Genomic DNA, 102670 nt, shown 5'->3' on the forward strand with positions numbered 1-102670 from the left:
GCCCAGTCTACCTCTGCCTCCCCTCCCTGCTTCCTCTCATGGTCCCATCCCTGAGCCACCTGCCGCTGACCCACCTACTGGTCTCTGCTCTTCTCCCTTCCCCAGCTCTCCCATTGGCCCCTTGTGGGGATCACTGAGTCATCGCACCCTGGAGCACACCAGGACAAGACCTGAGGGGCACAGCTGACCAGTCTGAGAGGCTGTCTGGGGGTGGCCTCTGGGATCTATTCTGGGCTCCAGGCCCCAGGGTTAGGACATTGACCAGGGATTGAGAAACGACCAGGAAATTCCTCCCCGATGTAATGTTTTTCAGGCACTACTGAGATTTCTGTTCCCTGGACACAATTCACTCTTTCCAGAAGGCTGGAGAAGGAGGTGGCCAGGCTAGAGAAAGAATACCAGTCCCAGAGCCTGTCCTAGGGTGTAAGCCCGTCGACCCGGCCGAGTCTTGGGAAGAGGGATTCCAGGGAGGAGGGCCTTGGTGTCCAGCAGTCTGTCGGGGACAGGCCTTAGGACCTCCAAGAGCAACAAAGGGGAGTGCCCTCCCACCCTCTTGCTTCTCGCTCCAGCAATCCCAAGCCCCATGCCAAGCTCCAGAGACCTTGGCTTCCAGGAATAATATTTTGGCCACGAACAGCAGTTCAGGACTCAAGATCACTGTCACATCCATCTCTCCCACAGCTCCCCCAAACACATCTCCAGCCACCACCCTCGGGCCCGTGTGCTCAGCCCACATGTCCCAGCTGCCAACACAGCGGTCACAGCCCCGGGTCCCACCGAGTCAATGGCTTCCCATGCCGCCTCCCCACCCAGAAGGGCCAGAGCCCCTCTCAAACACCCCTTATTTTTGAGGGAGGCAGTTTAAATGGAGAGATTACAAACTCAGGGGCTCACTCATTTGACTCGAGTTCCTGTCCCCATTCCACCACCTCTTTGCAGCGTGATGACCTGGGTGGGAACGAGAAGCCGGTGTGCCTCAGTTTCCTCATCTGTACAATGGGGTGACCCCAGTTTCATGGGCCAGGTGGCCAACCATAGCCAGTGGCCCATGCCAGAGCCCTCTTTGTGCCAAGGAGCGCGCGTGCGCACATGTGTCAAGTCCGAGTCCAGGAGGGATGCTCCCGATCCCAAGGGCTGGACATTGGGTAGCTGCAGACTTCCCCTCTCTATAGCCAGGCCCCTCGGTGACCACAACTGCCTCACCCCTTTCCCCCTCTCCCTATCACCCATGCGCACAGCATCCCCAGCTTCCGGCCTCAGCTCCAGCCATACCAGGGGGCTCAGAGAGGTGCCTGGGTGCATGGGCCTCGGGCCTCCTGGCTCTGCGGTTCTCCCCACTGCCCTGTGCTCTGCAATCCCCAGGCAGACCAGAGGGAACTCAGGAAGTGATATCATATTAATGAGGGATGATGCCTGGCAGGCTTACGTCCTGTGGCAGCATCAGGGAAGTTGGGGGGCGGGGCGGGGTAGCTCGGGTTCCTGGAGCCTCCCTCCCCCTGGCTTCCTGTCCCCACCAGGGACCACTGAGCATTCAGGAAGTTCACTCTGCTCCCAGGCCCAGTGGGGCCTGGCCTCACACACCCTGCCCCCCTCCAGGCCTCAGTTTACCCACCTGTGCCACTGGGGGCCGGGAGCCCTTGCAACCCTGGCAGCCCGTTGTATGCTTCGGGGCAGGTGGGGGTGGCAGCGACTGTAATGAGAGGTCCCTGGGGCTGGTGTCAGTGCTGGACCCCCTCCACTCACTTTGCGGGAACGCTGGCATCCTGCCAGCTGTGGCCACGCCCACAGCTGAAGCCACAAAGGGTTCCTCTTCTCTCAGGTGTCTTAGGGTGAGAGGTCACCCCAGCTGGGCTATGAGGGGGTGGCTTCCAGGGCTGGGGGGCGGGAACTGTGGGAAGGAACAGCTCGGGGAGGCGAGTCAGCCTCCCTCCCCTCCCACGGCTTGCGCAGGACTCAAGCATCCCCAGGAGGACCGTGGACAGGGGCAGAGGAGGGAGGACAGCCCGGAGAAAACCGGGAATGGCCAGCACCCTACCAGGGGAGGGGGCGTGCAAGGGGCTGCCGCGGACACGTGAACTGCAGGCGTGGGTCTGTGTGATATTCCTGTGGAACTGAAGTGAGCATTTTTTTAAATTTATTTATTTATGGGGGAGAGCAGAGGGAGAAAGACAAGCAGACTCCCTGCTGAGTGCGGAGCCCCTCGTGGGGCTCAATCCCACGACTCCCTAGATCATGACCTGAGCCGAAACCAAGAGTCAGACGCCCCAACTGACTGAGCCACCCAGGCGCCCCCTACGGGAGCATCTTTTAACCTCCTCACCGCGAGTGTGTGTGCTTGTGTGCACCGTGGCAGTGAGTGGGCGTGATTTTCTTGACAGCCTGTTTGTACATCTGTGTCCCTTCGTGCACCTTGTTGTGGGTCTGTGCCTGTGTGTTTATTGTGGACCCCTGTGCTGCTTTACGGCTGTGTCTCCCTGCATGTGTGTGCGTGTGTGTGTGTGTGTGTGTGTGTGTGTGTGTGTGTGTGTGTGTGTTTGCTTGAGGAGGGGCTGCCTGGTACAGGGGGAAGAGAGTGGCTTTGGAAGCGCCCCTCCACCCCTCACCAGTCACTTGCTGTGTGACCCTGGAAAATGACTTCCCCTGGCTCAGCCTTGATGTTCTTCCTCACATGGCTGCCTTGCCCTTGTTGGGGTGTGGTGTGAAGATTAGAGACGAGGTTCCCCCTGCCTGCCTCCAGGAAGCCCTCAAACAGCTGCTGGCATTGTTATTATTCATTCAACAAACTGTCACCCACTTACTGGGGGCCAAGGGAGGGGGACACAGCAGGCCTGGGGGGGTGCCATCCGATGGACACATGTTCCCAAGTGGCGGGGAATGTCCTCCGCTGAGTCATCTGCAGCCCTGGGTCTCTCCCACACCTGCTTGCCCAGGCCTGCATCTGGACCTACCACCGAGCTAAGACCCTGCTTGCCCGGGGCCCGACCTTCTCCTGACTCCCTGGTGTCCTGGCCCTGCCCTGGGAAGAGGTTGGCCCCACACGCACGCGCACACACACGCATGCGTGTACGCACCCCACCAGCTGTTCACACCTGCCAAGCCTACCTGTCTACCTGTGCCCTCCCGCGGCTGCAAGAAGTTGCTGCGTGTCCATCCTGACCTGTCCCTCACTGGCAGGTGCCAACACTTTCAGACAGAGGCCATTTGTCTCTGCCCACCACCCTTTCCTGCACCCCAAATGGGCCCTTGCCTACCTACCAGTCTCCTCTTCTCGTCCCTGCTCCAGGGGGCTCTCCTCCTGCCATCCCTGCCCTGCCTTTGCCTGGGCCTGGGCCCCTCTCCTGGGATACCCCGTTCTGTTCTTCAAGCCCCCTGCAACACCTCCAGCCCCTCCTGAACCCTCATCCATTGGTGCCCACTCCAACCTCAAGCCCCAACTGGCCAGGTGATGTCACTTCGCTGTGCCTGGCTCCATGTCTATAAAATGGGGATAAACAGAGTCCTTTGGGGGGCCAGCAGAGAATTAAGTGAGGTGGGGCTTCAGAAACGGGATTCCAATATGTGATAGTCATAGCTGTGGCTCGGGGCCACCCCTCCCCCAAATCCCCTCAGCAGAGCCAAGCACCGCTCAGAGCATGTGGGGTGCAAAGGGCAGACAGCCTGAGAGGGGCAGCCTGGGGCCCCTCAGGGTTTGGGGTGAAGTGGAAGGGGACTGCTAGCAGCAGGCACTTCCCCAGGCGGTCCCCTCTCTGCCTCTTGGCCTGGCTCTGACCCCAGGGCTGACCTCACAGCGAGGCTGGCCGGAAAGGGCAGAGCAGCGGGTAACCAGAAGCTGGTCCTACAGAGTCATACCCGCTAACAAGATTACCCAGGTTTGCATGCGTAGATGCCGCTCACCCAGGACATGCCCTGTCTAGCTCATCTGGCACCTGCCCACCCCCCTGCCTTCCTCCCACACCTCCTCCCGGTAGACCTCCTTCCTACCCGCCCTCCCCTCCCCACACTGGGTCAGCCAGCCCCCTTGCTTCTCCTGACTTCCACCCCCCAAGACCAGGAATGCGAAGGAGGAAGGATCCACACTACACAGCCCCAAGATTTCAGGGTTAAAAGGGTCCAAATCCCAACAGCCAAGCCTCAAGAAATCCTTACACTCCTGAAGTGCAGAGCTCTGGGTCCTAGCCGGACAAAGGAACAGGAGTCTAGCCAGGGTCGAAAGACTCCAGAATTCCAGCCCTATGAGGTCCTGCGATTCTAGAGTCCTCTGCATTCCAGGTTCTAACATGCAAGGATGCTGGGTCTGAGAAATTCCAGAATCCTCTGGCAACTTCCCTCCCAGCATCCCTCCTCCCCAGCCCCCCTCCCAGCAGCTCATCCTTGGCTCAGTCTGTCCCCGGTGTCCCCAGGGGTTCCCACAGACATGATGCAACTAGGCTGGAGCCGGCTGAGAGGGGTGAGAGGCAGGAGGGAGATGTAATTACAGCTCGTCCTGCCTCAACCCAACAGGAAGCTCAGAGCTGGGGCCCAGGGGACCCTAATCCAATGTGAATAATGGAGCACTCACCAGAAACACACATGGCCCGGTGAACCGGCTCCATCTAGATCCAGGGGTCCAGCCCCCGTTGCCCCAAGCTGGGGAGCACAGGTGTCAGGCGTGGGAGAAAAGAGGAAGTGGGGGTGAGGGGACGGGAGAGGGGTTTCTAACTCCGTGGCCCTCCAGCCATCCTGGTAAAATGATTGACCAAACCCACAGCTCACCCAATCTGCATCTCATTTTCTTTTAAGATTTTTTATGTGTTTATTTGAGAGAGAGAGAGAGCACAAGCAGGGGGAGCAGCAGGCAGAGGGAGAAGCAGGCTCCCCGCGGAGCAGGGAGCCCGACATGGGACTCGATCCCAGGACCCCGGGATCATGACCTGAGCTGAAGGCAGATGCCCAAGCGACTGAGCCACCCAGGCGCCCCCTGCGTCTCATTTTCAACAGACATTCAAGACATGACACGTTCCACTGGAAGAAGCCCCTGATAAATAATACCTGGCACTCAGCCTTCTTAAGCAGGAGACATTAGGGCATGGTGGAGACTTCGCTGAGCTGGAAAGCCCAGATCCCACCTCCCAGCCTAGGGTCACCCTGAGGGGTATACGGGTCTGAGGTCATCCGAACGTCCAATTTGGGAGAGGCTGGAAATAAGGACTTTTAATTGAAAGACTCCTATTTTTCAATTTGGCAACCAAGTCAAAAACATTTTTTAAACATTATGTAGGCCAAAAGTAGAGAACCCCAAATAAATGAATAAATAAAAGACAAAATAACATAAATAGAACTGCAGGCTATAAATGTCCTGTGGGCCACCCATGTGTGAAGTGGGAAGCACAGGGCAGGAACCAGAGCTGTTACAGTCACCCCTGTGTCCCCGGAACAAAGAAATAACTGTTGAAGGAAAGAATGGTACACATTAAATTGTCTCCTCTCCCTCTAGCCATGTTTCTCTCTCCTCCTGGTCCCCAAGTTTTATTACCACCCTGTCTCAGCTCAGATGTCCCCTCCTCCAGGAAGCCTTCCCTGATCCCTAAGCTGAGTCAAGTATACCCTCTGGGCTCCCCCACCCCAACCCTGCCCACTCTGGGTCATCATCATCTGGGGATAGGTCTGTCTCTCCCACTGGATTCTGAGCCCCAAGAAGGCAAGGCCAGGGCTGTCTCAATCACAACCATGTTCCCAGCTTCACCCAGCGCAGGGCTGGTCCCAGAGCAGGTACCGGAGGAATGAATGAACAACAGAGATTAATGCTAAAGGACAGAGGTGAGGTAAGCTTGTGGCAGGGGGTGGAATCATCCAGGGGGTGAGGAAGGTGCAATGGGCACAGGGGCTCCTAAAAATCCACAACCCAAGAGAGGAGAGAGGCCAGCTCAGGGGTTCGGGGGTTCAGCACTGGAGGCCACAGTCTTCACCTCATCACCTCCTAGCTGTGTGACTTGGAGTAAGGGACCTCCTTTGGCTCAGTTTCCTCATCTGCAAAATGGATATTCTACAGTCAGCCAGCTGCCTTCTGGGGCTATTGGAATGATGAAATAAATTCAGGATCGTGGAGTGCTCAGTGGAGGTCAGAGCCCAGACTGCTCATTTCCTCCGGCACAAGCCTCTGCATCCACACACCACGCCCCACACACCCCGCACATCCTCACCCCCCAACACACTCCACACACACTCAGAAGGGATGAGAAGGGACACAGGTTCTCTCATGATGGCCCCAAGCTCTGGGCGTGCCTCAGTTTCCCCAAAAGCACAGGTGCCACCACAATCCCCACGTTTATTGGATCCATACTCTGGCAGGGGAGGGCAAGCGGTCGGGAAGACTCAGAGCAGGACGCAAAAGAGGCGCTTGTCGCGGAAGGGGTTCTCTGCGGCGGGTACCGGCGTCACCAGCGGGTCGTCTTTGGCGTGCGTCTCGCAAAAGGCCAGGAGCTCGGCCGCCGCCTGCGACACCTGCGGGCGCCCGCGTGATGACCGTCCGCCGCCCGAGGCCCCGCCTCTTGCCCGGGCCCGCCCCCTTCTGACCACGCCCCCTGTCCGAGCCCCTCCCCCGGGTCCAGTCCAGTCCCGAAGGGAATCCTCCCTCGGGCTCCACCCCCAACAGCGCCGGGTCCAGACCCCAGCCCCGGAGCCCCCGCCTTCCTCCCCAGCCGCACCCCGCACCTTCATGCGGTCGATGTTCACCTCCAGCTTCAGCTGTTCCACCGTCTTGCGGGCCTCCGCGATCTTGGCCATGTTGTTGGACATGGCTGAGGGCGGGGAAGAGTTTAAAAGCCGGGCGGGAGTGGGGGGCCGAGAGGGTTGGGCTAGGGCAAGTCTGGGTCTCCAGGTAAGGGTGGCAGTGGTCGTGGGACCCGGCGACAGGGTTGCGGATGGAAGAGCGTACGAAGGGGGTGCCCAGAGGTGGAGGGAGGGACAGGAAAACAGAAAAAAGGAGGAACGAAGAGACGTATAGATGGGCGACCAAGAGGCAGGCCAAAGGGGGCGGACAGGGGAACAGGGAGGAGAGGGGCAAGGGGAGATGGTGGAGGGGTGCCTAGGGTGGGGGACCTAGAGGCAGGTGGAGGGAGGGACCAAAGAACAGGGCCACAGGTGCTGGGTCAGGATCCAGGTGTCCTCAGCCCCCGGGGATAGAGCAGGAGCCAGGAGGGGGGCCCTCCCCAGACCAATTAGCGGTGGCTCCGGGGAGAACAAGGAATTAAGATCGCGGCGGGAAAGGCGCAGAGGGGGCCTCATTAGGGCCTTGGCAGCAGCTGCCCCCTCCGGCCCCCTTGGGGAGCTCCCCCACCCCAGCTCTGGCCACCTCAAAGGCTCCTCTGCTCATTAGCAGCCAGAGAGAGGGCTGGGGGGGGGGGCAGGGAACCCAGGCACAACTGGGAGAGGGGCAGAGAGGATGGAAGGACAAATGGAGGGGCAGAGGGAGTGACAAAGTGACAGAGGGAAAGACTGAGGCCCGGAAGAAATAAAGAGACTGGGGCGGGGGAGAGAGAGAGATGGAGGGATGAAGCAAGGCAAGGAGTAGAGGGAGGGGAGGGCAGAGAGAGGGACAGAGTGATCCAGGGGGGCAGAGGCACAGAGGGGACCAGGGACAGAGCGGGGACTGGGAAGGGGAGGAGGGTCCCGGAGGGATGGAGTGAGGGAGTGGGAAAGGAGAGAGAGAGGGACAAAGGAAGGGGCAGGGGGAGGCACAGCGGGCATAAAGGGACAGAGGAGAGAAGGGACAGGGGGACAGAGAGAGGGAGCCGTTGCAGGGGCTGGGGGAGAGGCAGGCGGATGGAGACGCAGAAGTAGAAAGTCATTCATTCGCTCGTTCATTCATTCATTCATTCATTCATTCCCAGGCGGAAAGACCGCGGTTGTGGGGCGGGGACCCGAGCCCCCTACCTGTTGCTGCTCCGGGCTGGGATGGCGGGCAGGTGCCGGAGGCTGGGAGACCGTGTCTGGGTCCCCCCCTCCCCCAGTCTCGCCCCGCCCCCTCCCCCGGGGCGCAGGCCCCGAGGGCCCGCCTCCTCCTGCTGCCCCCGCCGCCGGCCCCTGCTCCCTGGCCGCCTTGGGTCTGTCTCTGTGGGTGCCCTCTCTATGTCCGTCCCCTTCTTTGTCTTTCTGTTTCTGTGTCCCTTGTCCTCCCCCTTTCTCTCTCGCAGTCTCCCCTCTCAGCCTCTGCCCCTGCCTCTGTCTCTGTCCCTCTGAAACCCGCACACACACGCACACACGCAGGACGTCTCTCCCGGCGTGCCCCACACCCTGCACTTACTCCACGGTCGCACAGATCTCTCCTGTGAGTCCCGCACAGCCTGTCGCTCCAGCACACGTGCTCTCCCCCCCGTCACACCTGCCCCCTGTTTCACCCCACCCCAGCCCCTCACACAGAGGTGCACACTACCTCACGACCGTCCGGCGCGCTGCACACACAGGGTCCTACGGTGCCGCGGTCGCGGGACCCTTCAAAATGCCACACCCGGTCCCTCACAATCTCTCAGAGGGTGGCACATCATCGCCAATGCCACCTCGCACAAGCACAGATGTCCTGTTGCAGAGTGTCCCGTGTGCAGAGTTTCACCCAGTGTCACACGCAATCTCTCAGGACGTCCCTCACACGCATTCACGTGCAGCTGAAACTTCTGTCTCGCCCCCGACAGCAACTTGACCCACACTTTGTCAGGGTCTCACGCAGTGACACGGAATTACTCACACGACGTCTCTGCTGAGCGCTGTCACACAACATTCCGTGGGGTCACACGTGCCCTGACCCCCACATACAGTCATGCTCGCCCTTGCACAGGCTCCCGGTGTCACACGCAGTCTTACACAGTCCCTCACAGACTGTCCCCCCCCACACAGTGTCATGCACACAAGCTCCTGCTGAGCCTCGCACAGTCCACGTCGCACACAGCCGTCCCCGCCCCCACCCCGCAGTCTCTAGTGGCGCACGTGCTTACGGGCACAAGATCTCGCTCATCCTCTCATCTCCGAGTGCCCCGCACCGTGACACACGCCCTCACGCGCTGTCACTACACCGTGACAGTCTCTCACTATCCCACACGATCTGATCTGTGTCACACAGAGTCACACAGTTTCTCACAGTCCGTCAGTGTGGCTGACATATACTGTCACACTCACACGGTCCCTCTGTCACCCCCATTCCCCGCGGGGCCTGTCACAACGCCTTCTCACGCCACCTGAGTGCGTCCCATTCATCCGGTCTCACCCTCTGTCACACATCGTCTGCCCGTGTGGCACACACAGCGCTGGGGTCCGCCCCATGTTGCACACTGTGCCACACAATCTCTCGCTCTCACATAGTCTCTTGATGTCACAGCCAGTCCCCCGAATAGTGTCTCAGGCACACCCAACCTCACGGGGTCCCACGCAGTCACCTGCATGTCATCTCTCTCATCCCACAACACAGTCGCACACAACCTCTCGGTGTAACACATGGTTTCACAGTCACACCGGGGGTCTGGTGGTCACAAAATCTCACAGCCACACACCAACCTCTGGCGTCACGCGCGATCTCACGGTAGTACACACTCACACAGCCTGTTGGCGTCACACGCCATTCGCCGGTGTCACCCAGGGGCAGCCACGGTGTCTCTCCCGCCCTCGGCACGCCCCTGCGGGCGCCCACACTCAACCCTCGGGCCTCTCGCGACGGCCCACTGATGGCCACACGGGGGCGCCCGCGGCCCGCCGACGCCGAAGCCGTAGGCGGAGGTGGAAATTGGGAGGGCAAGGCGTCCGGGTGGGTGGGTGGGCGGGCGGGGGATGCAGACCCGGGAGGGAGACCCGAACACAGAAGGTGGAGGGGGCTGGAAGCCAGAGGGAGAGAACTGAAGATGGACTGGGACAAGAGAAATTCAAAGAGGCGGGGAGAGAGATGCAGAGAGAGGCAGAGTGGCAGAGAGAGAGGCAGAGAGAGAAATTTGGGGAGCTAGAGACCTAGGGACTAGGTGCAACAGAGACAGGCTGAGGACTGCAGAGACAGACAGAGATATGCAGGGTATAGGAGAGACACACAGACAGAAATGTAGAGAGTCAGAGACAGGGACCGAGAAACGCAGACACCCAGAGACGCAGAAGCGGACAGACAGACGAATTCGCACACCGAGCAGCCCACAGGGGACGGTGGCGGAGGCGGGACCTGCAGGGCGCGCCCCAGGGGCGTGGCCCGGGGCTGTCGAAGGGGCGCGGTTAGGAGCGGGGTTCCTAAGGGGCGCGTCCCGGGGCGGGACATTAGGGGCGTGGGCTGGCGGAGTCGTGCCCCAAGGGGGGGTGTTGGGGAGAGGTGGAGGTCCCGGAGGGAGCGTCTCCGCCCGTCAGCCCAACCCAATCCGGTTTTTACCGACTGGATGGGGAAGCGAGACCGGCCGGGAGGGGACCCCGGCCCAGGTGCCTGGTAGCGATTTCCTATATGAGGGCATCGGACCCTGACTCCCCCCGCCCCAACCCCACAGGAGCAACGGGGCCAGGTGGGGGAGGGGAACCGGGCTCACATCTGGAAAGCATCAGGCGCGCCGGACGTGCCAGGGCCCCGGGCCCGGCTGCGGAAGGGGGGAGGGGAGCTAGGGCGCCCTCGTCCTCCCCCTTAGCGGGGTCTGCCGGCGCCGGGGAGGGGCCTGGGCTTGCGCCGAGCCTCTGCGCCTCCCGCAGCTGGTTTCCATCAGTGGTCTTGGCCCGGGCCGCCCCCAAGGAGGAAACCCGGCTTAGAGTGGGGGAAGACAGGGTGACGACCCACTCTCCTATCCCCCCTCCCTGACGGCAGCCAGACGCTGGGGGGCGGGGGAGACGGACTGACCGACGCTGCTTGAACCGTACATAACCTCCAGTTCTCGCCAGAGCTGCAGACCTCCGCCGTCTTAACACCCGACGCATAACTTTAGTTTCCAGGTGTGCGATGTTGTCCTGTGCTGCAAAGGAATCGCCCCTAGGAGTCAGTGGTATTATTGTGCCCATTTTTTGGAGGGGGAAACTGAGACCTGGATTCGGCTTCAGTTCTGGGTTTAATTATTCAAGAAATGTGCAATGTACGCCAACAGTAACTCTAGGGTCGAATACCCCATCGCCTATTGTATATTCCCAGCTGGACGTCTGCTGCGTATCCCGCTCAACGCGTCCAACACTGAGCTCTGGATTCCACCCGCCAAACCCTCTCCTAATGCAGTCTCAACCATCTGATAGTAACTCTTTGGGGTCATTCTTGATTTCCCTCCCTCTCTCTCATCTCACAACTGATCTTAGTAACAAATACCATTAACTCCGGCTTCCGGCTGTCCCCAGTGTGCAGTCACTTCTCACCTCCTCTGCCGCCCACACTCCGGTCCAGCCACCATTCCTCACTGGCTTCCCTCATCCTGGTCCCCAGAGAGCAGCCAGAAGGGACCTGTTTGAGACGAAGTCCCCAGATAATAGCAAATGTTAGCAAGGAGGTGGCGAAATTGGAACCTTCACACACTGGTGGTGGGAAGTAAAATGTTCCAGCCACCATAGATCACAGTATGGCAGTTCTTCAAAAGGTTAAGGTCACCATATGACCCAGCAATTCCACTCCTAGGTATCTTCCTAAAAAAAACCCGAAAACACCCATCCACACAAAAACTTGTACATGAACGTTCATAGCAGCATGATTCATAATAGCCCCCAAGGGGAAAGGACCCAAATATCAACTGACGAACGGAAAAACTAAATGTGGTCTGTCCAGACCATGGGATAGCATTTGTCAATAGAAAGAACCCAAGTATTGCCACGTGCTGCCATGGACTGAACTTTGAAAACATCAGGCTGAGTGGAAGAAGTCGGTCCCAAAAGGCCACATGTTGCATAATTCCACTGACATGAAATGTCCAGAATAGGCCAATATATAGGGACAGAGAATGAATCAGACTAGTGGTTTCTAGGGGCGGGGCACCGTGGAGGATGACAGCTTAAGGGTGCAAAATTTCGTATTGGGATGCAAATATTCTTTTTTTTAAAGATTTTTATTTATTTATTTGTCAGAGAGAGGGAGAGAGAGAGAGAGCACAAGCAGGGGGAGCAGTAGAGGGAGAGGGAGAAGCAGGCTCCTCACTGAGCAGGGAGCCCGATGTGGGCCTCGATCCCAGGACCCTGGGATCATGACCTGAGCCGAAGGCAGACGCTTAACGACTGAGCCCCCCAGGCGCTCTGGGATGCAAATATTCTTAAACTGATTACGGCGATAGTGGCCCAACTCTGTGAATATATGAAACACCACTGAACTCTGTACTTATGGGGTGAATTTTATGGTAGGTGAATTATATCTCAATAGAGATATAATAGAGAGAGAATATCTTTCACCTCCCTTCCTCCCCCCCAAAAAACCCAAGGCCCTCTTGTGCTCAGAATCCTCCCATGGCTCCCACCTCCCTCAAAGTAAAAACCAAAATCGTCCTTGAGGCCCATGATGCCCCACGCCATGTAGTGGGCCCTACCATTCTCTGCCCCCACCCCGGCTACTCCCACCACTGTTGTCCGTCCTGCCAAGACATTCACAAGCCTCACTCTCCCACCTCCTTCAGATCTCTGTTCAAATGTCACCTTCTCAACTAGACCATCCCGATCACTCTACTTAAAATCACAAACTCCTCTGCTCCTCCATCCCACCCAATTCCCTCATATCTCTGCTCAGTTTTTCCCCATAGGCCCTATCACCTTTAACAAATTATAGAATTTATTTACTTATTATGTCAACACCCTTGCCCCCCTCCCTGGCTCCCACCCCTGTAAAGTAGTTCCTTTTGCACCCTTCTAGAAATAATCCATATAGCAAATAGGCTATGTACGGCAGTGCTTAAGAGCATGGACTCTTAGGCAGCCTGAACTTAAATCTGGCTTTGCTGCTCATTAACTTATTCCAGGCAAGTTACTTAACACCTCTGTGCCTCAGTTTCTCCATCTGTAAAATGAGCATAATAGTATCTATGTAGCTACCTACTAGGCTCTCGAGTTCTGAGCATTAAATGAGTCACCGAGAAGAGAGTCTGGCATGCAATAAATGCTCAATTTATTGTTAGCTGTTGTTTTTTTAAATTTGTTTTGTTTTTTTAAGTAGGCTTCATGCCCAATACAGGAGTTGAATTCACCACCCTGGGATTAAGAGTCACGTGCTTTACCAACTGAGCCAGCCAGGCGTCCTGCTGTTATTATTTATTATTTTTTTTAATGAGTAAGCACTAAAATATTAAAAAAGGAAGGTCATCCATATGACCTTGACATATGACCACCAAGTGGCCTGTGTAGCCTTTGACAAGTCCCTTCCCCCTGAGTATAGTTACCTCTTTGACTCAATGGAGATGGGGCAAATATTCCCAAAGGCCTGACAAGCGATGGCTTTTCCTGGCAAACTTTCAAAACTGACTTGTATTTATTGGTCCTCTAAAAGAAATACATGTTTATCCATACACACACACTGCCCTCCCACCTTCTACAATGGAAGGAAGCTCTGCAGGAAGGAACTTTTTTTTTTTTTTCTGCTTTATTCCTTGCCATTTCCCCACCGCCTCAGTAGGCACTGGGCATGCAGGTGAGCAGAGCAGGTCTGGTCTCTGGTCTCTCAGAGTTCAAAGCTACAGAGAGGTGGACCCACCCATGTAAAGACACAAAAGTCAAAGCGGAATAAATACCATTCTTCAGACTGTGAGGTCAGGTGGGGGTTGGGTCCTAGCCTTAGCTCCCACCTTCTTGCTGTGCGATCAGGGTTAGCAATGGCCCCTCCCCAAACTTCTACTTACCCACCCATGAAATCGGTATGATTACTGAAATTATCCAATAGAAATATGGGCAAAGGGTGTGAACAGGCAACTCATAGAATTAAAAGTGGTCCAGTAAACATAAAAAAGTATGTGTTGCCTCGGGTGCCTGGGTGTCTCAGTTGGTTAAGCAACTGCCTTCGGCTGGGGTCATGATCCTGGAGTCCGGGGATCGAGTCCCGCATCGGGCTCCCTGCTCGGCGGGGAGTCTGCTTCTCCCTCTGACCTTCTTCCCTCTCATGCTCTCTCTCTACCATTCTCTCTCTCGATAAATAAATAAAAATCTTTAAAAAACAAAACAAAACCTAAAAAAAATAAAAAGTATGTGTTGCCTCAAGGAAACAGTGAGGGAGACATGCTAATTAAAACAGAACACAGTTTTCCCTCGGAAGATTGGCAAAAATATTCGGTGAACAGGTGGAAAAATGGGCATCTCAGAAATTGCTGTTGGAAATGTCAATTGAGGGCACGCTTGGTGGAAGGAGGTGTGGCAACGTCAATTAAAAGTTTTTAAATAAGCATACTATAATGACCAAGCAATTCTATTTCTAGGAGTGGGGCTTCTGGAAATACATACATATATGCACAGAGGTAGGTACAAGGGCATTACTGCAGCAAAGTTCCTAACAGCAAAAAATTGGGAGGGCTGACAATCCCTCTTATGCAGCTATTGATAATACAGAGATGGGGGCACCTGGCTGGCTCAATCCGTACAGCATGCGACTCTTGATCTCAGGGCTGTGAGTCCAGGCCCCACAGTGGGGGTAGAGATTACTTAAAAATAAAATCTTTAAAAAATAGTAATACAGGGCGCATGGGTGGCTCAGTTGGTTGAGCGACTGCCTTCGGCTCAGGTCATGATCCTGGAGTCCAGGGATCGAGTCCCACATCGGGCTCCCTGCTCAGCGGGGAGTCTGCTTCTCCCTCTGACCCTCTTCCCTCTCGTGCTATCTCTCATTCTCTCTCTCTCAAATAAATAAATAAAATCTTTAAAAAAAAAAACAGTAATACAGTGACAGGAAAACATGTCATCTAAATTTAGATGAAATGGGCAAATTCCTAGAAGAGTACAACTTAATAAAACAGACACAGGAAGAAATAGAAAAGCTAAATGGTACCATAACCATCAAAAAAAATCCTTTTTTTTTTTTTTCTTTTTTTTTTAAGAGCCAAAGAACAGGAGCGGGGATGGGGGGAGAGGGGCAGAGGGAGAGAATCTTAAGCAGGCTCCATGCCCAGTGTGGAGCCCAACATGGGGCTCAATTCCACAACACCGAGATTATGATCTGCGCCGAAATCAACAGTCGGATGCTTAACCAACTAAGCCACTGAGACACCCCTAAAAAAAATCCAATTCTTAATTGAAATCCTTCCCATAAAGAAATCTCTGGACACAGATAACTTAAGACCACCAAAAAAAACAGTGATAAACAAGGCAAATAAATAGCTCAATTTATATATGTATATATATGTAAATATATAGTATAACTATATGTATATAATAGTTATGTATTTGTATAGTCACTTAGATTCATATATGTCTGCAAATGCATAAAGGAAAACATGCAAGGATACACATCAAACTGATTATGATAACTTCTGAGAGAAGGGATTTGGGGTTGTCCCTTTACCTATATTTTTATGAAACCATGTTTATGCCCAAACACAACTCAATCAAAGGTCAGATTCGTTGTAGTAAAGTAGCCGATGATAGGAAAATTAGGTTGAGACCCACCCTGAGATCTGCCATCTGGTTCTGGACATTACTGTATTCAAAGCACACGGTTGTCGCTCACTAAATGTTAGTCCAAAAGAAAACCATTTCTCCCATTTTACCACAGAAGAAGAGTCCACCACATATGTAACATTGTGCATTTATTTACAAAGAGGTTAGAGAAACACAGAGTCTGGCCCCCCTGTGCACTGGGGAGTCACCATCGTCATAATAAATACAGTAATTTTAAAAAAGAAAAAAATACTGGATTGGAACAGTTGAGGGTCTTCCTGGGCTCCCTGAACTCCCTCAGCTGGGGAGAAAGGGGGGCACGAGATAGAAGCCATCTTCCTTCCCCTCTTCTACCTCCTAATCCGCCATAATTGTCCAGGGATAGAGGTGAAAGAGTGTTTCTTTCCAGGTGTTACCACCTCCTGCTTGACCCTCAAAACCCCAAAGTCAGTGCTCCTTCCTTTCCCAGGGCACTCTGCAGGCACCACCTGGGTCAGACACAGAATCTCTGACCATGGTGCCAAGGGGATATCCTAAGAATCCAGGGACATGGACGGGGGCACTTTGTGAATGGGGGGTGGGGAGGGACACTGTATCTGGGCATGGAAAGGAGGAGTAAGAGGGTTCAGTGACAGAAGTGAACGGGAACAAACGGACTAAGTGTCTAAACTAAAATGGGGAAATTCAAACTGAATTACCCCTTCTGCATACCATAGTACACCCATAGTACAGATGAGGAAAGTGAGGCCCAGACAAAGGGAACTTTCTTGCCCAAAGGCTGCAGAGCCAGCAGCTGAACTGGGTCAAACAGGGCTCCTCCTCCATTCCTCCCTATGGTGGAGGGGGAGCCTTTTCAACCAAGACTTGCAGTGGATGAGGGCAGTGAGGAAGGGTCTTTGGAAGCAGAGAAAATGGTGGTCTTTGGAAGGGAGGTATGGAAGGGTCGGTGATTGGGAGTGTGGTGGTGCAGAGGCCATGAAGGGGGAGCCCGAGCAAACTCCCAAACTCACACGGTAGTCATGACCTTGAGAGAACCCGAACGGAAACGCAGTATCTTTTTCTTGAGTGCGTGGGAAGCCTTGATCTTCACAAAGACTTTGGCGGGGCCCGCGGGCGCCCCTCCACCTGCACCACCCGCTGCCCCAGAGGCTGCGGTGGCCGCCACCAGCTGCTGCGGCCACACCAGGCCACCGCTGCCGTCTGAGTCGCTGGATGCGGAGCTGAAGGCCGGCGACTCCCCCTCGCTGGCGCTCGACTCACTCTCCCCATAGCCGCCGCCAACGCCGCCTGTGGGCCCCCGGCGTCCAAGGGGCCCCAGGCGCCCAGCCGAGCACTCCGAGTCGCTGCCTGCGCAGCCGTAGAGAAGACGGCGCTGAGGAGCGGACGGCGAGGGGCCGGGCCCTGGGCCGCGGGCCGCCGGGGCTCGGGGGCGGCCGCGGCGCCCGTCCGCAGCGTCGATCTCAGCCGTGGAGCGCCAGCGGCGGCAGGACCCCGCGGTCTGCGCCGCGAGCGTGGGCGCGGGGCCGCGGCGGGGCCTCGGCGGCCGAGGCTCTTCCCGTTCAGCCGTGGGGTACTTGGGGGGCCCCGGGGGAACCGCGGCCGCGCGGCCCAACAGACTGGTCTCGGACTGGGAGCGCGCGGCCTTGCGAGCCCGGGGCGAGCCCCGGCGGCCCGAGGCCTCGGTCATGCGTCCGCGGCGGCCGGCGGCCCGGGGACGCTCCCGGGGCGGGGACTGCTCCACGCTGCGGCCGCGGGTCAGTGGTGGCGCTTTGCGGCGCGCCGCGCGGCCGGGGAGGCCGCGGGTGGCGGCCTGCGCGCCCGGGATGTACTGTGCCTTCACCAGGCGACCCTCGGCCGGGCTGTCGGGGGGCGAGGGAGCGGCGGGCGGCGCGGCGGGCTCGGGCGCCGTCTCCGACTCCCACGGCGAGGCCCAGGCGCGGCCTAAGGCTGCCGGGCTGGCGGGACGGCCCCCCGCGCGCTCCACCGGGGGCTCGGGCGCGGGCCGCGCGCCTCCGGGGGGCGGGGACACGTCGGGCGGCCTCTGGCGCACGCTGTTCTGGCGCCGCGGGCCCCCGTCCGCGCCCCCGGGACTGGTCCGGGGCTGGCCCGCCCCCCGGCGGCGGCGCCTGCGCAGGAGCGCCGAGATGTAGCCGTCCAGGGGCCGCCCCGCACCCGAGGCGTCTGGCGAGTCTGCGGGAGGCCGGCCGCAGGGCCGCGGGCTGCGCAGCGCCACGGCGTGCAGGGGGCTGGGCGTCAGGAAGGGCCCGCCGCGGGCCCGCCGCTCGGCGGAGGAGCAGGCCTCCGGGCCCGCAGAGCCCGCTGCCGTCGGGTAGGGCGCCGAGTAGGATCGCGGCACGGCTGCCCGAGCGCTCACCGTCTCTGGAGCGCTGGGACTGGCGTCTCCTACGGAGGGAGGCAAAAAAAAAAAAAAAAAAAAAAAGGAAGAGAGTGGAGGGACCCTCGAAGCCCTTGCTCAGTGAGCTAGGTGGGGCAAGTTGCCTACCCCGCCCTCTTCCGCTGTCATCAAAAACCCTTCCCCTCACATCAGGTTCCTAACAAAATCTTCACAAGACCCTGAATCTTCACTGTCCTGCCTCTCTGAACTCCATCTCTAACCCCTCTCTTCTATGATTCTAGGTCTCCAGCTCCACTGACCTCCTGGAAGCACACGCCAGTCACGTTCCAGCCTCAGGGCCTTTGCACTTGCTCTTCGTGCTACCTAGAACACACTTCCCTGAAGATATCTGCTTGGCCCACTCCCTCACTTACTTTAGGGCGCCACTCAAATGTCAGAGTCTCAGTGACACCCTCCCTGGCCATGTCTCCTAAAATTGCAACTTCCTTCCCAAAAGGGGAATGCCCTCCCTAGCCCCCTTCCCTTTCTTCTCATCCTATATGTCTGTATCTTATTTATCTCGTATATTATCTGTTTCTCCCACTGGAAAGTCAGCTTTATGAGGACAGGGATTTTTTTGTTTTTTCACTGTCGTATCCCTCACCACTGAAACGGAGCTAAGCTGGCACATAGTAGGGGCTCAGAGACTTACTTGTATACATGAACAACAGCAGTTGCTGTTCACGAGTGGCTACCAAGTACCAAGTCCAGTGGCAGTTAGGGCTGAGGCTCACTGAATATGCGAAACTTCCCCATGAGGTAGGTGCTGTTATTAATCCCATTTTAACGGATGGAGAAACAGAGGCCCAGAAAGAAGCAACAGGCTCAAAATCACATGAGGAGGGAGGGTCACAGCTAGAGTTTGAATCCAGATCAGTCTGACTCAGAAGCTTGTGCTCAAAACCATTCTCTTACTGCCCATTCCCTGGTTCTCAGGGTCCCAACCCCACCCACCTTACCTAGGGACTTGGGCCTCTCGCTGGCATAGATGCCCCGGGGTTCAGAGGGACCCAGGCGTCCATAGGAGCCAGATCCAGAGAAGCCACTGTCCCCACAGAAGGTAGAGAGTGGTGAGTCTGGACCTCCTGTGGAGCTGGGGTCTTCATAGAAGCCTGGATTCCAGGGAGAGAAGGAGAGACAATCAGGGGCCTGGATGGGGAAACCAGGGGTGGGGAAAGGAAGAGACCAAGAGGCAGAGACAGGGAAACCTGCGAGGTAGGGGGCAGTAGGAAAGATAGGGGTGTCCCAAGCAGACCCTGCTCCCTCCAAGCATACTCACCTGAGCTGCGCCCGCTCTCCTGTTCCAGGCCCCCAGACTCCAGGCTCAGGTCTCCCAGTTGCTGGCCCAAGTCCCAGATGAGCCCAGGCAAGGCCTCCTGAGGGCAGGAGAAGAGCAGGATGGTCAGAATGTCCTCAATCCTCTTCTGCCTGGTCCCCCCACATCTCCCCACCCCCCGCGTTCCCCCCACCCCTCCGCCGATGGGCAGAGTTTCACTTTGACAATGAGGCTCTGATTTCAAAAGCATAAAAGCAGTACCCAAGTCCCAGGATCCCCCTCAAGATCTCTGTGCCTTCATCCCATTAGAAGTCCTGCTGATTGTCTAACTCGAGTCCTTCATGCTGCAGCTACATCATCCTTTCTTAGGTGGGATAAGCTTCAGAAGAACCCATCCCTTGCCCCCTCTCTGTCAAGTGTTCCCTCCACTTGTCCTCATAGCCCCTTAACCCCTATTAGAACGTCGCCCGTGGAGTCTCAGTTCAGATGGTCTCGCTGTAAGGGCAGTTCGCTGCTAAATGTTGGTATCCAGGACTTAGCAGATCCCTTATCCATTGGTCGGCCTCCTCCCAGTCCTTGACCTTCTCTTCTCAGATGCTCCCATCTTCCCCCACTGCTCCTTATCGTCAGCAGAAACCCCTTTTGCAAGTCTTCCTTAAGTCCTTCCTGCTGCAGACCGATTCTTTCCCTCATATGGATAAAACAGGCTGACCACGACTCATATAAGCCTTTGCTCCTTCCCTCAGGAAGAACCCCCCCCCAATGCCTACTGGAAAGTCCTTCTGTGAGTCTAGCCTGTAGTGGTACTACAGTAGTGAGCCCCAGCATGTTCCCTTGCCCCAGGGAACCACATCTTCCTCCTGCCCTTGCTTCCTTCCCACCCAGAAGCCTCCAGTGTCTGCCTGCTGCGCCTCATCCCCGTGAGAAAGTTCCCTTGAGTCTATCCTGGATCCTTCTTGCTGCAGGAAATGACCATTTCTTATCAGGTGCGAATAAATGAAGGTGAAAACCCTTTTAGGGGAGCGGCAGAGACCAGGGACGGGGCTAGGGGCTAACACAACACAGATGGGGCCTCCGAGACATTAGGACCTAACCCCATTTAGGAAAAACAGGGCCAGATCCAGGAAGAGTCTCACTTGGGTCTGGGTGAGGCTAGAGGTGGCAGCCGCCGAGGGCTGACGGTTGACCCTCAGACAAAAGCAGCTTGTCTGGACGGCGGGAGGGAGGGAAGGAGGGGGGAGGAGCCGGGAGGCCAGGCGCCCAGCCCTGCCTATTTAGGGCAGAAAGACTGGCCGGCTCCCCCGCAGTCGCCTCCCCTCCCCCAGCTTCCTACTCCTGTGGCTGCTCTCCTGGGCTCCCCCGTCCTCACCCCTCCCCCCGCCCAGAACAGAAGCCCCCATCTGGGCTTGTTTATGGGAGGAAAGTCAACAAATCATTCCATGTTGGGCTCCTGCCCTGGGTGTGCAGAGATGCTCAGGGTGGCGTCATCTTGGAGCAGAACCCAGGAAAGCAGCTGAACTGTGCAGCATCAGGGGTGGCTAAAAAAAATGTTGCAGACCAGCCATGTACCCCATGTCATGTCCCCCACTAATCGCCCCCTTGCTCACTCTGCTCTAGCCATGATCCCTGGACGTGCCCTGCTGTGTGGTGCTCCTATCTCAGTAAGGACATGTTCCCCCCGCATTTCTTCCTGGCTCCCTCCCTGGCTTCATTCAGATCTTTGCTTACATGATCCCTCCTCCGGACCCGTCTTTCCAAAATAGCTCCCCTGTCATTTTGCACCCGCTGACCTGCTTTTTTTCCCTTCCCTGCAACATAGCAGTAATGACCTCCTGGCTCAAAACGATGCATCAGGTTGTCCTTGGGTCTGTCTCACTAAATGTCATCCCTGGAAGGCAGAGATTTTTTTTGTCTGCTTTGTTCACTTCAGCTTCCTTCTCCATCTCACCCCCCAGTGCATAGCACAGTGCCTGGCACAAAGCAGGTGCTCAGGAAATGTCTGATGAAAATGAATGTCTGTAGCAGAATACTATACAGCTGTCAAAATGGAAGGAGGCCATTTCTACACAGAATCATCACTAAGAGGAGGCGCCTGGGTGGCTCAGTGGGTTAAGCGTCTGCCTTCGGCTCAGATCACAATCACTTGTCCCGGGATCGAGCCCCGCATCGGGCTCCCTGCTCAAGCAGGGAGTCTGCTTCTCCCTCTACCCCTCACCCTGCTCTCTTTTGCTCGCTCGCTCTCTCAAATGAATAAAATCTATAAAAAAAAAAAAAAGAATCATCACTAAGATACAGCATTGAGCAGAAAAAGAAAAGTGCAGAGTATGAGCCGGAGTCAGATTTACCTGAAGGGTCTGGGTCCCACCTCCAGAGCTTCTGATTCCAGTCTGGAGCCCAAGAATCTGCATAGCTTACAAGTTCCGGGGTGATGCTGCTTAGTCCAGCGGCCACACTTTGAGAACCACTGGCATTATCTCTGGGACCTCAACCAAGAGACGGGAATTTGCAAGAAGCAAAGCAAAACTCTACGTTTCTTGGCATGTAAGCTCATCCTACAAGTAGATGCATTGGTAAGAGGTCTGGAGGGACTCACACCAAGGTGACAGTGGTGGTGATCTCAGAGGAGACCTTGTGTGATCTTTAGCAGGTTACTCCCCCTCCCTGGGCCCTGGTTTCCTCCTCTGTAACATGGCATCATTCAACTCCCTCCCTTACAGGGTGTTGTGAGTATTATATGATTTAAAACGGCAGTTCCCTTTAAGCTCTTAATAATTGCTAGCTTTTATTATTACACGAAAGCTATGAATTTCTTAACAAGGAAAATATAAAGTCATGTTTTACTTGTGTAATTAAAAATACATATAAAAGGATGGATTGGGGGGGTCAGTTCTGCAGGCCTAATTTCAGTTTTTGCTCTGTAGGGAAGAGGGGGACTTAGGGGGACAGAGGAGAGGGCTCCTCTTCCCCCATGCCTGGGCCCTCCAACACCACCCCAGGTCTACACACTCCCATTGTTTGTAAGTTTGACCCTCTCCCTTCCAGGGGCAAAGGCATGGGCGCCTGGGTGGCTCAGTCATTAAGCATCTGCCTTCAACTTAGGTTGTGATCCCATATTGGGTCCTGGGATCAAGTCCCGCATCGGGTCCCACGGCGGGCTCCTTGCTCTGCGGGAAGCCTGCTTCTCCCTCTCCCACTCCCCCTGCTTGTGTTCCCTCTCTCGCTGTCAAATAATAAATAAATAAATAAATAAATAAATAAATAAATAAATAAATAAATAAAATCTCTATTAAAAAAAAAAAAAGACCAGAAGGACCTTGGTCTGAATCCTGCTCCGTGTGTACCCACAATGCCCCTCACCCCCCCCTTTTTTGCAAGCCCTTCTGCCGGCAGGTCTGTGGCCATCCAGTTCAGGCAGGTTTAACATGCGTGTGATTAAGACCCCTGGAGACCCCTTGGCCCAAACTTTTCCAGACCTCTGTTCCCCGCTGCTCACAGGCCCCTAGTCTGTATCCAATTCCCTCTATCGCTATTTGGAAGTCCTTCCGCAAGTCTAACTTAAGTCCTTCTTGCTGGAAGGGGACCCTTTTTCTTGGTGGGAGAGAACAGAACTCCTAGCCCCATCCAGGATTCTCACCTCCTTTCTCTGAGATGTCCCTGGTTCTTTACCCGCGTCCCCACTACTCCTATTAGGAACGAATCAAGTCTGGCTTCAAAGGGAGTGTATTCCTTGGTAGGCGGGTGCGGGGCGGGAGGGGTTAGCATCATAAGACAGAGGCTCAGGGATCAGAGGAGGGACCCACACCCTCTTCAGAAGGACCCAGGAACCCCCAACTGCAGAGGAGTTTATATTTAGCGCTTCTCTGTTCCTCCCCTCCGCGCCGCTGCCTGCCACCGCCTCCTCCCTGACGCTGGGACGGAGCTTTGCCTGGAGAGTGTGGGGCGGGGGGGGGGGGGGGGATGAGGCCTCTCCACTACCACCTCCTGGGGGGCGGGGTAGACAGAGGGGCAGAGAAGGGGGGGAGACTCAGCGGCAGGGATCGGGAAGCTGAAGGGCAGAGAGGGGAGACTGAGGCAGACAGAGGGACTGAGGGACAGGAAGGAAGGACACAGCTCGCCCATCCCCATGCTCGCTCCCTCTCCTCGTACGTGGGGTGGGAGGTGCCTTCCCCAGCCCAGCCAGCTTGGGGTAGGGGGGGGAGCTGGTGAAGGCCCCCACAACGCGTCTCTAACTTTGGGAGGGGGTGGGGCCTCCCACAGCTGTTTCTGTTTCCAGAGAAGAATGTGCAGGGTCCCACTCCCGGTCGGGGGAGGGGCTGTGCGTGCAGCCCCGGAGTCTGGCGTCAGTCCCCCTCCCCATTCCCCATCTGGGGAGGGGGCAGTGGAGGTCAGCAGCAGGGAGAGCCCCTCCCCCGCCGCCATGGCTCAGGTTTCCCCAAACGGGAAGCTCTGACCACACACAGGCTTGGGGATGGGATCTGCAAGGGAAGCCAGGGTCTGGGGCCTGGCAGGCTGGGGGGAGGGGAAAAGAGAGGTAGGGACAGGGACGTGGGGCGGGAAGAGAGGTGCAGAAAGGCAAGAGAAGGCCAGGGAGACGGAGATAGAGAGACACAGAGAGACGGAGGATTAAGAAAGACAGAAACAGACGCCGAAAGTCAGAGATGTGGCAATAGGGAGATAAGAGTGAGAGAAATCCAGGAAGAGGAGAGTCAAAGAATGACAGAGAAGGATAGAGGGGTGGTGCTCTTGAAGTCATTCTGGAGACCTCTGCCTCATTTTCTACCATCAGAGCACTCAGGGAGTTCAGAAGCCAGACCCACATGCTGCCTCGACCTGCCTCTTCTGGGGTCCACCAAGGCTGGGACCAGCTAGGAAAGGAGGGAAAGTGCCACGGCAGAGTAAAGATCACCGCGGGGTCCTCAAGGACTGCAAGCTTCCTCTCAGCAGTGATCCCTCCCTCAGGAGGCCGGAGGATCCCCTCCCCCCACCCCGCCCCCTCCAGAGATCTCCAAGCACACCGGGACTTAGGGAAGATGGAGCCCTGGTGGCGGGGCCGGGGAGGGGGGGCATGGTTGGATCCCGGCTGTGTGACCTTGGGTGAGTCACTCGCCATCTCTGAGCCTCAGCTTCTTGCTCTGTAAAATGGGGACTATCACCCCCTTCTCCCCGCAAGCTGCAAGAAGACAACGCATGCCAAATACTCGGCCCAGGCTTGACACATACTTAGCGCCCAGAAGAATTTTCTTTGGGGAAGGGGCCTGTGCATTTCACGAGGCTCCAGCGGAAGCGATGCGGTCCCCCTTCCCCAGTTTGGGGGTGAGCAGGCCAGATCCCGCCCGCCGCCCATACTCCTGGGTCTCCAGCCCCACCCCCTGTCCTTTCCCCCTCCCCCACCGGAACGGGTGTCTGAGCATCCAACCGAGACAGACAGACAGACACAGACGGGGGCGGAGGGATGGACGGACAGGCGGCCCCTCACCAGCTGCTCCTCCAGGGCCGCTGCGGCCCGGCGCGCCGCCGCCGCATCTTCGTCTTCATCGGCGTCCTCCTCGTCCTCGGCCTCGGCGCCCCCCATTCCGGGCTGGGCCAGCCGCAGCGCCTGCTGCACGCGGTACTCCTGTCTCTCCCGGAGCCAGTGCAACTCGCAGAGCCCGGCCAGGCTGCCCTCCAGCCAGCCCCGCAGCCGGCCCCGCTCGGGGCTCACCGGGAACGAGAAGGCCCGGATCATGGCTGCGGCCCCCCACCCCAGCCCGGCCGGGCCCCACGGCCACCCCTCTCCCGGTCCCACCTCCCCGCCCCAACAGCCCGCCTGCCTGCCCGCCCGCCCGCCCGCTGGCCCGGCTGTCACCGTCTCATCTGCATAGGCGCCCGCCCATTGGGCCGCCCACCCGCGCCTTATCTGCATGGCCACGCCCCCGGCGACAGAGCAACCGTCGCCTATTGGCTGGTACCCTCCCTTAGGAAGATGCCCGGCGGTGCACCCGCGCCCCCCCAACGCGACGCATGCTCGCAGCTTCCTACTCTCTTTGCTTCTGGGCGGCCTCGCCACGCCCCACCGCTTGCCTCCCTTTGGGCCCTAGTCACGCCCCCTCTCGCGTCACAATGAAACAAGTCCGCCCTTGCTCCAATGTCATTGGTCCGTGCCTCCCCGGTCCCGCAGCTGGTTCCGCCCACTTGCGGGCGAGCTCTGGCTACCATTGGACTGTCCCGCGAAAGGGGAAGGGGTGATCTATAAATAGAGAATGGGTCCACGTGACGGTTTGGCAACCGTTCCTCTCCCCCCACCCTTAGCAACCCGGAGCGGCTTGAGGCTGTGCAGCGAGCGGAAAGGGTTATCGAGTCGAGCCTTGATTTTGCCTCCTCTTCCACGAAGCCTTCCCAGACACTCAGCTGTAAAACTAGAGGCCAGCTAAGACCGACATCCTTCCATAAAATAATGCTTCGAAGCGGGACCGGCTTCACGGGCGTGTGACCAGCTTAGGGGGGCCCTGCGCTTGGTTTAATATTGGCTGTTACTGTCTTGAAATTCTTAATTTTTGAACAAGGCGTCTCGCATTTTCATTTTGCCCCAGGCTTCACGAATTATGTAGCCAGGCTTGCTTCTAAGAGTCAGATTGGTTGTATCCCAAATTCTGGAATTGTAAGTGGAAGATTCTGTGATTCGACCAGAACAGAATCTAAGCGTCTTTTGTCTCCCAGATCGTGTGGGGCATTGCGTTCACCATTCTACGATTCCAGGAGCCTTTGTTCGACGTTCTAAGAGGCTTTGTTCTCAGCATTCTAAGATGCTCTGTTCTCAACGTTCTGTGGTCCTAAGAGTCTGAGCCTGACTTTGGTTTCCAAGGTTCTCTTCTGGCTCCCCAGGCTCCGCGAGCCGGGCTGGCGCCCCCTCAGGCGGCCAGCCTATGTCACTACGCCGAGTGTGTGTCCCTACAACCTTGGAGATCTAGCTCCAAGATTCGTACCCATTTCTCAGACAGACCTTGATTCCCTAAAAGCTGGGGCCCAGAAGATCATGTGAGAACTTCCCTCTTTTATGACCCCCTCTTTTATGGCACCAGAAGACATCCGGTCGTAAGCCGGAGAGGCAGTGATAACCATTGAGAACCAAGACTCTGGAACCCGAATGCCAGGGGCGGGGCGGGGCGGGGGAGGGGGGGCGGAGCCCCAGCCCCTGCCACTTTCTAACTGTGTGACCTTGGGAAACTTGCTTAACCTCTGTGCCTCAGTGTCCTTATCTGTATGATGGGGATCATAATACTGCCTACCTTATCCAGGCATTCTAAGGACTGAGTGAGATATCTGTCCAGTGCCTTCCATTTATAAAGAGCCACAGAAGGGTCTGATAAATAAGTACAAAATAATCCCAAGGAGAAAAATGAGCCTGGACTTTAGTATCGACGAAGTATATTCACTCCCCCTCTTGTTTAAGACAGACCTAGACTTTCCTTAAACAGTCTTAATTTGCCAACAGTGGGGAGATGATCGGGATTCATGATAGGTGGTTCTGGGGAGCTTGCTCTCAAACGAGATTTTCTTAGTAGTTAGTGTCTGGGGTGACGTCAGGGTTGGGCTTTCATCTCTGCTGTTCGTGCAAAGCCCGTTGAACCATTTCTTGCATAAAATGTTGGATCTGGAATGGTTTTAGGTTTTGGTCACTGGGCATTCACAGATGGGTATTCCTAGGGAGAGCAATAAAAAGAGAATTATTAATGGTTGAATAAGGGAGTAACACCAAGATTGGAGGCCCGAGGGCAGCCAGTTGCAAGGGTTCGCAGAAGGAGGTACAGAGAGATCCTTAGTTGATGGAGTCAGATCAGCGGTCACAATTCTGCAGATTTCCTCGGTGGCCTCTTGATGTTCTTGCCGATGATGATCAGGTCTGAGGAGTCCCCAGAAATGAATGTGCAGCAGTAGCTTCCAACGAGAGCACACAAGTCCTTCCCTTGGAAGTCCCTAACCTGGTACTGAAGTTGCCCAAACCCGGTTGGAGGCCGTATGAAATCCTCGGAGCTTACTGCTAAGCATTTGGCTTCTTGTTCCAAGCCTCCTTTGGATGCTAATGAAAGAAGGGGTCATGGTCATACTGGATCGTGTGTCTGCGTGGTGACTTTCAGCCTTCACAGGATGTGGCAGATCTCTTATGTTTGTGGGAAATTGGGTGGGGCTTTGAAGAAGAAAGAGTGAAGTTTAGACATTGATAGAATGAAGAGGACTCAAAACCCTGAGAAGGACTGACAGGATTGGCAAGATAACAGAAGCCAGTCCAGTTTCTGGTAGGTAGATATCAGTCTGCAAAATCTTTACGCATAAAATACACATCACTGGGGGCAATCCCAAGACTCATGGAAATAATTGTCTTATTTATTTGAGGGGTCAGAAAATAAATGTTGTGAGGTTTGTTGTTGTTGTTGTTGTTGTTTTAAATGTTGATTAAAGGTGAAAGACCAGGGGCACCTGAGTGGCTCAGTTGGTTAAGCGTCTGCCTTCGGCTCGGGTCATGATCCTGGGGGTCCTGGGATCGAGCCCCACATTGGGCTCCCCGCTCAGTGGGGAGTCTGCCTCTCCCTCTCTCTCCCTCTCTGCTGCGCACACGCTCTCTCTCTCTCAAATAAATAAAGAAAATATTTTTAAGAAAAAAGGTGGAAAACCAAGGAGAAGATGCAGGGACAGAACTGGGACCATGAAATGAGTCACAAGACGGGTGATGCCACTGATACCAAGAGAAATTGTGAGCGGCACCAGTTGACTCGGGATCAGCAATATTTTGATAGCTGGAAAATCTGGGTGAGTTCAGTGAGGAGGTGGTTCCTGCCATTAGGGTTGTCACCATGTCATTTACCACATAAAAGTTTCCGGAGACTGAGTCCCCTGAAGGGGCCGTTGGGGAAGTTGTGGAAGGAGCACATAAATCCTGACTCATAGATGCTAGGGATAGGGAGAGTTTTGCTGTGACAATCAAGCGGTGAGTTGGGAGGGGTCTTTGAGGGGATGGTGCTCAATCCATCTGCAACCATCCTATTTCCAAATCGGGTCACATTCTGAGGTACTGGGGGAGAGGATTCAACATACCTTTTTTTGGGGGGGGTGGACACAATTCAACCCATAACAGGCCCAGAAACCACTGGAGTTGCGTTTTAGTCTTGGGTAAAAGGGGAAATTAACGATGGGATAAATTCATTCTGTGGATAAAGTTAGCCTTCGGGTGCAAAGTCATGTCCTAGATAGCGTGCCTTACGGGGCTGTAATCCTTCCCTAGATACCTTGTGTCCCTGTAAGCAAGGGCTTGGGGTAAGTATTGAGTGTCAGAGAGTGAGCTGGGTGAGGGATCAGCCACATTTTGGATTTGAAGGGTATTGCGAGGGAAAACCACATCCCACAAATTAGCATTCAGAGTCCCAGAAAAGTAAGGAGGGGCTTCGGTGAACTCTTGAGGCACACCTGTCCCCGTGTATTGTTGACTTTCCCAGGTGAAAACAAAAAGATTGTGAATCAGACATAGAGGGATATGAAAGAATGTGTAGAGGAGGTGTTAATCCAGTAAAGTGGAGGGTGCTGGAAGGTAGAGAGAGGCCAGGACAGTGTTTGGAGTGGGAACTCACGGGAACCTAAGTTTGACTATTTTATTATGGCCTACGGGTCTTGGACTAGCCATATCCCCATGGTAACACTGGGGTTCTAGACGGACAAGGTGGGAGTGCTGCAGCGTCTGGGGTCTGGGAGTGGGGATGGGAGACCCCGAGTGACAAGTGGAGGCCTGTGAAGTCAGTTTCAGGAAGGGCATGACGGTTCTACTTCCACTTGGAGAGAGGTTCAGCCTCCAAGATGCACCCTATGTTGCTGAGGCCCAAAGAGAATCAGAATGCGGGGCGGCGTGTCTTGAATATGTGGGCTTGAGGGAGAGTTTGATGGGGTTTTTTGGGGGGTGGGCAGGGGAGTAGGAGGGGTAGCGGGCTGAGATGGATAGGAGTAGTCCGGAACTTCGAGACATGGGCTCTCTTGTGAACATGAAATCTTGACGTTCCAGATGGAAAGAATATCCCTTCCTGAAAGGTTTCTTGGAGTAGTTTGGGTATAAACCGTGCTGGGTAGTAAGGGGGCCTAATGAGTCACAGAGTGACTTAGACAAGCGTAAACACGTGGCAAACTGTGGGATTCATCTTAATCATTGCTGTGTACTGACCGGGGGGGGGGGGGGCTGGGAGATATTTATGGGGAGGGTGTGGCCCCTGTGTCTAAAATGGGGTAGGATACCCACTAATGGGGATAGTCATTTCACCTGTGGCTTGAGGGGGTATTTATAGGCACAGAGAAAGCCTGCCAGGAGGGAATCCTTGGAAAAACGAAATTTTACCCCCTACAAGTTTGTGCCTCTGTCAAGATCAGGATTGGTGGTATCCGATAGCCGTGATAGGATGGGCTTTTTCTTCTCTAATTGTTTAAGTTGTGGGGCCTTAAGTGACATTATGTGGCTTTGATTTGATTTGCCATGACATCCTCATGATGTTGCACTATCTCATGGAATTCTGCAATCAGTATTTTCCCATCTGACATCATGGATTTTTTTTTTTTACGATTTTATTTTATTTTTTTTCGAGAGAGAGCGCGCGCGCTCGCATGAGTGGGGGGAGGGGCAGAGGGAGAAGCAGACTCCCCGCTGAGCAAAGAGCCCTATGTGGCACTTGATCCCAGGACCCTGGGATCATGACCTGAAGGCAGACGCTTAACCAACTGAGCCACCCAGGCGCCCTATGGGGTTTTTCCTTTAAGTTTTTATTTATTTATTCATTTAAGTCATCTCTATACCCAACGTGGGGCTTGAACTCACGACCCGGAGATCAAGAGTCGCCCGTTCTTGCGATTGAGCCAGCCAGGTGCCCCTAAGTTTATGTTTATGATCATATCTCTAATTTCTGGTCTCAGGGTGTTAACGAAACTGGTGGTCAAGATAGAAGCAGTGTGTTTATTCAGCACCGGACCTGAGTATTTGGTCCATGCACTTCTTAGCTTGGTTCTATCACTGGAGATGGAGTTGTGTCTCTGTTGTCTACCCCCTTGGATCTTAGGCCAGTCAGTTTTAGAGGGAGAGGCATTGAGGATGCCGTTGAAGAGATTCCAATATTTCCCAATATTATTAGCTCGCATTATGCCTCAACGGCATTCTTGTTCATTTGGAGATCCTCACTGACTGAGGCTCATCTGAGCCTCTTTATTTTAAAGATTTGATTTATTTGAGAGAGACAGAGATAGTGACAAGAGAGCATGAGCGGGGAGGAGAGGGAGAGGCAGGCTCCCTGCTGAGCAAGGAGCCTGAAGTGGGGCTCGATCCCAGGATCATGACCTGAGCCAAAGGCAGACACTTAACCGACTGAGCCACCCAGGCGCCCCTCTGCGCTTCTTTAAATCAAAGAGCTGTAGCTCTGGAGCCAACCAGCAGACGGGCGAGCTAACATACACCAGGAAGCCTCAGAGAGTAAGCTCCCTGTACTAGCCCATTTTCCCAGGGTTCAGGGAAGTCTTTATGGTGTGGAAGTCTGAGTGTTTAGAAAGGGCTTGTTTAGTGCACGCTCCAATCGCTTGCCCTCAGCTGTGACAATGAGGAGCTGGAGAATCTGGAGGTCAGGGGTCAAAGGTGGAGAGATGTTCCCTCTGCCTACAACCTCGGAGCCAAGATGAAGTTTGAGAAGTCAGATCAGAAGACCCACCTTCCTGACCCTCAGGCTCGCTCAAAGCTGCCCCACCCTTCTGGACTCCCCCATCCCAGTCTCACCCACTCTGGGTCATCACTGTCCCCAGACAGGTCTGTCTCTCCACGGGATGGTGAACCCCCTGAGGGAAGGGTCTGGGCTCTCAGGCACCACCATGTCCCCAGCATCGCCCAGCACCCAGCGTGACAAATGAATGAATTAGTGAATGAGCACATTTGGTGTGTAGAGAAGTCATTGCATCAATTTAAAATACTAAATATTGTGGATCAGGTTTCTACTATGGACCAGACTTGCGCTAATGGCATTGTCGTTATTAGTAGTTGTGATTAGTAGTAATACCACTGACCAAAAAAGTGGATCAAACAAGCCATGGGATTACTTTGCTCTCAACCCTCTCTCCCTCTAGTCATGCTCCTCCATCCATCCATCTCCCCCACCTGGCATACTCCTTCCATCTCCAACTCCTCGTGCTTTTCTCTTCCCTGTCCTCCTGCTGCTACCCTTCCTATCTTCCCCCTTCTAGTCCTCCCTCCAGATTTCCCACCCCAGTTGGTCCTCCTTCCAAAACTCCTCCGCCTTCAGCCTCTCTCTCCCACCTCTCCCATCCCCCCCTCCCTGCCGCCTCCTTCTCAGACAGTCCTCTTTCCAGGGGAACTCCATCTTGGTGAACAGACTCATGATAGAGAGTGCGGTGTGGCCAGAGACCGAGGCCATGGGGCCAGAGATGAGTTCGTTTTAATTGCTGGGGAGTTCAGGTTGGAAATAACTATCCCTGACCCGCCACGGGCCCCCACCCTGCTCCTCTCCTGGGGTGTGTCCCATCCATTTTGGGCAGAAAGCCGCTTCTGTTTAGAACAGTTCCTCGCTGAGATGGTGCGGAGGGGCGCTCTCCGGGGACCGGAGGACAGCATCATGGGGCAGCCAAGGTGCGAGCACGACACCTCAGAGGATGCTGATGCGCTCGGCCAGCCCCTGCATCTCGCGGTCCTGCGGCGGGAGGGCCCCGCCGAAGTCCCCATCCGGGGGCAGCCCGAGCCCGGGCAGAGGGTGCTCTGCCACGAACTGCTCCCAGCGCGCGTCGTCACTCTCGTGCGTGATGTACCGCTCGCCCATCTTCCCCTCCAGCTCTCGGAGGTCCAGCCACGTCTGGTACTCCTGGGCCCGGGAGAACAGGGGTTAGCTTGCACAGAGCACGACCCATGGCGGCTGAGCTGCGCCCCTGCCCTGCCAGTGCCAGACCCGGGATCAATGAAGGTGAAGCCACACCCTTCGCAACCTGCCCAGCCAATAGAAATTCAGCTCCGCCTCCTCTACAGCCCAGCCAATAGGAGGCTCAGCCACGCTCCGGATCCACGGAAAATGTACCTGCAGCCTTCACCACCTACACAGCCAATAAGCCATCGGGCTCCACCCCTTCCTCCAAACCAACCAATGAGACCTCCCTCCCCGCTCCTCTCGAGCCCCGCCCCCTGCATCACCTGTAACCAGGGGTGGCTGAGAGACTTGTCCACGCTGTAGCGCTTGCGCATCTTCACCTGCAGCAGGTTGTTGATGAGGTCAATGGCTGCGCGGGAAGGAGACACACAGTTCAAGCCCTGCGCGGTAGGGGCCGCCCCTCCTCCAACAGGCCACTCCAGCCGACCTGCTACCATCCGGGCCTGCCTTCTGCACTGGCCCAGCTGGCCTGGAAGCCTCACCGGCACCAATCGCTCACCCACTCATTTCCTCATTAAATTACCATTTTGTCCACCTCTCCCCCGACGCTGCATGCACATTAGCTCCTACATGTCTTCACCAAGCCTCTCCCTCAGTTTCCCCATCTCTATGTCACCTCCGTAAGTTTTGTCATAGGTACACACAGGTGCACCTGTACTATTCTTCACTTAATATTTTTCTTTAAGTCAGGGGCGCCTGGGTGGCTCAGTTGGCTGGGCGACCGACTCTTGATTTTGGCTCAGGTCATGATTTCAGGGTCGTGGGATTGAGCCCTGCATGGGGCTCTGTGCTCAGCGTGGAGTCGGCTTGAGATTCTCTCTCTCCCTCTCCCTCTGCCCCTCTCCCTGCTCACACACGCTCTCCCTCTCAAATAAATAAATAAATAAAATATTTTAAAATATATATATTTTTTCTTTAAGCCAAACCATTGGTCCAAGATATACGGTGAAGAGGACAATGCAAGTTAAAAAGCGGCATGTATAGTACACTGCCACTTGTGTAAAAGGAGGAAATAAAAGAATATATGTCCATATATTTGCTTGTACATATTTAAAAGACTTGTAATAGCCATTGCCTTTGGGAAGAATGGCAGACAAAGGAGTGAGGGAAGATTTTCACTGCAGACCCTTCTGTATATTTAAAAATTTGAGTCACGTCAGTATTTGATCAAAGCAAAAATCGGTAACATTTGGCTTTAAATCACTTCACTTTTTTAAAAATTCATTTTCCCCTTGAAAAACTTAAGGGGAAAATAAATTTATTTGTAATGGAAATATTATATCACCCCGGCCAATGAAAATCCAAAGATCACTTGCCATGTTCACAAAAATAAAATGAAAATAAAACAACATTATTAGAAGGCAGTCAGTCGGGGCGTCTGGGTGGCTGGCTCAGTTGGTTAAGCGACTGCCTTCGGCTCAGGTCATGATCCTGGAGTCCCTGGATCGAGTCCCGCATCGGGCTCCCTGCTCGGCAGGGAGTCTGCTTCTCCCTCTGACCCTCCCTCCTTTCATGTGCGTGCTCTCTCTCTCTCTCTCTCTCTCATTCTCTCTGTCTCAAATAAATAAATAAAATCTTAAAAAAAAAAAAGGCAGTCAGTCAGTGGTTTCCTGCTGAGGCTCAGAGATAGGCCTGTTCTTTAGGAAAAAAAAATTAGCGAGTGTCAGGCATTCAAGACAAGCCGGCACTCATCCGAGGCTGTCTCCTTGATCAGAAGTCTTGAAGGACAAGGCCTCACTGTGTGAAGCCCTCTTGAGTATAGGCCTTGTCCACACGGCCTCCCTCACACATGTCCATCCACACCAAATTCATTCTCGCATACCTGATGCACTTTTACTGAGACTCCAGAGCAGGTCCCAAAACACAACGCTGAGGACCTCCAGTATTACTCCAGTACTCGTGAATCCATTCTTATCACTTAGTGCTTACCTCTCTTGCGCCCACTGCTGCCACCTTTTCCTGCACTAACCCCCATGTCATCCCCCTCTCTTTCTGCTCCATGAGGCCATATCCCTCTAGGTTCCTTCCCTCCTCGACAACCTTCTTCCTGCACGACCCCTTCTTTCCAACTCATCCCAGTATTCCCAGGACCTAGGACAGTCAGTACCGGGCCCACAGTAGGCACTCAACATGCTTGTTGAATAAACTGTTATGAATAGTGATTGTCTTCTAACCTCCTTCCCATCCTCCGTCTGTCTTCCTGAGCTCCCCGGCTCTAGGGCCTGCCCCTTGTTCTTACAGCTTCCTAACATGCGCCGGGATCTTGGCCCCACTGTAGGCCCACCCCTACACCTGTTTGGGCCCCAACATTATAGGCCTCCCGAGGGAACTTTCTGAGGCCCAAGTCACAAGCCCCAGTACCACTACCCGGCCACAACAGCAGAGCCCCTGGATCCCAGTGACCGCCTCAGGCCTGACTCCCCTCTCCTTGCACCCTACCCTTAAGCTTCCCCCCACTCGCTCCTCTTCACAGGTCCAGGTGATTTTGGTCTCAGGATGGGTCTTTCTGGACAGCCTCAGAAACCCTCCATGACCCTGCCCCTCCTCTCGCCACGCTCCTAAACCAGGTCCCTTCATCACCGGACCTGCCCCCGGCCCCGGGCCCAAGTCTGCCCAGCACCCAGCAAATTAGCGCAGCCCTTGTTCCTCAACCCTGCTCTCCGGCACCACTGCTTTTGAAAGGCTAACACTTTCGGGGTCGTAACCCCAAAGACTCCGGGCCCCAGCCGATGCCTTGGGAGGAAGGATCCACCCCTTCTCCTGGCCACCCCGGCTGTATGGCTTCCTCAGGTCTAGTAGTCCCTCTCCTGGTCCCGCCTTAGACAGGCCAAACCCTGTTCGGCCCCCAAAGCGCCAGGGGTCTGTCTCAGCGCTCCTGGAGCACTTCGTTTCCTGTGAACTGGGAACTAGGCCTGACCAGTTCCATACACACGCCTGAGTCCCTGCCCCAAGCTTCCTGGTCCAAGGTACCTCACCGTTTAAAGGACCGCCCGCCCTGTGGCCCCACCCACCGCCAGGCTCCACCCCCACAGCCAGGCTGTTTCCGGGCCCACCTCCTATGGCCCCGCCCACCCCCCCGCCCCATCCCGCCCCCACCCACCTCCGGAGGAGATGCGGCTCCAGGGGCAGGCTGGGTACATGAAGGCGGCGTTCTGGATCTGGTCTTTGATGTCCTCGTCCTCGTTGAAGGGGAACGTGCCACTGAGGCTGACGTACATGATCACGCCCACCGACCACATGTCCAGCGAGCGGTTGTAGCCCTGGTTGAGCAGCACCTCGGGCGCCAGGTAGGCAGGGGTGCCCACCACCGAGCGCCGGAACGACTTCTCGCCGATGATGCGCGCGAAGCCGAAGTCACACAGCTTCACCTGCAGAGGGCGTGGGGTGGAGGGTCCGAAGGAGCGTTAAGGCTGCCCCGTGCCCAGTGACCCAGCCCCACGCCCTCCATGGCGTTCCAGAGAAAACTGAGTTTCTCCCCTCACTGGTCGAGGGACCTTGGTCGAGTGACTTCCTCCCTGTGCCTCAGTTTCCCATGTATGGAAACTGTTTCCTCAGTATGCCATGAGCGCTTAATAAGTGCCACCTGTCCCTGTACTTCCGCCACACTGAACAGGTCTCTTAACCACCTCGTGCCTCTAGTTCCTCTTTTGCACAGCGGTGATCTGAAAAATCCCTACCTTAAAGGGTGGTTGTATGGGTTGAATGAAAACATACATGGAAAGTGCAGGGCTCGGTGTCTGGCTCAGAGAGAGCCTCACTGGTCTCAGGGGCAGGAGCTAATTTCTCTCGGCCCCAGCCGCGTCACCTGTATCAGGGCTGTTAATAGCAGCTTCCTCTCAGGCTTCCCTGGGGATTAAATGGGACCCCGCGTGTAAACTGCTGACCGTGATGGCCAGCAGTCGGTAACAGGTATACGCCCACCTTTCCCTTGATGGTGGAGGCACTCAAGGGTCACAGACAGGCTTTGGAGCCAGCCACACCCGGGTTCAAGGTCCTGCTCTCCTTCCTACCACGTTCATAGGCAGTACCACCTCCGCGCTGCCTCTCTGTTCATGTATTGTTCCTCCCCTGCTCAAAATCCTTCTGTGGCTCACTATGGCTCTCCAGATGGAGTCCAAAACCCTTGAAGCCCCAAGTCTTTGTTGCCTGCCCTCAAAAACAGCCAGAGCCCAACCCCTGACTCGATGTGACAGCCATACTGTCCTGTCGTAAGATCCTTTCCTTTTCAAAGATCCACTCTTTTCTCCAGATGCTACAATGGAATATTACTTGGCTGTTAAAAGAAACGGAAGGACTGATCCATGCTACCACATAAATGAACTCTGAAAACATGAACTAAGTGAAAGAAACCAGTCACAAAGGGCCACATATGCTATTACTGAATGTTCTGTTTATACGAAACGCCCAGAAGAGGCAAATCCACAGAAAAGTCGATTCGTGGTTGGGATGAGGAGTGGTGGGTTTGGAGGATGATGTCTAAGGGGTACAGGGGTTTGTTTTGGGGGGGTGATGAAATGTTCTAAAACTGATTGTGGTGATGGTTGCACAACTCTGTGAATACACTAAAAGCCACTGAATTGTATACTTTTCTTTCTTTCTTTCTTTCTTTCTTTTTCTTTCTTTCTTTCTTTCTTTTTCTTTCTTTTTCTTTCTTTCTTTCTTTCTTTCTCTCTCTCTCTCTCTTTCTCTCTTTCTCTCTTTCTCTCTCTCTCTCTTTCTCTCTTTCTTTCTTTCTTTCTTTCTTTCTTTCTTTCTTTCTTTCTTTCTCTCTCTCTCTCTCTCTCTCTCTCTCTCTCTTTCTTTCTTTCTTTCTTTCAAGTAGGCTCCATGCCCAGCATGGAGCGCAGTGTGGAGCGCAGTGTGGGACTTGAACTCACGACCCTGAGATCAAGACCTGAACTGAGGTCAAGAGTTGGATGCTGGGGCGCCTGGGTGGCTCAGTCATTAAGCGTCTGAGTTCGGCTCAGATCATGATCCCGGGGTCCAGGGATTGAGTCCCGCATCGGGCTCCCTGCTCAGCGGGAAGCCTACTTCTCCCTCTCCCACTCCCCCTGCTTGTGTTCCCTCTCTCTGTGTCAAATAAATAAATAAAATCTTAAAAAAAAAAAGTCAGATGCTTAACTGACTGAGTCACCCAGAAGCCCCTGAATTGTATACTCTGAATCAGTGAATTATATAGTGTGTGAATTATATCTCAGTAAAGTTGTTTAAAAAAAAAAGTACAGATAATCTTGCGACAAGGGCCTTTGCCTGGGCTGTTCCCACTGCCTGGAATACTTGTCCATCCAAAAAACGGACTCCCACTCTTTCTTCAGAGTCTTTCCTCTGACCCTCCAAATGGGCTATACAGTTATGTGAGCTCAGAGAACCATGTCACAGAACTCATTATGGATATAATTCTATTTTTGTGACAACATGATCCACATTTGCTCTTCCCTCTGTGATCTGTGCTGACCAATATGGTGGCCACTGGCCCCTTGTGGCTACTGAGCACTCAAATGTGGCAAGAGCAACTGACAAATTAGTTTTTATTTTATTTAATCTTCATTAATTTACATTTAAAAACTAATCCTATGTTGCCTCCCAGGCTGCCACTAACAACTGAACGACTTCCAGAAGCAGAAAGAAACCATGAGGTCTATGTAAGCTGTTTCCACTGGCAGTCAAAATCTTTTACCCTTCCAAAATAAATTTTTTTTTAAAGATTTTATTTATTTATTTGACAGAGAGTGGGGGAGAACGCACGCACAAGCAGCGGGAGCAACAGGTAGAGGAAGAAGCCGGCTTCCCGCTGAGCAGGGAGCCCGATGTGGGACTCGATCCCAGGACACTGGGATCATGACCTGAGCCGAAGGTGGACGCTTAACAACTGAGCCACCCAGGCGTCCCTTCCAAAATAAATGTTAATGAAAATAATATCATCTTTTACTATAAACAAAACCAACAGGGGCGGCTGGGTGGCTTAGTTAGTTAAGTGTCTGCCTTCAGCTCAGGTCGTGATCTCTGGGTCTTGGAATCAAGCCCTGTTGTCGGGCTTCCTGTTTCTCTCTCTCTCTCCCCCTGCTCCTCCCCTGTGCTCGTTCTTTCTCTCTCTCAATCTCAAATAAATAAAATCTTTAACAAACAAACAAACAAACAAACAAAAAAAGACCCTAGACTTAGTTATTGGAAAACTTTTAAATATGCTTGGAACAACTTGGATATGTCAGTCTACTTTTCCAACTGCTAATTTTTTCAAATCGAAGCACAAAGTCAAATATTTCTGATAAAAATTTCACATCTGAATTGCGATGTGTCCTAGGTGTTAAGTACCAGATTTTGAAGATGTGGTATAGAAAGAAAGAACATTTCATTAATAACTTTTATGTCAATTATACATTAAAATGATAATATTTGAATATACTGGGACAAAGTATTATTTTTAAAGTTAATATCATCAGGGGCTCCTGGCTGGCTCAGTCAGTGGAGCCTGCAATTCTTAATCTTGGGGTTGTGGGTTTGAGCCCCACACTGGGGGTAGAGATTACTTAGAAATAACTTATTTTTTTATTTTTTTAAAGGTTTTATTTACTTATTTGTGTGAGAGAGACAGCACAAGCAGGAGGGAGGGGTAGTGGGAGAGGGAGAAGCAGGCTCCCCGTTGAGCAGGGAGTCCCATGAGGGACTCGATCCCAAGACCCTGGGATCATTACCCCAGCCGAAGGCAGACAGACGCTCAACGAACTGAGCCACCCAGGCATCCCAGAAATGAATTTTAAAAAACCTTTCAAGTTAATGTCACCAGTTTCTTTTTACTTTTTTAAGTGTGGCTACTAAAATGTGGGATCTGGTATCCCTAGATACCAGCAGCACCCTTCCCCGCCCCCCAACAGCTGTGACAACCAAAAATGTCTCCAACATTGTCACATGTCCCCGAGGGGGCAAAACCGCTCCAGCTGTAAACCGCTGGTAGAGATGGATGTTCCTTGGCCATAGAGAGGAGATGTCTTTGCTTACTGCAGTTCCTGATGCCCCCACACGGAGCTTGGCACATGGTAGGCACACAGCAATTCTTAGTTGAATAAAATGAACCTCTGGCTTTTGAAATGAAATGAACTCAGTGTTTGCAAAACACAGATGATAAAGCAAAAACTTTACGGGATGTGGAAGGGCCACATGAGAACCTGTAGGCCCTTAAACACAATAGGCACTCAATAAACTGTATCTGTTATAATCATCACCGCTACCCAATCTGGTTCTGCCCTTGGGGGGTGTTCTCACCGCCCAGTCCCGAAGCTCATCAGAACTGTTTTCCTAACAGACCCACAGAGGAAATTACCAGTTGTCCCCCAATGTCTGTTCTCCATTTCCCCCCTTAACAATAAAAATCTTGAATTGAATGGGCCGCAGGGCCACGCCGAATAAAGACTACATCTCCCGGCCGCCCTTGCAGCCATCCATGACCACGTGACCTAGCCCTGGCCAATGGGATGTTAGAAGACGTGCCTTGTAAACTTCCGCACGGTCCGGGAAGGAAGTGGGTGTGTCCATTTCTTCCACCGTTTCTTTCCTCCTTCTCCCTCCTACCAACTTGTCACATGATGGTGACCATCATGAACCATAAAGGCTAGAACATCATAGGCCAGAACAAGACAGCCGGAGCCAAGTACCTGACCCTAAGGAACTGCTTTTTCAACCTCAAAATGCTTATGCTGGACCCTACATGAGTGCGAAACAAGCGTCTGTTTTATTTAAGCCATTGTTATCGTGAGTCTCTGTGTCCAATTGTCCTGATTGGTACAATCCCCACCCGCCTCCGGTGTTAGCTGGACTTCCCCAAGTCAAGCTGGGCCATGACTGACCTGAGGAAAGGGGTCGGCTGATGCCAACAACACGTTTTCCGGTTTCAAGTCACAGTGGACGATGTTCTTGAAGTGAAGGTGTCTAAGAGCCACCAGGATCTGAGGGGGGGGAGGGGGGGCCGGTAAGAAAGGTGGAAAGCTACCTGCCCCACATTCTGCCACCAGCCCTCCAAACCCCATCCATGCCCCCTCGCTGTACCCCTAAGGATGCCCCCCAGGGCCGGGGGAGGCATTGGAGCCCCAAATAAGAATCTCAGAACCCCAAAACCATGACTCCCGAGATAGGAGTTGGATAATTCCAGAAATGCTCGACTGGAGCAGTGGGTTTGGGAAGAGCCTGAGACCCTCTGGCATGTGGTAAGCTCCTGACGAAAAGAGCTCATATGAGGCTCCTGGCTGGCTCAGTTGGCAGAGCTGGCGACCTGTGACCTCCTGGGTCATGAGTTCGAGCCCTACCTTGGGCCTGGAGTTTACTCTAAAAAGGTGGGGGCAGGGTTATTAGTAAAGTACCCGCCTTTAAGAATGTACTATTGTGTGACTCCATTAAAAAACAAACAAACAAACAAAAAAAACTCTTAATATGAAACAGTACAAATACCAATATGATCTACATTATATATTAAATGCAATAATCTTAAGAGGCAGGGGGATTCTAGAGCCGGCCTACCCAGGTGGAAAACCCAGCTCTACACTCAACTAGCTTCTGGCATCGGGCAAGCCACTTTTAACTCTCTGGGTCTCAGTGTTCTCACCTGTAAAATAGGGGGTAATAAAAGTACCCATCCTCAGGGGTCGCTGTGAAGTTTAAATGCATTGAGGCATAGAAAGTGCTTAGGACAGTGTCTAGCACAGAGCGAACACTACATTAGCTATTACTGTTGTTGGTACCTGTTCCTCTTTTTTGGGATGGCCTATGGATGAACATTTTTCTGTGCGTGTTTCAAATCGAGCTTTTCCTGCTCTGTTAATTCAAGAGTATTCTATGATGGCAAGGTGAGCTGATTTGCAAAACAAAAAGCAAAAAAATGGATAAAATTTCCAACCAGTTTATCTGTGGACACTATGATCTTCCTTGATTCTGTGTAATCCTCAGGCTGCGGCCAGGAAACAGATCCACGGTGTGTATGTATCTCTTTTCCCGACTTCCTGTTTGTTGACCACCCCTCTCCCCTACTAGTACATGAGGAGAACAAAGAGGGCAGGTTGGAAGCTAGACAGATCCGGGTTCAAATCTCGGCGAGACTGCCATGGAGCTGTGTGACCGTGGGCAGGACACGGACCCTCCCTCCACCTCAGTCTCCTCATCTGTAAAATGGGGGTGCTAGTAATACCTACCTCAGAAGGCAGTTGTGAAGCATAAACAAGCCCATGAGGTAAAGGGTCTAGCATAGGACTTGGGGTGGGACAGACAAGAGGTGGAAGGTAGAAATCTGCAGAGAGAGTTGGGCGGGGGGGCACAGGCAAAAAGAGAAGGAAAGATGGAAGACCAGAAAGAGAAACCAACCAGTTGCTGAAGGCTGGCAGTTCTCTCTCCTGAAGTCTGGATGAGCCTGCCTCAGTGGGCTTCTCTCCCCACCCCACAAGCCAACCTGATGAAGGCACAGTGCTGGGGAGAGCGAGGGTGCTGGGCCTGCATAAAGGAAGCGCAGCACAAGGGACTTTGCAACCAAGAGAACGAGTCCCAGAATCAGGTGAGGGACCAGCTGGATGGGAAGGCCTTCCTAGGAAGGCTGTAAAACCCAGAAGCCATGAAAGGCAACCTTTAACATTGTAAAAGTTAAACTCTTTATGGCAAATAAAAGCCATGAATGAAACGAAAAGGAAAACAAATACAGGGATAAAAAAATTGAACAACACAAGTGACAAGGATCCAGTGTCCCTCATATACAAAGACCTCTCACAATTCAATAAGAATAATCCAACTGAAAAATGGGCAATGGGTATAAAAAGCACAGGCGAATAAACATAGGAAAATATGCTCAACCTCACCCATAAGTTTTAGACTGCCAAATGAAGCCACATGAAGTATTATGTTTCCACCTATAAGACTGGTGATTATTTTAACCAGAGTCAGTAAGGAGTGAGGAAGTAGACACCCTCAAACTATTGTTGAGAGCACACTGAAAGGGATTTTAGACAATAATCGGGCAGCATATTTAAAAAAAATCCTGAAGCACATTTCCCTGGACTCAGGAGTCTATCATCTGAAATGTGTTCTATGGAAATTCTCCCACCAGAGCTCAATAATGTGTGTAGAGATATTCACAGGATGTTGTTTGTAAAGGTGGACAAGTGAAAACAACCTCTGTACTCAGCAATTACAGGACTTGGTGATATCCATCATGGGATACAATTCAGAAAAAGAGGCAGCTCCACGTACCGAAATAGAATAGCCTTCCAGAAGTACTATTAAAGTGAAGAAAGAGGAGGAATGACACACAGGCGACACCAATTAGTTGGACATTACTAGTTAAAAGCCCGGATCCTAGGTGCACATCCCACCCGCTGTGTGACCCTGGGCAAGTTACTTAAAGTCTCTGAGCCTTGCCTTTCTCCGACTCAAAAACGGGAGCAATCATGGCCACTACCACATGGGTTGCGATGCAGATAAAATGAGTTAAAACAGTGCCTGGCACACCGTTACCATCCCCCATCCCCACCCTGCCCACTCTGGGTGATCGTTGTCCAGGCCTGGGGCTATCTTGGTCACAGCTGTGTCCCCAGCACTGCCTGGCATGCGGCCGGGAACAGAGCAGGGGAAGAGGGAGAGCTTGGTGAACCACCCAAGAAAGGGATGAATGAGGTCCCCACAGAAAGGCCTCCCTCCCCTTCCCTTTTCCTACATGAATATAGTCAGGCCTTAGGGAATCTCATTCTATAAAGGAATAAAAAATATAAAATAACCATTTCTGATTGTTCTGTACTAATAACTATAATTATCACTACTGCTCTATTCTTTTTATCGTTTTATTATTTTTTATTGTTATTACTCTTATTACTCTACAGTCTGTTTCTGTTATTACTCTATTATTTTGAAATTATTGTTCTATTATTTTTTCTATTGTTGTTATTATTACTCTCTATTTTTTATTATCCACTATTAGGACTCCCACCAGTGTCTGCCTGAGCTGGGCGCAGGGCAGGTGGGGAGCCAGGCAGAGGTGGGCAGGGGGCAGGGGGGGTGGGCGCACCTGGGTAATGAGGAACTTGGTGAGGCGCTCGGGGAGCCGGCCCTTCTCACTGGAGAGGATCATCTCCAGCATGTCACCGTGCAGCTTCTCCATCACCACAAACACCTTCTCAGGTGTCTCAAACATGCAGTCCAGGTTCACGATCCCGGGGTGCCGCAGACTCTGGGGTGGGGATGAAGGGTAGGGTGGCAGTCAGGGTCCAGGTCGCCCATGAACTTGGGACCCCAGAGGCGAGCCATGGGAGCAGACGGATGACAAATAAGGATGTCCCCGGAGAGTCAGCCGCTCCTTCCCTGGGGTGCAGCACTGGGGGAGGTGGGAGGGGCTTCCCACAGACACAGACAGGACCACATCCCCACACCACCAGGTATCTAGAAGGATCTTTACATCATGAAGCTCTGTTGAAGGTCCAGGGTTGTTGGGGGGGGGGGAGGGAGGGAGCAGAAGTCTGGAACAATGGGAAGGACCTTTGTCCATCTCTGTGTTGTAAATCCTCCTCCCTCTCCCCCCAAGCCCTGCCTGGCCTAACCCCATTTCTACCCCCCAGGTCCCCACCCAGCCTCCTCCCTGGGCTCCAGGTTCCAGGCCCACCACTTTCCACCCACCCTCCAGGGGCAGCCTGAGAGATCTTCCTAAAGTACACACTCAACCCTGTCCCCTTCTTGCTCAACATCTTTCCATGGCTCCCCAGTACCCTCAGGAGAAAATCCATAGGGTGTGACCCCACCCGCCTCCCTGGCCTCACCTCCCCCCACCTCCCCACACATAAACCATCTAGTAACCTCGAACTTCAAATTCCTAGAAGACTTCATGTTCCCTCTCACCTCTAGACCTTTCTTTGCACAAGCTGGTCCCTCTGCCCAGAATACCTTTCCACCCCTTCAGTCTCAACATGCATATTCCCTCCTCCAGGAAGCCTTCCCTGACCTCCCCCAGCCTGGGTCAGTTGGCCCCTGAGCCCGGTGGTCACCTGCAGAATGGCCACTTCGTTCCGAAGCTGGCTCTCCTGCTTGGTGGGGAAACGCAGTTTGTCAATGACCTTCACTGCCACGTCCCGGCCTGTCTTCCGGTGCTTTCCTGGGCAGGGGGTAGGGAGATTGGGGATGAAGGGAGCAAGACCTTCCAGTCCTGGTAAAAGGAACACCACCCACCACCACCACCAGAGAGACACAGGCATAGTTGAACAAAAGTGGGCAGAAGGCCATCAAGGTGGCTCCGAGGGGTTTCCAGGAGGCATGTGAGGGGTGGGGGGCCTTGGGAATAAAAGCTTTGGAGTGAAGAAGGTAAAAGACAAGAGCTCTGAGGAGGGAAGTCCATCACATGGGAAACTAGATTTATAACCAATCAGAATCTAGGAACTAGCTCTGTGGCCAATCAGAGTGAAGAATTCGCTCTCCCTATTAAGAAGGGGAGAAAGTCCATTGGCTTTTCCCAGGGAGAAAAGGAGAGCCTGCATCCATCTGCCTCGAGGATCTAGCTTTCTAAGTCAACCAGAACAGGAAGTGAGCACGCAGCCAATCACATCGGAAGGTCTGGGGCCCAGGAACCCCCAGGAACCCTCTGGATTAGCTCAGAAGCATCCATACCTCCATAGACCACTCCAAACTGCCCAGAGCCCAGCACCTCATCCGGGAAGATCTGATAGACAGTGGCGATGTCCTGCATGGTGGGGATGGGGAGGGTCAAGGGGGCAAAGGGAGATGGGGTGTTGGGGAGACTAGGGAGGGCAGGAGGCTGCGTGGGAGGCAGAGGACTTCCTTGGGACCATGGGGTGTGGGCAGGGTCTCACCACGTTCTCTTGGATCTGGCTATTGGACACGGAGATGCTCAGAGAAGCTTGTCCTGGGGAGAGGGAAGAGGTGGAGGTGAAGGAACCCCGGGCTCAGGATTATCTTCACCCAGAGACAGCCTCTGGAGCCACACCACCCGGACTCAAAACCAGGAGATCCTGTGAAGCTCTGGGCCACTGGCTTGTCCATTACGAACCTGTTTCCCCGTCTAGAGAATGGGGATAACAGGTGCTTCCTCCTAGGGCCAGTGGGAGAAGTAAACGAGATAGGCTGAGGGGGCTCAAGAAGTGTCACGAATGATTTCACTGAGCATTGTACCCCAAGATCTCAGGACCAAGGGAAGCCTGCTGATCCCATTTTATGGACGAGGTCACGGAGGCTCTGTCAGCAGGAAAGCCCAAACTGATTGCAACATACATCTCCCCCACCCACCGCCGAACTTGCCACCCTACCGCTCAACCAGAGCCAGACATTTCCTAAGTTCTGACCCTTCTGCCATTTGAACACCTGCCCCCTTCCCATTCCAGGCCTGGCTCCTCATCCTCCTGCGTGGTCTTCTCTGCCCCTGTTCTGTTGTCTCCTATTCACCAGCACAAACCTGAGTCTGTCCTTCCCCTGCTCCAAACTCTGCCATGGCTCCCCAGCACCCTCAGGAGGAAGCCCAAGCCCCTTCAATGGCCTCACAGGCACTGGTCCCTCATTTACCTCTTTAACTTCAACCCCCACCATGCCTGTTGTGTCCTCCCGACATCCTGGCCTCCTTGCTGGGCCTTAGATACAGCCAAGTCCCCTCCTATCTCCTGCCTTTGTACTTGCTGTTCCCTCTGCCAGGAACGTGCGTCCCTTCCGCTGGACTTAGTTAAATCCTCCTCCTCACTCAGTCTCAGCTCAAACTTCACTCCTGGGGCCACGTCACGTTCTACATTACACTTGTCATTCCTGCAGGATGATCTGATTAGTGTCTGTCACTCACACTGGATTATGAGCTCCAGAAGGCAGGAGCCTGGGACTTTCTGATCATCTTCTGCCTCTGCTTGAAATATTTCCCATCTGCATTCCCCTCTCTCAGCCCTCCTCAGCTTCCAGGTCTCAGCTCAGATGTTGCCGCATCCAGGAAGCCCTCCTAGATACCCAGACTGGATCATCTATCCCCTCTGAGCTCCCACAGCCCTCTGGTTCCCCTGTCCCAGCCCTGCCCACTCTGAGTTGTCACTGCTTGGGGACAGGTCTGTCTCCCTTACTGGACTGTGAGCCCTGTGAGGGCAGGTCCTGGGCTGTCTTGGTGACAGCTATGTCCCCAGCATTGCCCAGCACAGGATGGGGAAGATACTCAGTAAATATCTGAATGAAATACTCTGAACTCACAACTCTGGAGGAGTTGTCACCACCTGGGACAAGACTCAGAAAAGGGAAGTGACATGCCCAAGGCCACACATCAGGTCTGGGGCTTAATGGAGATTTGGACTCAGGCCAGCTGCGTCCGGAACTCACATTCTCCACTGTGCCATTCCCTGCCTTCTTCCTGGCTCTTCCCTTCCCTGGAACCCCACGCAAGCCCTCCCAGACCCATCCTCTCAGGGCGCAGGGTGGGGACTTACTGTGGGGTGTGTGGCCTGGGGCGCTGGGTGCGTCCTGGAGTATGACTGGCATCAGAGCCTGGCGGATGGCCGTTTCCCAGCCCCGGGCAGCCTCGGCCCCCTGCCCACTAGGCCCCCCTGGGGCCCCGCCGGGCGTCTCGCCCACAAAGTAGGTGACATTGGCAGTGACGAGCTCAAAGCAGTGGGGGTTGGTGCCTGGTGGCACAAGGCTGAAGTTCTGGGCGGGCTCCACGGTGAGGATTTCTGACAGTGGAATTTCCTGGCAGGACAAAGAACCAGCACCAGTGAGGATGCCAGGCTGACCCTGGGGCTCCCCATTTACTCAGAAGAGCATATAGAAGCAAGTATCTGTGGGAAAGGGCCTGATTTGCATAGAGTAGTCAGAAAAGGCCTCCTGGCAGAAGTTACACGAAGCAAGAGATCAGAAAGGTGGGCGCCTGGGGGGCTCAGTCGTTAAGTGTCTGCCTTCGGCTCAGGTCATGATCCCGGGGTCCTGGGATCGAGTCCCACATCGGGCTCCCTGCTCCGCGGGGAGTCTGCTTCTCCCTCTCCCACTCCCCCTGCTTGTGTTCCTGCTTTCGCCGTCTCTCTCTCTGTCAAATAAATAAATAAAATCTTTAAAAAAATAAAATAAAAAAATAAAAATAAAAAGCTAAGATGAGGCCAGCTGGTGGGGGATGGCAGAAACAGCATGTGGGAAAGGCTGGTATTCAAGGGACATGTTCTATTCCCATCACACACAGGAGGTGTGCCAGGTTTGGTGAACAAATGAAATTAGGCCCTGAGGGGCCTCATGGGCCACAGAGAGGAAGCTGGGCTTTGTCTCCAGGGCCGTGGGGAATCATGGAAAGGTTCAGAGCAAGGCAGGGGGAGGTCTCTGGCTGTGTGCGGAGGGTGGACGGGAAAGGATGGGACTGAGACAGGAGACCAAAAAGGAGGCTGAGAGGGCGGGGGGAGGGAGGGGAGAGAAGGTGCAGGGTCTGTGTGGAGTGAAAAGAGCGTGCTTTGGAAAGTGTTGGAAGAGAAAGTATGTGTGTGGGGGGGCACATTTGCAGAAGGGGGAGAAAAGAATTAAAATAACGAAAGAATGAAACAGGGACAGACTGACACAGCTAATAAAAGCAGATGACAGAGACGTGGTGGGGACAGCATCCTAGTGTGGCCGAGAATACAGGAAGGATGAGAAGGCACCCCCCCATGGGAAGCTGCTCCAGAGCAGGTAACCCCGAAGCGTCCGAGTTTTATTTTAAGGGCAAAGGGAGGGTTCTGACGGTTTTCTCGGCTTCTCTGGCTGCTATGTGGGACAAGGCTGTGGGGGCAAGCGCAGAAGCAAGGACCCAGGAGGAGACGGCCCAGAGCACGGTGCGGCCATGGCGGGTGATGAGAGATACCGATAAATGATCCAATACTTCATTTTAAAGTAGTAATGGTAACAGGGAGCTCCACACAAGCCAGGCCCTAAGCTAACCGCTTCGCGGAGGTGATCGCTGACTTAGGGCAGCAGCCCTGCGGCGAGGACTAGTCTTTGAGGCCTTTTACAGGTGCCAGACGGGAGGCGCAGAGAGGTGAGGTAAGCCGTCCGGGTTCCCCAGCTGGAAAGTGGTGGGGCCGGGCAGGCCCATTTTCTGATGACATGCAAGCAGGCGCAAGCAACTGGGAGAGGAGTGGGAGGAGGAGGTTGGGGGTGCTGGGGGCCGGAAGGCCCACCTTGTAGTATCTGTTGGTCGTGTTGTTCTGGAAGAGCGTGATGCACTTGCAGTCCAGGCGCCAATAGTGCCGCTTCCTCTGTTGGGAGAGGTGCTCCAGAAGGTGAGGTGGTCCGCCCTTGGCGCGGCTGGGGCTCCAGCTCTTCCCGGAGCCAAGCCCCGCCCCTAAGTCTCGCCCCGCCCCCAGAGGGCCACACCCCTTCCGTCTCTCATCACCCACCCCTCCAATTCTAGCTCCGCCTCCAGTAAGGCCCCGCCCATCCCTAACTCCAGCCCCACCCGCACCCCCACCTCGTTCCCTTCTCAAATTGATCCCGCCCCTCCCGCCTTAGCTCCGGCTCCACCCCACCTTGCCCCGCCCCATAACCCCTCTCCGACTTTAGGTCAGCCTCCAGCCACGCTCCTCTGCCCCTAAACCTGCCCCACCCCTATCTCCTACCTGCCCAGACCTGGCCTCGCCCCGTAAGCCCTCCCCCGCCTCCCTCCCAACTTCGCCCCACCTGGCCCCACCCTGTATCACACCCCCACTTAATTACCTCCAGTTAGGCCTCCAGCACCCCCTGATCCCATTCTCTATAACCTGAACCCCTCTCGCTCCCTACCCTAACTTCAGCTTCCCCGTTCCTGGTCCCACTCTTCCCCTGACCTTGTCCTTAGCCCCGCCTCTTCCCTGACTCCTGCCCGGCCCCTTCGCCCTCCCTTAGAACCCATCCCTCTAATTCTAGCTCCGCCTCCAGCCAGGCCCCGCCCACCACCACTCCACCAGCCCCGCCTCCTCAAGCGCAGCTTGCCCCTCCCCTAACTCTAGCTCCGCCCCACATAGCCCCCACCCCGCCCTCTCACCAGCGTGTCCTTGTTGCTGTAATGAACCACCCAACCCTCGCGCAGGGTGGTGCTAGATTTCCGCGTCGTGTGTCGCACCGACTGCACCACCCTCATTAGCGGGATGTACCCCAAGGAGCTGAGAGGGAGGGGGGGAGGAAGAGGCGAGAGGTTACAAGTGGAAAATACCCATAAGCACTTGGGGCTGCAGGGCGCATCCCTGGGCGGCCAGGAGTTGGGGTTTTTTGGGGCCATATTTCTGTGGTTTCCACATTTCCCATAAGGAGGAAGGGGACTCTTGAGAAGGCCACATTACAAAGCTGGGTTCCGAAGTCAGGCTGCCTGGCAAATCACCTAAGCTCTGTGTATCTCGGTTTCTCCACCCAAAGGAGTTGCTGTGAGGAATGAAAACTTCTCTTAGGCGTTTAGCACAATGCTTGGCACCCAGTGGGCCTCCGATAAGTGCTAATCAGTACTGAGCCCAGTGACTGTGGATCCGGCTGTGTGACACGAGGCAAGCGACTCAACCTGTCTGTGCCTCACTGCCCTTTATCCCGTGCACATGCTATTATCACAGAGAGGAAATGAAGGCTGAGAGAGATTCACAGACTTGCTCAACTCCAGAACCAACCACCTCTTGATCCCTGCACTAAACAGGACTCGGTTGGCCTTGGCATTTCCCTTCGCCTCTCTGAGACTTGGTTTCCTCATCTGTGAAATAGGCTGCCTCTCCCAACACCCCCACCGCACCCAAGTCAATCAAGATCCAGCTCTGACACCCACTTATTCTGTGACTAAACACTCCAGGAAAGACCTGGCATACCCATCTCCCCTTTGGCCTGGTTTCCCATCCCCTTCCCCTTGGCCTCCCTGTTCCAGCCACACCAAGCTCAACGCTATTTCTGGAACATGCTTGGCCCTACCACAGGGCCTCTGCACCTGCTGTTCCCCTTGCTTGGTAGGGAACCAAGCTATCTTCCACGTCTCCTTTCCTCCCCTCCTTCAGATCTCTTCAAATGTCACCTCCTCAGAGAGGCTCCCTTTAATGACCCTAACTAAAATGGCATATCTTCATTTTCTGGCCCCTCTCATTGCTTTATTTTTATTTTTTTGGTAGCAATCATCAATACCTGATGCTATGGATGCATTTGTTTATTACCTGTCTCCCCAACTAGAGTGTCTGCTCTATGAGGCCAGAGAGTTTTCCTGGTTTGGTTCACAGCTGTGTGCTTGGAAGTCCTAGAACCCAGTAGGTGCTCATTAAGTGTCTACTGAAGCACCGTGGAAGTGGCTCACCCTCCTCCCCACGTTTATGTCTCCCTGGCCCTGTGGGGTGAAGTCTCAGCTCCTTTCTCTTAGTAATTACTGGCTGAAGCCCCTGAGCTTCAATCTTCTAACCTAGGAATGGGGATAGTGATTGTTATGGTCCTTCTGAGGATTTAGTTCAAAAACAAATACTTATACATCAATGATGGTTTCAATCCACATGTTATCCTTATTTATACATGTATTACTGTATTAATAGAATATACCAGTAACAGTGTATTAGTATTATTCTAAAACATATGCACAAAAGTGAAAACATCTAAAAGGTGAGATTAAAAGTAAAGAGAAATGGAAATGCCAATATTTGTCCCCATACTCCGGATCACCTCCCACCCTCCGCCCTTTGGGGATTCAAGAACAGAGTACCGGGGAGGATTCTCTCTCCATCTCCTCAGTGTTTACAACCCAGCAAGCACTTGACCCGCATGGTCTAATGGAATTCGAAAATCACCCCGTGAGACAGGTGCTGCTGTCATTGCCCCAGGAGGAAACCGAGGCGCAGGGAGATGTGACTCACCACGTAAGTGGCAGAGCTGGGACCTAGCCCTGGTGCTCTCAGCCTCCAGCGCCCCGGGCTCCCAAAACCCTGCTGCCTTCCTGCCTCCCGGACACACAGGCATTCCACACCCATGCCTGAAGCCAGGCCCCGTCCTAGGCACCTGGAGAATGGACCTGACCTGACCTCTACCCACTGGATCCTTGCCATCAAGCACTTGAGCTTTTATGCTAGTAGAACTGAATCAATATGAATCCCATTTATAATTTAAAAATGTAAAATTAAGCAGGTTGTTATTTTTCAGAGCTTCCATGCCAGAAGAGAGCCACCGCCCATCAGGTCCTTGGGGATGGTTTTCCCCTTCCCCATTTTACAGATGGGAAGACTAAGGCCCCGAAAGAGGAAGGGACTTGTTTAGGCCATACAAGTCAATCTGAGGCCAAAATGGCTAAAAGAAAGTGGGTAGTTTTCCTTCCTTTCTAAGATCTGAGTGCTCTGCGAGAAGAGCTAACACCCAGGCGCTATTTTAGGTACTTCATTCGTATTCATTCGCTTCGCCCTTACAACAATCCTCAAAGGTAGGTCCTACTTTAGCCCCATCTTACTGATTAAGAAACTGAGGGCCCAGAGAGGTTAATCTCCTGCCAAAGGCCATACAGCACTCTGGTTCCAGATTCCCACGTTCTTACTCTTTGCTCTGTCACTTTGCAACACAGACTGTTTCTGGAAGGGCCTGCCAGCTGCGGATCCCAGTGATGTCCTCGGAGAGAGGAGCTAAGCAGCTGGGAGGCAGCGAAGCAGGAGGGTTTGACTATCTACCTTTTGATTGACTGGATTAGCAGTTCCGAAAAAGAAATATACTCTAAATTAAAATCTGCTTCTATGTACTGTAAACTTTCTAAAAATGTACATTTTCCAGGAAAAAGGTAAAATTTAAAAACAAAGTGTGGGTGCCTGGGAAATTTACAAGGGGACATCGGCCCATTGTAGAGATAGGGCCTTGCCCGAAGGGTGCCCCGGGTACCTCTCGGCCTTGCCTCCCTCGCCTTCCTCCTCCTCACTGGCGTGGAGGGCGTTTTCCGAGTGGGAGCCTGGGATGACCCCGGAGTCGTCAGACTCATCCATGAGGGAGCTCTTGTCAGCCTCGCTGAAATCGGTGGCCTCCTCCATCGGCACATCTAGGGGGACGGGGGCATCAGAGGGGCCTCCGCCCAGTCCCGCACCCCCCCTTCCTGCTCAGCCCACAGCCTCTCACCTCCATTGATGAGTGCTTCCCCTAAGCAGTTGTTAGGGACGCGGGTGGCACAGCGCTTGTGACAGTTAAACTTGCAGTCTGGTATGAGGACAGGGAACGAGTGGACAGGTGGGAGGGGAGAGAGAGGTCCCCTGTAAGGGTTGAACCTTGACTCCTAACCCCCAGGCCCAAAGGATTTTGCTCTTGCGGTTTGGGGCAGGAAACCTAGCTGAACCTTCTCTGCTTGTCCATCTTTGAGTCTAGAACAGTTGGGGCTGGGGAATTCCTTGTTGCGGGGGCCTGGTCCGTGCATCATAGGTGTTTAGCAACCATCCCTGACCTCTACCCACGAGATTCCAGTAGCACATCCCCGTATGATTATAGATATTTTTTTCTAGAGTTCTAAGACTCCAAATTTCAATGTCCAAGTGTCTAGAACTTGACACATCTATGATTCTACAGTTCTATGATTCTAGACTGCTAAGCCTCCTTGATGTCCAAGGTTTTAGGGTTTTCTATATCTAAACTCTAGAAATCAGTGATTCTATAGTTCTATAATTCTGGACTGTGAATCCTCCAGAATCTAAGGTTTCCAAGGTTCTAGGATTCCATACACCCTAGATTCTAGAATTGGATGGCTCTAAATTTTTATGGATTTCGACATCTGGTATTCTAGAATCTGATAATCCAGAGTTCTGTACTCTAGATGTCTAGGACTCTAGGATTCCATGGTCCCAAGGGTTTATGATTCTAGACTTCTAAGGTTTGCATTTGATGCTTCTAAAGTTTCAATATTCTGAGATCCAGAATTCTTGAAGCCTACGATTCCAGTTCTATGGTTCTAGAATTCTCAAGTTCTACAGTTTTAAAATCCCATGCTAAGTGGTTTACAGATCTAAATTTCCAAGGTTCTAGGATTCCAGAATTCCAAAGGTTCTAGAACACCAGGATTCAGGGCTCTTCTCCTGAGTCCCTGTGCTCCTAAGGATCAGAATACTGGGATTCTCTTTTTCTTTTCTTTTCTTTTTTTTTTTTTAAAGATTTTATTTTTAAGTCATCTCCACACCCAACATGGGGCTCGAACTCACAACCGCGAGATCTAGAGTCTCAGGCCCCACCGACTGAGCCAGCCAGGTGCCCCCAGAGTACTGGGAATCTTGGGTCCTGCCACGAGCCCAGGTGAGAGAGGCCCCAAGCCGCTGAGCGAGTGTGTGTCTGTGTCGGGGCCTTCTGACCCCGTCTGTCCCCCCTCCCCCCCCCGGGGGCCCCGCTGACCTTTGCACTGTAGGCCCTGGCGAAAGAGACCCTTGAGGAGTTTCTTGCAAGCCTGGCAGACGGTGGGCCGCGTGTAGCTGTGGATGAGGAACGTGTGCGGGACCTTCACCTTGGAGAGTAGCATCTTGTCCAGCTCGATCGGGCGGCCCGTGTAGGAGGAGGCCGAAGATGAGGAGGAGGATGACGGGGGGCGGCGAGGCAGGAGCTCGGTGGTACTACGGCTCTGCGGTCAGCAGGATGGAGGGGACCACATTAGTGCGCGGTCCCATGCCCGGGCCCTGTCGCCCGGCCCCCTCCCCCCGCCACCAGCCCACCCGCTCCCCAGACCCTCACCAGCTCATCAGCCATGCAGGGCAGGGACTCTGAGGTGCTGAGGCGCACAGAATGGCCACTGGCCAGAGACGTGGACGACAGGCGCCTCTTGCGGGCACCACTGCAGTTGTTGGGGATGCTGAAGGCACAGCGCTTGTGGTAGTTCAGTCCGCAGCCTGCGGGGGGCGCCAGACGATCAGAGACATACTTGCACCAGTCCTGGGCTCTAAAGCTCTGCCCCGCCCCTTTCCCCTTTTGGTAGATTAGGAATACAGCAGATCTCTCAGGAGAACCCCCTACGGGTGCCATTAAAGCCGAGGAAAAACTACAAAAACCCAAATCGGGTAGAACCGCTACCGGCCTGGAAGGTTCTGGGCCACCAGGCAAAGAACCATGAGCAGGTGAGGTGCTTGCTGAGGGCCCAGGGAATGTGGATTGGGTAGTGGCAGAAAGTGGCCACAACCACGTGACCAGTTGCACAAAGGAGGAGCGTACTGGCAATGACTGGTTCTTCCTTATATATAGGTGTACACCAAATATTTGTGTTTTCTTCCTTTTATCCCCCTATCACCTAACATAATACTTATTATTTTTTTTAAATATGGAACGCTCTAGCAATGTGCGTATCATCTCTGCGCAGCAGCTATGCTACTCTTCTCCGTATTGGCCTCATTTTAGTACAGGTGCTGCCGAAGGGAGCACTGTATCGTATTTAAATGACAGGACATCGAAGGAAAAGAGGGAACAAGCATCCCCATCTTCCGGGGAAAGGGTTAGCATGTTTTCAGTTGTACTCGGGAGGGTTCTACCGTATCAGATGGAAGTATGACTTTATTGTCCTTTCTTTCCTAGTTTATCATTAAAAAGAAAAAAATCCAAAATCCTCGTCCATGAAAGAATCAGGCTCAGCTGGCTGTTTTCCTGGCGGGCTTCCTGAACCCTTGCTCCCATACATCTCCAGAGATTCCAAATGATTCCAGGATGGTGCCCTGTTCAGGAGTGAAGAATGTTTCTCCAGCCTTTGGAAGCTTCTTTGGGACTGCCTCATGAAGGCTGTCTTCTGGTAGCCTGGCTGTCATAGGCTTTCCCGAAGGTGGTGCTATGACAAGAGCTTCGGGATGGCAAATGGCCTTTGCGAACAGGAAACACTTTCCAGCGCTGGCCTTTGCTCACTCATGTGCTTCGGGGCATTTCAAAATCTCATCCGTGACTCCCCATATGAGTATCAAGGTAGAGTCAAACTCCCATCGGAAGGTGTTAATGGCATTAAGAACAGTCATTTGAGGGGCGCCTGGTGGCTCAGTCATTAAGCATCTGCCTTCGGCTCAGGTCATGATCTCAGGGTCCTGGGATCGAGCCCCGCATCGGGCTCCCTGCTCTGCGGGAAGCCTGCCTCTCCCTCTCCCTCTCCCCCTGCTTGTGTTCCCTCTCTCACTGTGTCTCTCTCTGTCAAATAAATAAATAAAATCTAAAAAAAAAAAAGAAGTCATTTGGGACTCCATTGGAATCACATGAACGAGGACCATCATCTGTGATGTTGAACCAATGAAGTCCGTGCTGAGGGTGCCCATTAGACTCGATGACACCAGGGGGCTCCTGGGTGGCTCAGTCGGTTGAGCATCTGGCTCTGGTTTCGGCTCAGGTCATAATCTCAGGGTCGTGAAATCGAGCCCCACATCAGGCTCCTTGCTGAGCATGGAGCCTGCTTAAGATTCTCTCTCTCCCTCTCCCTCTGCTCCTCCCCCGTCCTCCCTGCTTGCCCATGTGCATGCATGCTCTTTCTCTCTCTCTCAAAAAAAAATTTGATCACCAGGATTGCGCCATGATGAAGGTTACATAAGCCAAGACACCAAGAGTTGGATATGGTTTGTGCACAATGGCAGTACTGATAACAGTTTTGAACGCACTGAATCGCTTTTCTGCAGGCCTGACGTGGCTAGCATCCCTCGAGCCCCTAAATGCCACAGGTATATTTAGGGCTGCGTAATAACAATCCTGGTCAATGCTGCAGGTCATCTGGAACACCAGGGGCACTGAAGACTTGAGATTTCCATATGAGCGTGACCGCCACGAAGCTGGAGGTCCTTAGATGATGGAACATCCAAGAATATGCTTCTAATGGAGGTGCAGTCTTCACAGAATGGATGATCTTCATCTGCTGTGTGTATTGGCAAGGCGGCGGTGTGGCCTTCGTCTGCAGGTGGGGCAAGATCTCAATGTTCTCGCTCAGAAGCGTGGAAGATGGGAAGAGTGGACCTGCGGAACCTAACACTTGGGCTTAACCTTGAGACACACTGGTGTGTTTCTTTATTTTTTTAAGTATGATTGAAGGACATGTGTATGGGTGCTTGTTGTAGACTGAACAAGTGTCCATCCCCCCAAAGTCATAGCTGATGCCCTAACCCACAATGTGACTGTGTTTGAAAAATGGGCCTTTAAGGAGGTAATTAAGGTTAAATGAGGCCATAAAGGTGGGGCGCTGATCCGATGCGACCTGGGTCTATAAAAGGGAAACTGTGTCTCTCTGCACACCATGTGAGCTACACAGCGAGATGGCAGGCGTGTGCAAGCCAGAAAGAGGATTCTCACCAGGAACCACGCCCTGTCTGAAGTGTGATCTTAAACTTTCCAGCCTCTGGAACCGTGAGTTATAAATATGTGTTGTTTAAACCACTCGGCCTGTGGGTATTTTGTTATGGCAAGCCCTGGCACACTGAGGGGCCAAATCAATAAGGAGTGGACTCTAATGGTCAGCTTATGTGTCAACCCCAGTAATTCAGATGCTAATGTAGGGTTTGCTGTAAGGGTATTTTGTAGGTGTGATTCAAGTCCACAGTCAGATGACTTGAAGTGAGGGAGAGTATTCTAGTTAATCTGGGTGGGCCCGTTTCAATCAGTTGAAAGGTTAAAAAGCAGAGTTGAGATTTCCCAGATGAAGAAATTCTGCCCGGGAGTCCAGCCTGCCCTTCCTGATGGGCTGCCCTATGGATTTCAGAGTTGCTTGGCCAGCCCCGACAATCCTGTAAGCTAATTCCTTCCAAATATCCCTTAATATCTACCTCCTACTGGCTGTTTCTCTGGGGATTCCTGTTATATAGGCTCCACCTTCTTCCCTGTGCCCATTCCCCTTCTCCTCCCCCAAGCTCTGCCCCCTTACCTCTCCCTCGGAGCTCCAAATCAGGCTCCACCTCCGGAGCTGAGCCCCGCCCCGGGCCCCACCCATCACTCAAGTCCCTCCCCAGCTCCTCCCCCAAGCTCCGCCTCTAGGCCCTTACCTCTCCCTCCGAGCCACGCCTCCTACCTCTGAGCTCCACCCCCGCCCTACCCTCCTGTCCCCTCCACACACACTTCTGGGCCTCGCCTCCAGCCCCTCTCCCCTTACCATCACACTTGAGGCCTTGGCGCACTAAGCCGAAGAGCATCTCCCCGCAGTGATCACAGAAGGCCGGCGCTCGGTAGGAGTGCACCGTGAGGGCGTGCGGGCGGATCTGGAAGTCCTCAAATGTGGCCGAAGCTGCAGGCAGCAGGGAGGGGCGGATGGTTGAGCCGGGGCAGCGAGGGCTGTTCCTGGGTTTCTCACAGTCCTCCCCGCGGCAAGGTGTGATCTTGCCTTCCTTCATTCACTCGCATACTACACTCTACCTGGGTTCATATCCCAGCGTCACCCCTGGGCGAGACACCTATGCCGGGGACTAGGGAGTTGTTTAGTGGATACAGAGTTTCAGTTCTGCAAGATGAAAATATTCCTGGAGACTGTTGCAGGACAGCGTGAATGTCATTAACCCTACTAAACAGGAGACTTAAAAATGGTTAAGATGGTAAATTTTATGATATGTATATTTCACAATTAAACATTTTAAAATAAAATTTAACAATACCGATACAGATGCCTGGGTCCCACCCTCAGAATTGCTGATCTAGGATGGAGCTTGAGTGTCAAGAGGAAAAACCAAATACCTATATATCTCAGTTTTCTCATCTTTAAAATGGAAATCCAACAAACATTTACTGAGCATTGTTCTAGGTGCCAGGGACATCACACAGAACAAACAAATTCCCTTCCTGGCCTCTAGTAAGGGAGGCTGACAACCAAAGAAAAATAAATATTCTTATTTAACAATCACCCAGGGGTGCCTGGGTGGCTCAGTTGGTTAGGCACCTGGTTTCGGCTCAGGTCATGATCCCTGGGGCCTGGGATCCAGCCCCACGTTAGGCTCCCTGCTGGGCAGGGAATTTGCTTCTCCCTCTCCCTCTGTCACCTCCCCAAGGCTTGTGTACTCTCTCTCTCTCTCTCTCTCAAATAAATAAATAAAATGTATTTAAAAAAATGGGGTGCCTGGGTGGCTCAGCTGGTTAAGCGTCTGCCTTTGGCTCAGGTCATGATCCTCGCAGCCTAGGATCTAGCCCAGGGAAGGCCTCCCTGCTCAGTGGGGAGCCTGCTTCTCCCTCTCCCTCTGCCACTCCCACTGCCGTGCTCTCTTGCTTGCTCTCTCAATCTCTCTCTCAAATAAATAAATAAATCTTTAAAAATATATATATAAAAAATCTTAAAAAAAAAAATCACCCAACCTAGCAATTACCTAGTGCCAGGCACTGCTCCACGTATTTTAAAATACTAGTGAATTCAGTTCTCTCAAAAGCCCTGGAGGTACTGTTATTATCCCCATTTTCCAGATGAGACGATTGTAGCACAGAGAGGTGAAGCAACTTGCCCAAGGTCACACAGCTAGCAAGCTGTGGAACTTGAAATCGAACCTGGGCCAGTGTGGCCAAAGTTCTTGCTTTTAGTACTGAATTTATTGCCTCTTGGACAGGTTTATGTAATAAAGTATACAGCATGTGTCTACTGTACTCAAATAATTAAAAAAAAAAAACCTGTCAAGCAAATATTTCCTTTCTCAATAACAGGACGAATATTGAGAACCAACATAAACTGGGTACTCCAGAAGACACAGCTCAGCCGAAACATACACTTGCATGCTCTCATTTGATGTTCTTAGTCTGCCTCTATACGTATAACTTTGCACTTTTCCCTAGGGTAAAAATATATATATATTTGCACATTATGCATATATTATGTACATAAGTATGTATATATTTCTACATTGTGTATATTTATATGTAATGTAAATCATACGTATTATATATTATAGTATATGTTATATATTTATAACATAACATTATATATCATGTTATATTATAGCATATTATATTATATGTTATATAATATATAGATATGTATTATGTATATATATTATGTATATTTACATACATAATATATAAAAATATATAAAATATAAAACATATTATGCCTTTATGGGGCGCCTGGGTGGCTCAGTCGTTAAGCGTCTGCCTTCGGCTCAGGTCGTGATCCCAGGGTCCTGGGATTGAGCCCTGCATGGGGCTCCCTGCTCCGCGGGGAGCCTGCTTCTCCCTCTCCCACTCCCCCTGCTTGTGTTCCTGCTCTCACTATCTCTCTCTCTGTCAAATAAATAAATAAAATCTTTTTAAAAAATTACATAAATTATATATTTGCACATTATGTATATATGTATTTGCAGTATATATATATATTCAAGAAATAAATCACAACTCCAAAAAAACATATATACAGCAGGCTAGAAGTCAGTAAGTGCTAAGGAGAAAAATTAAGCAGAGAAGGGAGAGTGGGAAGGTACAAGATGTATAATTTTAAATAGGTGGTTGAGGAAGGCCCCCTTCAGGTGTCATTAGGGCAAAAGCCTGAAGGAGGCAAGGGTATGAGCCACGCAGGTGTCTAGGAAAGAACACACCCAGTATCACAATAGTATTCTTTATAGATTTTTTTTAAAGATTTTATTTATTTATTTGAGACAGACGGAGAGAGATAGAGCACAAGTGGAGGAGGGTCAGAGAGAGAGGGAGAAGCAGACTTCCCACTGAGCAGGGAGCCCGATGTGGGGCTCGATCCCAGGACCCTGAGATCATGACCTGAGCCGAAGGCAGACGCTTAACGACTGAGCCACACAGGCGCCCCTATAGATTCTCTCTTAAGGGCTAAATGAACTAATATATGGAAAGCTTTTAAAACAGAGTTCTTTTTTTATTTTATTATTTTTTTAAGATTTTATTTTTAAGTCATCTCTACACCCAACGAGGGGCTGGAACCCACAACCCTGAGATCCAGAGTTGCACAATCTACCGACTGAGCCAGCGAAGTGCCCCATGTTGGTTTTTTTTTTTTTAAGTTTAAAATTTTATTTATTTATTTTTAAGATTTTTACCTATTTATTTGTCAAAGAGAGAGAGGGCACAAGCAGGCAGAGCAGCAGAGGGAGAAGCAGAGTCCCTGCTGAGCAGGGAGCCTGATGTGGGACTCGATCCCAGGACCCTTGGATCATGACCCAAGCCAAAGGCAGACGCTTAACTGACTGAGCCAACCAGGCGTCCCTAAAAATTAAAAATTTTATTTATTTATTTATTTATTTTAAGATTTTATTTATTTATTTGAGAGAGATAGAATGAGAGTTAGAGAGCACAAGAGGGAAGAGGGTCAGAGGGAGAAGCAGACTCCCTGCCGAGCAGGGAGCCCGATGTGGGACTCGATCCCGGGACTCCAGGATCATGACCTGAGCCGAAGGCAGTCGCTTAACCAACTGAGCCACCCAGGCGCCCCAAAATTAAAAATTTTAAACAGTGCTCTTTAAACAGAGCACATAGAAAGTCCTCAATAAATCTTGGCTTTTATTTTTAAAGTTTCATTTTTGCGCTAAGTCTCGTCTTTCCTACCTCACCCCTGAATTTCGGTCAATTTTGAGCTATTTTCCTTGTTATCGTGCAACAGAAAGGGGACTCTCTTCTATGTGCCAAGCACTGCTTACACACTCAGGGTAAAGCTATGAACAGCCCACTCTCAGGGAGCTGACTTTCTTTTGGGGGAGACAGACAGGGAACATAAACACACAGAGAAGGAAATTTCAGACACCGGAGGAAATGGCATTTAAGCTCAGATCCAAACAACACAAAGGAGCTAGCTATGAGAAGATGGGGCGGGGAGACTAGTGCACACACCCCGGAGATGGGCGGCAGCTCAGTTTATTCAAGGGACAGGGAACAGACAACCATGCCAGGAACAAAGAAAGTAAGGGGGACAGTGCAACAGGTGAATCCAGGGAACTGGCAGGGGCCAGATCAGGACAGCCATAATAAGGCCATTTGAGGAGTTTGCATTTTATTCCAAGGGTAATGGGGAGCCATGGGAGGATTCTGAGCAGTGAAGTGTCAGGATCTGACTTGTGAGCTACGGTAACAGTCTAGGCAGGAGGTGATCGCTGCTTGAACCAGAGGAGGCTGTAAGAAATACATTCAGAATGAATGTTAAAGGTAAGACCAGTTGGTTTGATGACGGATCAAGTGAAGGGGTAAGAGAAAAAGGAGGAGTCAAGGATGCTGCCAGGATTTGGGGCATGAGCACCTGAGTGAATGGTGATGCCCTCCACCAAGGTGGAGAACGCTGCTGGAAGAAAGGAGGACAAAGTCAAGATTTCTGTCTTGGAGAGGCCATCTCTGAGATGCCTGGAGCTGCCAAATAAAAGTGTCAGGGGGACAAGCTGCATGACTGAGATTTGCATTTAGCAGAGGGAGATCGGGATGAATAAAAATCCAAGAGTTGCCGGCCTACATGAGGATATTTAAAACCTGAATAAGGTCACCAGGGCCATAACCTCTGCTAATCGTCATCCATTCATTCAACCCATTTTACTGAGCATTGCACTATGCAAGGTTGGGGAAGGAAACATTTAAAACTCTGTATCAAAGTACAACATACATCTAGAAAAAGACACATCTCCAGGGCATGGCTCAGTGAACTGTCCACTGTACACACCGTGTCACCAACACCCTGATAAACAAATGGAAGTTTAAATCAGTCCCCAGAAATCTCCCTCACGCCCCCCAGGTGATGGTGGTGCCCTTCACTGACAGGGAGAACACTGACCCTTTGGCGAAGGCACCCGCCTTCCTCGCTCCTAACTGTATCCGTCTCTGCGCTTCATAAAAGGAACTATACAATATGTAGTCTGATGTCTAGCAAATGGCTTTCGGCATTAGGTTTGTGAGATTCATCCATGTTGCTGGACATTGCCTACGTTCGGTGCTGTGCGAATTTCACCGTGTGCACATGCAACATATTTACCCATTCCAGGGCGGCAGTTTGTCAAAGCTCCAGGGGTGATTCTAATTTGCGACCAAGGCTTGGAACCACTGGCCCTGACTTCAAGAAGCATGTTTCTGGGCCCACCCCAGAAGTCCCGCCCCCGCTAGAGGTGGCGCCCCCAGGCGGGCCTCCGCCGCTCACCCGACAGCACCACCTCCACCAGGTCGCCCTCCTGGATGTCTCCCACCGAGCGCACCAGCTGCAAGAGGTTGGCCGACGTGGGGTCATGTTTGAAGAGAAGGATCTTGTCGTAAAGACCGTAGAAGCCACACTCGGGGAACTGAGGGGCGGGAGAGAGAGGTGGTGACGGCAAGGCTCAGAGCTGCCTTTGGCGGCAGCGGTCTGGAACACTCCCAGGGCAGGGCCCACAGTTTCCCCCGGAAACAGAGACCCCGTAGCCCTGAGCTTCCTGCCTGCGTCCTCCCGAGCTCGAGAGAGCGGGCAGGGTGCCAGAGCCCCAGGTGTGCTAGGAGAGAGCACCGATGGAGTTCGGTGGCTGGACTGGGAAACTGGGGTGGGAGGGAGAGTGGCTCTGGGCGTGTGAGCACCTAGAATTTTCCAGGGGGTGAGGGGGTTAAGTGAACACCCCCTCCTTTAAGCCCCCACCCCACCCCAGCTTCCTTCCTGGATCTATTGTCCCTGTTACCTGGCTCCAGGCCCAGCCACTGGGGTGGGGCCAGCTGGAAGAAGGGGACTTAGGACTCCTGCGGGGGAGGGGGAGAGGCTAGGGCTCAACGGAGCTGGAGGTAGGGAGGGTACCCCCTACCCAATGTCCAGAGGAGCCAGGTGTCCCTAGCTGGGGCTGGGGCGGGGGGCAGGAAATGAAAGGCGGTAGAACAGAAAGTGAAACCTCCCAGGTGGAGCGGCTGGAAGGAAGGAAAGGGGCCCTGCCACACCTGGACAGAAGACAGAAAACAAAACTGGGGCGAGGCCTGAGGGAGGAGGCCAAAGATTTGGGCACTGGACAAATTACACTCAGGGGACAGTCTGCCCTCTACCCCACCCCCATCTGTCTTCCCAAAGAGCAGGCTGAGTTGGGTATGACAACTGGACCTGTGGGTTTGGGGTTTTGGTGGAGGGCCAAGGAAGCCCCATATTGTTCCTGTCTGCTGGAAGAGGGTCCACAGCTCACAGGGACTGCCTGGGCCTTGACTACTTGCGGGGGGTGGGGTGGGGGGGTGGGTAGGTGTCTGTCTCTAAGCTTCAGTTTCCTTGTCTGTCTGTAAAATGGGGGAGTTGGACCGATGTTTCTCTGAAGCCCAAACAATTCATTTCTGGGGGTCTGAAAAGATTCTGGAATTTGGACATTTTGGGATTCCAACATGCTCACATGATATATAATATATATATATATATATATATATCATGATAGATATATATATATCTTAGGTTCCAACATATTATCATGACATGTTTTGGGATTTCAACAATCTAGATCAGCAGCAGTCTGATATTTTCATGTTCTAGGAATCTAATAAACTAGGATTCATTTGAGTATCTTACCATTAAAGGATTTCAACAACCCAGCATTCCAAAATTCTAACATTTTAACATTCTCCGATTCCAACAACCCAGGAATCTAATATTTACCATTTTCATGTTTTAGTATTCCAACAACCTAGGATTCTAATGTTTGTACACTTTTTTTTTTTTTAAGTAAGCTTTACCCCTAACGTGGGGCTGGAACTCATGACCCTGAGATCAAGAGTCGCATGTTCTACTGATGGAGCCAGCCAGGTGCCCCTGGACACTTTAATATCAAGAATTCAATTACCTAGAAGTTGCATATTTGAACAACCTAGAATTCTAATATTCTAACATTTTTACAGTCTAGAATTCCAACAACAGAGAAACCCACTATCCTAACTTTTAACATTCTAGAATTCGGGCATTGAGTTCCACCTGATTTCCTCTTGCCATGATCCCCAGCTTCCCACCATGGTGACCCTGGTGTCCAAAACTAAGAGTAGGGTGGGGTTGGGGAGGGCCCATTTTAACAGGCCAGCATCAGACCTGAGGAGTGGTAACACTGTGATTAGGAGAGGGGACAGAGTCCCCAGAGCCTCTGCAGGTTCCAAAGAGGTGCCTGCCCCTCCACACACATCTCAGGCCTGGGGGAGGGCAGAGACTGGGCTCGGAAGACCTCACTTGCCCCTGGCAGCTTGGGCAGGCACTCACACCCACACATGTCACCCGATAGTCACGGTCAGCGCGGCTTCAGTTTCTACTGTTTCCACCAAATGGGAGATGGAAGCGGATGGGCTTGAATGGAGAGGTCCCCCATCTGCGGCCCCCACCCCATCTGCCTCTTCCTCCCCACTTCGACACCTAGCTGGCCCCTCCCTTCCTCCCTGCTGGCTGCAGAAAACAACACGCAGGGACACGCAATTTGGGGAGGCCTTTGGAGCACCCCGCCCCTGCCCAGGCCTCCCTCGAATGGGTAGTGAGATGAGGAGGCAACTGGGGGCTAAATGCCCCATCCCCGTTCCCCCCAGTCGCCCAAGGTTTAATCCTCCTTTTTCCCCTTCCCCTATGCCAGGCTCCTGGCCACCTCTGCCCGCGCCCCCACCCCCTCCGGACCTCTCCCCAAGCTGGTTGGGAGGAACCCCGCGCTCTTACCTTCTGGTCCACGATGGAGCAAGCCAGCTGCTTCACATGGGCCAGCTCAGAGGCGGTGGGCAGCAGCACAAACTCGCGGGTCAGCCCGATCTGGATGTGGAAGGAGACCCCGGAGCTCGGGACTGGGACCTGGGCCAGTTGAGGCGGCGGCGACTGCAACTCCAAGCCGCCGGGGGGCGGAGGAGACCCCGGCCCGGGAGAGCCTGGGAGCCCGGCGAGATGGGAGGGGGAGGCGGCCATGGCGGGGGGAGTCCCGGCCGCCCGGCGCCCACCCGGGATGCGGCTGAAGGAGCCCGGGGAACCCGGGTCACTGGATCCGAGGGAGCCGGTAAGATGGTGGTGGGAGCGCGGGAATCCCGGGGATACGAGAAAAGAAATCTAGCAGGTTGAGGGCACTCGAGGATGGCGGGACCCTGGGAAATTAAAGAAAGGCAATCTAGTGGGTCAAACGCTCGGGAGTCATAAAGGAGAAATCTAATGGTTTGAGGGACCCAGCGCTTGAGAGATTCCAAGAAATCAAGAAAATCTAGGAGGTCGGAATCTCAGGGATCAGGAGAGCCCCGGAGCCAAAGCCCCTTGGGGAGAGAAAGGCTTGAGAAGGCAGCAGGGGGAATCCCAGAATACAGTGGCTCTAAGACGAGGATCCAATCAAGAAGGGGGTCCGCGGGCTTCATCAGACCTTGGGGATGGAGGACAGGAGTCTCTGAGTCGGGGATCGAGTGGATCCCAAGGATCCGACGGGCCCGGGGATGGGCAAAGGGATCCCGAGGGCCGGGGTGCTAAGGGGGAATCTCACGGGTCTCAGAAGTTGGAGAAAAGTTCGGTCGGGGGCCGCGGAGAAGGGGGCGTTACCGGCGGCGGTGTGTGGGGGGTGGAAAGGAGGGTCACCCGGCGCTCGGCGCCGGTGGCTCTTTTTCCCCCTCCAAAGTTTTAACTCTGCGGCTGCGGCCCAGGAGGAAGTGTCCCGAGCGATGGCGCGGTCGGCCAATCCGCGCGGGCCTCGGTGACGTCGGAGAGGGGCGGAGCCTGCTGGGGGCCGGGGCGGAAGGGGAGGGCGGGCCCGGCACCTCGGAGTTGGGGGCGTCGCCTGCCCCGCCCGGGTCCGGGTGTCTGGGGTGTGAGATGCAGGGCAGGGATCCCGGACCGATTCCTTCCCCCAACACACCCAAGTCTGGAAAGTTAACTATTCCCTGAGCTGGAGAGGAGGGGCGAGCCACCGTCGTGGGGCCGGGGCTGAGAAGGCGCCTGGCCCTTTAAGGAAGGGGGCCCCGTCTAGTCTAGCCTGGCCTGCATCCGGCGCCCACCGCAGGGGAAAGGGTGGGAAACTGGTGTCAGGTCCAGCCCGCTCTGGGACCTCTGGGCTTGGCCTACCTCTTCTCAAGAGCGTCGCCCCCCCCCACCCCCCACCCCCGCCCAGGGGAGGCGGTGCTGTAGAGCTCCCCAGCCCATTACACAGGTGGGAAGACAGAGGCCTCCAGATCGGCCAAAGGTCCTTGCCTCCTGTCTTGTCTCTGGCAGCCTTGACGAGGTGCATGGAGGCAACTGGAGGGGCCGGGGCTGGGTTATCTGTGCAGGGCCGGTCAGGCACGGGGGTGGGGCGTGGGGGGGGGGAGAAGGGGTGTAGTTTCCCTCTATCAGCTCCCCACTCTGCCCCAGCCCTCAGGAGAGTGAAGAGCCACAGACCTGGGGGTGCCTGGAGGGGCCATAGCAACCAGGGAAGACAGCACACCCACCCCACGTTCTCGATGAACTGATCGTTTTCGGGGGCAGTGTGCACGTGTCTCTCTGTGTGACTTTAGGTAGGTGGCTTCCCCTGAGCCTGTTTCTAAGATGGGACAGTAATCGGACTCAGCCCAGAGGGTCTTTGGGGGGATTACTGAGATCGTGGCACAGGGCTGAAGTTCAGCAGGTGGTGGCCGGCACTGAACTTTGCAGAGATAAAGGGGTGGGCACCTGAAGCTCTCAGATGTTTAGGAATCCATTCATTCTGTCAAGTCATCCAGCAAGCATTGAATGCTGGCCTACTGTGTGCAAGGCTTATGCTAAAACAGCTCTTCTAGCCCTTTCAGGAGCAACTCAGACTGAATTTCTCCTCCCCAGCTAATAATAAAGAATGGCCGCCGTTTAGTTTACATTCAGGAAACTGAACCCCCTAGGGGCAAAATGACTTGTCCAAGATCACCACTAGAGTTGCTGCCACCCCACCCCCTTCACTGAGGGGTCAAGGCCTGGCTTTGAGCTTCAAAGGCATCCCAGTAGAGATGAGCCACCCGCCCACCTGGGTTCCAGACCAGCAGGGCTGGTTGGGGATGGGGGCCTCAAGAGGAGCCCCCCTCTCAAGAGGAGCCCCCCCCCCCACTAAAGGGCTGCTGAGGGCAGCTGAGGTCGGTACAGTGACTCTGCCACCACATCCGGGCGCTAGCTGGGGCTGAGGAAGGAAGTCTGAGGCTGGAGTGAAAACCCAAACCACCACCTGGGGAAGCTGCTCAGAGCCCTGAGGGATGAGGGGGGAGCAAGGCCACGTGGAGCTCGCAGCTAGGCTCCTGTCAGTGTTACCTGATGGCCATCTGGCCACCTGCATCCTTCTTCAAGTGTTCCCGGGGCCCCAAGAGGGGCCAGGTCCTATTCTGGGCCCTGGGGCACAGCCCCTGGCAACCCAGGGGGTGGGCATTAGCATCAGGCCCGTTGTACAGAGGATGCCAAGGCCCCAAAAAGTGCAGAGGGAGCCCCATGGGACTGGCTATGAATTATGACCCACTGGGGGTCCCGAGCAGCGCCTCCCCGCCTCATTTTCTGTAACTTGTGCTCACGGATCCCCACTTCCTGAGCTTGTTGTGAGGCTCCAGTGAACCAGCATGTGAGGAACTTAGCACGGGGTCTGGCTCCTGCTAAGTGCGTAACTGACCTGGTGAAGGGATGGGACTCCTCAGGACACCTGCAGTGAGGGACCGGGCGCCTCCAACACCTGCACCCTTGTGGCAGCTCCCAGCAGGGTGCAGGCATTCTGTAGGGCAGGTCTCAGGCTCTCCGGTCCCCACTCCGTGTGGGCTGAGGCTCCACATAAGCCCAGGGCGGGGGGGGGGGGGCGGAGAGAAGGAGAAGGTAGTGATCTGTCACCTTATATCATCTGCTTGCCAGGGCTCTGCCCCCAGGCTGCTGCTGAGGCCCCTGGGGGAGGGAGTACTTAGGAACAGAAAGGAGAGGCGCGGGGAGATTCGGTCCTGTGCCCCCATTTCCGGGCCTCCACCCACACCCTGCCCAAACTCTGGGCCCCTCTCTTCCCACCCCCCACCCTACCACAAAACCCCAACCCATCATATCCCCTCCCTGAGCTCCACCCAGCCCAGGCAGAGCCCAAGACTCATCTCCCAAAGTTCTCGGCTCCCTCAGGTCCCTCGACAGTCAGCACCACCACCCATCTTACTCCAAAGGGTTTATTGAGACAAGTTTCACATCCAAGTCCAGGGCAGAGGTGACGGGGGCTTATAAACAGGAACCTGGAAGGGGGCCCAAGGGCTCAGGGTAGAACCCAAAAAAGAGAGTGAAATAAATAGAGGAAGAGAGTGGAGGGCCAAGAGAGGAGACACAGACTATCACACAGTGATAACAACATGGGGGGTGGGGGGCGGGGCTCCATTAACATCCCATTTATTTATACAGATATACAGGGAGTTGTGGGGGACCCGGGGGACCCCCTCCAGCCTCCATGCCCTAGGGAGGGGCAAGAGAAGGCCATCTCTCCCCATGGGTAACCCCATGGGGGCTGGGGGGCTGCCCCTGGAGGAGTGCTGGGAGCGGTGGGGGAGGTAGAGGTGGGCGCCTCCCCCGAGGGCATCACCTGCTCCCCAGGCAGTTACTGGCCCTGGAGGCGCTGGGTAGTGTCTGGAAAGCTGTGTTGAGGGAACTGGAGGGGAGGGTGGGGGAACCGGGCGTGCTTGTGGGGTGGGCCAGGCCAGGTACTCCCCGAGGGCAGCCCAGGGTCCAACTGGCTCCATGGCTTCCCAGGGGACCCAGAACAGGGGCACCTGGGGCTCCTCCCAGCACAGCTCCCACTCAGGTCTGGGAAGATGGAGAAGGGGGGTCGGGGGTTCAAAGAGAGAACCTGGCACCTTCTGGCGTCTTGGAAAAGCTGATCCCCAAGGACACCCAGCCCCGGTTGTGCTGCACCCGAGAAGGCAGCTCAGATACCAGAACTGGGTGTCAGGGCACAGAGAGGAAACTCCCCGAGGCTATCCCGGAGGGTGATTCCTGAAGGAGGCTGCTCCCCAGGCTGGGTGCTTGGGGAAGGACAGGCCGTGGGGGTCGGCCTCCTGGGGAAAGGGCCGTTAGCACCACCAGGCTCCCAGGCAGGCGGGAAGAGGCCGGGCCTCCAGGCCTCCAGACTGAGGCTGGGAGTCACCTGAGGTAGACAGAAGGGAAGGGAGACCGGAGCATGACACCCCAGGTCCAAGAGCTCAGGCCACCTCAGCCCCCTCTCGATGCCCAGGGGCTGCTACCTCAATGATGCTCACAAGGTGCCTCGACTACCACCTTGGGACACGGCACCCTCTAGAAGGGCCGAGCAAAGGGACGTGTTTGAAGTCCCGTTCGGGGTGAGGAGGCAGGGGGTTTCTGCCCTCCCAGACCAAGCCTCCCTCCTGTCCAGCCTCTCACCTCAGTGCCACCTGCCCGGCCCCGCTCCCCAGCTGGCGCGGCAGCCAGGGCGGGGCCAGGTGGGCATCATACGAAGACCTTGGCCAGGGCGTCGGCGCCAGCGCTGGCAATGAGGGCCTTGCTGGGGTGGCACGCGACAGCATGGATAGCCTCCTCATGCTTCTTGCGGTGGGCTGTGATCTCCTGCACGCATGTTTTGTTGTCCAGGCTCCACAGACGCAGGGAACAGTCGTGGCCTGCGTAGGTGTGGAAGCAGAAAGGGCTGTCCCCCAGCACGCACCCCGGCTCCTCTGAACCTCAGCCTCTGGAGGAGCCGGCCTTGGCACTGGGTGAGGGCTCCGGCCTGTTCACCCACCTCGGCCCAGCATCGAGCTGCCAGAGTTGTGTACTGAGCCCTGGAGGCACAGTGAACACACTAGGCCAACCCCCCCCCCGCACCCCCCCCCCCCGGGGCTGTTGACATTCCAGTGTGGTAGAGAGTAAACAAGAAAGCAGAATGAATCATGCCAGAGGGATCAACAGCACTGTGAGCACTGGTCAGCGTGAGGACAGCACGGCCAAGGGGGTATCAGGAGGAAGAGTCTGGCAGGCAGCAGGGTGGGCCAAGGGAAGGTTCTGAGGACCAGCAGGAGGTGGGCGTGGCTGGAGCAGCCTGAGCAGGGACATGGGGTGGGGGGAGGTCAGAAAGTGGGGAGCAGACAGGGCTGGGGCTTGAGGCACGAGCCACCTATGGAGACGGCCTGACTTAGGCGTTAGAAGTATCAGGCTGGCTGTGGTGGAGGCCGGCTCTGTTTGTCCCTCACAGGGGGGACCTGGGCCCTGTCCCAAAGCCTGTCTGCCCCAGACTCGATCTCACTGACCGCACCCTCTACCACAATCCTTGGAGACAGCTGCTACTGTCATGGGGCAGATGGAAAACAGGCCACGATGGGTCCCCATCCTGTGTGCTCGCTCGCTCATCACCTCCCACAAGCTCTGACGGCAAAGAGCAGAGGCCAGTGGAAGGAGGCCCCTTGCCCGTGGCCTCCCTGAGGAGCCGTGCACCGCCCTCACCTCTGGGCAGCTACCGCCGTTCTCCGTCGGCCCACGTCCCACCCCATCCTTTGGAGGCACAGCTGCGCAGGAGCTGGGCTTCAGTGCCCTCATCCACAGAGAACACATGCTCCCAAATGCTAAGATCCCACGGGGACGGAGACTCAGACAGACCCCAACTTCATTCCTGCAACCAGCCCACTTCGCTGAGACAAAGTACGTCACTTCTCTGAGCCTGTTTCCACATCTGCATGGTGAGTACAACACGCCCACCTGAGAGGGTTATGTGGACGAACTAAGATGTAGGCAAATGTCCCCAGGGGGCTCTGCTCGCCCACCTCCGCGAGCCCGGGAGGACTCCCTCGTGACCAGTGCCCATGTCTCCTCCTCTTCCACTCCCACACACCCTTGCTCCTTAGAAGCCCGGAGAGTCCCGACTTACTTCCCGACATCAGGAACACGCCGTTGGGGTCCACGGCGAGGCAGGTGACCGCGTCCAGGTGGGCAACCATGGAGTGCACAGATTTCCCTGAGGGAAGACAGGGTGGGTGGCAGGTTACTTTCCCTCGCTGCCTTGCCTGGGGAGGCGAAGGCCCAGACAGGACGCCGAGAGCCCGCAACATGGGCCCCAGGAGCTCTGTCACCTGGGCAGCCCCGCCACGAGCACGAGTGAGTGGGGGCTGGGAAGGCGGGGCCTCACCTGTCCGGCTGTCCAGGAAGCGGATGCCTCTGTCGTCGTGGGCGGTGATAGTGAGGGGCTGGTTCGGGTGACTCACCACCTGGTTGATCTGGGTTGGGCCTGGAAGACAAGGAGGAGGGAAAGACATGGGGGAAATCAGGGAGACCGGGACAAAGACAAGAGGAGAACCATGGTCCCACAGCCCTGCCCCTGCCTGGCTCTCTCCTGCTCGGGCCTGGAGTGCTTCATCTGTAAGACAGGCACCGTGCCCTGCCGGGGGTGGCCCAACACAGGGTACAGCCACCCACAGGGGCCGTCCACTCCGCCAAGAGGCCTGACAGGCGAGTCCCTATGATCTCTCTTTCCTCGGCCTTCCCAGGAGCCCCGTGCTAGCCACAAGGGTAGCAGCTGGGACTCTTATCTCCTTCCCACCCAGAACCCCTGAGGGGGGTAGGGAAGCCATCTTCTGCTCACTGGATGTCGGGTCACCAAAGCCACAGGAGGGACTGGGGCCTTGGAGGCACTTAGATACCAGCCCGGGCCCCGGGGCCCCTCTTACCACTGCTCCCCCGGGATTCCAGCGAGAGGAGAGCGCTGCCAGCCTCCAGGTCATACAAGACGGTGTCGCCAGAGCGGAAGGATGCCACGATGTGGGCAGGCTCGGTGCTGGTGAAGGCCACTGAGGTGGGGATCCCGTGATCTGAGGGCAGAGGGGAGAGAAGGCTGCTTACTAGGCCTGGTCCAGCCTGGGGGCTGGGGGAGGGGACTTGGGAAGCCTGGGCCCCCATCAGGAGTCACGTTCCTGTCGGGGCCTCCAGCTCTACCTGAGTCCTCTGTGAAGTGTCGGTGCCCCTCCCAGGCCTGACCCCTCCACTCACCGCTGGCTGTGAGGAAGGTACAGAGGCAGGCTGGGCTGCTGCTGGGATCCCAGATACGGATGGTGCCGTCGGCAGAGCAGGAGGCCAGGCGCTGGGAGGCGGGACTGAAGGCTAGGCCCCATACAGCGTCCCCATGGCCCTCCAGGACATGGCTCAGCACGCTCGGGTCTGGACACACCAACAGGAGGAAACGGGCTACGTCAGGGCTGCCACTGCCAGCACCAACCTGGCCAGCTCGAGAGCACCAACTCTGCGGGGAGCCAGGCGGCCGGGCTGGAGCCACCCATTCACCCAGATTCCTCAGGGCCTCAGAGCCGTCACCACTGGAACGTGCCCCAGCTAGCTGCTCGCACTCTGACCACTGGCGCTTCTGGGATGGTTTTAGGACTCTGAAGGCAACCCAGAATGGAAGCTCAGAGGGCAGGGAGTCCCCCCTGTTCGCTGCCAACCCCACAGGACCCACAACGGTACCTGACACAAAGCAGGCACTTGGTACACGATTTTTAGGACTTAGTTAAGGGGAGAAGGAATAATGGTGGTCCTGTGGCCCCAAGACCCTTTGCAGCCTGGGCCCTGTGGGTCGGCCCGGTCCAGCCCGTGCTCTTTGCAGCCCTTCCCGCCCCGGGGCACAAGCCCCACTTCCCTGGTCACTCAAGTCCACAGAGGCCTCTCCGGTCAGGCCCTGCTGACCCCGAGTGTGGGGCAGCTTGCATGGCCCAGAGCACATACTACCTGGGACTGACCCTTGACCTTTCACAGGGCGGGACTGTTCTTGCGGAAACAGCATGTGTTCCTCGAGGGAAGACAGACCTCTAAACTCCACCATGACAAAATGCTGCCCAGAACCGTGCAAGTCATCAAGAGTTATCAAAAGAGGTGTCACAAGGTAGGGGACAGACACTGGGCAGAAGTCACGGTGTGATCACTTCTCCACTTAACTATTAAAGGTGCGCCAAAGACCAAGCGCAGACTCCCTACAGCCTGGCCCAACTAACTTCTCCCCTCTCCCCTGCTCTACTTCTGCTCGCCACCTCCCCGCGCTCAGCCCTATAAGGCACTGCCAGGGCCCGCCGCGCCTCTGCATGGGCTCATCCCCGGCCCCAGTGCTGATTCTGAGTCAGCTCACCCACCAGCTCCTCTGGGAGGCATTCCCCCCACACCACCTCTTTCCTGCCTCAGCCTGTCCGACCCCTGCCACACGCTGAACACGCTGCTCCATGCTCCCCTCCGCGGGGCGGGGTGGGGGGTTGTCCTCACCATAACCATCGTAGGGGTCCATGTTGAGGTCTGGAATCTTCCAGCTGTGGATGCGGGCATCCGCCCCGCCACTGTAACAGCATTCACTGTTGCTGCCCATGGCTACTGCCAACACGGGGCCCCTGCAGGGCACACAGGTGGTGAAGGGGAGATGAAAGACTCAATCTCACCCCTCCCCAGGCCCCCACCACAGGACCTTGAAGTCCTCTGCTAGATTTTTCAAGGATGGCCAAAAGGAATTCAGCATCTGGGGCTCTGGTTGTGCCACCCAGGCCTGCTTTCCCCCAACTCCCCACACCCGTTTCCTCCTCCAAAGGCTGGGCTGAGAACCAGCTATGGGGGCACCTGGTCTGGGGAGCACTGGGAGCAAGGGTGTGCGTGTGCAGAGGGCCATCGGACCCTGGTGTAGCAGTGAGCAGGCCAGGGACCAGACTCCCCTCGGGGGCATTTCCCTACCTGTGAGCCCGGAAGGCGTGGATAGGTTCCACATCTAGCGCAGCATTCCTGGGGTGAGGCAGAGGAGCCGAATGTCACCGGGAGCCCTCATCACCCTGAACCCAAATGCCCCCTCCTCCTCCCCTCCCCCCTGGGGTTGCCGCCCTCACTTCTTGGCTGTGACAGCCTTCTGCAGGTTCCAGAGCTTGAGCGTGCCGTCCTCAGAGGCGGTGAGCAAGGCAGACTGGCTGTGGTGGAAAGCCAGGGAGCGCACGCCGTCGTAGTGTGAGCGGAGAGTGAATTTGGGGTTCCACGTCTTCTTAAAGGCATCTTTGCTGTCAGAAAGCTGGGGTGGGAGGAACTGCCTCAGTGTCCCCACAGTCCCACGGACGCTGACTGGCATCCAGGATGTCAAGTCACCCAGACCCACGTGGAGTGCCCCCCTCCCCCAGCCACTGGCCTCCAGCCCCAGGCGCTCACAGCACTCCTCGCTCACTCAGTGAGTCCTACAGTATGCGGGGACTAGCTGCAATCTGGGCACACAGTCAGGTCAGAGGGGGCCTGGGGGAGACCGTCAGATTACCCCACAGCACGTGGGACTGTGAACTCCGAGCAGCGCTAGGAATTAAAAATGGACCGGGAAGAGGTACCCAAGCAGCCTGGCCACCTCTGTGGCGGTCAGTTGGGCTTTCCTGAGGAGCCGCCAAAGGAGCAGGACTTAACCAGGTCAGGGGAGGAGACTGAGGAAGGACACTGCATGTGCAAAGTCCCTGCAGCTGCTGGAGCAGATCCGGAGACTGAGAAAGAGGCCCAGGTTACAGAAAGCAAGGGACAAAGTGGCAGGAGCTGAGGCCAGAGCCACATTCGGGAACCTGCACCTCACCCTGAGTGAAACAGGGAGCCCTGGAAGGGTTTAGAGCAAGGAACTGACATGGACCGGGGAAGATGGGGGTGGCTGCAGAGAAGCTAAGGGATCAGGAGAGAAGCCTCTCAGGGAAAGAGGAGGGCACAGAGAGCACATGCTGGGGAGCAGAAATGGGGACAGGTACACACGGTAGGGAGAGACTGGGGAGCAGAATCAGCAGGTCGCTGGGGGGGGGGTCCCAGAGACACTGCCCATGCCTTGGTAGACGGTGGTGGTGCTCTCTGTGGGGGACCCAGAGGTGGCCAGCTGGCAAAGATGAGCAGACTGTCAGGCAAAACTCAGTGTCCTGTCCCAACATGGGGGGTTCACATCTGACCAGCCCCTTCATGTGGGCTCCATCCCCCAGGATCCCCACCTCTGCCATCACCACTGCCCTAGCTCTTTAGGACCAGAGGCTCCGCCACTGTGCGGTGGCGCCCCCACGGGCACACCCTCCTGCTCAAAGCCTCCACCCTGGCCCCCCTTCCTGGCATCCCACGGCAGTGCCCCCAACCTCGCTGGGATCACCAACCACTTGAGATCTGGCTCAAAGCTGTGGTGGCTGTTCTGCCATGGGGAAACGCACACACGCACCTGATTCAGAAACTACCAGGTGGCCAGGCGCCACTCCGGGGGAACTGGGTTCTGAACACTTGGCCCTGACGTCTCCTTCCACCCTGGCCCATCTGCCCACCAGCCCCACTCATGCCTGCTTTTTCAGTTTCTGTCTGCAAAGGCCAGCTCAATGCCTATCTCCCGCACAGAGTATCTGCCCTGCGCCGTGCCGGCCCAGAGCCCCCTTCCTCCGATGCTGTGCCCCCTTGCCCTGCCTCCAGCCCGTGGGGGGCCTGGACTCGAGATGAACATAAGCTGGCGTGGAAATGAGCGTCGCCTGCAGGAGCTGGGCACTGGCTACACCGCAGTGTCTTCCAGGCCCTGCACCTCAGTAACCCCCTCAAGCCTCCCCCGCCCCCCGCCCACGTCTACACCACTCTGTGAACCAGGGTGAGCTGCTGAATGACCTCACAGCATCCTCCCGTTAGGGGGCCGAGAGCAGGCAGAGCTCAGCAAGAGCAGGCTCGGTGTGGGATGCCCAATGAGGGCCCACAGGGGGTGGGGCACCCCAAGAACTTACATCACAGCTGAGGTCGTTGTCGTTGGTGACGGTGAGATCTGCCAAGTCCCCCAGGCTCACCTCCCCGCCCCCGATAGTGTCCATGATGAAAACGTCTGAGGAGAAGCCAAAGGAACCTGGTAGGGGTAGGGGAGGGAGGGGGCAGAGAGGGGCAGGGAGAGAGAGAGAGCGAGAGAGAGACAGAGAGAGGCAGAGAGGGAGATAAACAAGGAGTCAGAAAGAGAGACAGGGAGAGAACAAGATCAAGAATCACAGCTGGAAAGAAAGAGACAGGGAGAGACAGACAGGGCAGGACAGACAAGAGAGGGAGACAGACAGACAGACGAACTTTTGCGACAGGGAGGCTGCAGACTAGAGGCCAGGCTCTGACCCGGAGGACACAGAAGCCCTGGGCTTAGCTCTGCAGCCCCCCCCCAACCCTGCCGCGGGCCCCAGGGGACTGGGCCAGGGTAGAGGGTCCTCTTACCTTCGTGGGGCCGGGGCTGCGGTGTGCCAGGAGGGGGACCAGTCACTTTAGGGGGCAGCCCATCCACATCCCGGAGGTCGGCCAAAATGCCCTGGAGTTTGACCCGCCGGCTTTCTGGGGGACGAAAGCACAGGGCTGGAGTTGCTCACCAGTCCCGGTCACTAGCAGCCCCTCCTGGGCAAACGTGGGGCAGCCAGGCAGTGCCGGCCCCAGCGCGCAGGGCTCAAGGTGGGAGTCGGGGACGGGCGGAGGAGACGGACCGCGCCAGGACCCTCTGTGGTCCCAGCCTGGCAGGGGCCTCAGTCCGTAGCCGCCCTACCGACGGCTGAGGGCCTCGCGGCTCGGAGTCCCGGAACAAGACGAAGCCGCGGCACGGCCCCGTCCGCCTCTCCCCACCGGGTCCTCACCCCGCTCCTCCCCGGGGGCCACCGAGGACCAGGTGCTCTCAGGGAGGGCTGGAGGCCCTGCTCCAGGAACAGCTGGGCCTGCTGCATGGCCGCAGGGATTTCCCAGGGGAGCGGTGAGGGCCTGGCCGCCAGGGTGTGGGCCTCGTGCTCTCCTGGGCCACCCCCCCACCCTCAGGAAGCGTGTCCGTCCGGCGGAGACTCAGGGGCAGGAAGCAGCTGCTGGCGGCTGTGTGTGCCCCTAGCTCGCCCGGGAGGAAGGCCGGCCAGGAAACCCTCCGCTTACCCAGGTCGTGGTGGGTCCCCTCTCCGGTGCATCGTCGAGGGCCCGGGGAGCCCTCCCCCTCCTCTCCTGAGCCCAAGAAATCGAACTCGTTGATGGCGTCCTCAGAGTCGTCCTCCTCGTCCTCATCCTCCATCTCGGGCACCAGGGCCTTGGGCGGCAGCTGGGCACGGAGAAAGCCAGACAGGTCAGGAGGCTCTGCGCCTCCGCCTGACACCCCCCCCGCCCCCCGCACCCCCCTCCCAACCGCCAAGGCTCTGCTGCCCTCCCCCCTGCAGGCTCCCCTTAACACACTTCGGAGGCTGTGCTCCCCCTGCTGGGAGCTTTCAGAGGTCGCTCCTTACTAGGCCCAGGGCGCTGCCAGCCCCCGCCCCCAGCCCCCCAGCGGGGCTTTGCACACCTCTTCCCATCACTGCCACCTCCACCCGCACGCGTGATCCCCTCCCAGGACCCTCCTCCTGGCTTCTGCCCAGCTCTTCCCGCCCCTCCTCTGCCGCCCCCTCCCCACCCCTTCAGCACCGGTACTTCTCAGGGAAAAAAAAGGCAAAACAGCCCGTTTTGGGGCAGAGGAGAAACACAGGTGTGCAAGTGTGTGTACGGAGGTGCACAATTCAAGTGGGAATGTCTAGGTGCCCGGGGAGACCGGTGGCGCTAGCCTCTGTGCGTTATTCAGCGCGCTAGGCAAGCGTCCCATGTGACTTGACCACCTTGCGAACAGTGATGCGTTACTGCATTTATCACGAGCAAACAGGCTGAGCAGTGAAGCCCCTCACCTCAGGTCCCCAGTCCGAGCCGTCCCGGAAACACTAAGACAGCTCTGGACCGTGAGCCTACCAAGGGTTCTCCGAGTCTTCCTTAGAACTTTCTTGGCTGGCTCAAGCTTTGTTTTCTTATATGACAAGCGTGCGCTACTCTTGGAACGAGAGAAAACAGCACGGGTCCTCCAACCTGAGAAGCAGGACGCTGGGGCAGGTGAGCGCTGGCGGTCCTCACTGTCAGTCTTAAAGCAGCGCTAGGAACCAATCCTCTCATGTTCCTCGATGCATGCACCTGGACCCCAGCCCAGACTTCCCAGCCTTGGGGTTTCGGGGCAGCACGGCACCTGCATTTCCCCACATGGCTGCCTTTCACACACAGCCTTCTACAACGACGTCTTACACATGATGTCGCTACATTGTACTCCAAGTGCCATCCAGGGGATGTATGCTTGGAACCTCAAAGACCGCAGAAAGTGGCTTAAGGGAGCCCCAGAATTCTCACTAACAGTTTTGAACACTGACTTCTGCTTTAAATGCCAGCTTAAGAACATACCCCACCCCAGCACTGGCGCTCTGACCACCACCGCCTCGAACACCATCTCTGACGGGGACACTTCTCCCTCCTAAGTGTTCCCTGACTGGACCAAGTCCTGGGCACCTCCAGGGCCAGCCTCAGTCAGACCACAAGCTCCTCGAGGGTGCGGCCTGATCCTCCCACAGGCTCAGCACCCCAAGCAGGGACTGGAGTCAAAACCGCTCAGGCATCCGGGAGGGGCCGGCCTCTGGCCTGTGTGGGAGGACCAGAGGCAAAGGACATGGTAACCTCCCTTCCTTCCCTGTGGAAGACCCAGGGTCCAGGTTTAGCCAGCATGCCCAGAGAGGCAACGGGGGCAACGGGGCTCCAGAGGAGCGTGGCAGCCTAACAGGCGTCCTCCAAGGTTCCCGAGTAATTCTGTTCTGCCCGCCGTGCCCGAGCGCTCGGTGCGGCCAGCCAGTGTAGCCAAGGGCTTTCTGTGCATGAGCTCATGTTAATTAAATCCTCAACAACCCAGAGGCAGGAATTCTGAAACTGCAGCTCAGCCAGAATCACGTGCCCAAAGGCACACAGCCAGGCCAGCAGCCACTCCTGGAGTCTCGGAGGTCTTTGGAATCAGCCTGGTCACTGCAGGTCTGGAAGGTGAGAGAGTGGCCCTGGAGGCTCGAGACCCCTGCACAATGAGCCACCCCACAGGGCCCACAGGACAAGCACAGCGACAGACACAAAGGCCTAAGGGAGTACGGAAAGTCCGCAATGATCTCCGCTGGGAGGAGCAGAGCGGCGTGGGCAGGCTTCCCAGAGGAGGATGAGGTAAGAGCTGAGAAAGGAGTGAAAATCCCAATAGGGGCGGGAGGGCGCAGGGACGGGGGCAGAGGCCCCAGACCCTGCGTGATCCTGACTTTCCCGTAAACCTGCTCTAGCATGCTGGCTCTGTCCGTTCCCTGAGCACCCATGCCAGGCGGGACCCCGTGCTGAGCCACACTGGGGACTCTGGAGACAGAGCTGGTCCCGCACAGCCATGGGGACACCAGGCAGGGAGGACCACTTCGGGTCCAGATGGCTCCAACCCTGCCCAGGGAAGGGGAGGAAGGGCAGGTGAGAGGTCAGAGAGGGCTGCCTGGAGGAGGGGTGCTAAGGTGAGGCTGAAGGAGGCAGCGAGGGGTTCTGATGGGAAGGCCACACACAGGCGCCCCTGCACGGGCATGCCGCCGGCCACGAGCTCCCCAAGCCAGGGACTGGACCTCTGTCTCCACGTTGTTACTGCTGGCACAGGGCTAGGCTCATGAAGGCCCAAACCGACATTTACCGGCCAGGGGAGCCCGGGCCTTGCCTGAGGTTAATACCGCTGAAACAGTAGGAGCACGGTGGCTCGGGAAGTTGAGGAGCAGGGGTGAAGTGGGGTGGGAGCCACTACCGTGAAGCCAAGCTGAGATCTGGACTCTACCCTGCAGGCAGTGCCCCTGGGCTTAGGTCCTGACACAAGAGCAGACTGGATGCTTGCGCCTACAAAGTCCCCCGTGGGACCCCCAACCTGGCCCTGGCAGTGCCCGGGGCCCCCGCCACATCCATTCTGGGTGCTGGGGAGAGGAGAGCAAGGAAACCCCCACAGTCCCTGCCTGGCAGAGCTCTCGGTCTATTGAGGGAGAAGACAGAGAGCCACAGCCATACCAAGAAGAGCTCAGCGCAACAGCGACGAGGTTAGCCCGAGGGAGAGCGCTGCAAGAGGGCAGTGCATGGCTGGCCCAGTCCGGAGAGTTCGGGCCTCTCGGGAACCCAAGGGGGGTGGGAGAAGGCGGGGCTGGGGGTGAAGAGGCGGGCCCTGACACAGCCCCGGGGCAGGCGCTTGGCCGGAGAGGGGAACGCGGGCCCTGGGAAGGGACAGGGTCAGGCCGCACACAGACACAGACAGGGCCGGGAAGGGAGCCCCGAGAGCACCCACAGGGGCACTCTGCTGCCAGTCCGCAGAGTGGGCGGCGGCCCCCCCCCGGGGGGGGGGGTAGGCGAGGGGAGGGCACCTTCACGCGCTGCTTCTTGTGCTGCACGCCGTCCAGCTCGTCGTCCTCGTCACTGTCCTCGTCCTCACAGCTCTGCAGGAAGGGGAGCTGCTCCAGCACCGAGCCACCCAGGCGCTCTTTGCCATCTTTGCCCGCTGCGTTCCTGCCCACGAGAGGGAGGCAGAGGGGGCTTTAGGCCCGCCAGGTGACGAAGCTGATGGGAGGGCGCCGAGGTGCCGTGGCCAGAGCCTGGACCCCGCTCTCAAGAGGGCTGAGCCCACCGTGACCCCCCTCGGAGCCTGGACCCCGCTCACACAGAGGGCTCCAGTCCCAGCCTCCGCCTGACGCACACTCACAACCTGGCCGCCCTTGCTCGGACCGCACCCTGGGCCCCTCTCCCCGAGCTCTGAGCCCCCCGGGGCATGAGCCCCCAGCCCCGACCACACATCTGCCTGCACCTGCGGAGCCAGGAGAGCTGGCCGAGAAAGCAGCCCCCTTGCCCACAGGCCGGGCAAAGCCTGGGCACAGGTCAGGCGAGTGGCAGACATGGCCAGCGGGAACGAGGAAGCGGTCCCTCTGCCAATGCCTGTGTCCCCGCCACCAGCCCCACCGGCAGGGAGCCTGTCCCCTCCTGTTTCCACTCCGGCCCAACTGTCTAATGCCTCCGACAGGATGGCAAGCTTTAACAAAGGACGTATCTGCCGAACCTGAGTCCAGGGTAGAAAAGTAGGTGGAATTCAAAGTTCGGATAAATGCAAACATCCTCCTTTCCTGCCACTAGGCCGATGCTCTAGAGGGTCCTTGCCAACCCCCAGATATATGGTTACTGCTCCGAGGACAGATCCCTCCTCCGGGTTACCAAGTCCAGCGCTCCCTCCCCGGCCGCCGTGTGCACAGCCTCCCAGCGGAGCATGTCTGCGCTCAGCTGCCGGCCACCACGCGGGTCCCCCCCACCACCACCACAACCCTGGCCGGACCTGCTCGGCCTCCTGTGCCGCCGCCTCCAGCTTGCAAATCCCGCCTGCGCGCTGGTGAGCCAGAGGGGAGTCCGGAGTGCTGTGCCCCCCCGCCGAGCCCCAGGCTGGCTACTTAATCACTGGTCCTGGGGGAGGGGGGGCGACCCAGCCCCGCGAACTCCACCCACCCTCGATGGCCCCCTTGCCATCCCTTCCACTCCTTGTCCTCCCCACTAGTCAACACTGCTCCCGTTGCTTGGACCTAACCCCAGAGCCACCTGCTAGTTTCCTTCCTCTCCCCCACATCCATTTTTTTAAAATGCAAACCTGCAGAGAGGCCGGCCACCTCACCCCCTCCACCACCCGCATCTACCACCTCTCACCTGGACGGCCCAGGAGGCTCCGCTCCCACCCTACGGCCCCTCCTTCTCAAAGGAGGCCAGCACATGGGACTGTGTCACACCCTGCTCGAAACCACAGGCTTCCCACAACTCGTAGAGTAGACTCCAAACTCCCTATCGTGGCTGCTCTGGCCCCATTTGATCTGACTCCCGAGATTTCAACCTCACCACAGACCACAAGCCCATGTGCTCACTCGCTGCAGCCACACTGGCCTCGCTGAGGGTTCCTGAACACGCCAAGTGGAACCCTGACCTGACAACCACCATTCCCTCTGCCTAGAACATTCTCCTTCTAGTACTTGTGTGGCTTACTCTACCATTTCCTGCGGTTCTCTGCCCAGATGTCACCTCTGTGAATAACCACCCCCCCCCACCGCCCATTTCCTCATCTTTCTTTCTTCTGACCTTTCTCCGCAGCACCAAACGTCAGCGAACGTTAAATTACTTATGTTGACGAGTAACAACTACAGAGAACAGAAGGAACCAGGAAGAAGTCCCCAAGCAGCAGCCGTGTGTTTCACTCCCCGCCGGGCCCCAGCATGCCACCCAGGGTCGGCCTCCAGCAGGTGCTCCGTGTGCTGAGTAGCATAAGGCCTGAGCCTCAGGACGGGGGCCGGGCTGGGTGTGAGCTGGGGCACAAATCGGCACGAACACGATGCCCACGGAGTGGATGCACAGGGGGACCCAGAACAGTGAAGGGACCAAGGGCTCTGGAACAAACCAGCCCACAACACGCTCCAGGAAGGAAGTGGCCACCAGAGCCTCCAGGAGCACTGCTGACTTTTGTGACACTGACCTTCACCAGGAGGAGGGGCCACAGAGGACCAGACCTGTGAGGGCTCACCTCTTGATCTGCTCTTCGATCTGTTTCACCAGCAGCGACTCACCGCCGCTGAGCCCCCCAGGGCCTGGCGTGGCCCTGGGGCCCCCTTCACTGGGCTCCACGGCCCCGTTGAGCTCCAACGAGCGGCCTAGGAGGGAGCGCACGCGTTTGGACCGCATGTCCAGGATGGTGTCCGTGTAGCCCACCTCTTCCAGGTACCTGCAGGGAGACAGAACCAGTGCGGCTCAGGCGTCTCCTGGCTTCTTTAGATCTGATGGAGGCTGATGCAAACGGGGACAGGCTTTTTGGAGAAGCAGCTTAAGACTACACGCCTGTATTTTAAATAAGCACAGCCCGGGCCCTGCTGCGTCACTTCGAGTCTATTTCCAGGGGAAGCCTTTACATACAGGCACAATGCGGTCACAGAGATGCTAGCGGGGATGCCGAACGGAAGAGCCAAAACGCAGGGGCCACGCTACATGCCCACCGCGGACGACTGTGGCCGCAAAGGACTGATGGGGACCCGAGGCAGAAAATAAAGGAGGCAGAGGGCCAAGACAGCCACAATAAGCGGCTTAACGAAAATCACAAGTTATGTGAGCCACACAATTCATGAGTTTAAAAAAAAAAAAAAGAAGAAGAAAGTACTAACGTGTGTACCGGTACAGGCCACACACAAACACTCGAAGTGCGCGCCCACGAGGCCTGGAAAGATACATACTCAGTGCACTGGCAGTGACCTTGGACCTTCGGAATAAGGGGTTAGAGACGTAAGAGCAATCTTTACAACTCACTCTACTCACTTCCACAAATCGGTGTTTACGGCCGCAATTTCAAAAAATGGAAGCTAGCTGGGACTGGTCTAAAAGTTACAAATAGGGGAAAAAAATCAATTGCGGCTACCTGTGGATATCTGGTCCTCTGGAGGCTCCTTCAGAAGCCTTTTCTGTTTACCACGACCTGGTGCCTTTGGGACCCCTGAGCCCGCCCCTCGCATGCCGAGGCACACCTGCCTTCACCTGCTGTCTCATCCCCCACGCCCGCCTGTGGCCGAGGCCCCCGCCCCACCCGAGGGCAGGCAGGGGAGCACGGTGATGAAGAGCTTGGGCTCTGGGGTCACATCTCAGACCCCTCACTTACTTATCAGCTGTGTTGTCTTCCACCAACACACGCCCTACCTGCCTTTCTGCTAGGGGAGTACTGGTAGTTTATTTACCGCATAGAATTTACACCCGGCATCAATGTGGGTACAGGGGCACGTAACAGGCACCTGGGAAGGTGCTGCCTACAAGAACCGTTTTGTCGTTATTGCTGGCACACACTGTGAGCAAGCAAGCTTCCGGACATCCGGCTTAAGGAAGTCGGGAATAGGGACAAATATCTGCCTGATGCTTGTCACGCTACAGACCCATCTTCGACGGAAATGTACAAGAAGTGACTGGCTATGGAAAGTGATGGTTATCTGTGTGACAGACAATCATACGGCTCTTAAGATGATGCAACCTAACTAATTTATATGGAAGGATGTCCACAACACAAAAACAATGCAGTAGAAAATACGGGAGGAGGGGAGTGCCTGCTTTTATAAAACACACACACAGAGCCCCACCAGAGTCGCCAAAATGCTTACAGGAGCATGAGATTCCTTGGGTGGTGGAATTATGAGTGATTTTATATGTGTGTGTGTGTGTGTGTGTTTCCCTATATTTCGTGAGTTTTCTAAAAACACACTAATCTCTTTAATAGTAAAACATAACGTTACCCTTTTTTTTTTTTAAAGGCAGCGATATCTGGGGTCACATCCCAAAAGGAGCGCCCCGCCCCCCTTCTGCCTCTTGCAGCAAGTCTTCCCTCCCTCCCAGGCTTGGTTCCACCCACAGCGTGACCAGCAGGGATCCTGACAGTCCAGTGTCCCACCCCCAGCGGGGACGGGAAGGACTGCGGAGTCTTCAGGCTTATCTCCCGAGCCAAACGTGTCCCTCTCCCCACTCCAGCCCAGCACCCCCGTCCTGCACACTCACTGTCGGAGAAGCTGCCGCCCCTCCTTCCACACCAGCGGGCTGTTCTCCAGGGTGACCGACTCCACAGGGCCATTGGAGACTGGAGAGTGGAGACAAAGGAGGCAGACTGTCTTAGGGCAGTGCCACGTACCCATCACCTCCTCCACCTTCCTCACCCTCAAACCCTCCTCAGTCACTACTGGTCACTGTCACACGTCCTGCCGAGTCCCTGCCTGAGGGCATCTGAAACCTACCCTCACCCCTCCACGCCCTCCACTTTCCTGGGGTCATTCCCCAGACCACCCCCTAGACGCCCTGCAGACTCCCATCTACTTATGTTACTTTGCCACATGGGAAGCTGGCCCCGCTGTGAGACAGCAGGCAGAGCCAGACTCCATACTTCAAGTCCGGCTCTGCCGCTCACCAGCTGTGTGACTTCGAGCAGGTTGGTTTACCTCTCTGAGCCCCAGCTTCCTCTTCCGAGAAAATCAGTTAATGATAGTAGCACCTAGCTCTCGGGATTCTTGAGAGGATTAAATGAGATCATCTATTGTATTCATCAACTACTTACTGGGCATCTACTAGGCAGCTGGCTAGGTGCCCAGGCTACAAAGACCCCTGCCCTCTAGGACTCCAGTCCTGGTGGGAGGGGTCTGATGTAAACAACAACATCACTGTTAACCCAGCCCTGACAGCCTTGATGGGTCACCCGGCCCCTCACCTCCACTGTCCCACACCACCTGTTCCAGTCACACCCAGTAACTCCTCGTCCCCTCTTTCACATCGCCAAACTCCCGTACACGTGTCCCTCTACCTGGAACACCTGCCCTACCTACTTGTTGGTGAACAAGGAGCTTGGAATATTAGGGACAGTGTCTGTCTGTGTCACAGAGGAACAGAAGGCAGGACTGGCCTTCTTCACCGAAATCCAGCCCCCTCCCCACTCAGGGGCCCTGCAGAGCAGCCCACAAAGAGGGCACTGAGAGTGAAGTTCAAGCCCTCCCCAGCCCCCCAGGCAAGTCTGCTTTCTGTGGAGCAAAGTAAGAAAGAGGTGGCCCAACTCCACGCAACTCCACCACACTGAGCTCCGTTTCGGGGGGTGGGCAAGCCGGGCGGATCTGCAGGTGGGCACCTTGTTCTGCTGGTTCTGATTTCTTCTCCCCTGGGTTCAGGTCCGTCCCAAACTTCAATTTATGGTATTTGGCCCTAGAAGAGCAAATGATTAACGGATGACAGATACAGAGGAGTAGACAGGGCCAGCACTCACCTCAGGGATCCCAGACCCCAGGGCCTCCCACAGTCCACTCCCTGACCGCGGAAGCTGAGCCCCCTCCCCACCCCCACCTCACTCCACCTTTAGGAAGCCACCCTGGTGGAAGAGGCCACACACGGCATTATGAAGAACCCACTCTTTGGAGTCAGGCAGACTGTGGTGCTACCCAGCTCCAGGAGTCCCTGAAGAAGTCCTTCCCCTCTGGAAGCCTCACCCTGTACCCATGAGGTGACTGGAAGGGGTCAATGAGGCAATGAGCATACAGTGGGGGCCACCATCATTATGAATATTGTTACTAGTGCTAATCCTGAACCCCACCTACCATGTCTCGTTCTGTCTCCCTGCGCTAGAATCACACAGTATTGGGCAATGGGGAAGAGAACGCCGGATTCCAAACCTCCCTGGGCTGGAAGGCACTGTGGCCGGCCTCCTCACCCGCCCGTTCGGGCCTGACTCTTCAGAAGGCTGGGCCCAGGATAGCAGTGCTCACCTTTCCTGCTTCAGCGCATATTCCAACATCTTGATCCGCCGCACCAGGTCTGTCTTGAGATTCTCTTGCCCTTTCCTTTCTCCCTGGAGGAAAGCCACCTGAGCCTGGGGGGACAGAAGGGAACAGGAAGACAGCAGGGCTCAGGCTCACTGATGTGTGTCCCTCACTCATGCAAGGACGATCAGCTCCAGCCCCCACCCCCACCCCCACAATGACATGCAGCAGCCACTTCTTCAGGCGTGAAGACACTGAGCCAGGGTTTAATGGAGCAGTGACAGGGCATGCTGGATCTGTTTCCAGAGTCCCCTGCCATGTGACACACCATGAAAGAGCTGAGGAGGAGTCCTTAACCCTTAAAATTAAAATGGGTAACTTGGCCCCTGCCTTTTGGGGAGAAGTCAGATCAGGGATGAAGGTGGGGGAGGTAGGCACGAAGAGCCCCGGGCTCCTTCTCCCCCACCCTGAGGCAGGTGCTGTCCCCTAGGTTGCTGGTGGAGGTGGTGTCTCACTATTTCTACCAGAGCATCTGTCTCTGGGAGGCGTAGGAAGCTACTTCGGGAGCTTAGGGACAAGAGTGGGTGGCTCAGCTCAGCTCCCGCTCCAATGCAAAAGCTTTACCACCCACCCCCCACCGCGGGGACCAAGCGTCCCACCGGAGTCTGCCCAGGGTGAGCGAGACATGCCACAGACATTACCCAGGGCCCCTGCCAACCACTTCACACCGTCTGCTGGCATGGGCTACCCCAGTCTGCTCTGGTCTGTCAACAGGTCTTTTGGAGACACTGGGCCAACGGCCTTCGAGGCAGGATCCTGGCCCCTGACCATGTTCCAGAAGTCCTGTGCCAAAGCCCTGAGAGCAGGGCTCAACCCTGGCTTCTCCCCAAGTGCTCCACTGTTACAGGCTGGGACAGCCTGAGCTCCAGGCCGGGTTCGGCCACTTACTTGCTGCATGATCTTAGGCAGGTCATCGGCCTTCTCTGAGCCTCCATTTCCCCTTCTAGAAAATGGGGCTCACGAGAGTGCCTGCCCCTCATGTGTTAAGTTCTTCTCAGTCCGAGGCCTAGCACAGAAGAAGGGCTAATAAATGCCAGCTCCTACTTCTTATTATTTTTATTCTCCCGGTCCGTTCTTCCGCAATGCTGAAACGGGCCCAGTTCTTTAAGACCCAAGCCCCATCGAGCAGAGATGTCCGTGGCTTACAGGCCTTCTGCCCCTACAGGCAGCTGCATCTTCCTGGAGCCAATCCCCAAACATCATGTGCTTGTTGGAGAACTTCAATGACTCCAAGAAGCCCCGGGGTCTGGCCACAGACACCTTTTCCAGGCCGTGCCCATTCTCAAAGCCCGGCTCTAAGACTCTAGGTTTTTGGCAGCCTCTCAGATGCCCATCCACACTCTCTCCCTCTCCTTGAGGCTTGAAGGGCCCAGAGGACCTACCTGCCCGGGCACTTCGGAGTGTGGCACAGCTCTGTGCTCACAAGCCTACTATGGCCTCGGTCCTGCTCCAGGGACCAGGTCTCTCCCTCAGGTTAGCTGAGAACTGAGCATGTGCTAATTAATGCCTGGCTCTGGCCGGGAAATGGGCACTCATATACTTCTGGTGGGGTCATACATTGATGCACACTTCCCGGAGGGCAATTCGGCCATATCTATAAAGAAGTTAAATGCACACTCCCTTTGTCCTGACAGGTCCACTTCCGGGGACGCAGCCTACAGGCATAACTGCAATGTAGGCTTCCTTTGAGAAAATAAAAAAGAATATACGTGCATTGATGCAAGACGAAAGTATCATGCGTTCGTTCATTTACGACACCAATATTTACTGAGCCCCAACTGTGTATCAGGTACAGGTGCAGATAAAGGACGCAGCACTGAACAAGATGGAGTGCACGTTCCAGAAGGGGGTGTGGGAAAAATAATGAACAGATCACTATATGTCACCAGGTATGCTGTGGGGGGGGGGGGGAACCCACCTGTCCACTGAGGGAATGGACTTTTCCCCCCTTCTGAACACTTTTCTCTCTCTACACTTTATTACTTTTTTAATTTTTAAAGATTTTATTTATTTATTTGAGAGAAAAAGAGAGAGAGAGAGAGAAACAGCATGAGAGGGGAGCAGGTAAGAGGGAGAAGCAGGCTCCCTGGAGCCCGATGTGGGACTCGATCCCAGGACTCTGGGATCATGACCTGAGCCAGAGGCAGTCGCTTAACCAACTGAGCCACCCAGGCACCCCTGACTGGCTTATTTTTAAAAAAATATTTTATTTATTTATTTGTTAGAGAGAGAGAGAGATCACACAAGCAGAGAGAGAAGCAGGATCCCTGCTGAGGAAGGAACCTGATGCGGGCCTCAATCCCAAAACCCTGGGATTATGACAGGAGCTGAAGGCAGATGCTTAACAGACTGAGCCACCCAGGCGCCCTCTCTCTACACTTTAAAGCAACACATACACACATAAATACCTAAGGCCAGACAGGCAGACTCGCAGGTGGTCACCATCTTTGCAGTCTGAATTGCTGTCCTTTTTCACCCAAATCCACCCTGTCCAGTCACGTTAGAAGGTGGAGGGAGAGGTGGAGAAGAAAAGCTCAATCACCAAACATAAGCCCCCAGTTACTACCTCCTCACTGTCCTCCCTACCCTCTGGGGCTTCTGTAACGAGCCTTCTACTTCCCAGCGCCGGTACAGCCTGCTGAACACTATGTCCATTCGACATCCAGCACTGGTGACTGCCTGGACAACCAGGTCCTGCGTGAGGCACTGGCCAGTAATGGAGAAGATGAGTGGTTCCTGGCCCCACAGAGCTCTCAGTATGGCGCAGGAGACAAGCAGGAGCATAGACAACCAACATACGGCATGACTAGACATGGTGAGGAAGCAAAGGGTGTTATGGGAGAAGGGACACCCAACCTGCTCCTGGAGGTTAAGCAGCACAGTTCAGTCAAGACCTGAAGGCTGTTAGAAGGTGGCCAGGGGAGTGGCATGTGCTGCTGGCAGAGGACAGAGACAAGAGCTGCATGGCAGGCTTACGGTACGCTAAAAAGGCCAGTACAGCTGCATGAGAACGTGTAACAGGGTTAGCGAGGAAAGGCAGAGAGGCTTGTAGGCCCGAGACAGAACCGCAGACCAAGATGGAGTTTGAACGTTGTCCTAAGAGCACAGGGGAAGCCACAGAAGGGTTTTAAGAAAAGGAGAGATGTAATCAGCGCATGTTACAAAGACAATTCCAGCTATGTTGCAGAGAACTGATGGCTGGGGGGTTGGGGGGGTGGGATGCCCACAAAGCTAAAGGCCAGTCACAGGAGGCAGTCCCAGAAATCCCAGGGAGAAATGTCAGTGACCCAGACGAGGAAGGGGGGCTGGGTTAGTGGATTTGCAGTAATAAGGAGGCAGGACTGATAACACAGGTGACTCAGTCTGTGGGGAGAAAGTCAAACATACAAGGCCCTCACACTTGCTGGGCTGGGCCCCTTTATCTCCTTGCTTTCACCACAGCAAGCCCCGATCTCTCTTCTCCTAATTATGGTGCGAGAACCTGACTCGGCCCACTCTGCTCTGTTGTCCCCTTCTCAGCTCCCCTGGCAAAGAAGGGAAAAGAGAGAACCAGAAACATGTGGTTGAAGTGAACCAACTCAGTGGAATCCCACTGAAAGAGGAAGTGTTGGCGGCCGGTCCCTCCTACCACCGAAAATGCCAGCAGCCAGCACCGCCTGATCTGTGAGTGCCCTGGTGGGCTGGCAGGTAAGCCCAGGACCTGGAAGTTCTCTACCCACCATACCCACCCACCACCACTCCCCCTGGCCAGACTGTTAGAACACACCCCCCCCAGAACTGTGCCCAGACGCCGCTGCCGCCTCTCCGGCGGCTGCTCCCTCTCTCCAGCCAGGTGGCACTGGAAGGGCTTCCCAAGGAGCCTGAGCAATCTCGGTCCTCCCCGAGGCTGATGGATGCTTCTCGGTATCCTGTGCTGACCTTTCTGTCCCGGTCGCCAGTCCTGTTTCCCTTCTGGACCCACCTAGCCCTGTATCTCCTGCACTCCTCCTTGCCCAGAGCCAGGACTCCTGGCAGGGATGCCTCCCCACTGGATGCCTCCGAGCCCCTCAGGAGGCTGGCAGCGGGGAGGGGCCAGTTCCACACCTTCTCTGCTGCCACCACGCTCCCCACATCTCCCTATCGCTGCTTCTCCATGAACATCCAGCTGAGACTCCCCCGAGAGGTTCCTCCTGTCCTCGGGGAGCTCCCCTCCCCCAAAGTGCCACAAATCTATAAACTATATAGGGTTTGTATGTGACCTTTTGTGTTTTTATTATTATTTTTTAAGATTTCATTAAATATTGACAGAGAGAGACACAGCGAGAGACGGAACACAAGCACGGGGAGTGGGAGAGGGAGAAACAGGCCTCCCGCCCGGCAGGGAGCCCGATGCGGGGCTCGATCCCAAGACCCCGGGACCATGACCCGAGCTGAAGACAGACGCCCAACGACTGAGCCACCCAGGCGCCCCGTGACCTTTTGTGTTTATCCTCTGTTGATGGACCTTAAATGCACAACATACGTTATCTATAAAATCAGAAATACTTATGATCGTAACTTCCATTTTCATTTAAATATTTTATGCTTTCTTACATTCCAAAGATCACGGTGCTTCGAGCAGAGCCACGGTGCTTCGAGCAGAGTTACACAATCAAGTAACTCCACTTGCGTGTGAGTGTGCACAGTTCTCTGCAGCCTCTTGCGCAAACTAGCCTCCTCTGTCAGCCTGGAAGTTTCTGAAGGGCAGAAACCACACTGCCTGCTTCTCGGAATCCCCCATCTGACAAAGTCCTGCTTATTGTCAGATGGCATCTACGCCACCTCCCTGCTCCGATCTCTGGGTACCTCCCGGCAGGACCTCAGGAGGGGCTGCCTGTTCTACCATCCCCCCCATGCCCTCACTGAGCACGGTGACATCACAGCAGGTCCTATGCCCCGAGCAGCTGTACTCCGCGATTTGGAGAAAAGGTATGCAGGGTTCCTCACAGAAGTCTGACACGGGCCAGGCCTTCAAGGATCTCACAAGAGAAGTCACACCTCTGTTAAGCGGTAAGTGTTTGAGCAAAGGTGTGTAAACTGAGGTGCCGCTGAAGGGGGTGTGTGGAACCATGGGGGCAATTTGAACAGATCGCCGTTTCATAAACATAGCTGTTCTACCATTGCACCCACCTATTCCGCTTTATACTCACAGGGAATATAAAGATAATCACTGCGGCCGTTTCTGACGGAGGGTGGGGGAGGTTCTAGGAAAGAAGCTAAAAGTCTGTCAACACGGGTCAACTAAAGAAGCTACGGTATAAACATCCAGCGGAATGCAGTTATCAAAAATAATATGAAAGTTCTCTGTCCGGACAGGAAAGGAACACCAAGGCACGGGTGTTAGAAAGTCACGAAACGATTCGTGTGTGACCTCACGTTTTACACACACAGAGCTGAACTACTTTTCTCGCAGGAACAGTTGCAGAGAAGAGCAGGAAGGGGATGGGGGGGTTCCCTTTTCACTCTCACACACACACTTCTGACACGTTTGCGTTTTTACTACTGTGCCAGAACAAGAGAAACAAAAGTTCACAGTAAGTGATGCCACAGCCTAGACATGGGAGAGCCTAACCAGGGGCTCTCCACAAGTTCCTCTCCAACTCCAAGGGCCACTAGGTGAGTGCATAAACACACAACTTTTCTCCCGCCGGTCTCAAGGACGAGAAGGTGGCACGGTGGGTGCTGTGGGGTGAACTGGAGTGTGAAGTCCCAGAGACCAAGATTCAATCCCAGGTCTGCTTACGACTGCTTGGCTGGTCCTAAGGAGGCCACTGGGCTTCGGTGGAAGATCTTCCTCGTCTGTACTGGGCAGCAGAGAGATACAGAGCATGGGCTTTTAAAAGCCCACAGACCAGCCCTGCTACCCACAGGCTGTGATCTTAGATCAATCACGGACTGTCTCTCCCTCAGGACCTCCCTTTCCTCTTCCCATTCTTTTCTCAAAAAGCCAGGGTGGGGGAATAGAATCACTGGCCCTCCCAGAATGTTGCAAGTATTAAATGATACCACGTATCTAAAGTGCTACATACAGTGCTTAGCACCTCATATATGCTCAATAAACAGCAGCTACCGTCATTGCTGCTGAGTGAGAGCAATGACACCTGCCCCGTCTCCATAATGGAGTATTGAGATCTAGCCAGATGTATGCTGGGAAAGAGCTCCGGAAACAGAGCTGAACACAAAAGTGAGGGGTGCTTACATAAGGATTCCTCTCCCACCTCAATGCCAAGCCTCAGCTACCACACAGCTAAGATCCCTAGTGGCGGGGGGGGGAGGGGGGGCGATTATAGAATGCTCTTCATTCACCCTCTGGACAAAATTCTCATCGGTTATTTATTTGGGGGGTCCCCATATCAACTAGACAGGAAACCGTGAACCAGAAGGGGAAAATTGGACTGCTAGAAGTAGATACCGGCTTCTGCTAATTACACCACAGCCCAGGAACCCACAGAGTCCTTGTGGCCCATCCCTGGATCCCTTCAAATCCTCACAACTCTGATGCCCCATCCTCCAGACACTCCACAAACAGACCCACACTTCTCAAGGTCACGAAACCCAGCCCAACTCCTCAGGCTCTAACAAACATCATCCCAAAGCACACTCCTCTCCCAAGCTACTCCACAAACCATGGGAAACTTCCACAAACACATCTCCTCCCAGAGTCCTTCCGAGACGCTTCTTCAACACTGCCTGCTCTGCCAAATCCTCCCCCTGCCACCTTCCAGGTACCCCCGCCCCCCGTGTCCTCCTGTCTCCATCCCAGGTCCCCTTATCTCCACGCTGGACTCCAGCGCACTCCGGTCCAGGGTTCTCCACCTGACATCCTATACACACCTCCCATCTCAAGACCATTGCCCGCCGTACTCCTCCACATCCCCCAAACTGGAGTTTCCGCTCTGCAGCTCTTACATACAGGCTCCTAGAGCAAGTCCTGACCCTGTCCATGCTTCCACTCCCGGCACCCCACCCTACACTCGACAGTCACACATACCGGGGTCCCCAAAGTTTCGTCCTTAGGGGGAGGGCACACATTTTCCTCCTGGGACCCCCCGAGGCCCTCTTCTCATCGCGAGTCCTCATACAGGCACCTTTCATCCCGCCCCCCCCGCCCCGGTCCAAATGCTCTGGAACACACCCGGTCCCAGGCTCCCTGACTTCCTCTCCCCACTCAGGCCAGTTCCCCGTTCGACTCACTCTCGCCCTCGGCGGCTCCCAAGTTCTCCCGACGCCCCCTCTCCCACCCGAAGCCCATCAAGTTCCACCTCCAACCCTCATCTGGTCGGGGACGGGGGTGGGAACCCAGCGGCACCTTTCGGGCTTTTGCTCACTCTCAACGAGACCCCCCCAACTCCTCCCACCACTCTCCGCTGAGTTCTCCTGGGCTCCCCTCAGGGCCCGAGGTCCCTCTCCAGGGAACCCGTCTGCCGGTCGGCTCACTCCCACACCAGCTCCCAGCCGGTTCCGGTCCCCTGAACCCCTCCTCTCGGCCGGGCCCGGTCGGACCCTCCCGCCCCGGGGCCCCCCTCCCTCCTCGAGCCGCCAGGTGCCCTCAGGACCCCCCTCGGACGGCCCCTCACTCCGTCTCCGGGCCGGTCGCGGTCCCCTCCCGCCCCCCCCCCCGGCCGTCCCGGCGGCCATTGCTCCAAGATGGCGGCGACGGCGGCGGCGGGTGAGGCCGGGCCGGGCCGGGCCGGGCGGGGGGTCGGGGGTCCCGGGGCGGCGCTTACCTGCAGCTCGGCGCGCTCGGCCTCCCAGCGGGCCTTCTCCGCTTCGAAGCGCGCCCACTCGTGCTGGATAAAGTGCAGGATCCCGGGCAGGCTCAGGGGCTCGGGCCCCGCCGTAGGCCCAGGGCTGCCTCCGCCGCCGCCTCCCTTACCAGCCGGGCCGGGCCCCGGGGCAGGGGCAGAGGGCGGGGCTGCCCCCGTCGGGCCGGGGCCCGCGCCGGAGCCCAGCGGGCGGCAGGAGGAGGCGGCGGCGGCGACCGAGGCGGCCGCTCGCTCCTCCATCATGGAGGCCCCGGGGCCGGCCCGCGCGCCCGCTGTGCCTCGCGCGCCTGCGCGGCCGTACCACCGCCACCCCCCCCCCCCCACCCCGCCCGCGCGCGCGCTCGGCGGGGGCCGGGTGGGGGGGGGGCCGGTGATGGGAACGAGGCCGGGCGCGCGCCTCGCCCACCCGGGTCGACCCCGGAAGCGCGCGCGCGCGCGCGCGTGCGGGGGGGAGGGAAGGGGCGGGGCGGAGATGCGCGCCCTGAGGAGCGCTGAGACCCGGGCCCAGCCCGAGGGTCGCGCCTGGGAAGAGCGGGACTTTGGAAGGAGCCGCTTTCTGCCCCTCTCCTCCTGCTTCGCCGCAAAGAAAAATTCTAACCCCCTCCAGACCCAAACGTCACTCTCCTTGACACTGTCCCTCTGAGAGAAAAGGCGACCACCAGGGGTGGTTTCAGCAATGGCCCCGTGCTCTCTGATTCCTGGTCCAGGTCGGTAGTCATGGTAACCCTTCCCCAGCCTGGAACCGTCCCCCCTTTGTGGTTATGGAGCCCCAAACCTCTCCTGTCTCTGCACCAGGAGGAGATTGCTAAGGTAACCTAAGTCCCTGGTGGTCCTTCTGCCTCTACCTTCATTTGGTTACTATGGCAACCTCACCTAGCACTCAGGTAGAAAGGACCCCAGCCCCAAGGACACTGATTGCTGAGAGAACACCTCTTTCCCAACCCCTCCCCCTAGCCACCTAGTTGGCATTACCATGGTAACCGTTCCCCCCCCCCCATCGTGGGAGGTCCATGGACCAAACCAACCAGGTGTTTTTATTTAGAGAAGATGCTCTGCTGAGGAGTTGTTGCTATGGTTACAGGGCCTGGACCAGGAGGTGGAAACAGGCAAGGCCAACCCCTGGTTACTATGGTAACAAGGACAGTCCCCCTTCCCGTGACCCTAAGAACCAGGCCCACCAAGGTAGGAGACAGTTTTAAGATTGTGTCTCAGGATGGAGTAGGTCTAGGGAAGAGGTTGTCATGGTAACAGCTTTGGTCACTTCTAGCCCCACCTTTCTGGACACATTCATTTATAAGAAAGGGATGGTTATAGGTTGCTATGATAACTGACATCCTTCCCACCCATTCCTGAGATACCCCAGGTGGTGCCTGAGCTTATAGAACTTCAAAAAGTAAAGGATTCTCTGACCTTCTCATTGCCACTTTTGTAGGTAAGGTGAAATCATACTCTACTGTGCAAAATTGGCTGATTTGGGGTTTTCTGGTTCTCGTTCCCTCAGCAGTGCAGCTGAGCTGGGCTGGAACCGCCCACCCGGAGGTCCTGCAGCACCCGAGGAGGTAAGAAGTTCCTCAGTGTCACCAGCACTCCTGTGGAAACGGCCCTTCGCGCATATTGTTCATCTTCTTTGCCTGTCACATTCCCATTCCACCGATGCAGCAGCTGAGGCCCAGTCCAGAGCAGAGCTCAGGCTGGGTGAACCTAGGCCTAAAGTGAATCTGGATCCACTTACATTGTGTTCTGTGAGGAATGGAGAGACAAAGTCTCAGCCTAACTGTCCTCTTCTCCCCTGACCACCTTTTCTCTCTCACACCCCCCGCTGGTTTCCTGACCTGTCTGTAAGTTCTGTGTGTGGTTTTTGTCTTCCTACCTCTGGAGGGCCTGCCCAGTGACCGCTTCGATCTTTCCCTGTCCCCAGAACACAGGGTCTGGCACAGACGTTACTCAGTAAACATCTGTCTGTTGAGTTAATGGGTTGAATTCATTAAGTGATGTGCCGTATTCAGCTTTGAAAAGCACCCGTCAGGTTAGGGCCGCAGAATGCTCACTGAAGGTGGACGGCGAGCTGGGCTGTCTGAGTGGACCCAAGAGAGTCAGCAGAACTTATTGGTTGAAAACATGACTCTAGAGCCAGTGTTGTGGGTCAGATCCGGGGTCCACCATTTCCCAGCTGTGTGGCCTTGAATGAGTGACTTCACTTCTCTGTGCTGCTTCTTCCTCATCTTTAAATGTTATCACAACATGAAAATTAAACAAGGGAACTTAAGCAAAGTGCTTAGGAAGGTATCTGGCATATCATGAGCAGCTAGAATTATTGATACTATCATCGTATTGTGATTCAGAGAAACACAGAACATTCAGACCTTCAGAATCATCACTTCATACCCTTTGCCTCGATAAAGGAGTCTTGAGCCCTTATAGTTGGGGAAGTCAAGACCAACCGTGTCAGGGTACTGGATGATTCCTTTCTCTTTCTTCTCTGGGCCCCTCACCTGCTGGTCTGGCTATCGTAGCCACTGGTCTCTGAAGACCCGATTTCTGTCCTCTCTCCTGCTGGGCACCTCATGGCCCAGAGTCAGCCAGACAGAGCATGCCGAGAGCCAGGGCCTGGGAGGTTCTCCCTGCGTCCTTTCTGTCTCTGAGCCACAGTTTCCCCGTCTGAACAACTGGAGTCAGTCATTCAGGCTGCACACGTTTACTGAGCACATGCTATGTGCCAGGCACTGAGCTGCGCTCTGAGCACACAGCAAGGAACAAAATAATAAGTAAAATCTACGTGATCATGACTAGGGGAGAAAAACGCAGGGATGGGGCACAGGAAATATGTGGGTGATAGGGAGATACGTTTTGAAAAAAGAGTGGCCAAAGAAAGGGCTCGCTGGACAGGTGACATCTGAGCAGAGACCCAAGGGCCATGAGGGAGGAGCCGTGCAGATACCTGGGGGAGAGTGTCCAGGCAGAGGGAATAGCCGGTACTTTGGCTGAAGTCCCCTGGGCGTATTTGAAGACTGGTGTTTGGTGGCCAGTATGTGGCTGGAGCTGACGAGTCAGTGGGAGAGGCTGGGGGATCACATGGGGCCTTATGTGAAGACTTTGGCTTTTCCTTTGAGTGAGTTGTAAGCCACAGAAGGATTTGAGCAGAGGCAAGACAGGATCTAATTTGAGTTTTCACAAGATCCCTCTGGGCGCAGAGTGGGGAACAGACTGGGGGTGGGGGGTGGAGAATGAGGGCAGAGCAGGAAGATGGTCTCTATAGAATCTTTAGAAGATTCTAGAACTGTCAGTGGTCTCCTGTGCTTCTGTGTACATAAGCTCTGAGAGTCTAAGATTTTTAAGACCCCGAAGATTCTATGGTTCCAAAGGTTCCTCCCCCCACCCACGGTAATGTGAGGTCAGAGTTGTTGTTTGTCACTGTGTGCTGTGTGTCCGCTGTTGGGTCCCCAGTGCCTAGAACAGTGCCTGGCGTATTGTAGGGGTTCCACAGAAAGGGAAGAACTGAAGGAAGGAAGAATCAATCTAAGGTCCAGAAGGCGATTCCAAGGTTTTAAAGATTAAGAAGTTGCTCTTAAAGTGCAACTCAGATTCTTAAATGCCAACCGAGTTGGGTCAGAGAAGGGCAAGCAGGCCTGGGATGGGTAAAGACGGGGAGGAGAGCATTCCTGGTAGGAGAGAGAAAGCGAGCGAGGAGGCAGGACCCAGGGCCCCGAGCCACAGTACAGAGTTTGACTTCAGGAAACTGAGGCCTTATAGATTCGGAGAACCCTGTCCTTGGGCATCAATTTTCCACCAAGTGCACTTTCAGTACCCACCCGTGTGCCAGGAACACAGACGTGATCGAGGAAGCCCTGGCTTTACCCTCCCGGGTCTCACAGTCTCGTAGGGGAGACAGACCCATCCCCGGATGATGCCCAACCAGAACGAGCAGGGCTGGGATGGGGAGCCCAGGGGCTTCAAGAGCCCACAGAGGACTTCTGACCCAGCCTGGGGTTCAGGGAGGGCTTCCTGGGGGGAGGAGGCATCAGAGCTGAGACCTAAAGCATAAGTAGGAGTTCTCGAGGAGAAAAGAGGCATGGGGAGAAGGGGTGTTCAGGAAGAGAATCTTCTAAGCTGAAAGAACAGAATGTACAAAGGCCTAGAAATAACATCTGTTGGAGGAAAAGTCCAAGGTGGCTTAGGCAGAGTTTGACACATGGCAGGAGATGGAGCTGGACTGGTGGGCCAGCAAGAGACCCAAGGTCACCCAAGGTCTTGTGGGAGGTTGTAAGAAACTTAAACTTTTTCCTCACGGTACTGGGTAGCCATGGCAGGTTCTGAGCAGGGAGGGAGAGGTCAGGTTTGTGCTTTATGAAGACCCCTCTGGCGGCCATGAGGAGCAGAGTTGGTCAGGAGACCAGGGGAGGCTGAGCCGGGATCTGGGTGGACCAGGGTTGAAGGGGGAGCTGTGGTCAGAAGTATTTAGGAGGTAGGAAGATTAGCTGGGTCTCTGATGTCCCCCTTTCTGGGAGCAGTAGAAACCTATGGAAATCCTTCCTGGGGAAATTTTTTTTGAGTATTTATTTGCTCAGAGCCCAGAGAGTGAGTTAGCGTGTTGTAGGAGTACTGGAGACCAGCCGAGCTAGCTTCCCGTTGTGATGGGGACAGTGAGACAGCGCCATCTGGGGGTTGCTTAGGAGTGCGGGGATGAGTGAAGGGTGGGTGTGTCCTATGGCCCACAGCTGCTCATCAAAAGAGACTACCCACTCCCCTTTTATTTTTTTATTTTTAAGATTTTATTTTTTTGACAGAGAGAGACACAGCGAGAGAGGGAACACAAGCAGGGGGAGTGGGAGAGGGAGAAGCAGGCTTGCCGCGGAGCAGGGAGCCGGAGGTAGGGCTCGATCCCAGGACCCTGGGATCATGACCTGAGCCGAAGGCAGACACTTAACGACTGAGCCACCCAGGCGCCCCTCCACTCCCCTTAAAAAAAAAAAAAAAAAATTTTATTTTTATCCTTTTATTATTTGATAGAACTTAGCAAAGTATTTTTGTTTTTATTTTTTAATTTAAGGTTTTAAATTCTAGTTAACACATATGGTAAAATTGCTTTGTGTTTGTTTTTTTAAGTAGTGGTCAATATTAAAAATTGGGACAGTTGTGACTTAAGAAAACACTTCTAGCTTCTCTTGCAAAACCAAATCGATCTGGCTGACCATCGGGAAAGAGATGGCCAGATGGCACAGGATTTGAGGAAGTGAGAAGGGGACAGTGGGGGAGGGGCTTGGCGGGCCAATGCTGAGGCAGCAGCCTCACCCGGGAGCCAGGGCCAGAGTGTGAGAGGGACAGGAGAGACAGATCGGGGGCGGGAGCTTCCTGGAGGAGGGAATGGTGGAGCAGAAGGTGCAAGCTGGGCCTGGGAATGGAGTGGGACATTTATAACTGAACCCAAACCTGAATGAGAAGTCGCCAAAGAAAAGGATAAAGATTAGTTGCGATTGAACAAGGAAGAAGGGAAGGTGAAACATTTGATAAAACCTTTTCTGAGCACCAGGCTCTGTGCTGGGTGGAACTAGGGACCCAGCAGGGATTGAAACAAGCTCAGAACCTACCCAGTGGGCGGATACAGACCTGTCCCCACGCAGAAATGCCGTAGAGTGGTGGGCTAGGGTGGGACAGCTGAAACCAAACAGAGAAAGGGCTGGGAAAGAAGGGCAGCGCTGAGGATGGAAGGGGGTGGGGGGGTAGGAGGCTTCTGACAACCAGCTCCAGCCTCGTCTTTCGTTCTCCCCTCCCCAGGATGCCCTGGAAGCCCAGCTAGGGCCCGACTTTGGCCCCATGCGTCTCACCCGCTGCCAGGCTGCCCTGGCAGCCGCCATCACACTCAACCTCCTGGTCCTCTTCTATGTCTCATGGCTGCAGCACCAGCCCAGGAACTCCCGGGCCCGGGGTCCCCGCCGTGGAGGGGCTGCCGGCCCCCGCGTCACCGTCCTGGTGCGGGAGTTCGAGGCCTTTGACAACGCGGTGCCTGAGCTGGTGGACTCCTTCTTGCAACAGGACGCAGCGCAGCCCGTGGTGGTGGCCGCCGACACGCTCCCCTACCCGCCCCTGGCCCTGCCCCGCATTCCCAACGTTCGCCTGGCGCTGCTCCAGCCTGCCCTGGACCGGACCGCCGCGGCCTCGCGCCCCGAGACCTATGTGGCCACCGAATTCGTGGCCCTGGTGCCCGACGGGGCGAGGGCCGAGGCACCGGGCCAGCTGGAGCGCATGGTGGAGGTGCTCCGGGCGGGAGGGGCACGCCTGGTGGCCGCCCCCGTCGCCTCGGCCAACCCTGCCCGGTGCCTGGCCCTGAACGTCAGCCTGCGGGAGTGGACGGCCCGCTACGGCCCCGCGCCCTCCGCGCCCCGCTGCGACGCCCTGGACGGAGACGCCGTGGTGCTCCTGCGCGCCCGCGACCTCTTCAACCTGTCGGCGCCCCTGGCCCGGCCGGTGGGCACCGGCCTCTTCCTGCAGACGGCCCTGCGCGGCTGGGCGGTGCAGCTGCTGGACCTCCAGTTCGGCGCTGCGCGCCAGCCCCCCCTGGCCACGGCCCACGCGCGCTGGAAGGCGGAGCGCGAGGGGCGCACGCGGCGGGCGGCGCTGCTGCGCTCGCTGGGCATCCGCCTGGTGAGCGGGGAGGGTGGGCGCCTCGAGTGGTTCGGTTGCAGCAAGGAGACCCCGCGCTGCTTCGGGACGGTGGTGGGCGACACGCCGGCCTACCTCTACGAGGAGCGCTGGACGCCCCCGTGCTGCCTGCGCGCGCTGCGCGAGACCGCCCGCTACGTGGTGGGCGTGCTGGAGGCGGCGGGCGTGCGCTACTGGCTGGAGGGCGGCTCGCTGCTCGGGGCCGCCCGCCACGGGGACATCATCCCGTGGGACTACGACGTGGACCTGGGCATCTACCTGGAGGACGTGGGCAACTGCGAGCAGCTGCGGGGGGCCGAGGCGGGCTCGGTGGTGGACGAGCGCGGCTTCGTGTGGGAGAAGGCCGTAGAGGGCGACTTCTTCCGCGTGCAGTACAGCGAGAGCAACCACCTGCACGTGGACCTGTGGCCTTTCTACCCCCGCAACGGAGTCATGACCAAGGACACGTGGCTGGACCACCGGCAGGATGTCGAATTCCCCGAACACTTCCTGCAGCCTCTCGTGCCCCTGTCCTTCGCTGGCTTCGTGGCGCAGGCGCCTAACAACTACCGTCGCTTCCTGGAGCTCAAGTTCGGCCCTGGGGTCATCGAGAACCCCGAGTACCCCAACCCGGCACTCCTGAGTTTGGCGGGAAGCAGCTGAAGCTCCAGCGCCCGCTCCTGGGGTCTGAAGAACACTCATGCGCGGGGAGCTGCCCTTTGCTTTGGCGCCGCTGGCATTTGGTGGGCGGGCCGGGGACGGGCCTGGACTTCGAAGACCTGCCCTGCCCAAGATTTCCAAGAGCTTGGGTTTTATTTAGAGCACGGACAGTTTTATAAAGAGGAAAAAGTGTACGTTCTGCGGCTGGACTACCGCGATTAAAACCCCGGCTCTACCTCTTACTAGTGGGGCCGGCCTGGGAGAGTGTCCCAGTTTCTGGGTGCGCATCACTTTCCTCCAGGATTCAGTGAGTGCCCTCGCAGTGTCTCGCTCGCAAAGAGCCCGCAGGACACTTGGTTGCTGGGGTTGCTTCCGCCACTAGAGGGCGCCTTTGTCCTGCTCTGGGGCCAAGGCCCGAGCAAGCCCGGAACTCCCCGTTCCCGTTAGAGAGCCTTTGGTCTCTCTAATCCCCCGTACCTAGAGGGACAAGATGACTATCTCCCTTCTTCCAGAATGCGACCTCCTTGCTTCCTGGGAGAGCCCTGTGAGATGCATGCTGCTCTTAACCCCATCTTACAGAGGAGGAAACAGGCTCAGCCCTGAGCTGCAGCTGTGGTTAGGAACCGAGCTCTGGATGCCAGACTCACTCCACGTTAACTGCGTTACCTCATTGTAATGCTCCGCACCTGTTGGCCCACTTGCACGGCGGGATAAACAGCAACCCTAGCTCACATTACTCAGCACGTACCGTGTGCCCGGCGTCCCTCTCGGTGTTGGACACGGGTTAACTGATCAATCTCTCACCTCAACCCTCTGAGGCGGGAGGGAGCTGCTATCATTTCTATTTTACAAGTGAGCACACTGAGGCGGGAATGGTAAAGTCACTTGCCCATGGTCAGACGGCTTAGGAAGTGACAGAGCAGGGACTCGAACCCAGACAGTCAGGCTGGAGCCCACACTGGAGTTGGGTACTCTGCCCCGCTCTAGTAACGCAACATGAGAGGGAGGGCCCCGGGAGGCCGCAGCACTTAGCAGGTGAAGCCATGGCGGCCTTCCTTTTGTGATCATGCACCCGAGAGTAAATGGTGTTTGGGCAAGTATCCTGAATATGTGTATTTATTTATAAGTTATATACAGGTACTACTATCATTCTGTATATTAGTGATGAGGCTTAAATTATCCCATTTTAAAATTTAAAATAAACCTAGAGGTTTTTGTCTACCTGGCTCATCTCAGTGACTTGTCTCGCACACCCCCTGGGTGTGTGCACCCAGCTTTTGGGACCACGGGCTCTGGGGCGGGAGAGGCCTGGGGTCAAAACCCAGCGCTGCCAGTTTCTCCCATTGGGAACTTGGGCCGTGGTGACCCTGCCTCTCTGAACCTCTGCTTTGCACCTGGGAGACGCGGGTCATGAATGTTCACCCCCCCAGGGGTGCTGTGAGCCACTTGCGTGGAAAGGGCTCAGGAATCAAGGCTGGGTTTGGCTCCTGGCGTGGCCACACTTATTTTCTTTGTGACCGTAGGCAAGCCAATGCCTCCCCGAACCTATAGGTTGGGTGTGGGGGAGGGGTGATATTGCAGAAGCAGGAAGCCCTTGGAGGAGGAGGCGTCACAGACCAGCAAGAGAAGATAAATGGAAATCTGGCCCACTCTCAAACGGGGCTCC

The 102670-nt window shown here is 55.3% G+C and overlaps 5 protein-coding genes and 1 non-coding gene across 19 annotated transcripts; 1 reads left to right on the forward strand and 5 right to left on the reverse strand.

Annotated features, from left to right (window-relative positions):
* Window positions 1-6351: 6351 nt before the first annotated feature.
* GNG8 (G protein subunit gamma 8) lies at window positions 6352-6774 on the reverse strand. Its single transcript, XM_027620152.1, has 2 exons — window positions 6691-6774; window positions 6352-6480 (listed from the first exon to the last, which is right to left on the reverse strand). Exons 1-2 carry the CDS (start codon window positions 6772-6774, stop codon window positions 6352-6354), a joined length of 213 nt encoding a protein of 70 aa, XP_027475953.1.
* An 8738-nt stretch (window positions 6775-15512) lies between these two features.
* Window positions 15513-24973, reverse strand: DACT3 (dishevelled binding antagonist of beta catenin 3). Its single transcript, XM_027617085.1, has 4 exons — window positions 24664-24973; window positions 19191-19287; window positions 18871-19023; window positions 15513-17919 (listed from the first exon to the last, which is right to left on the reverse strand). Exons 1-4 carry the CDS (start codon window positions 24910-24912, stop codon window positions 16523-16525), a joined length of 1896 nt encoding a protein of 631 aa, XP_027472886.1. The 5' UTR covers window positions 24913-24973; the 3' UTR covers window positions 15513-16522.
* A 6610-nt stretch (window positions 24974-31583) lies between these two features.
* PRKD2 (protein kinase D2) lies at window positions 31584-67776 on the reverse strand. Of its 7 annotated transcripts, none has more exons than XM_027619137.2 (19): window positions 67417-67776; window positions 64512-64924; window positions 62034-62172; window positions 57081-57212; window positions 53720-53874; window positions 53387-53609; window positions 52133-52210; window positions 51902-52055; window positions 49077-49194; window positions 48235-48312; window positions 46528-46786; window positions 44929-44981; window positions 44726-44798; window positions 44110-44216; window positions 43140-43301; window positions 39949-40047; window positions 35208-35475; window positions 32371-32456; window positions 31584-32047 (listed from the first exon to the last, which is right to left on the reverse strand). In XM_027619137.2, exons 2-19 carry the CDS (start codon window positions 64749-64751, stop codon window positions 31835-31837), a joined length of 2637 nt encoding a protein of 878 aa, XP_027474938.1. In that variant the 5' UTR covers window positions 64752-64924; window positions 67417-67776; the 3' UTR covers window positions 31584-31834. The 7 variants fall into 7 exon arrangements, with proteins under 7 accessions (XP_027474938.1, XP_027474942.1, XP_027474937.1 ...); XM_027619141.1 differs by lacking the exon at window positions 67417-67776 and adding an exon at window positions 65364-65491 and having other exon boundaries at window positions 64512-64601; XM_027619136.1 differs by lacking the exon at window positions 67417-67776 and adding an exon at window positions 65364-65462.
* On the reverse strand, window positions 54294-54400 carry LOC113936834. The gene has a single exon (XR_003524392.1). It is a non-coding gene; the product is annotated as a U6 spliceosomal RNA (small nuclear RNA).
* Window positions 67777-67931: 155 nt separating the features above from the next.
* Window positions 67932-93975, reverse strand: STRN4 (striatin 4). Of its 3 annotated transcripts, none has more exons than XM_027617549.2 (18): window positions 93670-93975; window positions 85871-85974; window positions 85240-85313; window positions 84129-84207; window positions 82129-82326; window positions 79949-80090; window positions 76641-76800; window positions 75951-76064; window positions 75485-75579; window positions 73616-73791; window positions 73467-73514; window positions 73011-73132; window positions 71754-71921; window positions 71435-71575; window positions 70897-70995; window positions 70639-70725; window positions 69165-69400; window positions 67932-68910 (listed from the first exon to the last, which is right to left on the reverse strand). In XM_027617549.2, exons 1-17 carry the CDS (start codon window positions 93949-93951, stop codon window positions 69231-69233), a joined length of 2259 nt encoding a protein of 752 aa, XP_027473350.1. In that variant the 5' UTR covers window positions 93952-93975; the 3' UTR covers window positions 67932-68910; window positions 69165-69230. The 3 variants fall into 3 exon arrangements, with proteins under 3 accessions (XP_027473350.1, XP_027473349.1, XP_027473351.1); XM_027617548.2 differs by having other exon boundaries at window positions 75485-75600; XM_027617550.2 differs by lacking the exon at window positions 93670-93975 and adding an exon at window positions 86813-86836 and having other exon boundaries at window positions 75485-75600.
* Window positions 90387-102225, forward strand: LOC113935526 (fukutin related protein). Of its 6 annotated transcripts, XM_027617554.2 has the most exons (4): window positions 93539-93611; window positions 94416-94518; window positions 95210-95267; window positions 99481-102225. In XM_027617554.2, the coding sequence occupies exon 4, from the start codon at window positions 99520-99522 to the stop codon at window positions 101005-101007; it is 1488 nt and encodes a 495-aa protein (XP_027473355.1). In that variant the 5' UTR covers window positions 93539-93611; window positions 94416-94518; window positions 95210-95267; window positions 99481-99519; the 3' UTR covers window positions 101008-102225. The 6 variants fall into 6 exon arrangements, with proteins under 6 accessions (XP_027473354.1, XP_027473355.1, XP_027473353.1 ...); XM_027617553.2 differs by lacking the exons at window positions 93539-93611; window positions 94416-94518 and adding an exon at window positions 90387-90952; XM_027617552.1 differs by lacking the exon at window positions 94416-94518 and having other exon boundaries at window positions 93589-93611.
* The last annotated feature ends 445 nt before the right edge of the window (window positions 102226-102670 follow it).

This window comes from Zalophus californianus, chromosome 17 (assembly GCF_009762305.2).
Source record: "Zalophus californianus isolate mZalCal1 chromosome 17, mZalCal1.pri.v2, whole genome shotgun sequence".
NCBI lineage: Eukaryota > Metazoa > Chordata > Mammalia > Carnivora > Otariidae > Zalophus > Zalophus californianus.

Bases quoted from the DNA above. Each gene is read 5' to 3' on its own strand.
- DACT3 (XM_027617085.1), bottom strand. From the start codon at position 24,912: ATGATCCGGGCCTTCTCGTTCCCGGTGAGCCCCGAGCGGGGCCGGCTG. The intron at 19,024-19,190 runs GTGAGTATGCTT...CCTGGAATCCAG, and splicing joins GGAGAGCGGGCGCAGCTCAG to GCTTCTATGAAGACCCCAGC. The intron at 17,920-18,870 runs GTAAGGTGGGTG...CTCCCTCCGTAG, and splicing joins CGAGAGGCCCAAGTCCCTAG to GAGACGCCAGTCCCAGCGCT.
- PRKD2 (XM_027619137.2), bottom strand. From the start codon at position 64,751: ATGGCCGCCTCCCCCTCCCATCTCGCCGGGCTCCCAGGCTCTCCCGGG. The intron at 53,610-53,719 runs GTGAGGGTCTGG...TGCTGACCGCAG, and splicing joins CCTGCATGGCTGATGAGCTG to AGCCGTAGTACCACCGAGCT. The intron at 48,313-49,076 runs GTGAGAGGGCGG...CTCTCCCAACAG, and splicing joins ACAGCAACAAGGACACGCTG to AGGAAGCGGCACTATTGGCG.
- LOC113935526 (XM_027617553.2), top strand. From the start codon at position 99,520: ATGCGTCTCACCCGCTGCCAGGCTGCCCTGGCAGCCGCCATCACACTC.
- GNG8 (XM_027620152.1), bottom strand. From the start codon at position 6,774: ATGTCCAACAACATGGCCAAGATCGCGGAGGCCCGCAAGACGGTGGAA. The intron at 6,481-6,690 runs GTGCGGGGTGCG...GGGCGCCCGCAG, and splicing joins TGAACATCGACCGCATGAAG to GTGTCGCAGGCGGCGGCCGA.
- STRN4 (XM_027617548.2), bottom strand. From the start codon at position 93,951: ATGATGGAGGAGCGAGCGGCCGCCTCGGTCGCCGCCGCCGCCTCCTCC. The intron at 73,792-75,484 runs GTAAGTTCTTGG...CTCCCACCCCAG, and splicing joins ACAACGACCTCAGCTGTGAT to CTTTCTGACAGCAAAGATGC. The intron at 73,515-73,615 runs GTGAGGGCGGCA...GCCTCACCCCAG, and splicing joins AAGGCTGTCACAGCCAAGAA to GAATGCTGCGCTAGATGTGG.